This window comes from Oreochromis niloticus, linkage group LG20 (genome assembly GCF_001858045.2).
Source record: "Oreochromis niloticus isolate F11D_XX linkage group LG20, O_niloticus_UMD_NMBU, whole genome shotgun sequence".
Taxonomy (NCBI): Eukaryota; Metazoa; Chordata; class Actinopteri; order Cichliformes; family Cichlidae; genus Oreochromis; species Oreochromis niloticus.
Genome location: NC_031984.2, coordinates 35,127,460 through 35,271,638, shown reverse-complemented (window position 1 = coordinate 35,271,638; position 144,179 = coordinate 35,127,460). Strand labels below are relative to the sequence as shown.

Below are 144,179 nucleotides of genomic sequence, written 5' to 3'. Positions count from 1 at the left end.
CCATTTGAAAAATCCCTTGCCCTGTGCTGCCGGCTGAGGCTATTTACACCACACCAGGGCCTGTGCTGCCGGCTGATGCCATCTACGCTACACCAGGACCTGTCCTGTTGGCTGAAATTATCTGAAAACCCACACGGCCTGAGTTGTTGGGTGACGTCATCTACACCACACCAGGGGCGATGCTGCAAGTAAACAGAAATTTAGACACTCCAGGGCCTGTGCTGCTTGCTGAGGCCATCTACACCACACCAGGGCTGTGCAGCTAGTAAAAAACAACTTAGCCTCACCAGCGGCTGTGCTTCTGGCTGAGGCCATCTACACTACACAAGGGTCTGTGCTCCCCGCTGAGGATATATACACCACATCAGGTCCTGTGCTGCTAGCAAAATACAACTGAGTTTCACATAGGCGTGTGCTGCCGGCTGAGGCCATCTAAACTACACCAGGGCCTGTGCTGCTGGCTGAAGTCATCTACACCACACCAGGGCTGGTGCTGCCACTCAGGCCATCAAGACTCCACTAGGGCCTGTGCTGCTGGCTAAGACCATGTACACCAAACTACAGTCTGTGCTGCCATCTGAAGCCATCTACACTACACCAGCGCCTGTGCTACTTGCTGAGGCCAACTACACCACACTAGGGTCTGTGTTACTGGCTGAGGCCATCTACACCACACAAGGGTCTGTTCTATTGGCTGAGGCCATCTGCACCACACAAGTGCCTGTAATGCTAGTAAAAAACAACTGGGTCTGTGCTGTTGGCAGAGCCCGTCTACACCACACCAGGGCCTGTGCTGATAGCAAAAACCAACTGAGACTCACCAGGGCCTCTTCTGCCACCGAGACTATATTCTATACAGTAGTATATTCTATAATCTATATTACACCAAGGCCTGTGCTACTGGCTGAGGACTTCTACACCACACCAGGTCCTGTGCTACTGTCTGAGGCCATGTACACCAGATCAGGGCCAGTGCTGCTAGCTGAGGCCATCTACAGCACACCAGGGTGTATGCTGCTAGTAAAAACCAACTGAGCATCACAAAGGCGTGTGCTGCTGGCTCAGGCAATCTACACCACACCAAGACCTGAGATGTTGGCTGAGGCCATCTACATCACACCAGGGGCTGAGCTGCTAGTGTATATCAACTTGGACTCACCAGGGCCAGTGCTGCTTTATGAGGCCATGTACACTACACGAGGCTGGCTTAGGACATATACACCATACCAGGTCATCTACACCACAAGAGAGCCACTGCTTCCGGCGCCCCCGTGTGCGGCAGCCTGTTACAGCAGCTCTGCTCATTCTGAGTTTCTTTCCTTCTTATCTTTTTTCTTCTAGTAATTTTTATAACTAACGTATTAGTAATTAGACTCTGCAACCATGTTCTACCGTTTTGTGCTAATTCTGGTTGTTTTTCTTAGTTTTTTTCTATTTTTTTCACCCGTGTCTGCGGACCCAGAGCAGGGATCCTTTGTTTACAGTAGGGATCAGCTGTTAGCGCTGCGTCCCGCAGCGGTACTGCCGGCGGACAGACCCGACATTCCAGCGAGCTGAGGAGGAAAAGACGGGGGTGTCGTGCTGGGAAGGAGCGCCGTCGCCCGAGAAGGAGACGTTATCGACCATCTCTTCCTTCTGTAATTATTGGAAATGTACGATCTTTGCCCAATAAGATGGATGAGCTAACGTCGCTAACCTGGTCACAGAGGGAGTACCGGCAATGTAGCATCATGATGCTAACGGAGTCGTGGCTAACACCGCTAACTCCGGACACGAGCGTGACACTACCGGGATTCCAGATGCTGCGAGCGGACAGGACGAGAGAGAGCGGTAAGAGGAAAGGAGGGGGACTGGCAGTGTTTGTGAATGACAGATGGTGTAACCCCGGGCACATCACTGTGAAAGAACAACTCTGCAGCAGAGACATTGAGCTGTTAGCCGTTAGCATGCGTCCATACTACCTGCCCCGGGAATTCTCGCATGTTATCGCGATAACAGCGTATGTCCCCCCCTCGGCCAACGCGGATGCAGCCTGTGACTCTCTCCACTCTGTGGTCAGCAGACTGCAAACACAATCTCCGAGAGCCCTTCTCATAATATCAGGGGACTTCAATCATGCCTCACTGGACTCCACACTGCCCACCTTCACCCAGTATGTGACCTGCCCAACCAGAGACAATAAAACACTGGACTTACTGTATGCCAATGCAGAAGAGGCATACAGTTCATCACCTCTCCCTCCCCTAGGCAGATCTGATCACAACCTGGTGCACCTTGTCCCTGTGTATGAGCCCTTAGTGCGCAGGGAGCCACCAGCCACCCACACAGTGCAGAGATGGTCGGAGGAGAGCGAGGAGGCTCTTAAGGATTGTTTTGAGTCGACTGTGTGGGAGGTGATCTGTGACGACCACGGAGAGGACATCGACAGCCTTACTACATGCATTACTGACTATATTAATTTCTGTGTGGATAACACCGTACCTACCAGGACTGTACGGTGTTACAGTCCAGTGCCTTCAACACCATTCTTCCCTCGGTTCTGAAGGACAAGCTGGAGAACTCTGGAGTGGACCATCACCTCACTACCTGGATTCTGGACTACCTCACCGACCGACCACAGTATGTGAGGACTCAGGGCTGTGTGTCAGACAGGGTCGTCTGCAGTACGGGGGCCCCACAGGGAACGGTTCTGGCTCCGTTCCTCTTCACCATCTACACTGCAGACTTCTCCCACAACTCCACCCAGTGCTTCCTGCAGAAGTTCTCTGATGACTCTGCAATAGTCGGCCTCATCACTGATGGGGACGACAAGGAGTACAGAGGACTGACTCAAGACTTTGTGGACTGGTGCCAGCTGAACTACCTCCAGATCAACGCCAGTAAAACCAAGGAGCTGGTGGTAGACTTCCGCAGGCACAAGCATCCTCCACTGCAACCACTGAACATCCAAGGTATGGACATCGAGGCTGTGGACAGCTACAGGTACCTTGGTGTTCATCTGAACAACAAACTGGACTGGACTCATAACTCAGACGCCCTCTACAGGAAAGGGCAGAGCAGGCTGTACCTGCTTCGGAGACTCAGGTCGTTTGGAGTGGAGGGCCCACTCCTGAAGACCTTCTATGACTCTGTGGTGGCCTCAGCCATCTTTTATGGTGTGGTCTGCTGGGGCGGCAGCATCTCTGCTGGGGACAGGAAGAGACTGAACAGGCTGATCCGAAGGGCCAGCTCTGTTCTAGGATGCCCTCTGGACCCAGTGGAGGTGGTGAGTGACAGGAGAATGGTGGCTAAGCTGTCATCCCTGTTGGACAACATCTCCCACCCCATGCATGAGACTGTGACAGCACTGAGCAGCTCCTTCAGTGGGAGACTGCGGCACCCACGGTGTGGGACGGAGAGATTTCGCAGGTCTTTCCTCCCCACTGCTGTCAGACTCTACAATAAAGACTTTTGCAGCTGATCAAACACACAAACCCACACATGTGCAATAAGACTGCTATACGTGCAATTCTTCTTCTGACGAAGTTGTGTTTTTGTATTTTCCTACTCAGTTGTATATAGTATTTGTATTTCTATTTTATTCTATTGTATATATTATTCTATTCTATTTTATTCTATTGTATATAGTATTTTATTTTATTTTATTTTATTGTATTTTATTGCATTCCAGTGTTTTCTAATTTCTGCTACATAACTTTGCACTTTTGCTGTAACAAAACAAATTTCCCACCTGTGGGACTAATAAAGGCCATCTTATCTTATCTTATCTAGATTTCACCAAGGCCTGTAATATTTGCTGAAATTATCTGAAAAACCACAGGGCCTGTGCTGCTGGCTGACGCCATCTACACCATACCAGGGGCTGTGCTGCTAGTAAAAAACACCTCAGACTCATCAGTGTCTGTGCTGTTTGCTGAAGACATCTACATTACACCAGATCCTGTGCTTCCAGGTGAGGTCATCTACACAACACAAGGGCCTGTGTTGCTGCCTGAAGACATCCACGCTACACTAGGGACTTTGCTGCTGGCTTAGGCCATTTACACAACCGTGAGGCCTGCGCTGCCGGCTAAGGACATATAGAGCACACCAGGGCCTGTGTTGCTAGTAACATCCAACTTAGACTCACCAGGGTCTGTCCTGAGGCCATCTACACTATACTAGGGCTTGTGCTGCTGGCTAAGGACATATACTACACTGGGACATATCATACACTGGGTCCTGTGCTGCTAACAAAAAACAACTGAGACTCTCGAGGGTCTGTGCTGCTGGCTGAGGCCATCTACACCACACCATCGCCTTTGATGCCGGCTGAGGCCATCTAGACTGAACCAGGGCTTGTGCTGCTTACAAAAACCAACTGAGACTCATCACTGTCTATGCTGCTAGGTGGAGGCCATGTAGACTACACCAGGGCCTGTACAGCATGCAAACACCAACTCACAATTGCCTGTGATGCTGGCGGGAACCATACCAACAAACCTGGGGCCTGTGCTAATTGCTGAGGTCATCTACACCACAGCAGGACATTTACTGCTGGCTGAGGCCTTCCACACCACACCATCGCCTTTGATGCCGGCTGAGGCCATCTAGACTGAACCAGGGCTTGTGCTGCTTACAAAAACCAACTGAGACTCATCACTGTCTATGCTGCTAGGTGGAACCATCTGCACAACCCTACGGCCTGTGATGCCGGCTCAGGACATCTACACGACAGCACAGCCTGTGTTGCAGGCTGAGGCCATCTACATCACACCAGGGGCTACACTGTTGGCCGAGGACATCTAAACCACACCAGGACCTGTGCTGCCGGCTAAGGACATATAGACCACACCAGGGCCTGTGCCTGTATAGAAAAAAAACTGGGCCTGTGCTGTTGGCTGAAATTATCTGAAAAACGACAGGGCCTGTGCTGCTTGCTGGCGCCATCAACACCACACCAGCGGCTGTGCTGCAGGCTAAGGACATACAGACCACACCAGGGCCTGTGCTGCTAGTAAAAACCAACTTAGTCTCACACAGTGTATATGCTGCTTGTTGAGGCCCTCTACACAACATGAGGGCCTGTGCTGCTGACTGAAGACATATACACCACACTAGGGCGTGTGCTGCTTGCAAAAACCAACTGAGACTCACCAGGGCCTATGTTGGTGGCACAGGCCATCTACACCACGCCAGAGTCTGTGCTGCTCGCTGAGGACATATGCACCACACCAAGTCATCTACACCACACGAGGGCCTGTGCTGCAGGCTGAGGCCATCTACATCACACCAATGCCTGTGCTCCCGGCTGAGGCCATCTAGACTACACCAGGGCCTGTGCTCCTGGCTGAGGCCATCTACAGCAAACCAGGACCTATGCTGCTGCATGAGGCCATCTACATCACACCGGGGCCTGTGCTCCCGACTGAGGCCATCAACACTGCACCAGGGCCTGCGTTGCTACCAACAACCAACTGAGCCGCACCAGAGCAAGCGCTGCTGGCTGAGGTCATCTACACTACACTAGGGCCTGTGCTGCCGGCTGTGGAATTCTGCAGCTCCTCCAGAGTGACCACGGGCCTCTTGGAAGCTTCTCTGATCAGTGCTCTTCTTGCTCAGTCTGTCAGTTTAGGTGGACGCTCATGTCTTGGTGGGTTTGCAGTTGTAGCAAACCTTTTCCATTTTTGGATGATGGATGAACAGTGCTCCTTGAGATGTTCAAAGCTCAGGATATTTTTTTATAACCCATCCCTGCTTTAAACTCATCTACAACTTTATCCCTGACCTGTCTGGTGAGTTCCTTGGTCTTCATGAAGCTGTTTGTTCACTAATGTTCTGTAAAAAAACTACTGAGGCCTTCACAGAGCAGTTTTATAATGAGACTAAATTACACACAGGTGAACTTGATTATCTAATTAGGTGACTACTAAAGGCAATTGATATCGCTAGATGTTGTTTAGGGGTATGAGAGTACAGAGGGCTGGATACTAATCAATGCCACACTTTCTGAAGGCCATGTATCATTTTTATACCACTTTACAATTATGTGCTACTTTGTGTTGGTCTATCACAGAAGATCTAAAAGAAACAACCCATTAACGTTTGTTTTTGTAAAGTGACAAAATGTGTAAAAGTTTTTCAAGGTACTGTAGTTGGAAAAAAAACTTGTGTACCTCTGCGCATATTTATGTGTGTGTGTATGTTCCTTCATGATGTTGAATTCAACATTTGTTTGAATAACTTTTTTGAGAGAAGGTGACTCTGTACGTGTGCAAATGTGTGTGCACGCGTGGAGATCTGAGGTTGGTTGGGAGGGTGGACCTCTGCGCATGATCACATGTGTGTGGAAACATTTCCGTGTTTGGATTGCTTGGAATTTGATTCCGGTGGTTTCTTTGGTGGTTTTTATCTCTGTATGTGTGAAAATCTTTGTGCATTTATGTGTTCCTGATTTGAGATCTAAGGTTGGCTGAACTGGTTGATATACGTCGATAATCACATTTGTGCACGAACATTTCTGTGTTTGGATTTTTAGGAATTTTGGATTAGTAATCAGTTTACCAATCTAGATGTGTACAGATGTATGTGCATTCATGTGTGGAGATCAGAGGCTGGTTGGTAGGGTGGACCTCTGCACATAATCATATCTGTGTGCAAACACTTCTGTGTTTGGATTGCTTGAAAATTGTGTCCATTGGTTTCTTTATTGGCATTTATCTCTGGTTGTGTGCAAATGTATGTGCATTCATTTGTGCATGCGTGGAGATCTGAAGTTGGTTGGTAGAGCGCATAATCATATGTGTGCGCAAACATGTACTGTGCAATTGTATGTGAATTCATTTAATCCTGCAATGAGATCTAAGGCCTGGGGGAGGTCCACCCATATAAAGGGTGGCCAGGCAGCCCGGTCCGGGGCTTTTTCTGCTTTCTTTTACACGCCTGGGGGAGGTCCACCCCCATCAGGCGTGGGGGTATCACTGCATAAAAGCAAAAAAACAACTTTACTTCCATTCAGCCTCATTTTGGTTTAAGATGGTGACGTACGTGAATAGATAAGTTAAGCAATCATTTTACAGTAAATCTGTGATGAATTAATGTGATCTGCATTTCTTTACTGTGTCACATTTAACACTGCAGATTGACAGTGTTGGGGAGTAACAGAATACATGTACCGGCGTTGCGTATTTAAGATCTTGCGGCCAGTGTTGGTCAAGTTACTTGAAAAAAGTAATCAGTAACTAATTACTGATTACTTCCCCAAAAAAGTAATCCTGTTACTTTACTGAGTACTTATTTTCAAAAGTAATTAATTACTTAGTTACTTAGTTACTTTTTAAAAACATGATTTACAACCTGAATAGGTAATAAAGTGATACATCTTTCAGTCCAATTCTACTTTTTCTGCATAATCCATCATATAAAATGTAATCAAATGAAAAAGTCTCTTTTTAAAACTAGTTTTATTAGTTTTAATCTTTTAACTTCATGCATCATGCAAAAATTAAATTATATGCAACATTCTCTGACTGGAAGAAATTTGTTTAAAATTTAAACCTATTTTCTGCACATTCCAGCACATAAAATAAAATATTGTTTTGTGATTACACTCACTCTTTCAAATAGATGCAAGTAAAACACAGCAGAAAATAAATAAAATCAAAGACTCAGCGGTCCTGTTGCTCTATTTTCACCTGTATAGCAGGAGTGGGGCAGGCGGAGGTTTGCCCTGGTGCAGGTGTGTCGCAGCAGTCAGTGGAAGGTACTAGGAGTTTCTCTGTGAATTTCACATTTCCGTGGCAGCGAACTCGGTGCTTGCTCGGAAGTTTAGGGGTTTTTTTCGCTGTAAAAAGAAATTTTCTTCCCACGCAGTGAACGGCGGACGCTAATGTTTTTGTCACTTTTTACAGAATCAAACTCAAAGTAAGGTCAGTACTTCCACGCTTTAAATGCTGCACGGTCATACTCTCTTCCCCCACTCGTTATATTATCCGTTGTTGATCTGCACCCAGCTGTTGCCACGAACGTCGCACTCGCTTACGTCACTGTCATGAGACACTCTCACCAAAAAAAATCACGGTTTTAGTAACGCAGTAAGCATCGTGCTTACGGGAAAGTAACAGTAATCTAACTACGTTTTTTGCAATAGTAATCCCTTACTTTACTCGTTACTTGAAAAATGTAATCCGCGGCCCATGTCACCTCTCCTTGCAGCCTGCATAATGACGTGATGAAATATTTTTTTAAATTATTGTTCAAAAAATTATGTAATATAAAGACAATAGGAAGAGTGCTACAGGCATAGCCCTAAAGAACATAGCCTCATGGGCAGTGTAGTCCACTTGTAAGTAAGCTATTAAGACTGGACTGTACACTAGCTGTGTCCCAAAACGTCGGCTGCATCCTCCGGAGGCCGCATTTGAAGGCCGATTACGTCACAGCCAGGCGACGAAGGCTGTCCCAATTCGTCGACTCCTTCAAATGCCGCCGACAAATGCGTCCTTCATTTCCCCGAATTTGAAGGATGGGTCGGGTGTGTCCTTCGTGGCCCACCATATCCCAGAATTCATAGCGCGGCCCAGCCAAATTTCAGCTGCCAACAATGGCGGCCGCTACTAAGTTTTAAAGTTAGTCTTATTAATCTTTCTGGGTCACAAAATAAACTTTTAACATATTTTCAGGCAAGAAAGTAGCTGTGTAAATTTCAAATATCTGCTTGGTTTATCAAGACATCGCATATTTGCAAAAGTGCGCCGACGTTTTCGGAGACATCTGTTACCCACCCGCTCGATGGCGAGCCGGGGGGTTCATAGGTCACTCGAGCCGGCGAGAGCAGCGGACTCCCGGCTTCATCGTTTTCAGACCCCCGCTCTCTCGCTACTCAGGTTAAACATGATATATAAGTCACTCGGATAACTTAAAAATGTAATTGTTTGCCTTTTTTCGGTGTTTTATTTGTTCCGGAGTAAATTGGGTTGGCTGAGATCAAAGTTATTAGATTATTAGATTAAATAAAACTTTATTAATCCATCGGGTGGGTTCCTCCGGGATTTTCACACAGCTGAATAAACGTCAAACAGAAAACTGATTAAACAGAAGTGTGAGACGGTCGAGAATTTACGCCAGTGTCCTGTTATATTTTAGATAGCAAGGGGCAGACGGCCGAGTTTATTAAACTCCACCGACACAGCGGTGACGCAAATCTGAAGGCTATAGACCGTCCCATTCCACAGCCTCGCACTTCCGGCCTTCTCGGTCTTCGAAGGACCCGGCCCACATAGACCGCGAAGGCCGGGTCCTCCGAAGGATGCAGCCCACATTTTGGGACACAGCTACTGTGTTCGTGTTTTCCTCCGAAACAATAAGTTCCGTTGGAGTAGCTTTTCAACGCCTCTCTCTGTCTCTTGCTAGCAAAGTTGACCCAGACAACAAAGTAAAGCTAGTTTTCGGCTACGAGCCCGACATGGAACCCGACGTATTAGCCAGAGGTCCCTTTACTACAGTTCGGAGCCGCGGACCTGTTTTATATACGTGCGGAATAGTTTTCTATACGGGATCACTGCAAAAAGTGCAGCCTTACCTAATGTCCACCCTACTGTTACTCATTTTATATTAAGATTTAAAAATCTAGCTGGTATTGGTATGGCGAGTAACCTTCAGTAATAGTAATAAATCACACAGCCATAGTACATTCATGTAGTAGTAAAAAGCTTGACAATATATTAAGTAATCCAAAGTATTCAGAATACGTTACTTTCAATGAGTAGCATAATGGAATACGTTACAAAATACATTTTGGGGCATGTATTCTGTAATCTGTAGTGGAATACATTTTAAAAGTAAACTTCCCAACACTGCGGATTGATTAAATTCATTTTGGCACTCGTGGCAGCCTGGTTTCCCCTTTTGGTAATAACCTCTCTGGCTTTGGAGAAAACCCAATTACGTGGTACTGAAGAGGCAGAAGTGCACAAGTACCCCACAGCAAGGTTATATTAGGCTAAAATATATGCACCTCTACCCACGGATCCATTCCACTTTATGTATGTCCAGAAATCAAACCAACACTCACTTTCTGAACTAGCGAGGCTTTAGACGTCATCACCGACGTCACTCACCCATAAAGGTGCCACCCGACACACGCTTCGTGAAATACTTCCTGGGCTTCTCGACACACCCTCCGAAACCTTCACCTTTTGTTTTCAGCACATATAATTTTTATGCCAAGTACGCAGTTTTAACGCAGCATTTTTTATTATTAATATTATTGTTATCATTATCATTATTGTTGTTTTTTTACAGTTTCAGTTAAAATCGCTGTTAGGCTAAATGAATGTTTTATTCTGAAATTCGGCCCGGAAGTTCGTTCGCCCGTGGCAAAGCGAAAATCATCGGGGTCTTGGTAGAGAGGGCTGCCTTGCTAAGGTATGTGCTACTGTGTTTGACTTGCATGTGACTAGTATGTTAGGTGTGTGTTTAATGTGAACGGTGATCTTAGGCACTGTTAAAATCCGCTTCCGCGTTTTGCCGTCAGGTGGTTTGAGTTGGTTTCTTGTGCCTCTCGAACGTGAGCTGAGGTACGACACCCAGGTGTTGACGAGCTTTTTTGGCAACAAATGTGCTAATTAGCGGTCTAAGACTTGTCCTTGGTTGGTTACAAAGTCTTTCCTGCTTTTGTCTAACAAAATGGTGTCTGTGTAACAGCAACGCCGGGCTCGGTCTCTTTCACGGGCGAGTTTTATCCCGGTGTGCGGAACTGGGTGGTGCGTTTCAGCGAACGTCATGTTAGACTTTTCACACCGGGACCTTTTTTTAAATATGGCTGTTCAAGTGCTTTGCCAGGAAGTATACATCTGGTATCATCAGCAAGGGCCAGAGAGAAACTGTTGGTGTAAGAGGGTACGCTGGGAAAGGAAGTCCAATAACGCTTAGATTTTAGTAAGACGTTAGCCAAGCAAGTATTCGCATCATTTATATATGTAAGCCGTTTCACATAAATATTAATGCAAAAGTTTCACTTTTAAGCTTTAAAAGTTTAAAGTACCAAAGTTTTAAACATTTTAGTTTAAGAAAAAGTGTTAAAGTACTCAATGCAGAAGAATTTCCCATGTTAACGTTAGAGTGGGGGAATAATTATTTGCTCTTCTGCTCAATTTGTTTGTTCACTTACCAAAAAAAGAACAGTCTCAAATTTCTATTGTAGTTTCATTTTAACATAAAGAGAGAGAGACAGAATATCAATGAAACACACACATTACATAAAAGTTGGAATTTATTTGCAGGTCCTTAAGTCAGACGAGTATTTGAGCCCCTGTAACAAAGCCAGAATACAATCAAATCAATCAATTACAGATACTCCTGTTCTCAACTTGTTATGTGCATTAAGCACACATAACAAGATTCCACAGAATCCGTTTCTTTTATTCCTACATCTCCACCACCGTGGGAAACACCAAAGGACCTCGTGGATAAGATTGTAGCCTGGCACAAGGCTGGACTGGGCTACGAGACCATCAGCAAGAAGCTTGTCAATCACCTGAAGGAAGCTGGAGCCACAGTTAACAAAAACATACCTGGTAATCCACTATGCAATAGCGGTTTGAAACACCCACAAGGTCCCCGTAATCAAGAACATGTATAGGCCCATTTGAACTTTGACAGTGAACATCTTAATGATTTACAGGAGGCCTGAGGAAAACTGCTGAAGTTACATGAAACCAGAATCAAGCTCTTTGGGGAACACCATCCCCATACTCGAGCACAGAGATGGGCACACTGTACTTCTACTGTACTGCACCCATTGTGATTGGTACACGGTTGCATCTTAATTACATCAAGGGGACCCTGGGACACGTTGCTATGATAATGACCATCCACATCAGGTGGTACTAAATTGTAATGGACAAGCAGTCGATCCGAGTAGCTACTAGGGCAGGGCGATATGGCCAAAAATATTTATCACGATATATATTTGAAAATTTGCGATAACGATATAACTGACGATATAATTGACGCGAGACAAAATACTTTACAACTCCACAACTTTATTAGTGCAAAAAAACAACAACCCATCAATGTATTTTCACTTAAACAAGCAGATTTTTTTTTTTATGTGCATTAAAGTTATATAAAAATGTAACAGTGCAAATGCAAATTCCTTGCTGACCGTTTAACCAAAAGGCATTTCCAGTGGAAACTGGCCAACATATCCTGAGGATAACCATGTATAATATCCACAAAACTTAAAAAGAGATTATACACACAATACGGTAATATTATGTTGAAGCACAGTACGTATCACTCCGCCGGGCTGCTGACTACGATAGCCGTAATACTCTGACAATCCATCAAGCGGTGCGGCTTCGTAGCTTAGTAAAGTCATACTAAAACATTTTTTGACAGATTTTTGAGCGCCGTGTAGCACATAAAATCGGTTCGGTAATAACGACAGCTCACTTGCATGCTCTACCAAAAAATGTGCTTTGGTAGAGCATGTCAAACCAGTTCCACACCACTGATGTTGCACCATTTTTGCAAACCAATTCTGTTTCATCTGTTTCATTCAACGATCCGCTTTCGCCCTTCTCATTCTCCATCGCCGCCATGCTTTTTCCGCCATGTGCGTATGAAAACAAAGGCACTGCACATGCGTGTTTAACCCATATTCTATAGCGATATTTCATTTTCTTATCAGTGCCTAACATTATACCGGTATTACCTTGAACTGTATGATATGGCCCAGCCCTAGTAGCTACTGATGGAAAAGAGCTTTGGTTGAGGTTTGTGCTCTTGGAGTGCTTATTGTTTATTGCATGTGACTGCCTAGACACTGTGGATGATTCTTCTGATGTGACCCAAAACATACTGCTGAGGCAAAAAAGGGGTTGGCTAAAGAAGCATATTAAGGTCCCCGGCTGTCCTAGCCAGACTCCAGACCTCAATTCTATAAAAATATGTGAGGGAGTTGAAGTTTGAGAAAAAAACCTTTAGAGTTTCTGTAAAGAGTTTTCCAGAATCCCCTCTGAGATGTGTGCAACCCCGATGGCCAACTATAGGAAACATCTTTCAGCTTTGCTTACCAATAAGGGTTTCTCCACCAACAACAAAGTCTTGTTTTGCTATTTCCCCCATTGTGTACTGCTGGAAGCTGAGGTGGAACTTTTTCTTCAGTCTGTGGCTGTTTTCATCATCTGATTCTTCTATTATTTTATGTGTCACTTTATTAAACGATTGCTTTTTGATTAAATGATTTGTGTACACAGATCATGGATCTCCTCAGCAGTTTGGAAATCTACATCCCTGCAGAGGCTGAGGTGAAAAACATCCCTTTGTGGACCTTGCCAAAGTCTGTACTCAGAAGAATGGGCCTCCCTCTCCTGAATGCCTCCAGGAATCTTGCAGACTCTCCAGAAGGCATATGGATTTCTCCAGCAGTTATACGGAAGAAAGGCCAGAGATACACAGGAAGTGCAATAGATAACATGACCTCAGTGCTGGGCAAAGAGTTGCGTGCTTCAAGGGGTCCTTTTCGAATGTCTTTTGTTTCCTCGAACCATGCAGCTCATGAGGTGCTGAAGGGCACCGTTCCCAAGGCACCTCTATGTCAAACCTCTCAATTCCCTCCGGACTCTGCACCACGAACCGGTCGAGATGCTGTCGTCATCTACCGTGGGCAAGTTTACTTGTCCATCAGGGTGCCTAGTCGTAGCCATAGTCAGCGTGGGAAACAGACGACTTCCCAGCCTGTCACTCCTTCAACGTCCCTCTTGTCTTCAAAGAAAAGGAAAAAGGTAACACAACTTTATTTCTGCTAAAACGACCAGTTTAAAAAAAGCCTAGCAGGGGTCGTATTTACACAGAGCGGCCTCATGCTGTTCCAGAAGGGAGAATGATTCAATTCAACACAGTTGTATTATTAATATCATTGAAAAGAATCATAATGAATATATTTATATAATCCTATTAACCTAAAAAACATGTTCTCATTGGAAAAACACGCAAAACTTCATGCTCTCCATTCTTTTCTCTTTTCTCATGGTTCAGCCTGGTCACTCCGTGTAAACTCTTGGTTATTGGTCTCAGCCTTTATCTGAAACCAACCTGACATCATGTAACAGACACGCTGGTCCAGTGGATGCAGAAATTATATTGCTGCACGCAGCAGGAATATACCAGCAGAGGCACATGATATATTTAAATCCACAAACTCGGTAGTAAACAAAAAATGTAAGAAGTAGAAATGATTAAGTTAGCTTTGGAGAGACAAAGTGTGACGTGGACACGGTGAACCGGTATCTCTGTTACACGCCCTGCTGTGATATCGGGTTGCTGAAAGGGGTTGATTTCAGGCAGGAACCGACATCTGGTGAGAATTTCACGTGCAATACACAGAGACAGACAACCATTCACACCTATGGGAATTTAGATTTAACCTGACCCCCAACTGCATGTCTTTGGACTATGGAAGGAAGCCGGGGTACCTGGGGAGAACATGCAAACTCCATACAGGAAGTCCCTGGCCAGGTGTTGGAATCCAACTTGGCACCTTCTTGCTGTGAGGCAGCAGTGCTAATCTTACTTACTTAGCACTTAGTTCCTCCTATGCCGGGCGGCGCATAGGGCAGCTAACGATCTCCATCGACGTCGGTCAGCAGCGACTGCTACGTCTTCGTCCCAGGCGATGTCGACGGTTTTCAAATCATCCATAAACTTTCAACGCCATGTGATTAGCACTGCTCTGACAGTGCTAATCAACACCAACAATAATAATAATAATTATTATTATTATTAATTTACATAATCTTAAATTCACCCTTATATCTAGTATCAAGATGCAAATAGACATACATGCATTAGGAGGGCTCTACAGATGTAAAGCTACATGCGGCTGTCTGAAATCAACCTCGTTGACAAACAATCAAGCCTTAGGGTTCACCAAAAGTATATTTTGTAATATGCTTTTGGTTGTTTTTGTTTTTTGTTGTTGTTGTTTTTTTTAAAAACGATAAATGATAGAATAGCATCTCCCAGAAGCCTCTGGATTATGTTTATGTTCATTTGTATTTTAGTCCTAGAATGCTACTTTAAACTCTTAATTCTGTGACTTTTTTTGTACATCCTTTAGACGATGCTAAGCGACAATAAGCCCAAGAAAAAGCACAACATATGTGAAGTAATGCATACAGAAAACAAGAAGGATGACGCACACAGGACAAGAGATGTTCACTTTCTGCCAAAACCCATTGAGAGTGAGTGTGAAGTTGGCAGCAAGTGTCCTGCAGATTCTAGAGGAGAGCTGCTCTCAGAAGCCCCCCTGAAGACAGCTGGCTTTCAGCCTCACGGGGAGCCAGAGGAGGATCTGACTGCCGAAGAAGCAGACGGCCCCCATGAGAACAATGACAGAAGTGGTAGTCTACAGATGGACATCGGGGAAGTTGACCAAAGTAGCAGGGGCAGGATGGAGCCCCTGTGTGCAGCTGCCGCCTCCACATCACTGCAGATGGACTGTGACTTTAACGAGTTGGCACAAGAGGAGAAGATCGCTCAAATGAGAGCCAAACTTAGACAGAACGAAGCTGCTCTAAACCTGCTTTCTTAAAGTGACCTCACATTTGTTAGCCTTTTTGTACCAAATGTTTAGAATAGACTTTTATACATTTGTCTTCTGTGAACACATGCACATTAATAAAAATGGTATCGATGGGCTTATGTGTTTGGTGATCCTTTTGTTTTATTCGGGCGTCCAAAAACAAAGAGATGTTGTACTAGTGTGGTGTTGTCTTCTCATTAGGTGCAGTTTATAGCAACGTCTTCATTGTTTGGATGTTTTTGATGTGTTAGTTCTGGTCAAAAAATCATTTCCTTTTGATAAAACCTTAAACCATAACAGGGTATGGGTTGATTAGGTTAACCTGTAGTTTGATAAGGTCCCATTTACAAAGTCAACCACATGGTTCTTTGTTAAAATGCTTCTTTTTCCCAGAATATATGATGGGCTTTTTCCTGGTTCAGTAACTAAGACTTTTTTTTTTCTTTTTTTTTTGTTAAAATCAAGCATCCCAAATATACCGTTTTGTTTTTATGTTTAGTATGGTAGTTTTCCTGATCACCTTGAAACACCTCCACAGGTCATGAGTGGGTCTTATATCTGTTGGAAGTGCTCCAAACCACAAACGGCAAATATGACTAATCTTTGTGCATATGTGTTTCATAATGTGACTTTTAATACTAATTAGACCTGTGAAAAATCATTATTATTATCATTATTATTATTATTATTGTTTGGTGACCTAGTGCTGAAATGGTTGTGGCATGATTGTTGTCCTTTCTACTCTGCCTTCTCACTCCATAAATTATTTTTCATACGCAAGTCTTGCACTCTGGGCCTGACATTTCCCACTCTTCTGTCAGTGTGGAACAATAATGTCAGGACTTTGAATTGTGACATAGTGACTGTGCTCACACTCACCTGTCTGTTCTGGTCCCTGAACGATTCAAAATGTTTAGCATGAACTCATCTAGGGTTAAAGGTTTTCATTTCTCTGTGTTTGAAATGCATTTCTATAGATGTATTTCTGTTTGGAAAATATGTTTGCAATAAAAGCATTCTGTACGGGGCTTTGAATTTTATTTCCAAGAAGCATCTCACCACACCAAAGTGTCACAGTTTATACTGTAACCAGGGTTGGAATCAGAAGAGTTCAGAATATTGGAACTGAAGGAAAAAATGGTAAGTTTAAAAAAGTAAGATTTGTTGTATTAGTGTGAGTTGTTGGATTATCCCAGAAAGTTTATTCTGTTCATCTGAATGTTTTCAGTGGGAGAAACGTTTCCTCATCATCAGGTAACTTCCTCAGTCTCAGCTGACTGCAGGTTTCCAACCTTATGGACAGTACATTTTATAATTCATAGTTATGCAAATTCTCATGACCATTGATCAACAACCTCTGACCAAAACCCACTGATCAATGTCCATGAGTCCCATTCACAGAGAGTTGGGGAATGGCTGCAATCACAGCATTGTAAGATGGTGACAGATGTACCCTTAGGCCCCCTCCTCGATTCAGAGATGGTCTTTCCCTTTTCACGTAAATGGCCTCCTTGACTCCGCGCTCAAACCAGCGTTCCTCCCTGTCCAGGATGTGTACATCCTCATCATTGAAAGAGTGTCCACTGGCCTGTAGGTGTAAATAAACTGCAGAGTCCTGGCCGGACGAGGTAGCTCTTCTGTGTTGTGCCATCCTCTTCGCCAGAGGTTGTTTGGTTTCCCCGATGTATAAATCCTGGCAATCCTCCTGGCACTTAACAGTCTACACTATATTACTACATATTATATCATTTGGTATTGAGGTTGGGATTGTTTCAATACTGTATGCATACAATACCCATACTCCACCAATACACTGCTCATAACTAGATGAGCATGGACACATACACAGAAACTATGGTAAGTACAAACCTCAGTGCCGACCTCTGCAGATACAGTCATGTTGGAGGAGGATGTAAAGTTTTCAGTTATGTTTGGGAAGGAAATAGATGACTGAAGTTTTAGACAAATGTTTTTTCAGCATCAGTAATGTCAGCTGAGGCAGATGTGCCTGCGCATCAGAAGAAGCTCCCAAATACTTCAGTAATGGTTTATACATTAGATTTTTATTTGTAAATATAGGCTTGAAGAAATTACAGAGGTATATTGCACATATCAGGTCCATACATGAACCACACAAAAAATTTAATTTAACTTTTGCAAATGAGCTTGTTCTAATGAAAAATATATTAAGTAATAAATTAATTACTTTCAAGCCAATGCTTGCCAAGTGAAAATTTCTGTGCCCATCCATCCATCCATCCATCTGTTTATCTGGGGTCAGGTCGCAGGGGCACCAGCCTAAGCAGAGAAGCCCAGACCTCCCTCTCCCCAGCCACCTCCTCCAGCTTGTCCGGGGGAACACCAAGGTGTTCCCAGGCCAGCCGAGAGATATAATCCCTCCAGTGTGTCCTGGGTCTGCCCCAGGTCTCCTCCTGGTGGAACATGCCCTCTTTCTGTGCCTATATTCAATTTAATTTGTTCAAAATCAAAATGTTGTTGCAAAACAACAACAAACACAAAAAAAACTGGTAAGTAGCTAACAACCAGAACTACCCATACAATCAAAGGGGTTATTTGGTTAATAATTATGTTTACAATGCCTCTGGGGTTGGCTAACAAGCTGATAAAAAACAAGCATGTCCTCAGAAAAAATGATTTAGACTCATCAATGATGAGCCGTCATCTAAATCTATTGTGTGTAGCCAACAGGTCAAGGTAAGAACACTGATGCAAGAAATTCAACTGTCAAATGTATTCAGATAGTCAATAAATACACAGCATCATCCTGTCTTATTTTTTCTTTCAGTTTGCTTTATTTTTCTTTTTTGTCTTTGAACCCTTTTATGCAGTGTTAGGGTAATTAAAATTCCATGTTAACATGTAGAGTTATGATGTCACTGTTCTGATCTTGCCAAACCATCGCTGGTTCTTCCCAAACTGCAGAATCACTGCAAAGTCTCCAGATCATCATTGGTATGTGAAGTCTTTGGCTGAGAAACCATGTCACTGTAAAAACATGATTCCACTGGTGAATTTGTCATGGTGTCACATAGGGGTGGAAAGCCTCTGTCCCATCAGCTCTCCCTCAAAGACACCACAGATGATGTGCAGAGGTGGGTTTCTCAGTTTCTCAGGTAAGTTGCAGGATTAAAACCCAAGTTTAACTTATAAATAGATCAATTTATACACCTAAAAACCACAAACCAGGCGAGAAATTTGGGTGTAGTGATGGATGCAGACCTAAACTTAGAAAAACACATTAAGACAATAACAAAATCAGCTTACTATCACCTCAAGAATATTTCAAGGATAAAAGATCTGATGTCTCAACAGGACCTGGAAAAACTAGTCCATGCATTCATCTTTAGTAGGCTTGATTACTGTAACAGCATCTTTACAGGTCTACCTAAAAAATCAGTCAGACAACTACAGCTCATTCAGAACTCTGCTGCTAGAGTCCTCACTAAGACCAAAAAAGTGGACCACATCAGTCCAGCTCTGAGGTCTTTACACTGGCTGCCTGTCCGTCAGAGGATAGACTGTAAAGTTCTGATGCTGGTCTATAAAGCTCTGAATGGTTTAGGACCAAAATACATCAGTGACCTCCTGACCCAGTATGAACCTTCCAGATCCCTCAGGTCATCTGGATCCGGTCTGTTATCAGTCCCCAGAGTCAGAACCAGACACGGAGAAGCTGCATTCAGCTTTTATGCTCCATATCTCTGGAACAAACTCCCAGAAAGCCTCAGATCAGCTGAAACACTCAGTTTATTTAAATCCAGGTTGAAGACCCACCTATTCTCAGCTGCATTTGAATAAAGCACCAAATCCACACTTCTAAGCTTAAATTTCAAAACTTACATTTTAACTACTGATTTTATCTACTGTTTTGATTTTATCTACTGTTCTAATTTTTGATTTTATATACTGTTTTGTTTGTTTGTTTGTTTTAATCAATTTGAAATCATGCTTTTTATTTGTTTTTGTTTTTAATGTCTCTGTAAAGCACTTTGAATCACCTTGTTGTTGAATTGTTCTATATAAATAAACTTGCCTTGCCTTGCCACATACTTTGCATTTTTCAAACAGCACAAGCAGTATTTCCACATTTACTATTTGTATTATTACTAGTACTAAATAAGATGAGAGCCAAAGTTGGTACACTGCCAAATGTTTGGCTCATGTGAATAAACCAATGACTGAACCGTCTTCTCATTAAGACAAATGTTAAATGTTGAGCTGAGTGAAAACCAGACAGAATTCACAGCATGTCCACATGCTCGTGGCATTAATTATCCATAGAACCGTCAGTTTTTAGTTTTTTAGTTTTTAGTAGAGTACATTTTAAAGCACTAGTACTAGTTCAAAACAAGTGGAACGTGAGCCGCATTAAGTACTGACTAACATCACTAATGTCACTAATTTTGCTGACATGAAGCCAAATGGTTTAATGTTCTTAGTGATGGCTCAAAAATCAAGCACAAACAGGAACGCCCCATATCAGTGCGCGTGTCGCTATAAGACAAATCATGTGACCCACACAGCTGCTGTGTTGTACATAATGACGTGGATGCAGTCGTTGTTCGTCCAGCGATCAGGGCTCAAATTGTGTTTGTCGGGAGCTCCTTTGCATCGGTGCTGTTTGTGAGGTTATCATCCACCACACAATGATCTCCACCCTTCACACACACCAGCACTCCCACTGTCACGAGCGCTTATATTTCCCAAACACTTTCACTTTGATTTCACGTGTTTCGTTTATACTTCTTTGCAAAACCTATTTTTGAAGTCTGCATTTGACACACTGTATTAATCAGTCATATGAATTTGTTATAATCAAATTATTTGGAATATGCACCTCTTGTTCCTTGAGTTAGCACTTATATAAACAGGACCGCTCATCAGTCAGGATAAATGAGCGATGTTCAGGATGCCAGCAATAATTGTACATCCAGCAGATGTCGCTATTAAGCAGCACATCCACCCAGTCGACAGAAGGGAAACGTTAGTATTGTACCCGTCACACCTAAACGTTTACTCCTCGCTCCACGAGGGGTAATTCATTTTTTCAAAAAAACCCCAAAAAAACAACAACTCTCCACCACCACGGCTGTGCTCTGAATGCTAGGATAGGGTGGACCACGAAGGATACATCCGACCCGTCCTTCAAACCTGGGAAAAGGAGGCCACATTTGGAGGAGTCTTCAAACAGCCTTCGTCGCCTCGCTGTGACGTAATTGGCCTTCAAGGATGCAGCCCCTGAACTAGGACACTGTATATGCCTAGGGGCCGGCCCTGGTACAGAGGCCCAGGGGTCAAATCGAGAAAACCAACAGGATTAGGTTGTCTAGTCCTTGTTAGAATTGGCTCAACACATTTATTTTTATTTATAATATAAATGGAATGCTGTATGATATCACTGCCGAATGAATTCTTTGATCTCAATAAGGAAACATGCTGGGGAATCAAACGTAGAAAATACAAAATATGTATGCACATATTTTCCTTTACAAAAATAGCATGAACAGGAAGAGAGTTATGTTTACAGCTCAGTTTCCACTCCCTGGTGTGTTGCAGTTGATTTTACCCTGAGCATGTTTCATCATGTTTTTCATTCTAACAAACGTCCTCTCAGGACAACAGAACCAAGTCATCTGCTACATTTTCAAGCAGAAATGGTTCTGAGGATGGGAGGGAGGCAACCTCCCTGACTAGGTCCTCCCCTCCTGCTGCCTTTTATAAGACTGCAGGTCTCCCAAAGCTTGTCTACACAGAAAGGATGTGCTCCTTGTGCTGTCCCCGTGCCAGACCACAGACACTCCAGGTAGGGCTTTGCCTCACATCTTTTAGGTGGGATAGAAAAGAAACATACTGTATTTTAGATGGTGTTTTAAACATTGTTGCTTGTCATTATTTTATTTTTTTAATTTTTAATTTTTTTTATAAAGAAAAAAAGCTCATCTTTCTAAACTAAATGTTGAAGTCTGCAGAAGCACTACATTCCAGGAATCCGTTATTAGCTAATTATTAATTTCCTGAGTCTTAGTGAAAAAACGTGTGTATAGTGTAAGTAGTAAATGGTAAATGGCCTGTATTTATATAGCGCTTTCTAGTCCCTAAGGACCCCAAAGCGCTTTACATATCCAGTCATTCACCCATTCACACACACATTCACACACTGGTGATAGCAAGCTACGTTGTAGCCACAGCCACCCTGGGGCGCACTGACAGAGGCGAGGCTGCCGGACACTGGCGCCACCGGGCCCTCTGACCACCACCAGTAGGCAACGGGTGAAGTGCCTTGCCCAAGGACACAACGACCGAGACTGTCCGAGCCGGGGCTCGAACCGGTAACCTTCCGATTACAAGGCGAACTCCCAACTCTTGAGCCACGATTTTACTACTACTTAGTAGTAAAAGAAGTAAGAAGTAAAAGTAAATGGGGAGCTATCTTTCCAAGGCCACTGGTCATATTTCCTAACGCTCCCTCTGAGCCTTTAACAATAGAGACAATAGTATGACCTGTCATTTAATTCTGCAGTCTACTCTCAACAATATCAGAAGATATGTGTTGGTTACTGAAGGTTATCAATCTGTACTGTACAGAATGTCTACTCTGACGTGGTGATTATATCAGAGATCATAGTGTTCCCACTTTTTTGTTTTGTTGTCTTTGTTTAGTTAAATTAATCCAGTGGCTAGAGTCGAACTGACAGTTTGGGTAGTGTGCTTGGGGAAGGATGTTTGATGTTTCAGTTCAACTATGGCCTAAACAATCCAAATGTTTCACTATTAATGAAATATTCAAGGATATCACCTCATTGTACAACAAAAATACCATTAATACACTATTCTGTGGTAAAATCAGGATCATAAATAAATGTACAGCCATAAGTATTTGGACAATTGTACATTTTTTTTGCAATTTTGCCTCTGTACACTGCCACAGTGGATTTAAAATGAAATCATTAGGATGTGGCTGAAGTACTGCTGCTTTAATTCAACAGTTTTAACCTATTAATGCATTTTCATACATACTGCCCATTTTCAGAGCCCCAAAAGTAACAGGGCAAACTAACATCATTTAGACTATAATGGTAGTTCTTAATACTTGAATTAAAATCATTTGCAGTCAGTGACTGCTTCAGGTCTCGAACCCATGGACATCAGCAGATGCATTTTTCCTTTGAGACGAGCTGCTGGACCTTTACTGCAGCTGCCATCAGTTGCTGTTTTTGTGTGGGTCTGTTTGCCTCTTCATTAACTGAAAAGCCAGCAGCCATCCATGCCAGTGACACAAAGATGCATCCACTATGATTGTGTGCTGTCCCTCTTTGTTGCCAATATTTAATTTATCCAAAGATGTTTATGCTGTGCAGGCTGTATTTAAATTCATGAAGCCGTGTCTTGTTTACAGACTTGGGTCGTTGGTTTGTCTTGCTGTGTTCTTGACTTGAGTCAGTCAGCTTTAGATGTCTTCTGTGGTTTTTCGGGCATTTTGGTGTTGCTAAGCTGCACAGTGCGTTCCTGCTTGAAGAGGTTCAAAAGTCATTCATGCAATGTCAACAGAATTTCCCTGATATCCATCATTGTACTTTCAGTCTAATGATGTCTTCCTTTATTTGCATTGAGATTTCTTTGGACCTAATATTGAAACTTGCACTGGATGGTTATTCAAAGACACCAGTCAGAAACTATTAATGGAACAGGCCTCTCCTTCTTGTCAGTCAGTTTCATTTACTTTTTGAACATTTGGAGTGTCAAAAAAGGAGGAATATGTATAAAAATGGTGGCATTTCCTAAACACTTAATCTGTCTCATATTCTGGTTTTCTTCTTGTTTCCAGGTGCTGTGTGTGCAGATCTGCATGTTTTACTCCAGCATTTGTCTGGTAAGCTGGCCACTGTGTGCAGAGACAGCCAAAGTCCGATGTGGCTCTGACCTGCTCAGTGACCTCATGTTTGTCTGTGGGGACCGTGGAATCTATTTACGTGAGTCTGCCTTAAGTACAAGCTGTGGCTTTACTGTGAGTTTGATGCGTCAAGCAGCAGGATGGGCCCACATTACTCAGCTTTCTTTAGTCATTAGTCAAATTGAGGACTAGCAGCTGAACTTTTTTTAAAAACTAAAAGCTCCAGGTTTAAATCTGTAAAGATGCACTGACACAAGTGTGCTAATGTGCTTAGTTTCCTTTTCTGAAGTTTATTTCATGAGTTTTTTCACCTGTTTGTTCATTCGTGTTTTGAAAGGTGCTAAGGTGAGATACTATATTAAACAACAAATTACCAACATTTTGAATGGTGCAATCATAACTACAAATGAAGGTAATTTTACGGATGTATTAAATGTAATAAAGGTTTGATAATAGCTAAACACACTGTTATTCTCCCTATAATGAGGATTTAAACTTTAATTACTTCCACTGCACAGTACTCGTACCAATGCAGTTACCCACTGCACTTTTCACCTGGTTACCTTTGCTCTCTTCTAACCAAGGCAACCCTCTGCATCTGCTATCAGACTGGTGGCAGTGCATCAAAATAGCAGGATACTCCCCAGGACACTGTGCTTCTGTGTGATAGTCTTATTGTTAAAACAGTGTTATCTGAGAGCAGTACAAAGGTACAGAGAGGGAGCAGAAGCAGCCGCAGATATGCTCTTTCAGAAGCACTCTGTTCTTTGGCCTATATCGTGATTATGCTAAAACTTTTGCATGTTTCATGTTTCGTTTATGCCAGAAACAGCAATGCCAGTATTAAACATGACTACATCTGGAATGTAATGTTTACCATATTCACCAAGCTAGAGACATTCAAAGGTCTCGTCAAGAAAAGAAACATTAGAAATAAAGACTGAAAGAGGCTTTAAAGAAGATAAATTGTATTGATTTTTATTCCATCTTTTCAGGACAATGTGCTGCTTGTCATTAATCCATTCGCAAACACGCTAATGCTGACGAACACTTCAGTGCTCAGAGATGTTATGATTGAATTGTTCCTAATTGTGCACTGATAATATACAAAGGACAAAATATTCTACTTCTACACTGTAAACACATGTTTAAAATTAGAGAGAAGGCAAAGGTAATGATAATATATATAGGCTAAATCTGTGAAAAAGTGTTTATGAAACAATTTTTATCTTTAGTTTGTGAATATGTTTTGTTGTAAACTTATCATTTTTATGCATTTATTTTATGTTTTGTTTTCAGTGACATAACATTATAAACCATTTAAACAGAGTCGGTGTAATAGGTCAAGTCATTTGAGTTCTTTGCAGACAAACATGAAATCATCTGTAGATTTCATGTCTGTGCTCCAGAGGATAAATCCTGATGATTTTAAATGCACTTCATAATTGCCATCAGTTAAACACCAGGAAGGAATTAATCAGAGCATAAGTCATTTAAACTTCTAGGATGTTGATGTGGTCAGTTAGGTAGCAGAGGGGTTTTTTATTGGTTTCAGTTGCTTTGATGTTAATGAAATTAACAAAAGGTGCTCAAAGGTGCAGCAATAAGACAAGTCCCCAAGCACGAATGGTTTCAGGCCACTGATATTTTTCCTCCTCATCTTTTCTGACTGTTATGCATTTGGCTAGGTCATTGTTCCCACTGGTAGCATGAGGTGATACCTGGACCCAGCAGAGGTTATGCTGTTGGGTCCAGGTAATGTGGTCCCTTGCATCAAACCAGAAGGTTTGATGTGTCTCTCCCAGAACAGTGTAAAGCACACAGAAGAGATTCCAGGAGACGGGCATTTACTCTAGCAGAGCTGGACAGGGGTACAGAATGGTCTTTAAACCATTTGCAGGACTGGTATCAGCTCCTTCATGCAAGCAGAAATAGAAAGAGCAATGTCAGAGCTCTACAAAGAGCTCCAACAGGCCACTGGTAAGTGACAAAACAGAGACAAATTTAATGGGCCTGAGAGCCACCGTCCTCTAGTGTGCCCTGTGCTCACACCTGGGTACCCCTGGGGTTTGCCATAGAATACCAGAATTGAATACCAGAATCTGTCACATGTGCACAGGTTCAACCTGTGCACATGTGACAGATGTGAAAGGGTCTGGAGAAGCTGTGGAGAATGCTGCCCGCATCATCGTTCCACATGACTGGTCTGGTAGTGGGTCAGTGATGGTCTAGGAAAGCATGGGAGGGCCACATAGACCTCTACAGCTTAGATAACAACACTCTTGACTCTCACTGTCAGCTCTTATGCTGGTGCAGTGGGACCTAGCTTCCTCATGTGGTGAGAGTATACATGTAGTTGCTAGAGGATGAAGCACCTGACCCAAATCTGATAGTACCAATTTGAGTTGCTACAATAAAATTTCGGCTTAATGGACTAGCCCGCCACATATTTTTCACTTTGGTTTTTGGGATGTCTTTGAATTCAATGATGTGGCGTCCTTTTGTTCCCAACACGTTAATATCAGCATAGATGATTTTGTCATGTTGAGAATGTGACCTGATGTGTTTTCAGAGTAAGCAGTGTATTATGTTAAAATAAAATAATAAATTGACTTGCTCTTATGCAGAAAAGTGTTTTTCCATTTAACACACACACAGACATTTAAACCCAAATGAACACATCAGGAAAAAGTCGGGGTTCAGCATCTTGCCCGGGGGTACTTTGGCGTGGAGACTGCAGCAGCCAGGGATCAAACCACCAACCTAACGATTAGCAGACACGCTCTACCTCCTGAGCCGCAGCCACGATAGTTCAACAATGACTGAATTGTCCGAGCACATTTATTCTCTGCAGATGAAGAAGTTGTTATGGCCACATAAGGGGACACAGTAAATTTTAAGCACCACTGTACTCTATAAAGGAGATTTTGTTTGACTGTAAAGCTATTGATAGCTAAAGGAAAGAGAAGAACGTCGTGTGTGACACGTCTCTCTTCTGCAGGTAAAGGCTTGTGGTCTGGTTATGGCGCTCGGCCCAGAGGGAAGGGGATAGTGGATCTGTGTTGCCTGTCATCAGGTTGTGAACTTCATCACCTTGAGATGTACTGTGCTAAACCAAAGATCCAGCAGACCACATATTCTCCATCCACAACACTACATGCAACAACACAGCCAAATTTGGTAAGATCTCTGTTGTTTAAATAAGTTCATATACCTTGTATCCATCCATTGTCTTCACCTTGTCCAGTTCAGATGAACAGGGTGAAGGTGGGAGCTTATTTCATGACAATACACCCCAAAGGTCGCACACAGAGAGAGAAACAATCATTTGTGCTTCACAAGTACAGTCAGTTTAGAATGACCACTTAGCCTAACCCCTATATGTGTTCAGGCTGTGGGAGGAACCCAGAATCCACTCCACAGTGGATGTGATCCAGGATCTTCTTGCTGTGAAGTGATAGTGCTAACCACTGCACCACTGTGCTGTTTAAGTTCACATTTGGCCTTGACATTATCGGAGGATTGATTACACTGGTTCAAAGAGAAACTAACTGGGCTTCACCCAAACTGGCTCATTGTATGAAATACAGTCAAGCCTGTATCCTTAGTCCCTGCTGACCTTTACCAAAGGTCACATTAGATCCCAAAGAACATTTCTAAACCAACTGTGGACTTAGTCTTCTGTCAGTGATCTGTGGTAGTACTGCAAGCATGTGATCCACAACTATTTCCATTTTTGATTAAATATCTAAAGATGGTAAAAAAAAAAAAGTGTTTATTTCAGAGCTGTGAAAAACACTTTCCTTCTTTTTCATATAAGCGTGTATTGTATAAGAATGCAGGAATATGTGCATATACCTACTGAATGTTAGACAGACTCATTGTCATTTAATAAATATATCAACACTAAGCCAGAAAATCAGGATTGGGAGATGTATTTTTTATATTGTGTTGTTTTCCTCGAACACACCTGTCACTATTAAAGGCATGCCTACCAAGTAAATCCAGACATGGTTTCAACTGGCCACAGACAAAAAAGTTTCAATTTATTGAATCCAAAACCACAAAAGTCACAAAGAAAAAGGCAGCATTCACTTTAGCAGAAAGTTTCACTGTCATGAAAGAGGAAAACAACCAGTTGGCACTGCAGCCACTAAAGACTTTGACCTTATGAGATGAATATTTATATTCCTGGATTTGGAATTCTGTAATAGTATTGCCAAGCCGGGGAAATTCTCTGGTATTGTAGTGATCCAGCACAATGTGTGTGAAGCACCAGAATATCAACAACAGTGACCACATAACACACACTCACAGCTGCATTGGAGGCCTTTAGCTCCTCATTATTTAATGAACTCTTTATTCTGATCTGTGTCTTGCAGTTCCAAGAAGTATCTCAGAAAAAACTTTTACAGTACCTGGGGCCTCCCAGCAGTCTGAAGAGGGAAGCATACAGAAGGAAACGGCAGCCTTCGCTTCGGCACAAAGTCAAAGGAGGAGGAGTGACCATGAAACAACAAGTCAGCCGACTACAGCCAATAAGAGCGCACTTTAAAGAATGATGGGTTTACAGTCCAGAGTTTGAAGATAATATTTATATTCCTCGAATTCTCCAACAGTTTTGCCAACTCACAGAAGTCCTCTGGTATAAAAGCAATCATACAGTGTATGTGTTTGAGTGTGTGCAGCGACTCGAACCTCTTATATGTTCATAGATAAAAGGTCACCTCACAAACTTTAGAAATGTAATCAGATTAACAGCAAACTTTCAATAACAACACAATAAACAGCAATCCATGTATGGTTAATGACAGTGTTTGGTTAACATCCAGCCCCTTCATGGAGAATATTTGGTTGTTTGTTACACTGATACATAAAAACAACTATTTTTCTAGATTTTGATTAAAGCAAAAGTCAGTTCTAACCACAGACAGGCCACCAGTAATTTGGTGAATGAGTAATGTTCAGGAAAAAAGTTACTCCTTTATGTACTTAGCATTATAGGCCTTCATTTTGTGCTCTAGATATCTTCACGTTAATGTGATCCGTGCAGCTAATGGAAATAACGTTTGTGGGGAGAGAAACATGAAGCAAATAACAGAAGTGATCTACTCATAAATGCACAAAACTCTTAGAGATTTTTTTTATCTATTTTGAGATGTTACCTCATCCTAGACCACCATAAATGCTTTTTCCTCTTTACTTACAGTAGACCTAATTCCCCTACATCTGCTCTAACTCATGAAAATATCTTCAGCAGCCCGATTCTTCACTATTCTTCTGTCTGTGCTCATCTGTTGGTGTGGTGTCTGTTAAGAAACATGCCAGCCACTATACCGTAGTTAATAGTTCTCATAAGCTTTTTTATGCACTCATAATCGGAATCCAAACACTTTGTTATGTACCCCACCTTGTGTGGAGTCACTTGTAGTTCACACTTATTTTGATGGCACTTGACTGACTTGACTAGCTTTAATATTTGTTTGGGTAAAAGACAAATTTTATCCACTGTGTGTTTATTGTTTGTGAACATATTTTGTGTAAATGTCTTTAAATGCATTCATTATTTATTTCACAATGAGCACGTAACTATAATAAATACTAAGCCTTATTTCATCTTTGGTGCTCTGTTATGCTTTACATTGTTTGGCTGTAAAAGTGACTTCAGGTTTGACTACAGAGTATTTTCAAATCTCACAACATTTTATGTTCATATAAATCTAAACAGAACTTGACACAACCTCCAGTTTCAATGTAATCTTAAGCTGCTGGCTCATTTTACTTTGACATAACTACAGTCATCACCAAAAGCCCTGAAGGTCATCTCTGGCCTCTGTGGATAAATAAAGAGCTGCAAGTCTTACTGATAGATTTGTGATTAAACAAAGTGTGCTCTTTGAAGCCACGCTGAAGTTGTGACCAGGTGTTCTATCTGCACGGGAGTGTCAGGTGCTATAACTCTAAAGAGTGCCTCCTACAGATTCCAGGAACAACATTGGAGCTCTGTGTCCAGAAGAGTGCAGAACCCTCAACTACACATGCCATAATACTCCCACTACTATTTATGATAGTTGATGTTTGTGCTTCAGATTAGGAACCATTTCGTTTCCTTGTCAATACTCATCTCCCCAGTATTTTGGTATGAGTCATCCTTGGTTTCATCTCTCTCCAGAGGCTCTTTCCTCGTACTGAGTGTAATCAGCGGTTTGCACCTTGTTGTCAGCATTCATTAAGCCTGTCTTCATTGTACAGGGTGGGCCATTTATATGGATACACCGTAATAAAATGGGAATGGTTGGTGATATTAAAGTCCTGTTTGTGGCACATTAGTATATGTGAGGGGGCAAACTCCTCAAAATGGGTGGTGACCATGGTGGCCATTTAGAAGTCGGCCATCTTGGATACAACTTTTGTTTTTTCAATAGGAAGAGGGCCATGTGACACATCAAACTTATTGGTAATGTCACAAGAAAAACAATGGTGTGCTTGGTTTCAATGTAACTTTATTCTTTCATGAGTTATTTACAAGTTTCTCTTTGTTCACAGCCATTGACATGTCGAAGAGGTTAACACGTGAGGAGCGGATCGAAATTGTGTTGATATCTGGTGAACGCAGTAACCGGGTCATTGCAGCAGATTTCAATGCAAGACACCCTACGAGACCACCCATCTCCCATGCTACAGTTAGCAAACTGCTTGCTAAGTTTCGTGAAACTGGTTCAGTGTTGGATTTGCCAAAATGTGGACGCAAGAAAACTGTCACTAATGAAGAAACATCAGTGGCTGTCCTAGCTTCATTCAGCAAGAGCCCACAGTGTAGCACTCGCCGCATGTCACTGGAGAGCGGCATTAGTCGAACATCCCTTCGGCGGATATTAGCTACTCACAAATGGCACCCTTACAAACTCCAGCTACTGCAGCATCTCAACGAGGATGACCCAGATCGGCGCACAGAATTTGCAGAATGGGCAAAACAAAAATTGGAACAGGACCCTCAGTTCACGCAGAAGATTTTGTTCAGTGTTGAGGCAAACTTTTATGTGAATGGTGAAGTTAACAAACAAAACCACCGCTATTGGTCTGACACTAACCCACATTGGATGGATCCCTCCAAGACTGTTGGAACAACAAAAGTGATGGTTTGGTGTGGTATATGGGGTACAACGATAGTGGGTCCATTCTTCATCAATGGAAACCTCAAGGCCACTGGATATTTGAAGTTGCTACATGATGATGTGTTTCCCTCTTTATGCACTGAAGCTGGCACGTTCCCTGAGTTTTTCCAGCAAGATGGTGCACCACCACATTATGGGTGTCAGGTCCCAGCATTCCAAGATGAACAGTTTCCTGGAAAGTGGATTGGTCGTCATGGGCCAGTTGAATGGCCCCCAAGGTCTCCCGATCTGACCCCCTTAGACTTTTATCTTTGGGGTCATCTGAAGGCAATTGTCTATGGTGTGAAGATACGAGATGTGCAGCACCTGAAACTACGGATACTGGATGCCTGTGCTGGCATTTCTCCTGCGGTGTTGCTATCAGTGTGTGAAGAGTGGGAGAAGAGGGTTGCATTGACAATCCAACACAATGGGCAGCACATTGAACACATGTTATAAGTGGTCAGAAACTTGTAAATAACTCATGAAAGAATAAAGTTACGTTGAAACCAAGCACACCATTGTTTTTCTTGTGACATTACCAATAAGTTTGATGTGTCACATGGCCCTCTTCCTATTGAAAAAACAAAAGTTGTATCCAAGATGGCCGACTTCTAAATGGCCACCATGGTCACCACCCATCTTGAGGAGTTTGCCCCCTCACATATACTAATGTGCCACAAACAGGACTTTAATATCACCAACCATTCCCATGTTATTACGCTGTATCCATATAAATGGCCCACCCTGTAGACTGACAATGATGTGCCTGCCTCCATCAGACTGTCGACAGGTTATTTTTTTTCTCAAACAAGGAACAATTTTTGTAATACTGCACATTTCAGGGCTTCACTTTAATTCAGTTTGATTCAATTCAAATTCTTAATATCTCTAATGCACACCAACATGGAACTTTAGAGTAAAGACACTACAATACTGGGAAAACCAGGGAGGGGCAGCCATCTGCTGGGGATGAGAGCAGAAATAGGACAAATTAAACACTATGGGACCCCATCAGCCTAAGCCTGTTGTAGCTTAGCCAATAGATGGGTCACTTGATCCAGCCTCGACTGTAAGGTTTATCAAGAAGGAAAGCCTTAAGCTTAATCTTGTGTAATACTGGGATATTAATCATATAAGCTATTTTTATCTTTTTTTAAATTTAAGTTTAAATAATGCAATATATTATAATTTAGTTCAGTTAGCTACTGCTTTTACTGTCTTGGAGCAACTGTGACCACATCATTTCCTCAGGGATTAATAAAGTATTGTGATGATTCTGAAGCTAATAAGCCAGTCTCCACACTTTGTCGGATGCCAGAGATTCTTGAAAGAGTAGTTGTCAAACAGCTAACATCATCTGCAGAGGAATGGCTTATTTGAAGACCTCCAAAAGTTGAATCTGTTCATCTGGACGTAGGAGGATTGCCAGGATTTATACATCGGGGAAACCAAACAACCTCTAGCGAAGCGGATGGCACAACACAGAAGAGCTACCTCATCAGGCCAGGACTCTGCAGTTTATTTACACCTACAGGCCAGTGGACACTCTTTCAATGATGAGGATGTACACATCCTGGACAGGGAAGAACGCTGGTTTGAGCGCGGAGTCAAGGAGGCCATTTACGTGAAGAGGGAAAGACCATCTCTGAATCGAGGAGGGGGCCTAAGGGTACATCTGTCACCATCTTACAATGCTGTGATTGCAGCCATTCCCCAACTCTCTGTGAATGGTACTCATGGCCATTGATCAGTGTTCTTTGATCAGTGGGTTTTGGTCAGTGATTGTTGATCAATGGTCATGGGAATTTGCATAATTATGATTAAGGAACTGACCTCACAGCCCATTGTTCCTTCAGTGGGCTGGTTTCAGTCATTATGCAAATGTACTGTTTATAAGGTTTGGGGAAACCTGCAGTCAGCTGAGACTGAAGAAGTCACTTGGATGTGTGATGAAACGTTTCTCCCACAAAACGCTACGTCCAGATGAACAGATTCAACTTTTGGGGATTTACTTTCCTGGATGATTGAGAATGCATCAAGAGGCTTATTTGAAGAGTTTCAGTCAGGTTTCAGAGCTCATCACAGCACAGAAACAGCTTTAGTGAAGGTTACAAATGATCTTCTTATGGCCTCTGACAGTGGACTCATCTCTGTGCTTGTGTTACGGTTCGATCAAAATGGAAAACCTTCCATAACAGGAAGAGCAGTGGGCGGGTGGGAGGGTGGGGGTTGTGTTGTGCTGTGCCAAGGTAGGTATCCCCAACAGAATTGTTTCCCCTGCGTTGGGAGTTGACTCCGCCTCTATTACAGCCAAATATAGTGAAGTTTTAGTTTTGTGAAAAAGTGAAAAATGAATGTTGTTACAAAAATGATACATTTATTCTTCTCATGCGTTATTGGACGGGATTATTTCAACAAATCGACAACATTTTGCTCGTTAATTATTTGTATCCTCCTGTAACTTTACTGTATAAAGGGCTAAAACATCCAAAGTTTCAGGAGTCATTATAAGTCATTATAAGAAGTGTTTGTGAACTAAAAATCAAGAATGTCGGATACTGTTTGGAGAGCCCAGTGCGTGCTCCTGACACAGGGGAACCACATTCTGTTGGGGATACCTACCTTGGCACGACACCGGAAACAAGTCAAACAAACGTCACAATACAAGCATGCTATAAAACTGTAAGAATAAAACACTTAACATTATTTAAAGATTAAAAATAATAAAACACAACAACACATGCAAAACAAGCAAACTCCTAAAAACCATACCTTCACCGAATCACACTTGGCCTGCTAGACCTTAATGCAGCATTTAATACTGCTGACCACAGTATTTTATTATCACATCTGTGTAACATGCTTTAATTCGTTCATGCAAATACTCCCCATTTACATGATACAAACGTTAATTATGGAGTTCCACAGGGTTCAGTGCTAGCCTCCAGCAACACTGTGAATGCAGAAACCAAATTGAGGAAGTCTGTCCATCCCCCTTTATACACTTACGCCCTCTTATGTTGTCCCCCTTATAAGACACAACATAAGGAATCCCTTCCCCATATAAGGAGTTGTTTAAAGAGAGAAAGTAGTGGTGGTGAATGTGCGTATGACAGGTGTGTGTGTGTGCTGTGTTTAGCTGGTTAATCATATGTGGTATGGGACAACAAACTTACAGAATTCAACTGCTGCATAACACTTCTAGCATGTTTCCATCAGTCTCTAAAATTAGAAACATCCTGTCTGTGATGTGAGTGATGCTAAAAACTAGTTCATGCATTTATTACTTCCAGGCTGGACTACTGTAATTCATTATTATCAGGATGTCCTAAAAACTCCCTGAAAAGCCTTCAGTTAATCCAAAATGAAGCAGGGACTGTCAGTACTGACAGGGACTAGAGAGAGATATTTCTCTGATATTGGTTTCTGTTCATTGGCTTCCTGTTAAATTTAAAATCCTTTCTTCAAATGTAAGGTCTTGAATAATCAGGCTCCATCTTATCTTGAAGACATCATAGTAGCATATCACCCATTTCACTGTCAGACCACAGGCTTACTTGTTGTTCATAGGAGATTTAAATAGATTGGTTGGGAGAGCCTTTGGCTTTCAGGTCCCTCCTCCAGCTCCCAGTTTAAGAGACGGACATCCTCTGTACTTTCAAAATTAGGCTTCAAACTTTCCTTTTTGAGAAAGTGTATAGGTGACCCTGAATCGACCCTGAATTAATTATGATTAATCTCTGGGTCTCTTCTACAGTTTGTCTTTTATCCCGTCTTCCTCCCATCATCCCCAACAAGTCCCGACAGAAGGCTGCACTTCTAGAACCTCCTTTCTGGATTCCCACCCTTTGTTACTACTACCCGAGCGTTGAATTACCCATGTTAGTGAAACCAGCTCGTCACGTAGAAACTCTGATCCTGTTAGTGTTGGCCAAATGAAGCTTTCTGTAGCACTGAAAGGTTCATTACTTGAAGCTTTTTAACACTGTGCTCTTTGGTGATATCTGGTGACCAAAATATGAAGTGCAGTTTGACTCTGCAACTTGAAATGAACGGCTTCGTTATGGTTATTCACTCTGCAGAGCTGAACTGACAGCTTCTGTTTAATGTCATGTGACAGTTCTGTGTGATATCGGGCTACACTTGTGGTGCTTTGAACATGTTTTTCTTTTGTAAAAATGTTATATCTATTTGCTTTATACGTAATTTACATGAATAAACTTTCCTTGTTTAAACATGGTCTGGTCTCTCTTTATTTGTGACTTCTTGATTAAAAGTTGTAATATATTCATATTCCAGGTATTCCTCATAAAATATGTTTGTAACATGAGGCCATTTACATTTTTATTTATTTTTTCATTCATTTAAAAAAAATGCAGTTTTTGTATCACTACCCCACTCAAGTGGGGTCAAAAATGACCCCAAGCAGTTCCTGTGGAATCTTCTATGAAACTTTCATTCTTAGCAACTCTGACTGACCCACTTACACTTCTGATGGATCAGGAATTAATTTTTACGCAGTAACATACACGATTTATAGTCAGGGCTGCACATAAGTGGTCCGCAGGTGCGCATTCGCTGTCAAAATAAAAGTATGACCAGAAATTCAGAGAATACTCGCTTCTTTTGTGGTGGAGGAACACCAAAGTAATTGCTTATGGAGCTTGGTTCTATGACATCTATAAGAGTTCTGAACAAATGTCTGTCCTCCTCCAGAACATCTTTTGTACGCAAACGCACGTTCCAACTTCTTATCTGGTACGCGTCTTTTATTTTGACAGCAAATGCGCACCTGCTGACCATTTATGTGCAGCCCTGTTTATAGTTTCCTGTGCATTTCAAACATTGTCCTTTCTGATGTTTTTTTTAAATACCTAAAGTAACATGGCTGCTATGAGACCAGCCAGGATCCCTGTGGACCTTGCCCTACAAATGATCCAGGACGGATGGGATGACGAGCCCTTTGGAGGCATAGACTCAAAATCTGACATCTCAGACATAGAGGACCCAAACTTTTGTCCCCCCACTGAACAAGGCCAGTCAGTTACAGAGGAGTCCTCTGATGAGTCCTCTGAAGAGGAGATGGATATTGAGTCTAACAGAATGAGCCCCTCTTACTGCTTTAGCCACAATATTCTGAATTAGTCGGCCAGGGCTTACACCTGGGTTTAGTACTGTCTTCCCAATAGATGCATGGAAGATGTTCATGTCTGATAATATAATGGAAGAGGTGCTGACATGCACAAAGATGGAGGCATGAAGAGTAGCCACAGACAGGGGAAAAGCGTGGAAAAATGTAATCAAACATGAGCTCCTGGCCTTCATTTGATTGACCATTCTTGCAGGAAGTGAGAAGAACTGGGATGTACCAGTCGGTGTGTTTTTTGGGAGTCCTCTGCATAACCCATTGTACCAGGCCACTATGTTAATTCAAAGATTTGAAGATATTCGCCATTTCTTGCACTTTGATGACAAGAGGACCAGAGCCTACCGACTGAAAACAAACCACATGGCAGCTTTCCGCCACATATGGGGCCTGTTCCTGGTTAACTGCAGGCAGAAATTCATCCTCAGTGATTGTGTTACAGTGGATGAACAACTTGTGCGTTTCAGAGGGAAGACCCAGCTTCTGCAGTATATATATATACACACAAAATCAAAGTACAAATCCTGCAAACAGTTCAGTCCCTTAGAAACCATTGAATCAGGTATTGAAACAGTGATAAACCGAATGAAGCTTCAGACGTCACTGATCACGTGACTCTAGCCAGACAAACAAAGCCTCAACACAGCACTTCCAAAGCACCGCGTTAAAGCTTCAGCTTCAAATGGACCACCACTAGATCCTGTTTTTCTCAGTGCCTGCAACCTACTTGTTCTCTGCTCTTCCTAGAAGTTCTGGTGTTTTCCCTAAAAGAGAATTATCCCAGAGAGAATGTGTGGAGGAAATATCTGACCTGGTCCTGCACCAACTGGGCCATCACCAACTGAAGGTGCTTTAGTTTACGATGAATAAACTCATGTTTGAGTCAGCCTACACATTGTTGCCAGGGGTTGTTTGATTGTTAGAGCTTTCTCTCTCTTATTTTAGGGTCTTTACAATATAAAGGGCCTTGAGGTAACTGCTGTTATGATTTGGCACTATGTGAATACAACTGACTTGAGTATTTATTTCATTTATGTATTACAGCACATCTGGTTTGAGCACACAGCTATTCCTTTATGTTGGTAAATGGACGGGTTTATTTTCCTCATCTATCTGAGCACTCAAAGTGCTTTATACAACTAATTCACCCCTCTTCTACATAAGTGCTTACTACCACTAACACATAATGAGAGAGCAACTCCAGGATTAGTATCCTGCCCAAAGATATTTGGTAAGCCTGGAACAGCCAGGAATCGAACCAACAATCTTCTGACTTACTCCTGAGCTACAGCCACCCCATGTTGGATAGCTTTTGTCTTGGACTAAGATCACCATAGAAAAGTTTCATTTTGGAGGAAATTTGCTGATTGGACTATTTATTCAGGAAATTTGGCATAAATGTAGCTGTTGTGTTGCTCAGTGAACAAAGATGAATGCAGTTATTTGCTGATGGTGTGCTCTCAGCTCTAACCCTGTATTTGATACAAGTGATTCAGTTTGGCACTGCCTTCTTAGAAACATGTTTCAGTGCCTGTGTGAGAAAGTAGCAGTACAGTAGCAAATATTCTGCAGGAAACTTGAATAGATAATTAAATAGAATTTTTATTGTGTTCTATTAAAGAATAAATAAATAGTTAAAAAGATCTGAATAGGTGGGTTTAAACCTCTGAGTGGATTCACTGTAGTAGAAGTAACACTCAAGACGATGTTAAAGTTTGTTCAAATGAGTTACCATGGAGCAGGGACATGAACATGTTTTTCTTTTGTAAAAATGTTGACAGCATATTTATTGTCTCTAATAATAAATAAACCTTAGTTATGCAACATTTAGCTAGAAAATGTATCATGGTATGTGGTGGAGTGGCTATAGTTTTTAATTCAGTGCTCACAATCTATTAAATATTATTAAAATCAGAGAACTGTATTGTTATTACAGCAGGTGCTAGCAAGTAAGCTTCTTTTTAAGATAGGAGGGTGTTTTTGACCTTTTGACTTCATAACACAGTAACAGCTGTTCACAGTCGGCCTGATAAGACACGGAGGGAGCGCATTCTCCTTGTAACCTGCGTCACTGACAGATAACGATATTTGGTCCCATCTCTTCCCAGGCCGCCTGTTTGATTTGATTCTCATGGTCATGAGGGAGCTGTTTTTGTGAGTGGAAGACGATTTATGTTTGTGACATTTTACACAGTGGACACGTGTGTGGCCAACAGACATCTCACACATCTGAAGCAGTAAGAAGTGGTCACATAAACAGTTGCTGTGCTATACTTGAAGAGCACAAGAAAAGTTTTTTTTTCAGTGTTTCATTGAGCAAAATATTTTTTAAAGGGTTTCAGATTTTTCTCTCTCTCTACCTATATTTATTTAATCAAAATATTTATTGTTGTATTATGTTTTTGTCTAAACTTCTTAAAATCATACCATAATAAAGAATCACTGAAAAACCAAACTCAAATTAAATCTTTAGAAACAAACAGACATGGGGTCTGGTTTAGCTCACTGCGATGAGCCATGTGGCTGAGAGCGACTGACCCGCGACCTCTCTCTCTTTCCCTCTGCTCTCTTGCCAGCTCTTTGTTATTTTACTCTTTAAGTTATCTATTGTCTTCTGAAGTACTTTCATGTGCTGCAGCGCTAAAGTGATTAATGGCAATAAAATGTGTGTAATAAGGCTTATTTCAACTGAAATCACCACATCAATCAAAGGCCAAAAAAACTGAAATGAGAAAAATTAACATGGAAATTTCAAACCCAAGTCTGCTGTGTGAAATGTAGATAAACACCACTATATTACAGCATCATACACATTTTTGTAAATATTTTATCATATCTGTTCATGTGACATCACTGAGGCTATGACATTGTGTCCAATTTGCCATTTTCCCTCTCCAGTGTCATGTGACTCGTTATATTATATTTCCTTTTTTATTAGAAAAGGGATAATACATATTAATGAAGATTTTAACAAATGTAAATATGCCAGATTATAGCCTTAGCCCAGCGCATCGCCAGAGCACCACTTCCTGCCATAAAGGACATCTACAGGAAGCGGTGTCTGAAAAGGGCTGGGAAAATCATCAGAGACCCCAGTCACCCATCACATGGACTCTTCACCCTCCTGCCCTCTGGGAGGCGCTACAGGAGCCTCCGGACTAAGACCACCAGGTACCGGAACAGCTTCTTCCCCACAGCTGTCAGACTCCTGAACTCTGCCTCCTGACATCTGACCCACGTTAAACTCATGGACTGAACATACACACACCCACAACCACTAGCACTTTATCACTATCACAATTATCCACATATCTCACTTATCTTAACTGCACTACTGTATAGTTCTGTGTAAATATCATTCTGTACATACGATAATTTTTAATCCTACAACTGTTTATAACTTACATAGTTCACATTTCTGTATAACTGTATATCTCATATTTCTGTATAGTTTTTCATATTTATATCCTGTCATAGCCTGTACATAGCTTGTACTCACTACAGCCTGTACATACTTATAGTTATAGAATATTCATAACATACTTCACACTGTGTACATTATAACATACCATAATAGACCCATTTCTGTAATATACTTACACATCTATATTATTGCTAATATATATTGTAATATATCTATATCACGGCTAAAACACTTTCTGGATGGATGCAAACTGCATTTCGTTGCCCTGTACCTGTGACATGTGCAATGACAATAAAGTTGAATTCTATTCTATTCTTAGGCTAATTTCCACCTGTAGACCCTCTGGCAGGTTGATCTTACACACAAGTTAATAGCAACATACAGAGACACTATTTATAGACCATATATATGGAGACAAGGACAAAAACAGTGCTCACATCATATTAGAACAAACAATGACAACAAGAATGGACAACAGTGGACAATATAGAAAACAATAACGCGTTAGCATAACAAGATCTCAGGTGTTAATGGGGAGCAGGTGTGTTAAATTTGGTGTTAAATTCAGTGTTATTGCTCTCACACTCTCTCATACTAACATGGCACATCATGGTAAAGATTTCTCTGAGGATCTGAAAAAAACTGTCCAATTTGTTGTTGTTACATAAAGAAAGATAAAGAAGATTCCCAACACCCTGAAACTGAGCTGCAGCACGGTGGCCAACACCATAAAGCAGTTTAACAGGACAGATCCACTCAGGACAGGCCTCGACCAGAGAAGCTGAGTGCATGTGCTCAGCGTCATATCCAGAGGTTGTCTTTTGAAAATACATGTAGGAGTGCTGCCAGCATTGCTACAGAGGTTGAAGGGTAGGGTTTCAGCCTGTCAGTGCTCAGACCATATACCCCACACTGCATCACATGGCTGTCGTCCCAGAAGGAAGCCTCTTCTAAAGATGATGAACAATAAAGCAAATACCAGTTTGCTGAAGACAAGCAGACTAAAGACATGAAGACATGGATCACTGGAACTTTTTTGGTTCAATATTTACATTTTGATTTCCATATATGACTTTCAATTTAAATCAGATTTGTTACATCTGTTTTTGTTTTTGTTTTGTTTTTTATTATTGCTAAAAAATGTATTGTGCAATTTTATTTCATTTTTTTTCTGGGGTGTTACAGCTCTGGTCACATTTTAAATAAGTGTGTGAGTATGTCTCCACAGTGTTCTGTACCTTAAAGAGCAGGGGCGTAATTTCCAGGGGGTTAGGGGGTCATGACCCCCCCCCCAATAATCAGACCCAACCAATATAACTCCCCCAATAAAATTATGAATTATCTTCCATAAATAGGCTGTTGATTTTCTTTACTTATTTCAGTTATTACCAGCAAAATAGTTGCATGTTTAATCATCTGGGAATTTATTCAGATTTATTTATTTATTTAGACAGAGATCTTGACCCCCCCAATGTTCAGCAAAAAGTTACGCCGATGTTTAAGAGTCTCTACAGGTCCTCCTTCTGATTGGGGAGCTGTTTTGGGCTGTTTTTGTTGGTGTTGTAAGTAGTCTTGTCAACCCCTTCTGAAGAAAAAGGTACTAATTTTCTGTACATTTTCTCTTGCTAATTCAATTCGGTGGGTGTAGTTAGTGATGGTGTGATGAAGCCCCATGAATGTGTCAAATCTTTCCGGTTAAATACTTCATTAAAAGGCAGATCACACAAAGATCAGCTCTTTTGGAAGTACTGACATCTGCTGGTCATTCGATGTACAGCAGCCACATGTGGGCTACATACCAGTGGATATGTAAACGTAATGATGTCAGTAGCAGATTACCCACATGAGGTCCTGGATAATATAACTATACATACACACACCCCTAACTACCATTCTTCTGCAAGACTGATATAAGATTTGTGTTATTATTTGGCAATAGCATGTCCAAATGCTCCTTAACTCCTGATACTTTTTGGTGGCTCCATAATGTGATTACAGTCTGGTCGTTATAATCCTCAGAATCACCTCAGATCCACTTCACATAGTCCCCCCCAAAATGTCTGCATCTTTTCAACAGTACAACAAAAACATCACATAAAGAAGCAGCTACGTCATTTCAGAAAAACAGGGCCTCGTTGATCTTTGGTCACATGACATTCTGAAGAACGATGCGGGCCTGGACACGGGCTTCATTTGGACTCGACACAGACCTCAGGTGATCAGTGTCAGAGGTAACATCACCAGGCATAGTGCCTGTCTTTTGGTTTTTGTTTCACGCAGGGCTTAGGTAGCACTTCTTTGGAGTAGCTTTTTTTTTATTTATTTATTTTTTAACCTTTGTTCACCCTGCACTTTATGATTTCAGTTTTGGTGTTAATGGTAGTAATAAACCTCACCTTTAACAGTATTTTGGCTACTGGGACCTGGGGAGGGACACCCTTTCTAACCATTGTGTTGCCCTCCTGTGCCCTAGACCGGGACATATCATGGGGGAAAGAAATCATACTGACGCATTAGAAGTCTCACAAACTCTCAAAAAACTGTATGTATCAAATATGATACAGTCAGTGTTAAGGGTTAAGCATTTTACATTGAGTCAAGCTAGTGATTTCTCAGATGGTAATCTGAAAGCGCTGTCTGAGCCTGCACCTGGGTCTGGTCCTGTTTTCTTGAACCAGTCATGGTCCGAGCCTCTCTGTCATAGTTTTTATTACTAGAAATTTTTTCCGGACAAGTGAAAAATACCAACACTTTTGTCCTACAGGATTAATAATAATGTTTAGTAATGTTTTGCCAACCAGAGTAGTGAGTTAGTTATGACTGCAGCCACAAGATGGCAGTAATGTAAAGGATGGAAACAGACGAGGAGTTTTATGACAGCACTGACTGAGAAGAAAGGAGAGAGAGCACTTTACTTTAAATGTTTGAATTTATCTCTATTATTAGATTTGACAAGACAAGCACTGCTTTCACTGTTTGTCCTAACAGAAGGCTACTGGATAACGGTATGTTTCTATTAGTTTTCATAATGAACAGTCACTGACATTGACATTAAGCATCACCCTTCATTTCCGTCAGTGGATGTTGTATATAAACCACAGGAATCATTATGATGGGTAATCTAGTTAATTCAGATGTCAGATCAGATCCAAGAGAACATATCTGGGCTTCATGTTTCAATTACATTCCTAAATTCTTGTTTTACATTACATTTCTCTGACTCCTTTGTCCTGTAATGAAACCAGATGCATCAGGTTCAGTTCAGTTTTAACTAAGGGAAGATGCTGGTCACACACTGATGGGATACAGTCAGGTTATCCTAATACCAGGTCTCATTTGTTTATGATTACCATTGTCTTATTATAAAACTGAATGTGTGTTTCATACACTTGACTTGGATAACAGCCTCACATTTTGCACTCATTTTTTTCAGCTCAACACAGTACAGCAGGAGGATTTTCAATAAAGGATCATTTCCCTACAAACCAGTGTGATATGGACACTGTGAGGTATACATACACGATGTGAGTGAAGTGAAGTTGGCCCCCCCACCTTCTTCAAATCCAACAAAAGTGGTATCAAACGTTTGTGCTGGTTTGTGCTGCAAAATTTTTTGTTTGTGCCGCTATCATTTTAAAGATATTAACAAAAATTTCTAGAGGTCAACAGAGGTCAACCAGCCCCTCCACATTAATGGAATCTAACAAAATTGATGTCAAACGTTTGTGCTGGTTTGTGCTGCAAAAATTTTTGTTTGTGCTGGTTTGTGCTGCAAAAATTTTCGTTTGTGCTGCTATCATTTTAAAAATTTTAATAAAATAACGTCTTGATGCGTGCTTAATCATCCAGGTAAGTAAATCCCAAAAGGTTGATTCTGTTCATCTGGACATTTTCAGTTGGAGAAACGTTTCGTCACTCATCCAAGTGACTTCTTCAGTCTCAGCTGACTGCAGGTTTCCCCTAACCTTGCATAGTGAAGGAAACTAGCACCATTGAATGAACAATGTGCTGGGGGGTTAGTTCCATGATTGTTAGTATGCAAATTCTTATGACCACTGATCAATGCATCTAATCAAAGCCTACTGATCAATGGCCATGAGTACCATTCACAGAAAGTGGGGAATGGCTACAATCACAGCATTGTAGGATGGCGAAAGATGTACCCTTGGGCCCCCCTTCTCGATTCAGAGATGGTCAGCATCCTGACAGCCCGATGGACGAAGCTGTCTCTCAGTCTGCGTGTTCTGGCCCGGAGGCTCTTCAGTATCCTTCGTGAGCAAACTGAAGACGCTGCTGAAGGGATGAGTGGAGTCACCTGTAATGGAGAGGACCTTCCAGATGAGGCAGGTGCAGCTGCTCTCACTACCTGTTATCATTTTTTCCTGCAGAACCCAGTGCAGGAGTCATACCACACAGTGATGCAGCTGGTGAGGATACTCTCAACTGTGCCTCTGTAGAAGGTGCTCATAATGGGGGTTGAATCTCTTGTGCTTCTCAGTTTGCAGAGGAAGTAGAGTCGCTGTTGGTCTTCTCCACATTCAGGGACAGGTTGTTGTTGCTGTACCACTCTGCCAGATGGTTAACTTCACCCCTGTAGTAGATCTCATCGTGGGTCAGCAGAGTGAAGAGAAGGGGGCTCAACACACATCCTTGGGGAGCCCCCGTATTCAGTGTTCTTGGGCTGGAGGTGTTGCTGTCGAGCGTACTATCTGCTGTCTTCCTGTCAAGAAATCTGGCAGCCAGTTATACAGCAAGGTGCTGATCCCCAGCAGATCCAGTTTGTGAATGAGTTGCTGGGGAATGATGATGCTGAAGGCTGAACTGAAGTCTATGAACAGCACTCTGACATATGAGTCTCTAGTGTTCAGATGTGTGAGGGCTGAGTAAGGGGCAGTTGAAATTCCGTCATCGGTTGAGCGTTTTGACCGGTATGCAAACTCAAATGGATCCAGGTTGGGGGAAAGCGATAATTTGATTTGATGCATGACTAACCGTTCAAAGCACTTCATAATGATGGAGGTGAGTTTGACAGGACGGTAGTCCTTAAAGCAGGAGGTAGATGACTTCTTGGGCACAGTAATGATGGTGGAGGCTTTGAGGCATGTGGGAACGGCGGCCTGACCCTAGTGATGTGTTAAAGATGTCTGTGAAAACATTTGTGAGTTCCACAGCATAGTCCGTCTGTGCTCGTCCAAGGATGTTATCAGGACCTGGAGCTTTGCGTGTACTGATTTTGGCAAGGGATCTCCACACGCTGTCTGGGGATTTGTTCCCCACGGTCTGCAGAGTGGGCTTGTAGTCTGTGATGGTTTGTATTCCTTGCCACTGCCTCCAAGTATCTCTGCTGTCGCTGAAGCTTTGCTGTAGCTGATGCCACGTGACAGGTTTGCCCTTGCTGTTCTTTGGCTCACCTAATCCCCGGCTCTGAAGGCTTGCATTTTTCAACCTTAGGAGCATTTAAACCTGATGTGTGAGCCATGGTTTCTGATTGGCCCGGACAGTGATAGTCCTGGTGTCACGACCTGCAGGATTGGCAAGGTGCTGATCAGAATCTCTCCACTCCCAGCCCTCCTTCTCTTCTCTTTTTCCCTCTCTCTCCCCCTCTCTCCTTCTCTCCCCTGTTTTGCTGGAACTCATGGCGGATTCACGCCTTCCTGGATTGGGAACACCTGGGCCTCATCAGACCAGCTGGTATATTAGAAGGAGGAGATCAGCTGTTCAACGCTGGATTGTTGTGAAGGCTCTAGTCAGTACACGTCTAGCTCAAGTTTCCTGTGCCTCCGTCTCAGAGACTTAACGAGTGTTTCTTTGTTCCTAGATTCCCCGGACGCGTCCCCGTGTTTCCCCGTGTGGAGTGTGGAAGGAGTGACTGGTCGCTAGTGGAGAAGAGAGAGCTTTAACGGAGCGCATGTGTGATTTCCCCGTTTTCCCTGGAGCCCTGGACCCCTGCCCCTCACGTCTTGTATATAGCACTAACCCCGCACTGTCTGTACATACACTTGGTGAAGATCTGTAAATAAACCGTCTCTGTTTAAACGCTACTCAGGAGTCCTGCGAGTGGATCCTCCTAGCAACCCGTGACACCTGGTCTCTGTGACATCATCGATGCATTTTGGGATGTAGGCAATGACAGTTTCTGTATATTAGAATAGAATAGAATAGAATGCCTTTATTGTCACTATACAGTTGTACAATGAGATACAGAGCATCTCCTGCTCAGTGTAAACATATTCCTGAAAGTCTGTGGTGTTGTCGTGTGTGGCAGCCTGTGGTGGAAAAGCAGTCTTGCAGTGCCTCTGAGGACCCTTCTGGCCACACCTGTACCTGCTTACGAACTGGTTTGGTGACTTTGACCAGGGGCCTGTGGGAACCCATGTCACACCTAGGTTTCTGCCTGTAGTACTGACCCTTATGCAAAATAGGTGGAATTAAAAGACAGTTCCAAAAGCAAACACAACTGATCAGTGCTGAGAGCGGTCCTGTTGCTGAGGTTGGGGTGATCCTGTAATCTCTTATGAACTACCTCCAACGCTTCTATGACTGGGATGCAAGTGAAGACAGATGTAACATCTCTCTCACACTGTACATGTACTGTTTATAAAATTAGGGAAACATAACCTGCACAAACAAAATAATTTGCAGGACAAATGTTTGACATCAATTTTGTTCGATTTGAAGAAGGTAGGGGGGCCAACTTCACTCACATGTGTTTATAAGATCTGGGAAACCTGCAGTCAGCTGAGACTGAAGAAGTCACTTGGATGAGTGACGAAACGTTTCTCCAACTGAAAATGTCCAGATGAACAGAATCAACCTTTTGGGATTTACTTACCTGGATGATTAAGCACGCATCAAGACGTTATTTTATTAAAATTTTTAAAATGATAGCAGCACAAACAAATTTTTGCAGTACAAACCAGCACAAACGTTTAACATCAATTTTGTTTGATTCTATTAATGTGGGGGGGCTGGTTGACCTCTGTTGACCTCTAGAAATTTTTGTTAATATCTTTGAAATGATAGCGGCACAAACAAAATTTTAGCAGCACAAACCAGCACAAACGTAGCACAAACGTTTGATACCACTTTTGTTGGATTTGAAGAAGGTGGGGGGGCCAACTTCACTCACATCAAAAATGTTACATGGGCCCATCCTACAGCAGGCTCACCACCGACAGGAGGAACCGTAGGGGTCCAGTGCATTGTATGCCGGGCTGCGGCTGGCAGTGGAGGCCCTGGCAGACCGATCCTTGGCTACCAAGACTAGCAAATGGGACATGGAATGTCACCTCTCTGGTAGGGAAGGAGCCTGAGTTAGTGCATGAGAGGCGGTGGGCTGGGGTGGGTGTCCTTGTATCCCCTCTGCTTGCTGCCTGTATGTTGGGGTTTCTCCCAGTTGACGAGAGGGTTTGTTCCCTTCGCCTTCGGGTTGGTGAACGGGTCCTGACTGTCATCTGCGCTTATGTGCCAAGGGGTGGTTCAGAATACCCAGCCTTTCTGGAGTCCCTGAGCAGGGTGCTTGAGGGTGCTCCCCGTGGGGACTCTGTTTTCCTACTGGGAGACTTCAGTGCTCATGTGGGCATTCCAAGGGAGACTGGGGACATTGAGCCGAATGGACCATGCTCAGCACCTCCATTGCCGAAGCCGCTGCACTGAGCTGCGGCCACAAGGTGGTTGGTGCCAGTCGTGATGGTAACCCGCGAACAAAATGGTGGACACCAGAGGTGAAGGGAGCCACCAAGCTGAAGAGGGACGCATATCGGACTTAGGTAGCCTATGGGACTTCGGAGGCAGCTGATGGGTACCAACAGGCCAAGTGGAACACAGCTTGGGCATTGGCTGAAGCAAAAACACAGGTGTAGGAGGAGTTCAGAGAGACCATGGAAAAAAGACTTTCAAACTGCCTCGAAGAGATTCTGGCAAACCATCAGGCGACTCGGGAGGGGAAAGCGGTGCTGTACCTGCACTGTGTCTAGTGCGGGTGGAGCGCTGCTGACTTCAAATGATAGAATTGTCGGTCGGTGGAAGGAATACTCTGAGGACCTCCTTAATCCCACTGGCACATCTTCTGTGGAGGAAGCAGAGTCTGGGAATGAGGGGGATGACTCGCCAATCTCCGGGTGTGAGGTCACTGAGACAGTTTAACAACTCCTTGGTGGCAGAGCCCCTGGGGTGGATGAGGTCTGCCCCAAGTTCCGGAAGGCTCTGGATGTTGCAGGACTGTCCTGGTTGACACGACTTTACAACGTTACGTGGAGATGAGGGGCATACCTCTGAACTGGCAGACTGGGCTGGTGGTCCCCATCTTTAAGAAATGGGACCAACTATGGGGGATCACACTCCACAGCCTTCCTGGGAAAATCTATGCCGGAAAGGAGAGTCCGTCCGTTAGTTGAACCTCGGATACAGGAGGAACAATGTGGTTTTCGTCCTGGTCGCGGAACACTGAACCAGCTCTTTATCCTCTCGTGGATGCTTGAGGGTGCATAGGAGTTTGCCCAACCAAGTCCACATGTGTTTTGTGGACTTGGAGAAGGCATTCAACCGTGTCCCTCAGGGGGGCCTGTGGGAAGTGCTCCGGGAGTATGGGGTGTTTGCCCCATTGCTACCAGCCATTCGATCCTTATAGAACTGTTGCAAGAGCTTGGTCCACATAGTCCTGCTCCACGTGGAGGAGTTTAAGTATCTCAGGATCATGTTCACGAGTGGAAAAGGGAGCGGGAGATCGACAGACGGATTGGTGCTGCGGCTGCAGTGATGTCATGGTGAAGAGAGAGCTGAGTGTAAAAGCGAAGCTCTCAGTCTACATCCCTACCCTCCCCTATGGTCACGAGCTGTGGGTAGTGATTGAAACAACGAGATTGTGGATACAAGCGGCGGAAATGAGCTTCCTCAGAAGGGTGGCTGGCCTCTCCCTTAGAAATAGGATGAGAAGTTTGGCCAGCTGGGAGGGGTGCAGAGTAGAGCCGCTGCTCCTCCACATCAGGAAAGGATGCCTCCTGGCTGAGATGATCCTGGAGGAGGCCCCAGGGAAGACCCAAGACACGCTGGAGAGATTAATTTTCTTGGCTGGCCTGGGAACGCCTTGGTGTTCTTCTCCTGTTGTTGCTTAGTATGTATAAGTCAACCTCAGAATCCAGAATCAGCCAAGATGGTGCACCTGAGCAGCAGACAGGAGGACACAAATCCATGTCAACAAAGCCAGTTTTTCCTGCCATGGATTTCAACGCCTCGCCAAAGTTGGCTTTAACTTTCTCCTCCATTTTCAATCTCAAACTCCTCAGACAGTTCTCCATCAACTGTCAACTGTCAGTGAGCTGAGAATAGGTAAATTGCCCTAGTTCTTCTGGAATATTCTCCTTGTATCCTAGCAGCCTTACTGCAGCAGAATTTCAATTTCTCAAGCACCATCTGATTTTTTTTTTATTGGCTTCCATTTTGACTTTCCACATTGCTTCCACCATCAGCGCAGGTAGTGACTTTCTACTTACCACAGCTGAATCATCACTGGCAGAAGTGGCATTTATTCTGATCAGATCCATGTTTATAGGTTCAGCATAAACCTGTCCACTTACACTTACCATCCGACAGCCTCTGCACAGGATATTTTATTTTATTTTCAAATTCTTTCAATATTCTCTGCTTTGACATAGTTAGGCCATCGTCTGAAAGAAGCCAGATGTTCACCTCCAAAATTGCAACACTTCACTGGCTCTTTATAGTCTTACCCATCATGATCCTTGCCACATCTCCTGTACCCGAGTGTTCCTCCACATACAGCTGCTACATGTCCATACCTCTGACATCTTAATGGGTATTAGGAGTTGGTGGGGTTTCTCTGGTGTGGTGTCATGGGTTTGCTTCCTTTTTCAGCACAGGGAGGTGGGGCGGTGTGTCACGGGATGCTGCCACACCGGCGGTACATCAGACGTCATTTGATGGAGCATTATTTAGGAGCAGCGTGACAGACGTCTGGTGCCTGGAGTATTGTCGCCTCCCTGAGTGGTAACGTGTTTGTTAATCTCCGTGGTGTGCACTACAGCCAACCCATGTTTTGGATTTTGTCTGCTTACCTGTTGTCCTGTATCCTTAGCAAGATCCATCACCCTCTTGCCTGTCAGCTGCTGGTGAAGCCATATTTCCGGGATCACTACAGAGATTAGTCTCATCTTTACCTTCGCATCCCGGAGATTCTCGCCCGAGCCTGTACTGCCAGTGTGACAAGTGAGCTCTCCAACTCTCCCCATGTTTATTGCCGTTTTTTACCGATCGTTTGGTATCTTCCCATTAAAATTTTGTTTTCCTTTTTCTCGTAGATCCACCCTGCGTGCGCCGATTACCCCTTTCCCTCCAAGTGCGTGTCAGCCCCCTTCCCTGGTTTCCCTCCGTTTATTTATCACTGTACACAATCTCTCACCCTGTGTGAATAATCCAGACATTGTAAATAAAGAGAACTTTCTGCCTTCCCTGCATTTCTGTGTTCTGCCATAGAGTCTGTTCGTTCAGCCTAACAACTGGGACGCTCTCATACTCTTTCACAGTGCATCTTCTGTATCCCAGCATTATTTTCCTTTGTAGAAAACCATCTTTAAAGGTGAGGAGTACTGGGGTAGACCCTCTACCATTCTCTCTTTTACCCATACACTTAAATGCTATCACAGTCCTCTCTTTCATGCCAGCTAACACTTCTTGCTCAGATAAGTGAAGTGGCACATTATATGTTACTCCTTTAACCACTAACTGCAATTGTAGTTTTCACCCTTCGAAACTTGTGCCCCACAAATGGTTAATCTTTAATGCTTTAGCTTGCCTTGCAACTGACTTGCATATTATAGACATTGTCCCACTTCTTGTGCCACAGACATGCAACACATCACCCAGCTCCTTTTTCAGTTCCTTTGCCAGCTTCAAAGGATTGGCAGAAGAGAACTCGCCTCCTTCTCTTACTTTAACAAACACTTTAAATCCCTCCTCCTTGTTTTGAGGTAGAGTCTCACTATCTGGAGAAGTATCTCCACACTCTTTCCTTTTGCTTTTACTTTTGCCTCTGCTCCACCCTCCGACATTCCACTCACCAGCTGAAGGCACGGGGCTGGCTCTGATAGTACACTCTAACACGATGATGGCAGCGGTTGTTTCTTGTTTTCGGTTTCTTAATACTTCCCGGACGATACCCGAGGCCAAGAGGTAGGCCACGAGTTTATGGTTTACCAGGCCTGTACAGGCCTTTGGCTGGAACCATGCACATGTCCTCTTTTCCTCCTGCACAGTTTATCAAATCCATTATCCGTTATCCAAAATCATGTTCAATTTGTTATAGTTAATCAAACCGAAAAAACTTCACACCACACACTTCCAACACTTCCAGCATCTCTCCTCCCACCAGTTTCAATCAACAAAGATTTAAGGCAAACTGTGGGCTTAAATACAGATGGAAATCAGGGAGACGGGAAACACCAAGGTAACAAGACAGATCTGAAAGAGATCAAAGGCGATGAGACAGAGGAAGTTAAATGTCATGTACACATGACACATGAGAAAACCCAACAGAGACAGTCTTAACCATGGGAACAGCGGGGAGAAAAGAAAACAACTTAAACTTAAGGAATAATATTAATAATAATAATAATAAAACTACTGAAAACTAAGAAAACCAGAGAATGATATTGTCAAAAGAGACAAAAACTAAAACTGATGAGAGGAAAGATGTTCAATGTTCTACCACAGACAGGATCAAAAGGCCTGTGAGGATCTGAAATGGGAGTGCTGGGCTGCACTGTACAGAACACTACCTACATAAACAAGAAGATCATTGTTTAGCGTATCCAGGAGAGTGTTACATTACAAACATTCGGAACCATTTTGTCTCCGACTTCTGTTTTATCTACTGTTTAATCATCTGTGACACAATGTTTTTCCATGTCACACAGCAAACAAAACAGATACTGGTCACAGCAACACGTTTGTGTTTTGCTGGACTAAAACCAGAAGAAGGAGAGTAAATCTAAACCAGTTAATTTTACTGCTTTTCTGTGGCTGATTTTATTTTTTTCTCTTGTCAGTAGTGTATGCAGACAGCAGCTTCAGTAGCTGAAAAACATAGCCATTAGCAAAGTGCCAAAAATGGTACTTCAAACAGAGTCAGTGATTTCAGGTACATAAAAGGAAGACAAAGTGTGTGAAAGCAACAGCATGTCAGCATGAACTGTGGGATTTGTTTCAATGCAGTTTAAAAGACAGTAGGAAAAACAGTAGGTCCTCTGAGAAGCTATATTGTTAATCTGATATTGTGAATATACAGGTAGATTAATTAAACATAACAATCAAATTACACAAATCTGTGCAATCAAACACTGTGAACAATGGTCTGCTGCTTTTCCTTGGTCAGAGTGAAGTATGTGCACTGAGTCCAACTCCTGCGAACAAAAGCCTTCTGTATCCATCTTGGATTGATTAGCAAATAGTACTCCTTACCATCATCTGATCTGAATTGGAATAGAACAGAATGAGCTCATACATCACTACGGTGGTTGACCATCAGCCAAAACCTTGGCTGATGGTCAACATGTGATAGGTGAGTGCAATTTAGGGCAAACTCCAAAGCCAATCAAAGGTGAGAAAAGGAAACAAGGTGAATCTGGTGAAGTAAGGGAGTGTGAGGAAGAAAGGGTATGAAAAAACAAGAATCTTTGCAACAGGTGTCGCACCTGTTTCACACCTAGGCTCATGTGATCAATACTGGGTCAACGACCCTCTGGAGAAACACTCCCAATAGGACATAAAATCAGGGACTCTCCACCAGTTGTTCTTAGAACTGAAGAAGCTTCTTGGATGAAAAGTCTTCAAGAAATCTAAAGAAGTCCAGCTGCTTTTCTTTTCAAGCTCCTTAGACAGATGAATGAATCCAGCAGATTGTGAGGAAAAAGATTGTTGCATAGTCAGGGGAAAGTGCCAGATTGAGCCACCAGGGGTCTCCATCTTGTATTCACCTTCTGAAACTGACTTAGCTCTCTAAGATTATCAAAACTTTAACACTTTGCTTGGAGGATCAGTTGTATTTCTTGAATTAAAGGCTCTTTCTAGAGCATCATATCTTACAGCTTCATGTTGTAAGTGAACAAATTCCAAACTTCTTTACATTCAACACTTCCTGCTATAAAGAAGCATGAAAAGACAAGCTCACACAATGTGCAGCAGTAAGCACTGATCAATATCTGAATCAGAATCTGATGATAGTTTGTGAGTTGTTGGTACACTTTTAAATCATTTTCTTTGTAAAAAGCATAGACTTTTAGTGTGTGTGTGTGTGTGTTTTGTCTTATATATTTTATAGGGTTATGATTGGTGTGATGATTGGCAAAATCCTTTGTTCAGGCTACTAAATCATATTTTCGTTCAGCTTGGATAACTTTCTTTCATAATGTACACAGTGACCATGTTTATAACTTGTCTGGTACCCCAAATCCATAATGGACAAGGCAGCCTGAGACAAAGTCAAATGAATGTACTGAGCTATAGTTTCAAAATACTACTGTAAAAGAAACATGTTGCAGGCTAATATTTAGGTTTTTTTTAAAGGTACTCTTCCCATGACTCTGCGGTGGTGCAGGGGTTAGCACCAGTGATGGGAATAACGGCGTTACAAGTAACGGCGTTACAACTAACGGCATTACTAACGGCATTACGTTTTTCAGTAACGAGTAATCTAACTAATTACTATTCCTATCGTTACAACGCCGTTACCGTTACTATTAAGAAAATGCGGTGCGGTCGCGTTACTATTTTTCAACAGACGGTTGAAGCTCTCTTCAGCTTACCGCACATTATATCAGTTGTGAGGAAGTAGCTGTCTACGTAAGTAATCTGGGCGCTACAGCGTTTAACAGCTGCGTGCGCTCCCGCGGGCGACAATCACTTTCTGGCAAATGATCACTTTTTGGCACAACACCTGGAGCTAAGTGGGCAAAACGATCACATGAGTGCTGCTGTTTGACTGAGGAAGAATAAAGTAGTAGTGGTAAGCCAATCACATGACCACTTTAAGATGATAAAGCAACAAGGTCATATATACCAGTTTTTAAATTGTGCTAATAGGCCAGGTAAAACCAGAGTTATGATAAACAATATATACGCAGCGTGTCTGTGAAGGTTCTCAGTCATCCAGGTCATCGTAGTCAAAGGAGTTTGCAAAGAAAAGAAAATATATACGCAGCGTTTTTCCTGAATAGTTTGGTTACGTTTACTGTCTATGGACAGCGCTAGCAAGCACTCTCTGCTTATGACCAAAAAATAAAAAAACAAAACAAAAAACTGCCCGTTCGTGTTGGTGGAAAAATGCACCATGTTGAGCAATCAAAAAATGATATGGCAACATAACATTTGGTTGTTTAGGAAGAGGGGGAAGTTTTAGGAGTGACGGTGAGAGAAAGAGAGAGAGAGAAAGACAGGAGAAAAAGAGAGCGATGGAGTTTTGAGATGTGAGAGATTTGTGACGTTTAGCATGTTTGGAGTGTGTAGTTAATGTGTTGTCTTGTGTAGTTAGTGTGTAGTGTTGTGGATAGTTTTGTGTTGTGTGTCAGAACAATGAGGCGACTGATGTTGTGGCAGACCACTAGCGGGCTCCACTCACACCCAGTGTTGAGGGAGTGTGTTGATGTGTTTTGTGGCGCGATGTGTTCAGTTGATGTGAGAAGAGGAATAAAGCAGGAGTGAGAACTAATAGCTCCATGTCGTCTGTTTACCTCCACCTTGGTGACCCCAGACTCGAACATGCTGCAGGTCGAGGATGATGCCGGCTCCGCTCTGGATGCATCAGCGGCCGCCAGTCCTCCACCTCCTGCTGCAGCTGCATTTGCTGTGGCGCTGAAGCTACCGGACTTTTGGCTCCACGATCCCCCGTCGTGGTTCGTGCACGTGGAGGCTCAGTTAGCCCTTCGCAGCATCTCGGCTGATGCCACGAAGTATCACCATGTGGTGGCCTTGCTCGACCCGCTAGCCACCCGTCGCACGATGACCCTCCTCCGAGAACCACCCACCCAAGGGAAATACGCCGCCCTTAAGGGGCTGCTTCTTCGGCGCTATGCCCTCTCTGACGCGGAGCGAGCTGAAAAGCTTCTCTCCCTCTCAGGCCTGGGTGGTGGCACGGCTCTGGAGCTCATGGAAAACATGTTGTCCTTACTCGGACCGGATGACGGAGGATTCCTCTTCCTCTTCCTCCGACAGCTGCTGGCTGCCGTGAGAGCCGGCCTTGCCAACTCTCCGTTTCTGGCCACGAGGGATTACCGCTCCCTGGCAGAGGAAGCGGATCAGATTTTTCTCAGTACCCACACTTTTGACGTGCATGCCCTGGCTACGGACCCGGCGGCGGCATCTGCACCTGCCTCCCCCGGAGTGTCGGATCCTTCACTGACGGCGGGGATCGCTATGTGATGGCACTGCAGGAACAGCCTCTGCTTCTACCATCAGCGTTTTGGTGCCAGGGCGCGTCGCTGTCTGCCACCTTGCTCTTTCCCAGCCCAGGGAAATGGACCCACCAGCGCACCGTAGCGGCCGCGGACGCTGGTGACACAGAAAGGCTGCTCTTCATAAAGGACTCGCACTCCGGGAGGTGTTTTCTGGTGGACAGAAGAGCCTCCTTCCCCCCGCCACCGCCGACAGGCTGGCAGCAGGCTGCAGACCACAGCTGGTTGCAGCTAATGGTTCTCCCATCACATCATTCGGAGAAAGGTTGGTGACTGTTTGTTTCAATGGCCGGGATTTCCAGTGGAACTTTGTTGTTGCCGCTAGCTCAGTGCCTATCTTAGGCAATGATTTTCTGTGTTCCCATGGACTACTAGTCGATGTTACTAACAGACGTTTAATTGAGGCTCGCTTGTTTTCTTCGCTACCCTGTTTTACTCGGGCCACCAAGCCCCTGATTCGGGCTAATGTAGTGACCTCCAGGGATGCTTTTCAGTGTTTGCTTTTGGAGTTTCCATCACTGTCTGTCCCTGATTTCTCTAACACAGTAACGAAACACGGGGTTGAGCATTATATTCCCACAGTTGGGCCCCTGGTGTTGCCGGTCCTGGATTTCCTCGGGCACCCCATTTCCGCTGACGGTGTGGTCCCATTGCCAGACAGGGTCCAGGCCGTTTCGGCTTTTCCGCATCCCACATCGGTTAAAGCCTTGCAGGAGTTCTTGGGGATTATCAGTTTTTACAACCACTTTCTCCCCAGAGCAGCCCACCTGCTGCAGCCACTCTACACTGCCTTGAAAGGTCAAACAGCCAAAGATCCTGTTGACTGGCTCCCAGAGCGCATCCAGGCGTTTTCCACTGCCAAGTCTGCGCTGGCTAATGCCACCCTGCTGGCCCACCCATTTCCATCGGCGGATATCGCATTGACCACCTACGCATCCGACGTAGAAGTGGGTGCCGTGTTTGAACAGTGGGTTTCTGCTGTCTGGTAGTCGTACGCTCCGGGACGCCGAACGCAAGTACAGTGTTTTCGACAGGGAGTTGCTGGCCCTGCACCTCACGACACGCAACTTTCGTTTTTTCCTCGAGGGCCGCAACTTTACCGCGTACGTTGACTACAAACCTTTGACCTTTGCCATGTCCAAGGTCTCTGACCCATGGAGCGCATGCCAGCAGCGCCAGTTGGCAGCCATTTCGGAGTTTACGACAGACATTCAGCATGTGGCCGGTAAGTCCAATCACGTCGCTGACTGTCTGTACCGCGTTTTGGTTTCCCCCGTGTATGTTGGTGTAGACTACGCTGCCATGGCCGCTGAGCAACGTGCTGACCCTTCAGTCAGCAAAAACGGGCCTCGTGCTGGAGGACACGCCCATGTGGGCCGGCGGTCCGCGCCTGGTTTGCGACGTTTCCACCGGCCGCCCACGCCCGGTGGTCCCCCATTCATGGCGTCGTCGTGTTATCGACTTGGTACATGCCCTCTCTCATCCGGGCGTCCAGGCCTCAGTCAAGGTGGTCAGCGCCAGGTTCATTTGGCCGGGCCTTCGCAAATCGGTGAAAGACTGGGCAGCGGCTTGTATCCCATGCCAACAGTTGAAGATCCACAGGCACTGCTTTTTTATCACTGGCAATCAATATCTCATGTAGGCTAAGCATGAGATATTGACACAAGCCATCCTGGCTTGTGTCAAAGGGTTTAGTTTGTTTAATACGTGCGTTGAAGGACATGTCCTGATCAAAAATGAGGTTCCTCACAGTGTTACTGGAGGCCAAGGTAATGCCATCCAGAGTAAGAATCTGGTTAGATACCATATTTCTAAGATTTTCAGGGCCGAGTACAATAACCTCGGTTTGATCTGAATTAAGAAGCAGAAAGTTAGCAGCCATCCAGGTCTTTATGTCTTTAAGACATTCCTGCAGTTTAACTAATTGGTGTTTGTTATCTGGCTTCATGGACAGATAGAGCTGCGTGTCATCTGCATAGCAGCGAAAATGTATGCTATGTCTTCTAATGATGCTGCCTAAGGGAAGCATGTATAATGTAAACAGAATTGGTCCTAGCACTGAACCCTGTGGAACTCCATAATTAACCTCAGTGTGTGAAGAGGACTCTCCATTTACATGCACGTCATGTCACAAAGCTCATAACATTTCAAGCTGGTCTCTAGAACATAACAGTGAGCTCACTGTACTCAGATCTCCATCTCAATCATGGACCAGTAAATATCACACAGATGTCACATAAAGTGTGACCTTATATTTCTTACCACTGAGAAAAAGCTTACTAAACTCTAGACCATGAGAAGATAAAACACTTTAGATTGAAACCAATTGTTTTAAAAATCCTTCTACAAACAATGTGCTTGATATATTATCCACCATGTAAAACATTAGAACAGCTCTACTCTGTGTCAGCACTCATCATGTTTGGTACAGGCTGAGCAATGACATTGTTTGCTGTTAAGTGTAGCAGCACAAAGTCTTTCAGCTATTTAAACCATCACAGATGTGTAACATATAAACATACACAGCACATACCCAGGCACACCCACCCATCTCATAGTTGCAAAACTCCTCATTTACATAGCTTCCTGTATCGTACCAACAGATCTGCTCCAAAGAAAATGCAAATTATGCATCATAATACGTCTGCTACCCATCACCTTATTGGCACACTATCATCTATTGTGATTAGTTTAAAAGACAAAACGTCCAGTGTCAAAGTCAGAATGAAGACAGAAACAGTTCCATCTTTCACAGGGTGGAGAGCTTTTATAAAACCACAGTGCCAGTAATGCAACACAGAACACAAGACTTTAAACTGCCTGATGAACAGGATGTGGTGGCAGATGTGATAAGTGTGTGACAAATTTAGAGAGGAAAGGGTAAGCTTTGCATTATTTAATAGTATTAAATATTGCATCAGACACACACAGTTTGGAGAAAGTAGCACACTTAAAATAAACTAAATGTAGTTTTTAACTCCGTAAACAGATGTGTGTTTACTGAGTGACAGAAAAGAACATGCTCTAACATTAGTCAACAGAAACACTTGGCCAAAGAAACGAGAGGACGTAGGGTTTAAGGGACTATTATGTATTTACTATATTTATATTTTATGATCTGAACAATTACAATAGGTCAGTTCATGAACTTAATCTATGTGGCTACTCCCTTAAGTAACATCCCAAATAATGAGATAATGATAAAATGATAATACTAAAAACTAAATCTGCTGATTCACTGTTTTGTGCAGGATATATATCACCATATTTGCAGTAAGTGAAGAAATACTGATGTAATGAAGATGTTCTGAGTAACCATTAACTATGTGCTTGACTAAGTGTCTACATCCAGAATCCATACAGAATGAAGGCGACATGCCAAAACCATCTGTCCTCCAGCTGCCATTCAGGCTGGCTCCAAAGCAAGTCAGCTTTAATATATATATATATAACTCATTGCTCTGGATACTGGGGTTGATTAAAAAAAATGCCTTGCTGTGATAGGTTCATGTTTCAGTTGTAGTGAATCAAATTCTATGGTACTTATCTGTGTATGTAGGAACCAGCTAACCTTCACCTGTGTTTAATTTTCACCAGTTTTAATGTAATTTTGCAAGACAGGTTTGTGCTGGGAACATACCAAAAATATGAATCCAGCTAAAATAATTACATTAAAAACAAAACTAAATAAATACTTAATTTGCACCCTTCTCTTTCATAGTGGCATCTCAGCTGTGACAGGGTGAGAGGCAGACACAGACAATCATTTAAGCTCACATTAATGTTAGAACCACCACGTACCCTAACATGCATATTTTTGGACTCTGGAACTAAACTGGAGTAAACTGGAGAGCACCACAAGGAGACTATGAGAACATGTACCACCTAGCCAGGATGTGCTAACCACGAATACCGTATGAGGCACATCACAATAATAATTAATACTTGAAAGCATCACATCATCTGTAAAACGTTCCTCTCTGTTAATCGTCTTAATGATCTGACTGAAGTGTGTTTGCAACATCCACATTTTTCAGACTGCAAAACAATCCAATAAATGATTAGAAGGAAATATAAACCGACCATATTCTTTTTTATTTATCATGAATGTAAAAGAGAATTTCATGTATAAAAATTACATTCTTTTAATTTTAGCATTAGAAACTTTGATGAAATCAATAAACTGGCCTGTAACTCATTTTCTCTTGACTTCCACCCTCACATATCAGATTAAAGAAGGCTTATTCTGGGCAAGGCAGAGAAACATGATGCTGATACCAGACCTAAAAGCTGCTACTGCTGGGCATATGTAAGTCATTTCTGATGAGGAGAACCAACACTTTTTGAACTTCCAGTTTCATACAGTCAGCTTGTGACTGCGCAGAATAAAAGCATGCCTCTGAAACTCTAACGTTTAATGCTAATGACAGGTTTTTTTGTGGCTTTTGCCACTGAGTAATTTACCATTGTGTTACAGATTTTTACGAGGTCTCACTCAGTAGATAAAATACATTTTTGCAAAGCTTTTTCAATTATTAATGGCTTAACAGCAGCGCAAGTCACTTTGGTTTCATGCACAAAAAAGCCCTCAGCTTGCATGTTTAGGACAGACTCCTGATAGAAATCACTTTCAACTGCAGCCATTGCATCCTCTGCTTACGTCACCGCCACTGGATTCTCGAGCCGTGGGGTTGTGTTCTCTGGACTGACGAATCCAGTGTGGGTTTGGTGGCTGCCAGGAGAACAGACTGTCTGACTGCACTGTGCCAACTGTCAAGTTTGGTAGAGGGGGACTTGTGGTGTGACAATGTTTTTCCGTATTGGCAGTGAATTTGCAGTGAAAGGAAATCCTGCCACAATGGTTGCTTACCACCACAACCTTGTTTCACAGTCACTTGCATTTACACCTGCTGTTAAGGAAGGAAGCCACTGCAGCGTTCTCCAAACTTGGAACATCATAAAATGCTAACACGATCGTGTTGAAGACACGACCCGTTTCTTCAACCCGGCCGCGGCGCAATGTGCCAGGTTACAAAAATCTAGAACTGCACAACCAACCACAAAGACACATGATGTGATGTCAAAATCAGCGTCTGACACAGCGAGCAAAATGGTCGCTGCTTACCAGCATACCAAGAACAATGGTAAATGGACCTTATACAGCTCTTCTCTACCATACCTGAGCAAGTAAGGCACCTTTCACTACTAGCCATTCATCTTGCCCAAAGATATTTAGCATACAGACTGAAGGAGCCAGGGATCGAACCACCAAATGGCCAGTTTGGCCAACAATTTGGGGATGGCCTCTTCGTGCTCCTGCATAACTCAGTCCACAAAGCTGTCCATAACAACATCAATGAGCAAGTTTAGTGTGGAAGAACTGACGGAGCTGCACAGTCCTGACCTCAATCCCGTAGAACACGATGGGGACGAGACTGCGAGCCAGGTCTTCTGTATAATGGTCAGAAATTCTCCTGAACATTGTGGAAAGCCTTTCCAGAAGAGTTGGAGTTGTTATATCTGCAAAGCTTGGGATAAAATCACATTAAACCCTGCAGATTAAGGACAGGATATCGTTCAAATTCATACACATGTGAAGGCAGACGAGCAAATGCTTTTGTCACCATAGTGTCTATTTTGAGAAATTAATTTTAGAATATATTGCTAATATCAAATCTCAAATTGCAGTTGATCTTTACATCAATGGAAAACAAGGGAGAGAAAATGCACTTTTTGCAGGACTCTCCAAACCAGCCAGAGTCCTTACAGGTTCACAGAAATGTGACCATGTTACGTCAGCACTGATTTCTCTTCACTGGCCTCCAATGCCACAAAGAACTGCCTTTCAAATCTTTGTGTAAGTTCCCAAAGCTCTGTGGTTTGAAGCCTGTACATCTAGTCCCACCTAGTCCTAGAATTAGATCCAGGTTTGTTTGAAGCTGCCTTTAGCTACCGTGATTCTGCACAAAATGAAATGTGCTGTGCAAGTAAAATTCCTGTTGCACTTTTCTGCTCATTCAGAGAAGTCAAATCATTTTTTACAACAAACAACATTCACCAGGCCCGTAAAGCTCACCGACAGATTGTGCAGTATTGGATTACAACTCTGACAGGTCTGTACACGGACTTAAAATAAATGTTACCCAGTTCCAAGAAATACAATGCTTAACCAGTTATACAGTTGAAGAACAGGTTTGACTGCACGGCACACAACAGCATTGTGCTGTCTGCGTCACCGTACCGTGGTTTACACTGAAAGAGGAAATCCCAATCTGAGAGTGAAGTCCGTCAACCACACATTTCAACAGCTGCACTTCCTCATGCATGTGCACTTGCTGTTTCATTACTGTTTGACACATATGCTGTCAAGAAGAGCATTTTCTTGTTTAGCGGGGAAGAAATAAAATCAAACGTATGTCATAGACCCAATATTAGCAGTGGATAAATCAGGAAAAATGGACGAGATATCCCAGCAAACGCAGGTGGTGAGTTTGTTACTTTTATAACGTCTTTGTGTCTAAAGTTCAAGGACTGCAACACTTGTGTGGCTGTTTTCGATTAACCTGCCATTTTCAAGCTAATTTTGCACAAGGCGTAATGTAGTCTGGTTCCAGCTGGGGGAAAAGACGGGCGATACATAAGGTTTAACTAAATAAATCAAATCTTGACCTTGACAACTTTCGCTGCATGTAATCATGAATTACATCACAATTAAACACCAGTCGCCTGCAAGGTTTTTGACTGAGTGTCTGTGACTTTTGAAGCCACAAAATATTTATATTTAACTTCAGCTATCAGCTTTTACACTACAACTTTTTACCTGCTTTATACCGTGAAGCTGCTCGATACAGTATTAATGTTATTTGTTTGACTTTACACTGCTTACATTACGCTATCATTGAGTAAAAACCACCTTTGATGACTTTGTGAACTTAGTGCTTTGTATTGTAACAACCTGCAGTATCATGACAGGTGTAGCCTGGAGAACTTTTTAAACCTTATTTCTGCCACTTCCTGTATAATGTTTATGTATTAATTGGTGGTTATTGTCTTTAATTGAAAAAACATAGATGTCAAGGAGCTGATATATATTAAAGTACATGTACTCAGTGCATATATTTTACTACCTTGTTGTGGTAGAGATTTTCAACAGCTATACTTTACTAAAAAGGTTCAGGTCCCAGGGAAGAGGCAGGGCACACCTTGGACAGGTCACCAGCCTGTTGCAGGGCCAACACAGACTAACAATCATGACAGCTATTTAATATCATCGGTTAAGCTACTATTAACCCACTAAGTGCATGTCTTTGGACTGTGAGAGGAATCCAGAGTACCCAGAGAGAACCCAGACAGGCAAATAGTGGATTTGTGCCCAGAAACTTCCTGCTGTGAGGCAAACAGGGCCACCATGCTGCACCAACATAGTTATAATTCAAAGTTCTAATCTCTTATGAAATATTTCTATAAAATATTGTGGACATAAGCAGATCTTCACTAATGATTGACTAATACTTATCAGCCTAGCTGTATAAAATCTGTGCAAATATTTTGTTACTTTTGCATTTATTTTTTTTTAACTAAGCTCAATTTTTATCAGATTCTGCTGATCCAGATAAACAGACCTGACCAATCAAATCACTGCATTTGGCAACAAGTGCACTCTTAACTCAAATTACTGAAAAATACCCCAAACAATACCCCACACCAACATCCTGAAATATGTACAATAGTTGTGATACAGCTTCAGTTCCTGAGTCAAACCCTAAGATTCTCCCCACTGCTGCTTCTCGTGGGGACTGGATGGATCCAGAGTCTTACATGTTTACAAACCAGCTCATTACGGTTTGATGTCAACTTCATTTTTTTTCACAGTTTGTTTCTTGAGAACAAATTTTAACCCCTTCAGTGTATGTATATTGTAGCAGAGATCAGAGTCATTTGTCAATATTAAACATAATTTATGGTTGGATTTCTTTGCATATACTCAGAAAATTAGTGACGTGCTCAATACTTATTTTACCTGCTGTATTCATCAGTGCTGTGGAATCAATTATTGTAAATGTTATTGTTATTAAGAAATGATCAGACAAAGTTTTCAGGAACACTGTTCAGTTTTTGTCAGAATCCTGCTCCTCACATACACGGTCTTCACGAGTCAGACCCATGTTATCGTAATAATCTTATAGCACCGCATCACCCCATGAGAGCTCGAAGCTCTCAGACGGCGGGCCTGTTGTGGCTCCTAGTGTACGTAACAGGAGAAAGGGAAGCAGAGCCTTCAGCCCCTTGTTCTATGGGGCCAGCTTCCAGTTTGGACCGGGCAGACAGACACCCTCTCTGCCTTTACCACTAGGCTTAAAACTGTCCTTTTTGAAAAAGTATATAGTCGGGGCTGGATCAGTTATGTTCAAAGCTTCTATGTGTTATTTAAAGTCTTATGTTTAGTGGCATAATAAGGGTGTTAGCAGAGTTTGTTCTTACAGTGTTTTGTATACAAATACTGGGAGGCCAAACAGTCTCAATTTTACATGCATGATGTTAAGAGTCAGGACATGGTTATTAAGAAAGACTGTAAAAAATTCGTAAAGAACTGTAATATTCCATCAACTGATGCACCATAAAAATACAGTTAAATAATGAGAATTTTCCATCATGGAAAAATACACAAAGTTTCTGTATTTACAAAATAAAATGTACTTAGATGTGTTAAAACAATGACATGATCCAATGATGTGGTCGAACATTGTTCTGCTACAATTACTCAGGCCTAAAATCGCAGAAAGGTCTTCTTTAGTGGGGCTCTATTATGTCATTCATGTTGTTTATTTCATAATGATTGTAATAATATGATACAGCACCTATGAAACTAAAATCAAAATACTTTTATTAAACTAGTATCTACTGTTCACTACTGTTTATTGTACCAACTGTATAATGGTTTTTATGTATAGTGACATAAACATAACGGATTTACCATTTTTAAAATATCCATAAAATGTAATTGTAATTACAATATACTGTTAATTTTAGATGTTATCAAGTACATACTGATGGATTTGAATATAGAGCTTAAGAGTTAGAGTCATAATAGAACTTAATAAATGGTAAATGGCCTGTATTTATATAGCGCTTTACTTAGTCCCTAAGGACCCCAAAGCGCTTTACACATCCAGTCATCCACCCATCCATTCACACACTGGTGATGGCAGCTACATTGTAGCCACAGCTGCCCTGGGGCGCACTGACAGAGGCGAGGCTGCCGGACACTGGCACCTCTGACCCGGTGGTGCCAATAAAACACCAACTTAACTTATAGTACCACAGTACTACTGTAATACAGCATCAACACTGTTCACTTTGCTATATTTATCCTTAAAAACATTTAAAAGTAAAAAAAAAATAATCGAATGCTGTAATAAGAGGACTTTATCTATTTTCTCACATTAAACCGCACTGTGGTTGAATGACATCAACTAGAAAGCGTTTAGATTTGGTTTTACAGTGACAACCCTAACACAATTAGGACACTTGCTGTGCTGCTACTTTTAATTCTGTTAGCCAACTTATTGCTGTTGCTGCTGTACAGGTAGCTGAAAAACAGCCATTAGCTTTCCCACGAGCCCACTCTGCTCTTAATCTCATGAGAGGGATGAGTTGGTTCAACAGTTTAATAAAAGCTAGGTGACACCTTTGTTAAATTTATGTAATATGACGGGTCACAGCGATTTGGTGCCAAGCTGGAGTAAAGACATTGTGTTATGTTAGCATGCTATTCCTATTTAGCTTGAGTGTTTTACAGTTGCTTACAGATGTAACATGTACCTGCTGCACACTGTGAGCAGTCTTCGTCCTCCCTCAAAATAATTGTTGATGTTTTTGTAAGAACTTTATAATGTTCGAGTGTCTGCAGTGCTTATATCACTACTTAGTCTGGTCCATTTGTCAATCTTCACCTGGTACAAACTATAAATGTTCAGTTTTCCTCCCCTGAATTTGCTCTTGTTCCTGTTATTGAACAAAAGTCTTCAGCTTCTCTTTCAAAAGGTTGAAAATCCCACAGTGTATCCTTGTAGAATAACGTGCAATGTGTGTCTGTGTGCTGATTTCAAAGATAAGTGCTGATAAAAACAGTACCGAGTGGCCGCCCTGCACAAATGTGAACTCTGATTGGTTGCAGGAATCTTTGTAATTTAACCCTTTCACTTCTTACTAATATTTTTATAGTACAAAAACTAAGTAATTAAAGTAAATAAAGTAATATAAACCAATACTGATTATATTTTGAATGAAGCAAGCCTGTAATTTCACAGGCTTTTCTTGTTCACAGTCATCAAATTTGTGGATATCTTAAGAATAATATAAATTATACATTTCTATTTTTTTCTATCATTTTTAGCAATTTTGGTCAAATAAAATACACTATCTGTGAAATTCCTGCACAATACTTGCAGATGTTATATTTTTATAAAAAAGCATTCCTATCATCATTTTTAAAGCAGAGATTGTGTCTGTTTCGCAAATGCAAACTAGGAGCCGGATCCACAGAAGAGCTGAAAGCTGAAGGCTCTGCCTCTGAGAGCCACCAGCTCTCACGGGGTGATATGGTACTACAAGGTCATTAAGATAAGATGGGGCCTGATTGTTTAACACCTTGTATGTGAGGAGCAGGATTTTGAATTCTGGATTTAACAGGAAGCCAATGAAGGGAAGCCAAAACAGGAGAAATCTGCTCTCTCTTTCTAGTCCCTGTCAGGACTCTTGCTGCAGCATTTTGGATTAACTGAAGGCTTTTCAGGGAGTTTTTAGGACATCCTGATAATAATGAATTACAGTAGTCCAGCCTGGAAGTAATAAATGCATGAACTAGTTTTTCAGCGTCACTCTGAGACAGGATATTTCTAACTTTAGAGATGTTTGCTTGATGTGTGCATTGACACGTTGGGCTGATAGCTGAAAGCCTGCCATATTGGACACCCATGGACCCACATGTGCACCTTCACTCTGAGAGTAAAGTGTTCTATCAGGATAATATGGTACCATGAGAACTTAGACAAGATATGAAAGGACCTGATCATTCGAGACTGTAACGCTTTTAAATTGAACTTTAAACGTAAAAAGCAGCTGTGACAAACAGCTGTGAAACTAACACTGGAGAAAGAGAGATATAGACATTTATGCTGGAGGTTGTGTACATATCAAACAAAATAGATTGTAAAGATAAAGGTAATCTCTTGTTAGCGTTACAGATGTTAGCAGGACTTGTTCTGGACTTTGAACAGACCTTTACTGCCTCCTAAATAAAGTAATAAAACAAAGAGGAGACCGTGTTTGGATTAACTGCACATATTTATACTGAAGGGGATCAGTGAGTCAGTTAATGTGACAATTTATATTAGAAGCTGTTTTTAAAAATCAAAATTCCAACTTGTATTTCATTAGCTTTAGCTCTAGTTATTCATAATAAATACGCACTGATTGCCTTTCTGTATCACCCCCAGTCTGAACAGCCTTCCTGGACATTCTGCTGTAGAGCTTAATAAGGGATCATTTCGACTAATGGCAAAAGAAGAAAACACCTGTGTTTTACTGCTGCAACCTAATTTTTCAAATATTTTCCATCATGCTCCACTGATCCTACTGCGATGCATTCCTTTTCTACACATGTGGTTTATATTGCCGGGGAGTTTTCCCATAGGGCATCATCATGTCCTGTCATTTTGCTCTGTTATAAATAGTGGCTGTCTTTCCATGCAGGACCAATAATGTTCATGCAGTATGATGTTCCAGCTGAGTATGCACAGTTCAGTCGACCAACTAACTATAAAAGCTGTTGCAGAAAAACTAATCAACAACTGGGACTCAGTGGCAGTAGTGACACTTTACTGTTAACACACACACACACGTTATAACATAAAACAAGTGTTAAACATAAATACCAATTAAGGTGCTGTTTTTGGAAACTTGTTACAAAGAAAGACAAAACATGCCGATGCTGTACAAAGTGTATATTTTCACCTTAGTACCACAAGAATACCGAGTAATGTTCCAAATGGCAGCCAAAAATGGACAATCCATTCATCATCTTCTTCTCCAATCATTTTTTTAAACCTGGGTCTGGGTTACTGTGTACGGCAACCAGATAGCTATAATTCAGTCCGATTACTTTTATACAGCGCCAAATCACAACAAAGTTTGGCTCAAGGTGCTTTATACTGTAAGGTAAAGACTCTACAATAATACAGAGAAAACAGACCCCCTATGAGCAAGCACTTTGGCGACAGTGGGAAGGAAAAACTCCCTTTTAACAGGAAGAAACCTCCAGCAGAACCAGGCTCAGGGAGGGGCGGGGCCATCTGCTGTGATTGGTTGGGGTGAGAGAAGGAAGACAGGATAAAGACATGCTGTGGAAGAGAGGCAGAGATTAATAACAGATATGATTCAATGCAGAGAGGTCTATTAGCACAGTGTAAGTTAAAAAGGTGACACCCAGTGCATCATGGGAATCCCCAGCAGCCTACGTCTATTGCAGCATAACTAAGGGAGGATTCAGGGTCACCTGGTCCAGCCCTAACTATATGCTTTAGCAAAAAGGAAAGTTTGAAGCCTAATCTTGAAAGTAGAGATAGTGTCTGTCTCCTGAATCCAAACTGGAAGCTGGTTCCACAGAAGAGGGGCCTGAAAACTAAAGGCTCTGCCTCCCATTCTACTTTTAAATACTCTAGGAACAACAAGTAGGCCTGCAGTGTGAGAGCGAAGTGCTCTAATAGGGTGATATGGTACTACAAGGTCATTAAGATAAGATGGGGCCTGATTATTTAAGACCTTGTATGTGAGGAGCAGGATTTTGAATTCTGGATTTAACAGGAAGCCAATGAAGGGAAGCCAAAACAGGAGAAATCTGCTCTCTCTTTCTAGTCCCTGTCAGGACTCTTGCTGCAGCATTTTGGATTAACTGAAGCTTGTCTCTCAAAACAGCATCTGTTGTTTAAAACAGTCATCTGCACACAGAAACAAACCAAACACATACACTCAGAGTTTCTGTGCTTGCAAAATAAAAAGTAAAAAGCAATGCTGAATGGCTGATTGCAGGTTGCAGCTTTCTCTAGAGTGAGGTAATTTATTTATAAATCTATCTAAATATCTTTGTTTTCAATAATAATAGTGTTGAAATATAAGAGTTGGAAGTTTTTTTCATTTTTTACACCCCTTAAAAGTCTTGTTTGAGTGTTGAGATTTGCTTTAAGATTTCAGGTTAAAATAAAGTCTTGGTAAGGAATGAGTTTGGCACTGAGCTGTTAAACGTATACTTAACAATGGCAGCAAATATCTCACAAAGATTGCCAAACACAGATAGCTGTGTGCATGTGTGTCATCCTCTCCCTCTACAGTAGTCACTGTAACTAAAACATGAGAAATACATTCATTAGTTAGATGACCCTAAAGTAACAAGTCGTACACTTACGTATATACAGATGTCTGCAGAGGACTTACAGGAAGACAAAAGTTCATAGATAAGATATTCTGATTAGATACACGTTTGTGAAATGCCACAAACCTCATTCCTCAAGAGCGTACTGGAGATGTTTCAGCAACACACCACAAACGTATTACATGTTCACCTCTGTTGCTGCACTATTACAGGTCATCACTGACAGCTCCTGCATTAATGTGAATGTACTGAACATTTACAAAGATGTCGTTTCCTCTTAATTGTCATTTGATTCTTTTTTATAGAATTTGGAGCAGCAACTGTCTCCAAACACAAGGAGGAGCTTTGGTTTCTCGTCTCTCCGAATCAAAAGTAAGACAGTGATGATACAAATTCATAGATGTGTTCATGTAATCAAGAATGTTCTGTTCAGCTCAGTAATAACTTTTTCATTGAGTCAGTTTGAATTGTGCCTCCAGAAAGGATCAACAGTGAAGACGGTGGATTTACACGGCGAAGGGGCCTCAGGTCTTTTTCATCGACGCGAGAGTCATCAAGAAAAGGTCAACAGCCTGTTGTGTTAGCCTGACTGCCATCATGCAGCTCTATGCAAACACAGGCACAGATATTCTCATAAATAAAGCCTTATATTTACAGTGTCACCTCACTAAAAGAAAACAGTGTTTTCTAAGCGTTTTCAAGTTGACAATTAAAGCAATCCATGTGTGATAATGTGCCAATTAACTGTAATAAATCAGTAATATCACCAATCTGTTGCCATCTGTTGTGTACATCAGAGTTAGTGCTACTGAGAGGCCCCACCCTGAGGGGCCCACAGTGAACAAACAGTTCAAATGTTTCACACATCCAAAAATGTCTGTGAGCCAAGGTACTTACATCACTAAACTGGGCAAAGTGTACAATTTAGAATTGTATAAACAAACAAAGATGAAGATTGTTCATTTAAACAGTCATCAGCATTCTAGCAAGAGCAGTGTAACTCACAAACAAGCACAGGTTTACACAGCTTTACCTTCTGGCAGTAGCAGTACGGCAGTCACACGAAAGAATCTATCACACCTGCCCATCATACCTGTGTTAGTAAATCAGACTTAAATAAACCATGTGGCATACCACCTGCATATAGGAACAATCCCATTTCTCTAAAGAAGGAAACACCTTTACCTGGAGGTGAAGCAGTGACAATGTTGTAAAAGAGAAGCCTGCACTCTTAAGGCAAAACAAAGAAAGAAATGTGACAGGAAAAACTCCAATAAGAGTGTTTTAAAAGTGACATTTGGGCTGCAACATTCAAACATTCACTCATGAGGGGAAAAACAGAATCAAAGCTGATGTTAAAAAAGATTAGATGAAAAAGAAATAAAAGGAGGAAGATCTATCAGCCTGAGATGAGAAACCAAGTCCAAAACAAACTGCAGCATCCATAGGATAGTGCCAAGACATTACATTGTAAATAATGAAACTGAGTCAGGGTTGATGATTGATTTTATGTTTTGTAATAAATAATAATCTCCAAACTCGTTTCCAATCCTAGAATCGGTTCCAGAGGACGATGGGGACTCACAGCTCTCAGGTGGTGAGAAACACATGATGAAGACAGGTATGTGTTAAAGTAGCATGAACGCTAATGTGGACTGCTACTAATGTAACACCTTTGTACTCAAACATGCAAAACACTTTCTACTACAAGTTCTAGCTAGCGTTCACACTGTCATAGACACACTGGGGCAGCTCTGTGTTCAGTATCATTCCCATGGATAGCCAGGGCTCAAGACTCCAGCCTTATAGACAACAAGCTCTACCACCTGTCTCACCTGTGCTGGCTAATCATCATCAGCGGTTCATCACACATCACAATCTCCTCCTTCACTTGCTACCTGCAGATGCAGTGTGTGGCATTTTTTTTTTTTACACTTTGAACTGCTTCTACAATACAAAAGTTTATTCACACACAGTTAATAGGGAATTTTAGATGAAGCAAGGTAAACACGCAGGTGGGAACAAACACCAAAAATCTTTACCAAGAAAGCAAAAGGTGGGGAAAGAAGGAACATGGCAACGACCCAAATACTTCCAGGTCATCCGTGACGTGAAATATGGAGGAGGTCATGTAGTCATGTGACTAGATGAGATCATGTAGTCACATGATTCCCCTATGCTTAGTTGACTGAGCATGCATGACTGCTTCTGGAACTCGTCTTTGTTGTTGATGAAATTTAGCTAGGTATGACTGAGCCCAAACATACTGCTCACTGACAGAGGCGAGCAGTATGTTTGGCACAAACAGGGTGGTCTTTAAAGGAACTCCTAATATTTTAACTTTGGGCCATTCATATGCTACAAATGCCCTCTCTTACTAAAAGATGCTGTTAACACCAAAGGAAATGAGTTCAGTGATTTAAAATTCCTAAATAGACAATTTATTTGGGAATTTAGATCTAAGAGGTGCAGAGTCAGTAATGTAAACTCATGGCACTCCAACACTGTCTTTAAACAGCCTGGACTATACAAAGTATATAAAAATGGCCTCGCGTGTTACTTTTTGGTTGTAATTCTTGTGGATACAGACAATCCCCCCAAAGTACTGCAGCTGTGTTGTCAGCGTTTTCTCCAGATGTGTTCAGACACAGTTAGATAACTAACACAAATACTGCTGGTTCGAATCTAAGACTGAAACCAAAAAGCTTTCTGATACAGAATGAAAGTGAAAGTCATTTTCAAAAATGTGAAAACAATGTGAAAGGTCTTGTTTCATGAATCATCATAAAACAAGGTGGACCTATGTTCAACAACTCCACTCCCTCTCAGGAGGGCACTAGCAGGAAATGGCTGTGTGCCCAGGTGTAAATGAAAGAAATGTAGTTTTAATGCTGATTATTCACAAAGTTACAAAAAGTCCAAGACAAATGCAGGTCAACACTATGGAACCGCAGGGTGGGAAAACACACAACCTCGAGGACGGGCATGACAAAGAGGAGGAGACAACAAGGAGGAGAGGGGAAACCTGGCAGAAAAAAATGTTAAATTGAGAAAATGTACCAGAAAGACAACAAGGTCACTTGATGTCTCCAGAGGATGTTTGCCACTTCTTGTCATCGCCTCTCCTTTTAACAACAGCAAACAAAAGTGTGAAAACTAGTGCTGGACTTCTGGGAGGAAAAAATATTGTACCATTTTTGTTTGATATAGGTATCATATGCTGAACTGTCCTGTCTTGTCTTTGTTGTATCTTCGGTTTCATGACGTGCTAAATGTTCTGAGTAGGTAAACGATGTGGACTGCAGGAGGCTGGTTCAGTCCCCAGACTCTTTAATATAAAGCCGTGCTGCTGTGAGGTAAAGTGTGCAGTTTAGCATTGTCTTGCTGAAATTTGCCAGCCCTTCCTTCTAACAGACAAACTGAATGGGAGCATAGGTTGCTCTGAAACATGTATTTACCTTTCAGTGGACAATTCTACAGTCACTGATGCACTCATACCCACACCAGAGATGCAGGTTTTTAAGTGAGCGCTGATAACAAGCCAGATGGTCTCTATCCTCTTTAATACAAACAGCAAAAAAAAGTCTGAATTTCGTCTGTAGCCAGAAGAGTTTTCCACTTCAGCTCAGCCCAGAGGAGACGGCGCATTCACACCGGGCTTCTTCTTCTTTGCGTGACAGGGCATTTGTAGAGAAGTAAACCATTGTAAACCAGTTCAAACTAATACATGAAAGTTTACTGACTATCAATTTATTTTTACTTTTAACATCATGTCTTTTTGAATCTGACATGTAACTGAGTAAAACATGTCATAATGTTTCTCATTTGTTGATGTACATTATTTTCTGCTTGAACTCGTCCCAGGAGCCTGTAACATAATTTATCCGTATGCCTGCTGCAATATTAAAAATAACGAAGCATACTAAAGTTAATATTTACTGTTGCATCGTTCAAGTTATGCACTGTTACACACACTACACAATTCTTCAGACAAATACGATAGTTCATACACGACATGTTGACATGGAGATAAACGATTATAGTGAGAAGATAACATTCCCTGTGATTAAAACATTTATATTTTGTGTTTCACAGCATCTCAGTTTTTCCATTTAATTGTAGCTGACCTGATCACTAATTGCTGTAGGCGCCCTCACTAACAGACAGTATTTCTCAGGGTTGTCATCCAGTGTCATCATGTCTCTGACAGAAAACCAATTAAGGAGGCCCGACTGTGCTTTGTGAGTTTGAGTTGACACGCTCCTAAGAAGGAAAAAGGTCCGCTGTTTCAAGTCACCGCCTGCTTGTTGCATACAGCTGGAAGAGCTAACCGCTTCCGTCGAAAAACAACTAAATGAAGCAATCTTTGAGGGCTCGAGTGCTGCGTTCGTGAATATCGGGTTTGTTGCGACAACCTGACTCCAACATCCGCTCATCAACTTTCTTCTACTTATTTTATGGTATTTTTGTTGGCTTTTTATTCTTGGCTCAGTAGTTTCTAGAAGCAAACCAGGTCCTCAAGAGTGGCACGATAAAACCGCGAAGAACCGAACGAAACACGCAACGCTTCGTTTGTCCCACAAACGTGAACGCAGCACGTGGCTCTAAACCTACAGCGGTGTCAAACCTACTTCAGCGTACACAGTAGTTGAGCGCGAGGTTAAGATGCTATGTATGTAGCATGCAGCGGGATGGCGATGGTAAAATACTGCCGTGCTGTTACTGAGTGTGCTGATAGGAATTCCCGACAGTAGAGCGGCAGCAATGAGTGAGACTGTGGAGAAGAGACGGAAAGGAGCCCGACTGACGAACCCCAAAAACAGATGGAGTGAGTACTGGATATAAGTCTTACCCGAGTCCGCCCAAGTTAGACACACTTACTGTTATTATTATGATTGTTGTTACTGAGCGGTGTAGTTTCTCGACAAACACGGTACCTGCCGAAACTTGCTGAAGTAACTTATCTCGAACAGGTTGCGCCCATATGTGTATCGGTGTTTTTCCACTTCATTGTAGGAAAACCTCTGCTGTTCATTTACAGCTGATATAAAGTGCAGCGTGGAGGTCACGACTTAAATACTTGACCTCGGTGATGTATTGACAGTCTGTGACATGAAACTTGAGCTTGTAATGGTGTGTTCATGGTCTGAGCCTCAAATTCTGTTTTGAGCTGTGTCAGGTGCACATATGATCATTTAGCTTGTGGACACCTTGAACTGTGATGGTCTGTAAGCTTTCCCTCACATCTATTTTAGTTCATCTACTGTGTGCCTGCTTTAGATTGCCTTGTAGCCTCAGGAGGTGAAATGACAGTCAGTTTGAAAGACTGCTTTTAGCTGCATTTGCTGCTGGAAGAGCACCTTTTCACTGCAGGCTTAGGTGGAAAACACAGGGCGCTTATGAAGGAAAACAACCTATATAATGGATAAAACTTTCCATTAGGTAAACAGATAAATTGGCAGATTTGTAATATAAAGGCTGCAGGAATGAACAAGGAACATGGAAACAGGATATCAGGCAGCTTTAGTTAGTCTTGCTTTAATTACCTCCTTTGACTTGACAGCATCTTGTTATAACATGTTTAGGACTCTGTGGGCCTAAGGGAGGGCTGTTCTTTACACCCACATCACATCAGAGCTGAAAAGAAGTAGCTCAAAAACGCAGCAGCGTGTAGGGTCAAGAAAAACCTGCGTTGGGGTGAAAGAGTCAAACTAACACTTAAAACACAACCTGAGATGTGTTTTTGTCCCCGGGGCTCGTTCAGCACAGTTCTGCAAGTTACTGAGTAGGAAGGCACTGCCACTGGTGTTTACACAGGACAACAGATCGCAAACGCCAAAGTTGTGTACTGCAGACTCAGTAAACATTGTCAGAGACTTGGCCAAACTGAAGTGAAACCTGGACTGTGTCCTGCAGGCTGCTTATTTAATCTGCTCTGGCTGCAATTTGTCTGTGTGTGGAGTGTGGTCGCTCAACATGCACAAGCAGCAAAGACTGGAGTGACAACCACAAACGAGTTAGCTCAAAATGAAGAGCTGCGGTTCAAAGTGACCTTTGGTTGAATAGAGTCCAGCTCAGACGGATCGATTGAATCTAACCTAGAAACTGACTTTGGTTTGTTTTTGTTTGTTTCTGTTTTCCCACCAACCACACAGTCAGCGTATGCTTTAGCCTCCTGATATGAGCTGATATGTTTTCAAAATCATTTTTTAATTGCATTATACACATATTATATGTATATATATATATATATATGTATATGCAGAGCCTGGGAGCTTGCAGGTGCTGCACAGCTTCCTAGGACTGCACTCATCTGGACAGAGATTTGGGATGTTGTTCCTGGGATCTTCCCCGAGTGCTCCGATTACCATGGTGACCACTGTTACATCACCCTCCGCATCTTCTCGAGCTCCTCTCACATCCTTTCTATTTCAAACTTCTTGTGTCCTTCCTGATGTTGCTGTCACTTGGTATAGAGATAGTGCTTCATACTGTAGTGAATATTTGTAGCCAGTCTTGTTGATGATCTCACTGAGGGGGTCCAGGCCTACGCAGACAGCAGAGGGGACAGGCGTCTCCTTTATAGCTCCCATAATTCATGGTGACTTGTGCAATTGGCTTAAAGTTGGTGTGTAATAATAAAAATATGTGTGTGTGAAAGAAAGGGAATCATAATGGATTTGTTTTCATTTGAAGTTACTTTTTTTTTTGCTCAAGACAGAAACTAGTTACTTCCTGAAGTCTTGAGTTCAGCTGGCAACTTGAAGCACCTGCTCCCTGCTGAGAAACACCCCCGCCACTTTATGTGATTTAGCGGTTTTGACTCACAGAAATGGTTCAGGGCTTGAACATTCTGGTTGGCTGGGGGTTTTCAGTTGGTAGTTTACACAATCGCCTTGTGCATGTGAGCTTTTTCCAGATACTATTCCAATTGTTGGCTGTGGACGTGAGATAGATAAACTTGGATAACTTTAAGTTTATGGGACAAAACACAGTTTTACTGTATGGTCAAACAGTGGTTTGAAGTACTGTGAGTGGTCAGTGTGATTAGAAAAGAGCCAAATTCACTCTCTGTTTATCTGAGCTCAGGGACCCTTCAGTGAACACCATCTATTTAGAGGAAGTGATACTTTCATGGTTTCATAGGTGAGCCAGTAGAAAGTCTGTCTGCCTTTCTATTTTTTGACCGGCTGGCAGGTTCACATCTCGATCACTCGTTGTCGTATGGCTGCTGTGCTGGTCTCCCAAAGCAAGTGACCCTGCTGCAGTCTGGGCTTCTCTTTTTGGCCTTTGTCTTTAGTCTGCCAGTTGTGCATGAAAACAGGGATGTATCTAGCCTGCTATGTTTGGGTGAGCAGTTTAAAAACACTAGATGGCCAGCTTAGGAGTGACAGAGACTGGTGTTTAGAGCCGCTGACTACCAACCCAGGGGAGCTAATTTAAGTCTTTGTTCAGATGCCGATGTCTCTGGCTTACTTTAACTGTCTCCATGTAATGATTATTTGTGTTTTAGACACAAAGATTTACTTATTTTAAAGGTAACTGCTTACTTGGTGATGGATATATTTAATATAGAAAGAAAACCCCACAGAAATAACACTGGTATAGTTGACTTTCACTTTTATTTGGCTGTGGATGTGAGATAGACAACCTGCCAAAGTTTGTAGGACAAAATGTTGTTTAAATATATATTTAAATGTATTTTGTTGTCCGAAGCACTTCTTTCCCTGCCTTTGATTGCCTCTTTAATACTTTTTGATTTTGAAACGAATAAACTGATAAACCTGAGCTATGTCTTTGTTTGTCTTGGTGATAGAAACCAGCCTATCACAAAGTTCTTAAGTGATGTAAAGTTTAAATGGCATTTAACACATTGTTGTTAATGCTGTCTGTTTACCAAAAAAGCTTGTTCTCCATTGTTTTTGGTTCTGAGATGTGAAGCACAAGTTGGGGAAATTCCTTCCTCGGAGTGTAAAACAAACGGATGATTCAGCAGACTGTCAGTGCTGCAGTATAAACACGGGATTAATAAAGAAGACCTATGTAGCAAAAGCTTTGTTGCTAGGTAACAGAAACATGTTAGGGGCTGTTGTCTCAGTACATTGTAGCTGCTAATCATAAAGCTACGCTTGTTATTTACACAGGGCGACTTAAGGCGTGGGGCCTAAAGGGCTCATTTCCAGCTTATTATTTTCTAACATTTCACTGTTGTAGTATACTGTAGTGCACTACAGTATCCTACAGTATACTGTAGGATACTGTAGTGCACTGCATTCTTATACTTTTATTAATACAAACCAAAAACCTGTAGCTGTCATTTTTTGTGTACGTGCACAGAACACAGGCAGAAGCTGACTCAGGTTTGTTGAGAATGCGTCTTCATGTATTCTGTCGTGTTGTTTAGGTGAACAACCCAAGGGTAACATCATCACGGATGTTTCTGAGAAACATGGTAAGTACAAATCATCTTTCCTTTGGGTTCTCGAGTAATGGTTTCATAACTGAAAGTCAGTCTTAAAGAATGCTCAACTAAAACAACTGCCTTGCGAGTTTTATAGTCTACTCATAGGACATGTTAGTCACAGTTTCACATTTATTTCAGGCATAATGGTGTTAATGGACTTAAACCCGAACAGAAATCTGATAAGCTAGAGTGCTGGAAAAGAGGACAGGGATTTATGGGGCTTTAAACGAGCAGAGGAGGTATGGGGAAGTGAGCACCGATGTATGATTTCAGTACTGAGCAGCCGCTGGTTTCTCCAGGTGCCATTCCATCAGTTGAAGATGACGGACGACAAGGGGCCCTCAAGAGGTTTAGTGCCATGTGGTCCTCCCTCCGCAAAGGCAAAAGAGACAGTGAGTATTATCCTGTTGAAAACTGATTTTTGAAGGTGCTGCTGGACGTTTGGACACGTCGTGATTAGATGTCAACACAATTTCCAAATGTGTGACCGTAGTTGTGGTTGACCTCACGTGCACCGCTGAGCTGATGTGAGCAGTGTTCTGTTGCAGATGCTACAGTCTTTTTTAGCCAACATTACATCTTGTTTCCTCTCTTGCATTTGTTGTGACAACACAGGAAGTACTGGTTAAATAACCCAGTGCATCAAGGGCAGAGATTATTATTGTGCAGTACAGTCTCCAGCGGACCTCAGGGAAGTGAAATGTTTTTATATTTATTATAATATTTAAATATAATTGAATAATTAATAATAAAATTATTATAATTTCAAAGCCATTATTAATTGTACATACAAGGCTATTGTTTAAAAATGAGACATTTACAGGTTTTCAGCATCAGAGCAGCTGTTTTATGTTTGAGCCTGAACACTGTCATTACAGGCTGGTGGTTCAACCTCTGGCTCCCTCAGTCTGCAGCCAGAGTTTGGAAAGTTGTTTTCTGATGTGTGTACACCGTCGATAGTATCACTTAAGTGCTTGTATGAATGGGTGAGTGGAGCATGTTGTTTAAAGCGCTTAGACTGCTGAAGCAGAGTAGAAAAGTGCTACATAAGAACCAAAGAACCAGTTGTTTACCATTTCCCTTTTTTCCCAGTCCCTGGAGGCAAAGACATGAGTTGAAAAGGACAGGAACATGTTACCATGTTCTAACAGCATGGAGGACCACATCTATAGATAGATGGATCCAGATTAAGATTTCCTTATCTGGATGACTGAGCATGCATCAACACTACTGATTTAAGTTCATAAGCGAGTGCACACATTTTGGTCTCTTATCACTTAAATTTCTGCATCTAAAGAGTGAATGCATTTAAAGCACTGAACTTTTAATCTAGTAGCAGCTGACCTAATAAGTAGCTGTGTGTTTTAAGTCATATCAAGTGTATGAGCTAACTAAAACGATGACTGGGTTGTTATTAACATGGAAAAGTCATTAAGGTGACAATGTTAGTTAGCAGGACTTGACACTCCAAGCATTCAGTTCAGTTCCCCCATCAGGTCTTTCTGTGTGGAGTTTGCAAGTTCTCCCCGTTTTTGCGTGGGCTATCCCCGGGTACTCCGGCTTCCTCCCACAGTCCAAAGACATGCAGTTAGTGGGGATAGGTTAATTGGAAACTCTAAATTGCCCATAGGTGTGAATGCCATCCTATCCCCGTCTCGTCCCTCCACTGGGCTTGTCACATCCCAGCCCAGCACGCACTCTGCACCGGAGTCTGTCGCTGGATGCCACCGCTGCTCCCCTTGTGGCATCCCCCTGTAAATAAACAATAGGGGCCAGAACCATCGTCCCAGAAGCTGGCCTGACTAAGAGCCATGGTGACTGTTGGGTCTGTGTTCCCACAAGCCCCGCTAGTTCTAGAGACTTATTCATCATGAAAGAAAACAAGACAGTCAGCAATCGATCGATCGAGCGATCGAGCGCAAGGGAGGCATCATCTGTGTCCGCCACGAAAATGACCCAGACGATGTCCTCCTCTCGCTGCCTTTTATTGAGAGACAGTTCACACAGCAAAGCAACGCCCACATGGTTCTAAGACAAGGCTTTGTATGTATATGTGTGAACTTCTGTATGTAAGTAAGAGTGTGTGTGTGTGTGTGAGACCTCCTGCTGGGCAGGAAGCTTACATCAAAAAGACCTTCACAAGGATGTTGCCTGTAATAAAAACACTACAGCCCCCCATCCAGAACCTCGAGAACCTGGGGAAGGGACAGTGGAATTCCTTTCATCACAGAAAGGAATTCCACTGTCTGTGAATTCCATAATGACAACATTTAACAATCCACTCTAACAGTGACCTTCTCCCAACACGGCTGTACCCGGTGCACAACAGTGAAGACGCTACCCACAAATGCAGGCAGAGATGCCCTGCTGTCGCCGTTCCTGCTGTCGGGACTGGGTCGCCACGTTATGCTGACCGATCCGTCTCCAAATGAGCCGTCACACCCCCATGATCAGGCAGCAGGTCCTTCTTTTCCATGCTGGCCTTCTGGGGCCTCTCTCCTCCCAGTGCTCAGCTAGCTTCCTTTTAATAGGTCCTTTAAACAGCTGATAGGCCACCTCTGGACACACCCATGCTTCAGCAGGTGATCAATACCAGCTAATTTGTCCCATGCCCAGCCAGTCCACAGTGGAACATCATAAAATCATGCAAATAAAAACTACATTCACAAGTAAACACTAAAATCAGAATAAGTCCACTTATTCTGACAGTGGACTTCAGGAGACATCCCTCAACTCTGCCCCCCCTCACCATATCAGACAGCCCTGTGTCGACTGTGAAGATCTTCAAGTTGCTGGGTACCACCATCTCCCAGGACCTGAAGTGGGAGACCAACATCAACTCCATCCTCAAAAAGACCCAGCAGAGGATGTACTTCCTGAGACAACTGGGGAAGTACAGTCTTCCACAGGAGCTGCTGATCCAGTTCTACACTGCAGTCATTGAGTCTGTCCTGTGCTCCTCCATCACAGTCTGGTATGGTGCAGCCACTAAACAGGACAGGAGCAGACTGCAGCGGACTGTACGGGCAGCAGAAAGGATCATCGGCGCCCCCCTGCCCTCCATCCAGGATCTGTACCTCTCAAGAACCAGGAAACGGGCAGGAATCATCACAGACCCCTCACACCCTGGACACAGACTTTTTGATCTGCTGCCCTCTGGCAGACGGTACAGAAGCCTGCAGACCAGGACCACCCGACACAGGAACAGTTTGACCTGTCACACTGCTCCCACTGCCAGACTGCAACTGCACCTTATGTACATTCTGTAGTTTTCATTCCACCTCATTTCATTTCTGTATTTTATGTATATAAGTTTAGATTAGTTATTTATAGTTGGTTTACACAGCTTTGTGTATGCATGTGTAATGTATATATAGACACGTGTGTGTGTGTGTGATTTACATTGCTGTGCTTGAGAGCCTCCATCTACCGGAACCAAATTCCTTGTATGTGTCTGCACATATACTTGGCCAATAAACACGATTCTGATACAAATTTCCCCCCGCGACCCTGAAAAGGATAAGCTGAAGCGAATGGATGGATGGATGGACTAAAAGTAGTTGGAAAGTGAGGATGTGAATAAAATGTTATAGAAAGGAGCTTCTATTTTTCCCAATGTAAGTTTGATAAGATGGAAACAGTGACAGTGATTATATATGAATTAAATTAAATTTGATTGATATGGCGCCAGATCACAACAACAGTTGCCTCGAGGTGCTTAAGTCCCATTCAGCTACCAGCCAGTAGAATACAATACATTTACTGTCATTGTATGTGTCGCATACAACAGAATTACAATGTCTAAAAAATCTATACTGGTGGAGAGAGTTATTTTTGGTGGGCAGAGTTCAGTTTAGTGATGGCTGTTGGATAAAAATGGTTCCTTATGAACCTGGCAGTGCGTGAATTTTGGTAAGCTATACTGTTTCTCAGAGGGGAGCAGGGTGAACAGATTGTGACTGTGTGATGTCCTTCACAATGTCACAAGCCCTGTTGCTCCATCTGAATTGGTGGATTTCCTTCAAAGGAGGCAGGACGTGGCCAGTGATGCCCTGAGCAGCTTTTATCACCATCTGGAGAGCTGCTCTGCTTGCTGCTAAGCTATTCCTAAACCAGACAGTTATACAATACGTTAGGATGCCTTCGATTGACCGGTGGTAGAAAGACTCCAGGTGGACCTTCCTCAATGTTATGAGAAAATGTTTTGTGCCTCTTTTTTTTTTTATAATAGCAGGAAAGTTGACTATCCATTTAAAGTCTTCACTGATGGTAACTCCCAGAAATTTGAAGCAAGGCACTCTCTCCTCACTCCCTATTTTCAGTAGAGCGCTCCCTCTCTGCCACTTCAAATCAATGATGGGAGCACCCCTCAGACTGTGCACCTCATGTCTGTAGCCAACCTCATTCCTATTTGAGTTGAGTACCATCACAGTTGTGTCGTCAGCAAACTTGATGATCATATTTTCAGGTTGTAGATGCAGACGGTCTTGAGTATACAGGGCGCAGAGGAGCATCCTGAGCACACAACTTTGCACAGCCCCTGTGCTGAGGGTCAGGGTCGTGAAGGTGTGGGGTACAAGTCTTACCGTCTGTGGACCATCACTGAGAAAATCCAGTATCCACTGACATAATTGACTGCTGAAGACAAGGTCCAGCATTTTAGTTATCAACTACTTCTGGTAGATAGAACAGTCACTTGAGACTTTTAGACCAGACTGACCAACTGTGCACAACCTAGATTAACTACAAGAAGGCTTATGACTCTGTCACAAACATAAATCCTGGAATGACTAGAACTATGCATGATCTAAGAGCTTTCATCAGGCATCAGACTGGGATGGGGCGAACAACACTAGAGGCCAACTTCAATAGCACAACTCTGCATGAAGTGCAGGATTTACTGAGGAGGAGCTGCTCTGTCCTCTGTACAGGCCTGAATCCCTCAGCCAGGTCACTGCCAATGGATACTGACTACAGAAACTTAAAGAAGTCCAGACGATTTTCTTTCCAAGCTCTGTAGACTGTAGTTCTAGACATTCCAGGTTCCATGTGTGATGCATCGAGTCATAGGTTGAATAGGTTTGTCAGTCTCAAAGGACTGCTCTGTCTAACAGTAGCTGGTGTTTCGCATTTCTCTCTCTCATATCTCTCATTAGAGTGTGTGTGTGTGTGTGTGTGTGCGCGTGTGTGTATCATATATGGTATCTTTAATGTTGTAACTTCTCCAATTTCTAACTGTTGTGCTCTATTCATAGAAATAAGATCTATTGGGCAATGCATGATCAAGCACACTAAATGTGTTTGTGCTTTTTTTAAAATTTATTTTCACGTAGGAGTCAAAGAGCCTGAGCTTACAGAGCCATCTGGCATGGAGGCAGCAGAGAACACAACCAGGCAGCACCGCTATGCCAGTGGTCAGTACTTCTTTGAGTATCTGGTGGTGGTCAGCCTCAAGAAGGCCAAGGACAGCAATACCTACGAACCTCAGATTACCTACCAGTTTCCCAAGGTCAGTATGATCGTGAAGGCCAAATATGTTTGTGACGTGTGTGTGTGTGGTTGTGTGTGGGAGCTCTGGGTCCTGTGCAGTATCTTAGCTGTTCCCAGGACTGCGCTCTGCTGGACAGAGATCTCCGATGTTGTTCCTGGGATCTGCTGGAGCCACTTGCCTAGCTTGGGAGTCACCGCACCTAGTGCTCTGATTACCACTGGGACCACTGTTACCACATCTTCTCCAGCTCTTCTCTGAGCCCTTGGTACTTCTGAAGCTTCTCGATGTTCCTGATGTTGCTGTCATTTGGTATTGCTACATCGATCACTGCGGTCATCTTCTCCTGCTTGTCCACCACCACTATGTCCGGTTGGTTAGCCACCACCATTTTGTCCGTCTGTATCTGGAAGTCCCACAGGATCTTAGCTCGGTCATTCTCCACCACCCTTGAGGGCGTCTCCCATTTTGACCTCGGGACTTCCAGGTTATACTCGGCACAGATGTTCCTGTACACTATGCCGGCCACTTGGTTATGGTGTTCCATGTATGTCCTGCCTGCTAGCATCTTGCACCCTGCTGTTATGTGCTGGATTGTCTCTGGGGCATCTTTACACAGCCTGCACCTGGGGTCTTGCCTGGTGTGATAGACCCCAGCCTCTATGGATCTTGTGCTCAGAGCTTGTTCCTGTGCTGCCATGATTAGTGCCTCTGTGCTGTCTTTCAGTCCAGCTTTGTCCAGCCACTGGTAGGATTTCTGGTTATCAGCCACCTCCTCTATCTGCCGGTGGTACATACGGTGCAGGGGCCTGTCCTTCCATGATGGTTCCTCCTCTTCCTCCTCTTTCTTGGGTTTCTGCTGCCTGAGGTATTGACTGAGCACGCTGTCACTTGGGGCCATCTTCGTGATGTATTCGTGGATGTTTGTTCATCCTGGACCATGGTGCTGACACTCAGCAGTCCTGGCCTCCTTCCTTCAGCTTAGCGTACAGCTTCAGGGTGCTGGACTTAAGGTGACTTCTGTCTCCTCCTTTGGCCAGCTTATTACCCCAGCAGGGTACCTGATCATGGGCAGGGCGTAGGTGTGGATGGCCCGGATCTTGTTCTTACCGTTCAGCTGACTCCTCAGGACTTGCCTGACCCTCTGCAGGTACTTGTAACTGTCCTCTAGGTCTTCAATATTTCCTTCTGGTTGTTTGATCCCCTTAGTTTGAACTACCTTGCCTCTCTTCTTTATTATCCGACTACACTTCTCCAATCCAAATGACATTCTGATGTCATTGCTGTATATCCTGGTAGTGTGTATCAGTGAATCGATGTCTCGTTCACTCTTGGCGTACAGCTTGATGTCATCCATGTACAGGAGGTGGCTGACAACTGCTCCGTTCCGTAGTCGGTATCCGTAGCCAGTCTTGTTAATGATCTCACTGAGGGGGTTCAGGCCTATGCAGAACTGCAGTGGGGACAGAGCATCTCCTTGGATCCCACACTTGATGGTGACTTGTGCTATGGGCTTGAAGTTGGCCTCTAGTGTTGTACGCCACATCCCCATTGAGTTCCTGATGAAGGCTCTTAGGGTCCTGTTGATCTTGTGTAGTTCTCGGCATTCCAGGATCCAGGTGTGAGGCACAGAGTCATAGGCCTTCTTGTAATCAATCCAGGCAGTGCACAGGTCGGTCAGCCTAGTCTTGCGGTCTCGGCTGACTGCTCGGTCTACCAGCAGTCAGCCTCTGAACCTCACCAAGGCTGAAGACACTCATAAAGGGTTGGAGAGAAGGGATAGCACTGGCTCTAACATCACGTGAACCCACTGTCTAACTGAAAGCCCGGACAGTCCTGATCCCCACAAAGGGGTCCCGTCCTATCCAACTACTGGCTAATAATCTGCCTCAGCAGAACATGGAAGCTAACATCAGGCATCGTAGCAGATAAGATGAACAGGTATATGGCATGGCAATACATGAGCAGGACCCAGAAGGAATTGGCACTAACACCAGAGGGCCAAAACTATCCACTGGTAGATAGAGCAGTCATTCAAGACTGTCAGACCCGACTGACCAACCTGTGCACAATGTGCATTGACTACAAGAAAGCCTCTGTCGCCATCCATTAACACCAAAGCAGCTGAAACGACCTGCTCTTCTACTTAATTGACCAAATCAATATCAGAGAGGTTCAGTTAACTTAATGATATACTCTGATTAAAAAGTATTCCTTTAATTTTGTATTGTACAATTGTACAGTTATAATCAGTTGTACATATGATGTACGTATCTATTTGGAAACTGTTGTATTTACTTGCAGAGAGATGGAATGGCGAGATCTCAGAAGGAGGAGGAGGAGAAGACTTTAAAGGCAATCACACTGTTTTGTTTCCCAGAAGGCATCAACTGGGCTCCTTTGACAGAGTACCACAGGTAATACATGTCAATCAGGTGGTCTTTAACCTTTGAGCAGTATTCAGGGTTCAGTTCTGTGTAAACCAGCCTACAGCCCCTGTTTTCAGTTGTTGTTGTCCATTTTCAGTGAGACCTTCTCCTTTGTTCTGACTGAGATCGATGGCAGCAGAAGAAATGGATACTGCAGGAGATTATTGGTCAGTGTTCAGAAGCTGTCCTTTGCGAAGTGTCCTCATTTGGAAACTGCTGTTTGATGTTTGTTTCACTCTGCGATCCACAGCCAGGAGGGCGAGGAGCGCGACCACCTGAAGCTTACTGCATCATTAGTACACTGGCTTGTTTTGGGCTCTTCTCCAAGGTGAGTTCAGCACAACAGCTCTTGAAGGAAAATTGGATGAATTTTAGGAAACTTGTTGCAGAGGTTGTGCATAGTCAGATCACTTTGGTAGCAGTTAATAGTACTTGGTTTAGTTGGCACCAAGCCCCTATAAGCAAGTTCAACACACCCAGGGCATCTTCCTCTTATCTTGATTCACTTGCCCAAACATCGGCAGTCAGAATACACGGTCACAAGAAGCTTTTATCAACTCATTATGGATTTTCCCTGCATATTCACATGAAAAGGGTGGTGTTGGGGTTAGGATTAAGGGCCTTGAGGTGGCTGTTGTTGTGATTTGGTGCTATATATATAAATTAAATTGGTCAAATTCAGTTCAATTCAATCACAGTTATGTGTACTTTCAGTAAAGCAACTGCTTTTATGAAGCAAGATAAAACTATACTGTTGGAAATACATGAGGAACTTAAACACATAATACAGTCTGAAAGCAAGATGAATGAATCCACGAGAACTCTATGTGCTTTGGTTAAAAAGACCGATGCTGTTTTAGTAAATGTTAGCGTATTTGAAGCCAAGAAAGAGAGCTGACTAATCAGTATCACAACTCTGTCATTATCATATGTGAGAATGTTTACAGAACAATAAAACTGTTGTACAATAGTTTGTAACCAGCAGGAAAAAAATCAGTAAAGTTTCAGAATTTGTATTTTTTACAGATCGCCTGGGAAACAAGAAAATATTAGAGACTATTAAAAGACTTTAGACCCTCTTACTATCATACTATGTACTATATATTATTACTACAGTACTGTCTTATAGGATTGCTGATACTAATTTCCAGAGAAATTATTGGTCAATAGTCAGTGACTTCATACCTGTTGATCTCTAATCTGGAACATAATCTGCTCCGCAATAGGTTATGGTTGCAGCATGAGTTACCATGGCGATATACCCAGTAGTGAGGAAGAAGAGAAACGTGTTTGGTACAGAAAAACAGAGAATGAACCCTGAATTTGAAGATGAAATCCTGCTTCGTAATTATGACATTCCAGGGTGTCATAAAAGGGTGTCAATTGCATTCAGGGACCAGTTGATCAAATCCATAGTTCTTCTTCTTTAGGTTTTAGAGAACAAGAGCGAGAATGAGAGGCTCTCTCAGGGTTAGAGTCAGACGAGACCAGACAAGGACACAGAAGCAGCAAGCAGAGAAGATAAGGGAAAGGAGAGGGTGAAAGATGCGTCTGCTTCCTCCGAGAGGCAGAGCAGTATGTCATGTGTTCAAGTGTGAAGGTAGATAATAAATGATTAACTAATTGTGTTACTGACTGTGAGGATTTGAGACAGCTCGTCCATCAAACAGAATAAAATGAAATTATATATTTAAGCCAATAACAACATAAGTAAAGTAAAATAATCTTGCTTTGGCACAAGTCATACTTTGAGTTCGTGACTGTTCTCTCCCATGTGTGCAGATATTCGACGAGGTGGAGAAGCGCCGGCAGATCTCCATGGCCATGATCTATCCATTCATGCAGAAACTTAGAGAAGCTCCATTCCCAGCACCAGGGAACACAGTGGAGATTAAGAGCTTCATTCCTGAGTCGGGCACTGAGGTCAGAGCAAGCGCCTCTTTGATGTCTATTAAGAAAAGACTGTCATTTAGCTCGTCTTCTAACTCCATTAGTTTTCAAAGTTTAGACTCAGAATAGCTCTTTTTGTTCAAAGCACAGTACAGTGATCCTTTAAAATGTGTGTAGCTCAGGTTGTCATGTCTGTGAGTTTATTATCTGTGTTTTCTGGTTCATTTCAGTTCTCCGTCTGTATAAATCAGGGCTGAGAACCTTTTTCATGTGAAGGGCCATTTAAATTTTTATATAGTTCTCAGAGGGCCATACTGTTACAGACACATACTTAGGGATACAAAAAAGAAAGACCAAAAACGTCTGCAACTACTGAGGTTTCAGCTTCTTGGCTATTCACTCACCAGAAAACTCACACGTGTAATATTCTCCCGGTCACGCTGTGGTCGTGTGAAAGCTGCTCGTTACAAAGAGCGTTAACTTTGACTTGAAAGCGCATTTTTCTTTTATCCTGGAATATGCGGCATTCTGCATCCACCTTCCCTTTCCTGCCATGATTCATCCTTTGTTATCTGTGTCAGTCACGTAATGACGTACATCACGTGCTGTATTCACTGACCCTGAGTTTGACTTGGACATACGTAGCTGTGTGTTTGATCTCAGAAAACTAATGACTGACAATATTTTTTTTGCAGATTTCTTCTTTACCCATGCTATAAGTGCATACATTTATAAAAATGTATATAAATTTATTGCTTTGCAGTCCGCGGGGCGTGTACGGCCCGGAGGCCGGACGTTTCCCACCTCTGATATAAATGGTTTTGAAAAAAAGAAGTAAGCCTATGTGTTGACGTTGGACTGTTTGTTTTCATGCCCTGTTTGACCTGAAATCTCAGCTTTGAGGTATATTTAGTGCAATGCTGTTGGAACTGTTGGAACTGCCTACAAACATGTAAACTGTTCAGGACTGAATTCAGTAACTTCAACAGGTGCTACTTGTTAAACTTGTGACAAAGACAACAAATGTGACTAATGTAACATTAATTGTTACTAAAATTGGCAAAAGTTCAGACCTCACAAACATTTTCGTGATTTCAGAAATACATTTTTTTTCTTAAAATTAAGTGGCATTTTTTTTTTTTGCATTAAAATGACATGATAAGACAAATGCTAAACATATAATGTCAGCGCCTTAAAATAATTTGACACTGTTAATTACATACCTAGCATTTGTAGCATCATTGGTGCTGAGAAAAAACTTTCCTTTTTTCTTTTTGTAGCCAAAATGTGAATGTTGAGGTCAAGAAATGGCAGCAGTTCACAGCTGAGTTGATTGTAATGAGTGATCTGAATGATTTTAATGTAGCCACGTCATGTAAGCCCCCTGTGCACTGAAAATAACAAGTGTCAGTGTGGCAGTAAGCATTTAGAGACAAAGCAGCAGTAAACGATGTATGGAAGCAAACTGCAGACAGCCTAAAATGATGCATGCTGGTAGGAATGCCCTCTGCAGTGATCAAGGAGATTTTACAGTCGTCGAGTAGATGTCTCAATTTCAAGAGGGAAACGGCACACATGGAAGAGCTGAAAAGCCCACTAACCATACACCTCTATTCGTAAAATAATATATATGTTAAGAAGTTAAAGGTATTTCAACTACATTAGGCAGGTCACACGGAGCAGTAACCCAGGGACTATAAGAGATCCCTCAGGCTGGCATGTTTCTGAGGACTTGTCTGAACATGTTTTACATTGCCCAGCCTCTGTCTCAGAGCAGAAACCTGACACCCGTCATAGACCATGTTTCAACAGCTCACAGTCATCTCAGGTATTCACTGATGGTGGTCATTGTTTGTGACCAGGCCTCAGGGTGGGGGACACCATGGTTCTCTGGCTTTGTAAAGACATTTTTATGGGCAGTTTTCTAAACATGCTGATTTTCAAAGTGGAAGAAGAATAAATATAAAGAAATGGTGATATAGAAAGAGTTGGAAAGCAGAGCCCTGTCAGTTGAGTGATGACATGCTGGCACCACTGTTGACATATTTGTGACAGTGGTGACTTTCCACCAGATCATCAGTCTGACCCGGCCGCTGGATTCCTGGCTGGAACACGTCAACTTTGCCACGCTCTTTGACTGCCTGACGGACCAGCAAGTGCTGCTGGTGTTTGCAGCGGCTGTCTTGGAGAGACGGATCATTTTCATCGCAGATGAACTTGGGTATATCACATCGTCTATACACTCACACACGTACTTTAATCATACCAAGTATACTTTTATGTCATTTACTGCACAGCGTAGCTGTAGTTTGATTACACAACACGAAACACTGCCAACTGCTCAGTTTAGTGTCTCTGGTACATCTATGCAATGTATGCATTTTCAGCATTGCTGTAACATCTCCTCCATGACATCTCAGTTCTTGTCGCATCGGGTACATAATTTCAAATGATAATACATGTTTATTGTTTGAAAAGAAAACTCAAATAAATACATGAAGCAGCGTGTATTTGTGTCTACACCTTTCAGTCTGCTGCTTAACATAATAAGGGTGAAAAACATTGAGTGAGGCGCAGCTACATGTACTTAAACCATAGAAGAAGAAGAGAAAAATCTTTTTTTAATCACAAACATGTGCTGCCATCAGGATACCACATCTGATGTCGACTCTCTCTGTCTGCAGCACATTGTCTCAGGTCATTCATGCAGTAGCAGCCCTCCTCTACCCTTTCACCTGGCAGCATACCTTCATCTCCATTGTTCCAGAAATCCTCATCGATGTAGTGATGGCACCTACCCCCTATTTACTGGGAGTCCAGAAGCGCCTGCTGGATCAAGTCACTGACCAGACTGATGTGAGTTAACATGGAGACCATAAAAACAACCAAAAAGACGGTGTTAATATTGGCACTCTGTCCTTACTCTGGTGCTTTTTTTGTGTGTAACACAGCTGCTGGTGGTGGATTTGTCTGAGGATAAAAAGGACCCATTCATTGTTTCAGTAAGAGTTGTCAAATTATGAAAAACCGAAAATATTAACATCCTTAGGTCAAGATTTGTAGCTAACAAAAGCATTTCTGTCACAATTGCAGATTGGTGATGAAGGCTCTATCCTGCCTTCAAAGCTCCAGTCTGAAATATTAGAGGCTCTAAGTAAAAGACAAAATGCATCAGGTGGGTGAACAGCAGCACATGAACACATGTAGCACAGTGTTTCTTCACAATGATTCTTAAATGCTTTCTGTCCTCTCCTTCAGTGGGGGAGGAGCTAAACCGAGTGGTTTCTGAAGCCTTCCTGCAATTCTTCGTGAAAACAGTCGGCCATTATGCCTCATATGTAAAGTACGGACGCGCTGGAGAGCGTGGGGTGTTTGATAAGAGAAGCTTCTACAAGGCAATCGAGCCCAAGGTCACTCGACACTTTGTCAAGAAGTTCATTCAGACGCAGATGTTTGACTTGTTTATCCAGGAGGTGGAGCAGCAGCAGCCTGGACCACAGCAAGGTTAGCACTCAACTACAGCTCATAAACAAAGGAAGTAATCCCAATCCCAGGGACTCACACTCTGTGTGAGTCCCTGGGATTGGGCATGTCTTTCATCCTGTTTTCCTTCTTCACCCCAACCAATCACAGCAGATGGCCCCGCCCCTCCCTGAGCCTGGTTCTGCCGGAGGTTTCTTCCTGTTAAAAGGGAGTTTTTCCTTCCCACTGTCGCCAAAGTGCTTGCTCATAGGGGGTCATATGATATGATTGTTGGGGTTTTCTCTGTCTTTATTATTGTGCGATCTATTGTACAATATAAAGCGCCTTGAGGCGACTTTTGTTGTGATTTGGCGCTATATAAATAAAATTGAATTGAATTGAACTGAATTGTACTTTTCACTGTGCATGTTTTGTAAAATATATGAGCTGTGATTATAAAGTTTCAGTCTATAGTCTTTAATGCCCACTCATTCGTGTAGTTCTTTCAGTGTGCGATACATGAACGATGTGCTCTCAGTATTTCTTTTGGAATACCATCCTGGGAGCACCATGTGAACATCAATATCTATCATTTGGTCAAAGGCTGTGCATAGGGTGTCATCACGAGACTTCTCTAGTGGAACATCTAATCCCTTAGGCTCCACTACACACTCCTCTCTCACCAGTCTCCTGCATCACTATAAAAGGGTAGAGAGTCATTAGTCCCATCATAATCACCTGTCCCTCTGTCATCCTGGCACCACCCCTCCACTGCAGCAGGCCAGAGACCACACCCCTGCCACAGCTACCTTTGACCCCACTGACTACATGGGCCTGGCTAGCCACAGGATTTTCCAGGGTGCTAAGCCGGGTCAAGTCACTAATCCTGGCCTCCAGAGCTGCAAATAGGCTACAACTTTTTGTTATTAGTAAAGGAGGCTGAGGAGTAGTTAAACATCTGACACAATGAGCATAAAAGTGAGGGAGGGACACGTCTGCAAACACGCAGTGTGTGTTTGCAGATGTTTGTTGAGCTTTTTGTGAAACTTTGCTTTGAAAAACCCTGACTCTTTTCATGCTTGTTTCTCTTGAGTAGCACTAGCTTGATGCTGAACTACCACAAACGTAACTTATGGACACCTGAACTGTTCTGCCCAGTTTAACCCTGGAGTATAAATCATACAATGATAACAAGGAAGTGATACAATACCCAAGTGGGAGCACCACCACCAGAATCTGGTCAACAATTCAAGAGCAAATGACAGGAACAGAGGGAAAGGCCTGTGACAATGTGATTGTGCTGCACTGAACCAATCATTTGGTTGGAATAGAGTAAGAGCCACATGAGGTTGGGTGCAACACCTACAACCATGTACACTAGTATGTTAGGAGTCTGAGCAAGATAAAGGAGGAAATGATGACATGATAGAGCGTCTCATTGGTAGATCCCACACTTGATGGTGACTTGCGCTATGGGCTTGAAGTTAGCCTCTAGTGTTGTACGCCACATCTCTATTGGGTCCCTGACATGTAGAGATATAATCTGTGCGTGTGTACAGTATAGCTCTCTGATCATTAGGCTTCGTTACTCTCTTTCTGGTTAAGCATATAATACATTTAAACTTCATTGCTCTTCAACTTTCCACCATTTCAAATAAAGTCTAAGTCTGATGCCCAAATATTGTGCTATGAATATAAAGTCAAGTCATTATTTAAGATTAGTCAAGCAAGTCCTCACATTTGTGACTTATGTTAAGTCATGCACTTGACTTCTTTGGTAATATTGCTGCAGCAAAAGTCCAACCTGATTTGCATTTCCTTTGTCCTGTAGGAGTGTTTCACAAAAAGATCCTTGAATATCAAGAGAAGAAGAAAAAGGAGAAGACAAAGAAACACTAGCTGTCTGCATGGAAACATGGCTGTATAAAGGGGTATATAGATGTGAATATTGCACTGTGTTTTCTGTGTTATGTAGTTTGGAGTATATTAATTATGTTCTCATGTGTGAATTACTGTATGGCTGTGTGACTGCTCCTCACAATGTGAAACACTGGCAGAATGCGGGACTTGAATTCTCTGTGGTGGTTTTTAGCCTCTCTGATAATCAGGAACTTATTGCAAATAAAAACTAGCTTTTTAACCCTGGAGAACCCATGGGGTCAAATTTGACCCCATGGGTTCCCTAGAAAACCAATGGGGTTGGATCTGACCCTATTGGTTCTCCAGGGTTAAGTTCATGAACCTGCAGTTTGTTTTTTAAGGCTACTGATAGAAGATGTATATTTGGGATTGGAGCAGCAGTTTGTATCCAACACTGTGGCTGTCTCTGCATAATGTTCAGAGTAGACATGTACTCCCAACACACGTACAGAAAAAAAGAGTACATATGTCTTTATGCATGGTGTATATACATCTGTTTTTAGGGATGTGCTGTTGGTGGGGACTGCTCTACCTGTTTGTAGTCAGATCCATTTGACCCGATCTTTCATTTCATTTTTACAGAGACACTCAGAAACCATCAGCCAGTGTTGTACAGAATAAATTATCAAATGATTAATAATTAGCTGCTTTGTGATTTTACATCTGTTTAGTAACGGCCTCTTCACAAAACACACAATGTCACTGTGAAGTGGATCTTTGATTTTTGTCAGTTTGGAGAAATTCCTTCCAATTCTTGTTGAGGTATTACATTTATTAAATTAAAGTTTTCAGATTCACACAGACTCTCACTTTATTGTGCAGACTCACACGGGGCAGTGGGTACTCTGTATCCAAAAGTGGGGAAATCGATTTCCGAGCAGTAGCAGGTATTTTATTCCAGCTGTGTTTGGAGTGCAGTGGTCCCGTTAATGGCTACTGTTCGTATCCATGGATGCTTCTATGTAGACTGTTTGCTGACATTTTTAACTGTGCAGTGAAGCATCCATACATTTTGTGATTTTTACATTTTTTGTTCAACATTTATTTTTCCACCTCAGTCTGTCCTCTCTCTCCATCGTCCTTGTTTCATCTTTGCACTGCCACAAACACACACAGCACTTATAGTGCTAAACCTAGCTTAGCATTATAACTGCGATGTTCACTTAGACTACATGCCAGCTCTCACCTCGTACCGCTCTCCTTCCTGCTCGCTCTCTGTCTTTGTAAAAGGTGGAACATCATTGACAGTAGAGTTTAGAACAGATTATAACTGAATATGGGCTGCTGGACATTAACACTCAACATTTACTTGACTCTTCTCACCTGGATTTGGAGTTGTACTTCATTGTACACAAACATTGAACCACAAATGAACCAGACTATGAAACTTGAGTTTACAATAAGGTACATCAGCTCCTTGGCTGGTGCTGGAACTCGGGCTGTACCGGACTAGCAGTTCTGAAAGCTAAAATTAGCTAATGATAGCTAGTAATCGAGCCGATTTTAGGAATCGTTTTAACTCTATTTAGTGGGCAAACGTACGTGAGCAGACAGTTTGTAAGTCATGTTAACTGTGGTATCAGTATTGTGGTCGCTAACGTTTTACGTAACATGTGTTTTCAGTCAGCTCCACTGATTTGCATCATGCTTCCCAACATAAATAAAAGAAATAAGACTAAATCAAGACTCCTGTGCAATATCACAATTAGAATAAGATACACGTACACATATGCATGTTTATATATTTTATATATACATATACTCTCCCACAGTGCTCTCAGTAGCTCAGCGAGTTCCACCGTGGTACCATGATAGGATGCCACCTGTGCAACAAGTCCAGTTATCCTTGCTGCTAAATATTCCAAAGTCAGCTGTTTGTAGTGTTTTAACAAAGTGGAAGTGACTGAGAATGACAGCAGGGTCAGCGGATGCTGAGGGGTATGCAGAGGTCACAAACTGTCTGCAGAGTTGATCCCTACAGCCCTCCAAACTTCATGAGCCCTCCAAACTTCATGTGACCTCCAGATTGGCTCAAGAACAATGTGTAGAAAGTTTAATGGAATGGGTTTCCATCAACAAGCAGCTGCATGCAAGCCTAACATCATCAAATGCAAAGTGTCAGATGCAGCACACCAAGACATTTGGGACAATGACATCCTCCCAACTTTATGGTTTAGGGATGACCCCATCCTGTTTACACATGTGCACTAATGCAACAAAGCAAGGTCAACGGAGACGTGGACGAGTGGGTTTGGTGTGTGGCCTGAGTCCTGGCCTCAACCTGCCAGGACACCTTTGGGATGAATTAGAGCTTAAACTCCGAACGAGGCCTTCTCATCCAAAATTAGTGTCTGACCTCACAAATACGCTTCTGGGAGATGCTCAAAGATTACCCTAAACACTCTGCAACCTTGTGGAAAGCCTTCCCAAAAGGCTTGAAGCTATTATACATGAAAAAGGGTGAGCCAGCAACTTATTAAACCTTATTGAGCAGGGGTAGGCAGCTCCAGGCCTCGAGGGCCGGTGTCCTGCAGGTTTTAGATGTGTCCTTGATCCAACACAGCTGATTGAAATGGCTAAATGACCTCTTCAACATGTCTTGAAGTTCTACAGAGGCCTGGTAATGGACTAATCGTGTGATTCAGATGTACTGACACAGGGTGAGATCTAAAACCTGCAGGACACCGGCCCTCGAGGCCTGGAGTTGACTACCCTGCTATAGATTAAAAAAGAAATGCCTTTCAAGCTCATTCGTCCCTAACCAGGTCCTGAGGATTTGCGGGTGTGTACAGGAAAAGCAGTTCTAGTATATATTTTGGAACCAAGACATGAAGAACTTTAAAGGTTCTAAAATGTTAAAATCAGTTCCTCAAAGTTTTCTTTGTTTGCTCGAAAAGAAAAAAAAAACTATTTGGAACAGATTTACAGCAAATATCATGACATCAAAATAAACAATTAAAAATCAAATATGGATCATTTACATTTCAATTAATGCTGCACACAATACATGAGAAGGGTGTACAGCGACCTCTGCTGGTCTAAGAAATGTATGCTGCAGAGCAATGTGAAGAAACATTAGAAGAATATACTTGTGTGTATTGTGATGCATGTCCCTATCAGAGGTTTTCACTGGTGGCCATAAGAGATAAAGAAAAGGAAGAAGACAAGCACCAGTCCCAGGTTTGAGCAGTCCTGTATTAGAGGAGAGGAAATTGCCGGACACTAGAGCTTGGAGCATGGTTGACCTGTGTCAGTTGTCACATTGCTTGTTATTGCCACATAGAGAGTACTGTGTAATTCTGTGATATCACATATTTGACCTGACAGTCTGTCTGGTAGAAACAAGAGTAGGGGAAGAAAATTGAATCTTAAACTCAAGAGATAACAAAGGCTACCAAAATAAAACAGGAAATAACCAAAACACGAGAACAGCTCAAACAGAGACGCAGGAGACACAAGGCGGGCAAGATAAACTGAAAGGAGGACTACGATACTCAAACTAAAACCAGGAATGGACACCAGAGACCTGTGCTACACAGAAGGATTCTGGATTATCCAAGTAACTGGAGGGTTTTCAGCTGTGAACGTGATTCAGCTCTTATTGGGTTAAATTGTCAGGGTAATCGTTGTAGGGCAGGTTAGGTTCCAGATTAGAGATCAGTAGGTATGAAACCACCTACTGACCAATCAGTTTTCCATAAATCACTATTCCCGGGAGATTCCTCGGACCTCTGCGGGAAGAGTAAGATGGTTTTCAGTAGCATCTAAAGTCTTTGTGTTTTCCTGTTGAGCAATAAAAGTTAAATGCAACCTTTTCCTTGATTTTTTTTCTGTTGGCAGCAAGCACTTTTGCAACAATGGTGTTGTTGCGATCCTAAAACAGGACACCAGGGCAGCTCTAGGATCAAACCTTTAGGTGGGCTCAGCCCCCATTGAAAATCTCATGCATACTGTGCCTTGTAATTAATATTAACGGTAGTAGTAATAATGTAGCCTTTTTACATTCCAAATTTAAATTCGGGGGTCTAACCATTTAATTTTAAATGGTAAATGGACTGATTCTTATATAGTGCTTTTCTATTCTCCCGGAGTAAAAAAAGCACCAGTTATACAGCACCAGTTTGTGTCACACACAACACCTCTGTGTGAGTATGACAGTATGATACCAACAACACTGGACCGCTAAACCTGTTTTCATTCTATCCTGTAGGTGAACACAAAGCCAGAAATTAATACTATACATTACTCTTACTACTGATAGTTATTTTTAGGTGTGCTGTGATGACATTTGGGGGCACTTCAGCACCCAAAGAAGGGTCTAAACTGGCCTATGCAGGACACCGACACTGTGGGGTAGAGTTGGGTTGGATGCCACATTGCTACATTGTTGCTGCCACATTAGAGGACACTGTTGACCTGACAGTCTGTCTGTGTTTTGGAGTGGTCAGTTTGTGGAAAATACAAAAGTTTGAGGAGAGGAAGTACTTTGTACTTTTTATGGACCAGGGTCATTTTTCATGTTGTTGTTTTTATATTAAAAGATAATACAATATTAGTAGATTTTTTTTTAAAGGAGAGTTATTAAAAGCTAAAGCCATGTGTTAGCTAGGTTCAAATGTTTATCAAGAGGGCATGGAAAGGCAGTGGGTTTTTGTTTCTTTATGTCTTGGCACAATAGTTTGTGTTGAAGCATAAACTGATCTCACAGAGATTGTACTCCTCTGACTTGTGTGACTTTGAGTGAGTTATAGAGTTACTGGATCAAGACTAGCAACCTTTAAATAGAGACCATAAGACGTTCCTTTCCTGGATGATTGAGCATCACGATTTAATATGGAGAGCAGTTCAGTTTAATATTAATGTTGTTCATCTTTATTCTCAATCTTGCAAAAAAGACGTAGGCAAATTCCATGGCTGTCCTTTGTAATGATATCAATGACACATCAGTTAGAAATACAAAAATTACAGCCATGGAATTTGGAATCTGTCCACAGTTGGGTTGTTTTGGCTTTAACAATAGCTACAGGATTATAGTACTGTAAATTCATTCCTTTCACTGCTCGTATGTAAAATATTTCATAGTATTTATCACTGCTTCAAATTCATGGGGGCATTAGGTGGTGTTCATTTTTAAACTTACTGACATCTCTATCTGAAAAAACATACATAAATAATTTTTTTAATGGTCAAAAGCTATACAAGACCCCAATTTTTCCAGATTTTTTTGGAAAATTATGAAGTTTGATGTCTCATTGCACTCTGAAATGAAAGAATAGTAAAAATAAGCAATTGGAGTTGTCCTGTGAGCCACCGATCACACAAGCTGTTAACTCTCAGAAACTTGTCCTCTGATTGTGTCTTTGGGTCTGCAGACCTCTTCTTGTCACAGTTTGTTTCTGAGCCTTTGGATGGTGAAGGAAACTGTAGTCTCTGACACCTTACAGTACAACACTGTTCAACTGATGCTGACGAGGGTTTGGTACCACAGTGTGTTCCAACACTGCTTTTATGCAGACAGAGGAGGTTGGACGTAATCCAGAAATGTTGGAACAGCAGTAGGAATTAGTAGCAGCAGCTTTCAAGGCTTGATCAATCTCCATTGTTGCAGAACAGATTAAATTGTTAACCCATGTTGTATCATTCTGAAATGTACGTTATTTTTCAGTTTTAGGTAACCTTGCCTTTTTTTAACCTCTGGCAGTTCACCACTTTTGTACCATATAAAGCTGTTCATTGGACTTGAACGACTTGAACTGCAATAAATAAGTGGAAAAACTGGGGTGTTCTAAAATTTTTGACCCTTACTATGTGTTTACGTGTGTATCCTTTCAAAAAATTATATTTTACTAAAACCCCATTATTATCTATGTAGGGGAAACATACCCATACAATGTATCAGACTGTTGTTGATGGTAATGGCTTTTAGTTCCAAGTAAATGCAAAAATGAAAACATTTCCCATTTGGAGGCAGCACCTTAAGCTCTGATTTAATAGAGAAATGTTTATTGAAAGGCGTATCAATTATCAGCAATTCATGCGTAGAAAGTGTAACAAGCCGTCTACCCTACCCTATGAATCTTTAATGATCCATTTACACTTGTGTGAAACTTTTCCCAGCATTACCAGCAATACATTATCCCAGGGCAGGACTGGGACAAAAAATCGGCCCGGGCATTTTGACTAGAGACCGGCCCACCAGGTATTATAGGAAAAGCCATAAAGCCTTTGAATGAAAACAAACGCTGTTGTGACAGTGATGTACCCTGTCTTTTGGTATATTTATGATTTCTATACATTTTACATCAGATGAAAACTTTGGTTTTAAGATTCAGATAATTATTTTTTTAAAAGCGAGACATTTTAAATGAGAGTAAGAAAGAAAAGTATTTCTTTGTGCCCCCCTTTCCCTGTTAATGCCCTACCTGGCCCCCTGGCAAAACTTTGCTAGACCCGCCCCTGCACAGTTACCAGCTGTCAGCTACATAGAAAAGCATCCTGGTGTTATTTGTCTCTCAGAAACAGTTCATAACTTCCCTTCAACTCATCCATGTCACCTAAAAGGTAAACCTGTTTCTCCATCACCTGTTCAGCTCTGATGATTCAGTAAGGACATCTCCTGGTTTCATCTGCATGTTTCCCTCTCACCACATATCCAAACCGACATCATGACCAGCAGCTTTACAGCTGTGGCTCCAGCAAACATCAGCTGACACTAGAAATTAATATTAAATAAATTCTAACAACAGCTGATCAAGCTTAAAGGTGCTGCTGTTGTTTAACGCGACATCCGCTGGTTTCCTCTTTCTGGCGCAAAGTGGGCGATAAACAAACAAGACAGAAAAGCCGATCAGCTGATCATTGATCAGTTTCATGATTGAAGTAGAAACAGGAGAGGGAGGGGGAGAGAATGAGAGAAGAAGAGGCAGCTGTGCAGCGTAAAGACAGAATAACTCCAGCTTTGTGTCTTTTCCATTCTAGCTGAAGTCCGGGACAAACTGTGTTCCTTTTCACCTCAATACGAAACGCGTAATATTTTCTCTGAATACCAGACGATTCTGTTTTTTACTGGACGGTTGGCAACTTTACTAACTAACCTCATGAATAAAATAAAGTTCACTATCAGTAACATCACAGCACCCACCCAGCTGTTTAGAAACTCCATCATGCTAGCTAGCACGCAGTACAAGTTATTGTAACTGACTGTAAAAAGTCAGTACAATGAAAATAAACTCCACCTAAACTTGGTTTATATCTGACCCGGATAGACTGCAGGTCATAACTTCTTACCTGAAGTTTAGTTCACCTGACACTCGGACCGGTGGCCGCCTCGGGTCTCTCCTCCTCCTGCCTACCCTTTCCCTCATCCACCTGCTGGCCTTTATGGTAGCTCCGCCATAGCCACCACCAAACAACTCAGTTATTTTTACACCAGCATTTGGCCAATCCACCACCTTTCATTGTTTATACCGTTACAAAAACAAAACAAAACAAAACAAAAAACCCATCGGCCCATAAAAACGAAAAATCACTATTGGCCCACTGGGCAAATGCCCGGTATGCCCGATGGCCAGTCCAGCTATGCATTATCCTAAAATTGGATCCTAAAGAGAAAACAGGGTGTGTTTAACTACCGGACAGAGCAAAAATAAATATTATTGCGAAACTTGAGGCAACTCATTTCTCTTTATGCAGAGAATAGCCTATATTTTATAGCTGTAACTTTATTGTTTGCTGAGTTTAAAGCTTTCTTGATTTCCTTTGAATGTGTATTATTATTTTAATATTCCTTTAAAACTATTATATTCTAAAAAGAGCTTTGTTACTGCTGTCAAATAATGTTGCTTTCTTACAGTACAGTGCATATTTGTTGTTAGCAGTAACGCCGTTGAGCTGTTTCTCGGTCGTCTTATGAAAATCAAATTATTAACATGTTGCCACATGTTTGAGTGAACGCTCAGTGTCATGTATGTGACGCGCAGTGGAGAAATCAACCGTCTTTCCTGTGCTGGCTCACGGAGGAGGGCATGATGCGCCGCTAGGTGTCCGCTGAGTTCAAACTGCTGGTGACGCAACGCTCATCGCAAAGCAGAGCAAGAGGCGACAGACACCGCACCTTCGACCAAGGTAAGCGAACAAAGAGTAACTCTAAAACGTGGAATTAAACGACGACAAGTCGCTGTGGTAGCTGCTTTCTTCTTTTCGCTGCCTTGTGAAACAAGTAACGCGTATGTGTTTTTGTTCCTTATTGTACTTGTAACAAACGACTAGGGCGCTTTGAGCAGATAAGTAGCTAACGTTAACTAGCTAACTTTCACTTAGCTGTTTGCTTTGGAGAACTTCAAGTCAAGTTGTAAAGCAGTGGGTACGAAGGCCGGTGTTTTCTGGTCAAGGCTTTAAAAAATAAAGACGCGTACGTTCAAAGCTGAGGCGAAACATTTCCTCGAAAAAAGGCCGTTTTATTTTGAAGGAAGTATTGGGTATCGCTTATGTTTTCCCTCGCTGGCTTTACGCTGGCAGGAACTTTAATAGCAAACTAGCTAGCTAACTAATGATAGCAAGTTAGTGTAGTAGAGTGAGATTAATGAAACTTTGTAAATTTAAAGTTCTAAACTTCAAGAGAACTGAGGAAGGATTGTGAGTGTTGGCTTAAGTTATCCTCTATCCGTAATTCTTGACTCTTTCGGCACTGCGTGCATCCGGAACTACGTGTTGTTGGCTCCTGTCGGGTTTCAATGCTATTTCTTGACCGTCGCGTTTTATTTATTTCCTCTTTTAATGTACTTATTTATCTGAGATCATAAAACTTTGAGCAGATGCAACTTGCGGAAAAAGGCAGAGGGTGTGGGCTTCAGTGAAACGTCCTAAACGTCTGACAAAACATGAAATGGGCTTTTCCTCTGTTTTTACCTCTTTTTTTTTCTCTCTAATTGTGTCACGTGTTGAATATTTAAACCATAGAATTTGTTTACTACACATAAAAACTAATTTACTCTCCCACACACCAAATATAACTAAAGTTACTAATGTTAGCTGTACAGGCTGCAGGGAAGCATGCTATTATGAGTCTACCATTATAAACTTAGTGAGATAATTCTTGGGGTTCTTTGGGATTAGTGGTGGTTTGGAGGTTGGAGATATCTGTGTGCTGATTTCCCACAGTGGAAGCCTGTGTGCTTTCCTAAACAAATTGTTAAACAGTCCGATGTGTAAGTTCCTTCTTTATACATGTTTGAATCCTTTGTCAAAAAGTATGTAACAATATAGTGTACAATTCATCGAGTAATTCGATTATAAAAGGTTTTGCTGCGCCACTCTGTAGCATGAGTGCTTCACCCACATGTGCGACTAAAAACAGACCAGCAACAGAAACGTACTTAGGGGCAGCGTGTGAATAAAAAGTATAACAACATTAAGCCCACACAGCCCCCAGTTATAAACAAAAAGACTGATAACACAGCAGCTGAAGTGAATAGGATGTTGTCACATGGAGCGTGCACACCATTAAGAGCAAAGAGGCTGAGCTGTTACTGAGACGCTGAGTGAGAAACATGTTTCCAGCAGCACTGGTCCTGTAATCACCAGGGATGGGGAAGAATTGAGCAGTTTCTTCTCCATTATAGATATCACTTATCAATTCTCATTGGCTCCACTTTGAGTCACCACCATGTCTAAGCAGCATATCAAAGACATCGTATTCATGCAAATTAATTACGTTTGTGCATGTTGGAGGTGTTCCCCTCTTTGTTGTGATCAGTGTTCCAGTCATTACTGAAATAAGTAATTAATGCACATATTACACAGAATACTTTCCTTGAAGGTAATGCAGTACGTTACTTAATTACACCTAGGATTCGTTACGTTACTTTCATGTTGAATGATGTGAAACACTGTCTGATAATTACCAATTAATAATATAAACCTGAGGCTACACCCCCACACACCAACACAAATCCCTGTCCTAATGAGGACACACCTGAGCTTTCTCTGAGCATTTAGGTATGAAAACAGAGCTGATGACACAAATCAAATATAAGACACTTTAAAGTGATCACCACAGAGATTCTACTGTAGGAACGTGAACAGGTAGAACAGAAGCTGCAGCCTGGCTGTTCATCAGTTTGTTACCTGTTGATGTTCAGCTGTGGCTCACTTTATCATGGTGCTGGTCTGGGGTCAGCATTTACTCAGCTTTAACATCACTCTGGGCTCTTGGCTAGCTTAGCGTTAGCATGCTTGCTGTGCAGGTGCTTTCAAAGAGCCAAAGTTGTGTTAACAGTATGAGGCAGTTGTTTCTGTCCTCCACTTTACCATTGCGCTCTCATCCTTTTGTGCAATAAAGCTAATGTCCATATCCAAACTGAAATCAGCTGATCGTAGTGAGAGTGCAAGAATTGACAGGCAGGCAGAATAATGATTCGATATATTATTGTGTCCTGAATGTTAGGCAGCTATCTGCCACCAGATGGCACATTGTTGTTGAGAAACACCATGAATCTGTAAATCTAGGCGTAATCTTTTTGTTAACAATATTAGAATTAAATTGCGGATACAAATTGGCTTTGTCCGAAAGGTGGTTGAGCTCTCCCTTAGATAAAGAATTCAGTCATTTGGGAGCTGCTACTCCTCCACATTGAAAGGACACAGCTAAAGCTGTCGCCTCCTCGGTAAAGTATTTAGACCAAGCATGTCCTACTTGGAGGAGGCCGCAGCGTAGACCTGGGACACACTGGGAAGCTTATATCGATTGGCTGGCCTGGGAACGCCTCGATGTTTCTCCCGATAAGTTGAAGGAGGTAGCAGAGGGAGATTTGGGCTTCCCTGCTGCAGGCCCTGCAACCCGACGTCAGATAGGCGGATGATTTATTATTTTAGATTTCAGCTTTTAATTCAGTGGCTGTCATGAACATTCAAACAGTGTGCACAGCACTAAGCACCACACGTCACAGTTTATTCGTTTTTCAGACGTCATATTTTAGTAATGCGTGAACGCGTTCATGTTTTCATGTCATGTTAAACGTCGATTTGTTTTGATTGTTTTTCTTCTGCGTTGTCTGTCTGCAGTAAATGTGCAGTGTTTGTAAGGCGTGATGTGAGGTGCTGTGCATTTAAGCAGCATGATTCATTATTGAAGGATGTGATTGATGGTGTCAGGTGTCTTTGTTAGTTTGACACTTTCCATTACACGCGTCTCAAATTCAACCTAACACCTGCGTGTTTCTTGGTTTTTAGACTAGTCGGTTAGTCTAATTTTTTTTTTCCTCGTGTAGTCGACTAAGAAATTTGAGGAAACGTTGAACGTCCCTAATTAATAAATAAATAAATATGCAGTATATGCAATAATTTAACATGATTAGAATCTTCTTGCATGCAGAAGAACAAAGTGTGAACCGGAGTCGGGTTCCTTGTTCGTGTGCACAAACTTGGCTAAATAACGACCATCCTGATTCTAATTATACGTGCAGAAAGAAACAATAAAAAGGCGATGTTCTAAGGAAATATTGGAGGCAAGCTGATGGTCCTCACAAACCCAACAAATAAATGATGTGATATTTGGTTGCTGAGGAAAGTTGTGACAGTGGCAAGATTTGTGACATTTAACGTGTTTGGAGTGTGTAGTTGTTTCTTTTGTTTTGTGGGTTAAAACAATGATTGGGCTACTGACTGTCACAGGTGCTAGACAAAAAAAACACTAAATGCAGATTTTTGATGTAAACACTTTTTCAGGTAAATGCAGTGACACCCTGGAAGTGTCAGGCTTGTGGTGGACACAGTGTGTTTTTTGGAGTGACACCTGCTTGTGTTTTTAATAGTTTCCCAAAAACTCACGAGGCATTGTCAGCATTTGAATGTAAATAGTTGTATATAAGTGTATTTGCTGCATGACATTTGAATATGACAGTTTTATATTTGAATTTTGGGTCATAACAGTGATTCATGAAACATGTTTGCTGCATTTTTTTAGGTTCAGTGTGTCACAATGAGGAAAAAAAACTGACCTATGAATCATTCAATCATAAACAAAAGGGATGAACCAGTGTTGGATCTACACATACCAAACAACTTTGACGCAATTTTAAATTGTATGTTTGTTTGTTTTTTGTTTTTTTTTTACTAGCAGCCTATGTCACAAATGTATGATTTATTTCCTTCTTTAGCTGTACGTCTGCCAGTTTGACAGGAATGAAATAGTATTTTTGCACCAGAGTTTCTCAAAAACCAACAAACTCAGCAAGGTGTGCAGATTGTCCTTAAAAATTTGAGGAAACTTGATAAGACAAAAACAAACAAACAGTATGACAAAACTGTCTATAGATGAACATTATCTGAAAGACCTACCAAAGCCCTAACATAGCACCTGCAAGATGTGCAGGCCATTCATCTACATCAGAAATGGTCTGAATGAAAGAGTGGGCTGTCAAGTAGCCGTTCTCAAGGAAAGGAAACATGGAGAAAAGGCTGAGGTGTGCCAAATTACAGAAAAACTAGACTAAAAATCAGTGGCAACAAGTCTGATTGTACAATGAATTTAAAGAAATATTTGTTCAAAGACTGTCTACAGCCGACTGTAAACATGGTGGAGTGTCTGTCATAGTTTGGGGCTCCATTTCAGCCAGCGGTGTTCGGGATTTTTTGGAATACTTTACCCAGGAGGCGACGGCCTCTACTGTCTCCTGTCTCCTTAGAGTAGCAGCTCTACTCTGAGCCCCTCCAGATGACTGAACTCTTTAACCTGTGCTAAGGCAGAGCCCGTCCACGATCATCTAGTCCACCAGTTGCGCACATCACTAGCAAACATCATCCAAAGAAAGCTTTTGGAATATCCTTCAGGAAGCCTGATAAACCTGAAGATGACTGAGAGAAATTAGTTGGAAGCTTGCTTAAGAGAGTTCAGGCTGTGTTCAAAGATAATTTAGATACCTGGTTGTAGGGCTGGGCGATATATCGAGTTTTTTTTTAAAAATATCGATATATTTTCATACGAGATATAAGATGTGACAATATCGTCAATATCGATATAGTCTGTTACGTTATAATTATACCAAATCAGCCCAAATGACTACAGGCCTGTTGCACTTACGCCTGTAGTGATGAAGTGCTTTGAGAGACTGGTCTGTCAGCACATCAGGGCCGGTCTGCCTCCCACTCTGGACCCCCACCAATTTGCCTACAGGACAAATCGATCCACCGAGGACGCTATCACCATAGCGCTCCACACTGCGCTGAGTCACCTGGAGCACCGAGGAAGCTATGTGAGAATGCTCTTCCTGGACTTCAGCTCAGCATTCATTCATATCATCCCAGAGATCCTGGTCCAGAAACTGTCTCACCTGGGACTCTCCACCCCCATCTGCCTCTGGATCAAGGACTTCCTGACAAATAGACCACAGTCTGTCAGACTCGGCCCCCACCTGCCCAGCACCGGGTCTCCACAAGGATGTGTTCTGAGTCCCCTCCTGTTTACGCTCTACACTTCCGACTGCTCCCCTACCCATCTCTCAAACACCATCATAAAGTTTGCGGATGACACCACAGTGGTTGGACTCATCTCAAGGGGGGATGAGTCGGACTACAGAGATGAGGTCAACAGACTGACTGAGTGGTGTTCAGTTAACAACCTCCAACTGAACACCACGAAAACTAAAGAACTCATCTTGGACTTCAGGAAGGGCAGAGCAGACCCGGCCCCACTTTACATTCACGGGAGCTGTGTGGAGAGGGTACACTCCATGAGGTTTCTGGGCGTGCAGATCTCTGATGATCTCTCCTGGACTGCAAATACCACGGCGGTGGTAAAAAAGGCCCAGCAGCGTCTTCACTTTCTGAGAGTGCTCAGGAGGAACAACCTGGAGGAGAGGCTGCTGGTGACATTCTACAGAGCCACCATAGAGAGCATCCTAACGTACGGCATAACAACATGGTATGCAGGGTGCTCAGCTGCAGACAGGAAAGCACTGCAGAGGGTCATCAACACAGCCCAGAAGATCACTGGCTGCTCTCTGCCCAGCCTGGAGGTCATTGCAAACTCTCGGTACCTCAGCAGAGCTGGCAATATCATCAAGGACCATTCTCACCACAGCAATCATCTGTTTGAACTATTACCGTCAGGCCGACGATACAGGTCACATAAAACCAGGACAAACAGATTCAGGGATAGCTTCTTTCCCAGAGCTATCACCGTAGTAAATAAGCACAAAAACAATTGAACCTGCTTTGCTATACCATACTGTCACTGTCATTATATTATATTATGCTGCTATTCATACTGTCATTATGTTAATGCTGCTATCCTGTATATATATCGTACTTACTATTGTTTGAGTACTTACGATTGTTTTATTGTACCTTTTATATTTTACATTTATATTTATTATTGCATTTTGCACCAAGGAAGTGGCACTCCAATTTTGTTGTACCCTGTACAATGACAATAAAGGCTATTCTATTCTATTCTATTCTACTTGTGGAGCCGCAGGTTTGCCTCTTTCGTCCACTTTTGTCTCTACGCAACGTTACTCGGCCTCGCCTCTCCTTCACTGAACACAACTCCTCCTCCCCCATCGCTTCACCTGCAGGCAATAACAAGATGAACGCGGCAAATCTCTGTTAGCGAGTTACCGCGGATCGCCCCGTGCGTGGGGCTGAACGGCGTCAACGTGTTAGCGAGCTAACCGCGCTAATGAGCTAACCGCGCTAACGACATGCAGCCCACAGGGGCTGCACGGCCTAAAATCCTTTCATTTTCTCAAAAATCGACAGTGCGCCTTATGTATGAATTCTGGTTGTGCTTGATGACCGCGAACCGATTTTATGTGATACACGGCGCTCAGCAATCTGTCAATAAATGTTTTAGTTCGACTTTGCTAAGCTACGGAGCTGCACCGCTTGATGGATTGTCGGAGCATTACGGCTACCGAGGAGCCTCGCGGAGTGATACGTACTGTGCTTCAACGTAATATTACCGTACTGTGTGTGTATAAGGACCATAAATGGCACCTGTTCAGAGACATGGTTACGAAGCGGATTTCAAACTCCAGGCTGTCAGTCACGCAGTAGAAGTTGGGAACAGAGCAGCTGTGAAATCTGTCTTTGTTATTATGCTCAGCGTCTGTTAGTTTACATTTTGACTGCACAATTGTGAGCTCTTTGTTGTGCACAAAACAACATAGTTTTATTTTATTTATGGAGCATCATTATTTAATAAATGCTCATAATTTATTTTTGAGTAATTTCTTCATGTACATCTACGCTGTATACTTTACCCAGGAGGCGACGGCCTCTACTGTCTCCTGTCTCCTTAGAGTAGCAGCTCTACTCTGAGCCCCTCCAGATGACTGAACTCTTTAACCTCTGCCTTAGCAGAGCCCGTCCACGATCATCTAGTCCACCAGTTGCGCACATCACTAGCAGACATCATCCAAAGAAAGCTTCCTGAAGAATCCTTCAGGAAGCCTGATAAACCTGAAGATGACTGAGAGAAATTAGTTGGAAGCTTGCTTAAGAGAGTTCAGGCTGTGTTCAAAGATAATTTAGATACCTGGTTGTATCAGTATGGCTGTTCAAGCCTGTTCGAATAGTACAAACTCCTAGGAAAACATAAAGTGACATGTGGCAAAAGGCTTTTGCACAGTTGTGTTAAAACACAATAATTAACAGTTGCCCAATTTCCTGACTTAAATGCAACTCTAACCCTGGCCTTCCACACAATGTTTAAAATATCCTCCTCTGGTCTGGTGTCAGTTTTTCACACGTTAGATTTCCTCATTGTTTCTTCATAGCAGCATTGTCACAGGCAGCAGAGCCTGCTACTTTCCTTCCTCTTTCTGTGGACCAACGGTCTTCTTATTTCATAGTTTAGTATTTTTAGATGTGGGAAATCTGAGATTACCATAACACGAGACATTTTTTAATAGCAGATGTCTTCTCTGCATCCTTCAGTGCACAACTCTTTGCTCTTTTTATTGTCTCAGGTAAAGCATGGCAATGACCGGCCAGACCTCGTACCCTTCCATGAGTAACCACACCAAAGAGAGGGTCACCATGGCCAAAGTGACCCTGGAGAACTTCTATAGTAACCTCATCGCTCAGCACGAGGAGAGAGAGATGAGGTAACGCTCGCAAGCTTTAGTGCTTCTTACATGAACAAAGGCTAACGTTGCTATTTTAGCTTTTGTTATGAACTACAAAAAAATGTGGGCTGGATAAATTTGTCCCTCCCAAATAAAACAATTAACCACTGAATTCACAGCACAACTGAAGCTGATGGCTAATGCATGGACAACCCACTTTGTTTGTTTTGGTTCATCAGGATGTGGTTTCTGTCAGTATTACACCGAGGAGGGGCCACTTCCTGTTGTGGCATTCACAGTACAGTATAGTCATAACCTCGTCCTGACTGGTTTATTGCATTTTTAGTACAGAAGGTTTTGCTATATGAAAATGATAGGAATGTAAAAGTGCACTAAAGCTTTGGTTCTCTGTTTGTCATGTGTTTAATAAAGAAACATAATAACTCTTTATGCCTGTAACCCAGTAATAAGCTGTGCTGTGGTTTCAGGCAGCAGAAGCTGGAGAAAGTTATGGATCAGGAGGGCTTGGCTGATGAAGAGGTGAGTAAGGTGTTTACTGACCCCAACGTGTTCTGGAGACTTATGTCACAGTGTGTGTAATCTCCATGTTGGTGTGGGTCAGGTGGTAGAGCAGGTCAGCTACTGATTGGAAGGTTGGTGGTTCGATCCCTGGCCCTGCATTGCCAAATATCTTTGGGCAAGATACTAACCCCCAGTTGCTTTCCGATGCATCCATCAGAGTATGAATGTTAGCTAAACAGCACTAAAGTATAGAAGGAAGTGCTTGTATGAATGGGACTTATTGGCATGAGGCATGTTGTATAGAGCGCTTTGAGTACGCTGGGAGAGTAGAAAAGCGAGTACAATAAAGTCTCACAGTGGACATGAAACGCTTCTTGTATAAAGGCTAATTTACAGCATGGATCCCTGCTCTCAAACTGCCTCTGTAGCTGCATTTAAAAAATAAATCAGTACTTAAAGTTTTAAAAGTGGCTTTGGTTGCTTTCGGTCAGTAGACTTCCATTCGTTTATGTTAACGAACTAGTAACAGAACCAATAACACGGGGGGATTTCAACTATAAACCAGTCTAAGGGATCACCTTTGTGCTACCTCAGTCTGCAGCAATGAGCTTTATATGCTGTCCACTTTCACTGTCAGTCCCTTAAATAGTAAACAGTTCTTCATTCTTTTAGCTAGAAGCACTGAAAATCCACCAGACAGTAATTTAAGCTGGGCTGTTGGAGGTCATTTTTCTTTCTTACATCTTAATTTGCTTAACAGTAAATTTTAATTATTGCTTTAAAATCAGACACCTCTGAAGTCTGAATTGAACAGTGTAGTGTATTTAAAGTGCTGTGTCCTCTGCAGAAACGTATCCGGCGCTCTGAGCATGCAAGGAAAGAGACCGAATTTCTGCGTTTGAAACGTACTCGACTGGGTCTGGAGGACTTTGAATCCCTGAAGGTGATTGGCCGAGGAGCTTTCGGAGAGGTAAAAGCCTTTGATGCTGTTGTTTTGAAACTGGTCAGCGAGGACGTTAGAATTCTAACTAATAAAAACTAAATTGTAACTAAACATGGAAAAAAACGGAAACAATTCTAACTCTGCTCATCACTGTGTAGAAATGCACCAATTACAATTTCGACGTGGACGCTGAAGTTTGTGAATGCAATAACTCGAAAATGAGATGAAGTTTCAAATTGATAGCATAGGTGTGTCTGCTGAAAATGTCAGATGAGTTTAAATCTCGGTGACCTCAACCTTAGGGTCAAGGTCAGAGGTCAAGTCTTGTGAAAATCTTGTGAATGCAGTAGCTTGGCAACAAGCCCACATAGGATTTTGAAACTGATACTGTAGCTGGTCTATACTAGGAGGCTGGGGGAAGCTCATTCTGATTTAAAATGTTGCTTTAAAGGTTCAATGACCATAGAACTTTACTCTAATGGAATATGAGATAAGAAATACTTTATTTTTGTCCACATTTGAGACATTTTTTGTTACAGCATTTAAAAAAACAAATGTAACAAGTAACCATGTCTTGACTATTATACATGTTGCTGATTCCTCATGTTACTAGCTCCAGTGCTGGTATAGTGCGCTGGCTTCACCTGGTTGATTAGAAAAAAATCTCCATCATTTAAAGAATCTCTGCTTCATTAGGAGATCCGTTCTCTATGGAAGCCCATTTCCGCCACTAAAAAAAAAAAAAAAAGTATCCATAACTCGAAATTTCAAATTATTTTCTTGAAATTTTGACTTATTAACTCGAAATTTTCAGAAAAGTAACTCGAAATTTCGAGTTAGCTCTGCCAGTCAGTAATCTACATGAATGATGTCATTTCCTTGTTACCCGGAAGCTGAAGCCCTGTGCTACAAATGCTACAGCTAAACTACCAGAATTACAGCCAGTCATGAATGCACATGAATGAATTACGGAGTATGTTTTTTAGCGTGGCTTCACAAATGATAAAATCCTTGTGTTATTAGCTGAATCACATTGTGTTACGATCAGCAAACGTACTCTCGAAAGCTCCCAATTTGTTGCGGTCCAGTTTTGAGTGCGCATTCCTCCATATCCTTCCAGGTAACAAGAAAATGACTTCATTCACGCAGATTACTGATTGGCAGAGCTAACTTGAAATTTTGAGTTCATAAGTGAAAATTTTGAGAAAATAACTCAAAATCCATCCATCCTGCAGTCAGTCAGTGGAAGAAGAAGAAGAGAGGCTAACTTCTGGACAGAAGAAGTTCCCAACCACACTCATCATCAGCTTTGTTGATTTCTACTTGCAGGTACGCTTGGTGCAGAAGAAAGACACCGGTCATGTTTATGCTATGAAGATCCTCCGCAAAGCTGATATGCTTGAGAAAGAACAGGTGAGCTACAGGATACACACCCTGAAGTGCTGCCCTTTGACATCTGTGTGTAACCCCTTCTTCCTGTCCATCTACAGGTTGGTCACATCCGTGCTGAACGAGACATTCTGGTCGAGGCCGACAGTCTGTGGGTGGTCAAAATGTTCTACAGCTTCCAGGATAAGCTGAACCTTTACCTCATCATGGAGTTTCTACCTGGAGGTACGAACGGGGCGCTGCTCAGCATGAAAAACTGCTGTGACCAAAGAATGCTGCTGTCATCTTCAATAGTACTGTAGCTGCGCCCCTCTCTAACTCTGGCAGTCAGTTATGATTTCATCACTCACACAATTTCAAACTCAAAAACAGTTGAGAGGAAAAAAAAACAGTCATCCTGTTGCTTCACATTAACAACACTCTAATGTCTCTGTGTGTTTTGATGCATTGCACAGACGTCGATACTAATTAGTAAAACGAACCCACTTAAATGTGCTGGAAACCGTATTCTTTGACTAGAAGTCATCCGTCCTGTAGAATGACTGTTCTCTGCTGCTGTGGTGCAGGCGACATGATGACCCTGCTGATGAAGAAGGACACTCTGTCAGAAGAAGCTACTCAGTTCTACATAGCAGAGACGGTGCTGGCCATTGACTCCATCCACCAGTTGGGCTTCATCCACAGAGACATCAAACCAGACAACCTGCTGCTGGACTCCAGGGTGCGTCCGAGCTGTCGTTTTTACCAGCTTTTAAATGATTGGAACATGTGACCATAGTTAGGCACTCTCCGTATCATGAAAGAAATATGAAAAACTTGTACTGTTGTGTGAAACTTGCACACTGTGAGTTTCTGTTTGGTCTGTTTATCTATGAGGAACTTTGACCTTTGGTCTGGTTTTGTGACCCTGGTGTGACATCATAGTTTGCTGCTATGTGTAATGTTGTGCTCTTTGTTTCAGGGTCACGTGAAGCTGTCTGACTTTGGGCTGTGCACAGGCTTAAAGAGGGCTCATCGGACTGAGTTCTACAAGAACCTGAACCACAGCCTGCCCAATGACCTCAGTAAGCAAAGTCAGCAAAGTCCATTTAATTCAAATATAGCTTGCACGCAGCACCCGTCACTTGCTTGCATTTAACTTGTTTTCTTGAAAACAGTGTTCGCAACTCAGAAGTTTGACCACGGTCAGTGTGAGCTGACTTTCTCCTCTGCTCAGTTTTCCATAAATCGGATGACAGGAAATGTGCAGGATTGCTAGGAATACTGATATAAGTTGGATGTTGATGCATTTCTGGCTGATTTCTACACAGTGTCTAAGTGTTTGCAGTCACATTAGACATAGTGACTATAATATTGGGGCCTACAGTACTGTACAAAAGAGTTTTACTAAAGTGTGCACACAACAGAATTTGTACAGTTCTAGTAAGGATGAAAGTAAGGCTGCAGCGATTGATTATTATTATTTTTTATTTATTTATTTTTTGCCTGTCCCGTTTGGCTCTTTTGCCATCAGAATTATTGTCTAAAGGCGAAGAAAGATGCCCAACGGATTTACTTTACCTAATGGACCATCCCAGCCTTGCTGTAATGGTTTATTTGATTCACCTTTTATTGTTTATTTTATTTTCACTTGCTGAATACGGGACAGACTTGATTGGGGGAAAGAAAGGGAAAGAAAAACAGCGGGGAAGAGGGACGGGGATAAAGGGCAAAAAACAAAAACCAACAGAATAAGCAGACAAAAAATACATATATCGATCACCTGGATCACCTGTTGAGAAAGAAAGAAGAAAACAAGCAGAAGAAAAAAGAAGAGCAACATAATAAACATAATCACGATGATCTATGTGAATATAACAGTAAATACTAAATATTAAACATTATTGTGCAGCATGTTGGATCGACAGCGCACAGTGTGCTTTGAGGTAAGAGCCAAAAAGAGTGTAGTTTGTGTGTGTGAGCACCCGTGTGTACACCGCACTTGTATTTAAAAGGTTCCTTCATGTAATGATCTGCTAGAGGGTGTGGGGGGCCACTGCCCCGTCCTCCAGGGCATGAAGCAGGTATGGAGGAGATCCAGGCTCCAGACATCCAGAGGCCCCCAGAACACAAGAGACCAAGGAAGACCAACAGAGGGGCAGCCGCGCCACTATCCCAGAAAGAGCTGAGGAGAGTCCCAGATGAGGGGTCACTCAGCAGCCGCGGAGCAGAAGCCAGGGGGGTCGCAGTGACGTGCCCGTGAGCTCCGCCGGCAGCCAGCTGTGCCTGAGTGACCGAGCCCCAGGCCGAGAGCCCGAGGGCACCCCACCCCCGAAGTGGCCCGAGCGAGCGCCAGGACTTCATGGAAGCAGTTTTGTAGGAATGGGGTCTAAAAGACACATTGATGGTTTGGAGGAAGTAATTATTGAAGTTAACTCAGAAAGATCAATTGGAGAAAAAGAGTCTAACTTAACATCGATGGTACTAAAAGTAGCTGTAGATAATATTACATCTGTGGGATGATTATTGGTAATTTTTTCTCTAATGATAAAAATTTTATTTGTGAAGAAGTTCATGAAGTCATTACTAGTTAACGTTAAAGGGATTGTTGGCTCAGTAGAGCTCTGACTTTTTGTCAGCCTGGCTACAGTGCTGAAGAGAAACCTGGGGTTGTTCTTATTTTCTTCAATCAGTGACGAATAGTAAGATGTTCTGGCTTTGCGGAGGGCTTTCTTATAAAGCAGCAAACTATTTCTCCAGGCTAAATGATGATCCTCTAAATTTGTGACACGCCATTTCCTCTCCAGCTTACGAGTTATCTGCTTTAGGCTACGTGTTTGAGAATTATACCACGGAGTCAGGTACTTCTGATTTGAGGCCTTAGTTTTCACAGGAGCTACAGTATCCAGAGTCGTACGTAGTGAGGAGGTAAAATTATTAACAAGATAATCGACCTCTGTTGGAGTAGCGTTCAGATAGCTGCTCTGCTCTATGTTGGTACAGGGCATTGAAGATGATAACAGTGGGTGGATTATATTCTTAAACTTAGTTACAGCACTTTCAGAAAGACATCTACTTTGATAAAGTCTACTCTCCACTGCTGTGTAATCAATTATTGTAAATGTAAATGTTATCAGGAAATGATCAGACAGCAGAGGGTTTTCAGGAAACACTGTTACATGTTCAGTTTCTATGCCATATGTTAAAACAAGATCTAGAGTGTGATTAAAGTGGTGGGTGGGTTCTTTTACATTTTGAGAGAAGCCAATTGAGTCTAATAACAGATTAAATGCCATGTTGAGGCTGTCATTTTTAGCATCTACATGGATGTTAAAATCACCCACAATAATTATTTTATCTGAGCTGAGCACTAAATCAGATAAAAAGTCTGAGAAATCAGAGAGAAACTCTGTGTAAGGCCCAGGTGGACGATAGATGATAACAAGTAAGACTGGTTTCTGAGTTTTACAGCTGGGGTGGACGAGGTTAAGCATCAGGCTTTCAAATGAATTAAAAGTCTGTCTTGGTCTTTGGTTGATTAATAGGCTGGTGTGAAAAATTGCTGCCACACCGCCCCTCGGCCTGTGCTTCGAGATTTCTGGTAGTTAGAATGACTCGGGGGTGTTGATTCATTTAAACTAACATACTCATCCTGCTGCAGCCAGGTTTCTGTAAGGCAGAGTAAATCGATTTGTTGATCAATTATTAAGTCATGTACTAACAGAGACTTGGAGGAGAGAGACCTAATATTTAATAATCCACATTTCACTGTTTTACTCTTTGGTTCAGATGTGGATACTGTATTGTTCTTTCTTTGTGATTTTTTATGTTTAAGTTGTTTATTGCTGGTTTTTAGTTTGTTTTTTGTCTTTTTGGGAGCTGACACAGTCTCAATGGAGATGGGTTTTTGGGGGGGTAGCAGGAGGAGAGAAGCTGCAGAGAGGCGTGTAAGACTGCAACCCTGCTTCCTGGTCCCAACTCTGGATAGTCATATTTTGGGGGGTTTAATAAATTGGTCCATATTTCTAGAAATGAGAGCTGCTCCATCCAAAGTGGGATGGATGCCGTCTCTCCTAACAAGACCAGGTTTCCTCCAGAAGGTTTGCCAATTATCTATGAAGCCCACATCGTTTCTGGGACACCACTCAGACAGCCAGCAATTTAAGGAGAACATGCGGCTAAACATGTCACTCCTGGTCTGATTGGGGAGGGGACCAGAGAAAACTACAGAGTCTGACATTGTTTTGGCAAAGTTACACACCGATTCAATATTGATTTTAGTGACCTCCGATTGGCGTAACCGGGTGTCATTACTGCCGACGTGAATTATGATCTTACTGTATTTACGTTTACCCTTAGCCAGCAGTTTTAAATTTCCTTCAATGTCGCCTGCTCTGGCCCCTGGAAGACAATTGACTATGGTTGCCGGTGTCTCTAGCTTCACATGTCTGAGAACAGAATCACCAATTACCAGAGTTTGACCCCCGGCGGGTGTGTCGCCGAGTGGGGAAAAACGGTTAGACACATGAACAGGTTGGTGGCGTACCTGGGGCTTCAGTTTAAGACTATGCTTCCTCCTCACCGTCACCCAGCCGCCCTCTTTCCCCAGCTGCTTGGGGTCTGCCGGGGAACTGCTAGCAGGGCCAGCTAGCAGATAGACCTCCAAACCTTGGAGGGCCTGAGATGATTGATTATTTTAATGATCGAGTAATCTATCGATTATTCCATTGATTAATCAGATAAGAACTGGTTTTGTCTTATTTATGAGCAATAATAAATATACAAAGAGAATAAACACGGGTTTTTTAAAATGAACTGCTCATTGGTTTCCATTTTAGAAAATGTAACTTTAACTCAACCCTTTGGCTGTTTTTATATTAAAAGTTTAAAAGAAAACACTTCCTTAAATGCAAAAAATCTGTAAATGCTCTAAAGTTCTCTGTGACAGTGTTTCATCTTGTCGATGAGGTAGCTGTGGTGTGCATGTGTTCAGTGTTTGTGTGCGGGTTAGTGTGCAGTGAATGACTGTAAGCCTTACACGGAGCGTGTGCTGGCTGCAGTGAAGGAAGGCGAGCGTATCTGCAGTTTGCTGTGCTGCTGAAACGGATGTTATGATGGTGCAGATGTTCATTCATTTTGATAACAACCTAAAATTGCTTGGCTCAGTGTCTTAGTTTTACTGGCTTGTGAAAAAAAAATTATATTTATTTTTAAATATTAATGTTTAATTCATTTCAATTAACACTTTTAATCTGCAAAATGTTACAAAGCCTTAATATGGTCCAGTACACCCCATGCCCCCCTTTAGACTCCCCCCTGTTTGCTGCAGCCATCAACGGCTGCCGTCAGCCTTCATTAAGCTGTATAATACAAACAGGCTAAGTTCACAGTTCATCTGCAGGTTGATCTCTGGAGGCTTACTGCAGAGTTCTCTGTGTGAAACAAACATCTTAGCAGCTGCTGAGTTTGCTTTTCTTCATCTTGGAGTTTGTTGATCAGCTGCTTTGATGAAGGACTCGCACTCGCTTTTCCCCAGTAAAGGTTTTAATGGTGACCACAGGAGCAGCGCTGCTGTTTTGGACGACAGAAACACTTTCTTTCACTCACTGTCTGTAACGACTCCACCTCTGTGTGTGTGTGTGTGTGTGTGTGTGTGTGTGTGTGTGTGTGTGAGAGATCAAACTATGACAGCATCATATTCATCAGTATTTTTGTTTAAAACTAGCGGCTGTGTGGGCTCGTTCTACGTTTTATTCACACGCTGCTTCTAAATACGTTTCTATTGCTGGTCTGTTTTTAGCTCCAAATGTGGGTGAATCACTCGTGTGAGAGCGGCGAGCTGCAGAGCTGAGCATTAAATGAAGCCTTGAAACAAAACCTTTGTGTTGAGGATTTTTTATGGTTGAATTATTCCAATTACTCGATGAATCTCTGCAGCCTTACTTGAAAGTCGGACACTTTTATTCCTCAGCACAGGCTGATCCCCCCCCCCCCCCCCTCTTTAATTATTTCTGTAAGGAGTCTTCAGGAATACTTCTCTTGAATACTCTAAAGATCTTATTTGGATGATGGCTGCCCATTGTGTCATCCTTTCAGCGTGAACCCACTCTGCCTCAGTAATATTGAGGTCTGGGATCTAGGCAGGCCAGTCTGGTTGGATTCCATTGTGTGTTTGTCTATCCAAGAATGGTTTCACTGCATTGGCAGTGTGGGTGAAATCATTGTCATCCTGGACAAATTAAGCCACTGGCAATCAGATACTTTCCAGATGGTGAATCCGAGTCCGATGGTACTTTTCTGTGTATTGAAGCATTGGCTGAAGTGCAGCCTCAAAACATGACGAGCTGTTGTGACTGATTTCAGTCTGGCTCTCGTGTAGTTTGGCACACCTCACCCTTTTCACAGTTGTGTTCACACAGTAATCATAGACATCATTCTGAATCAGGCAGGCCTGACTGTGAAGAAGACTTGCACTCACCTTCAGTGCCACAAATGTTATCTATTCAATGACTGATGAGAGCCTTGCTGTGATGGAGTCGTAGCTTTTAATACTGAGTTGTCTTGCCTACACAGCATCCCAGAACATGAACTCTAAGAGGAAAGCAGAGACCTGGAAGAGGAACAGGAGGCAGCTGGTAGGTTTGAACACACACATGATTACACTTGAAGTAAGGAGAACATGTTGGCTGTCAGTATAGAAAATGTCTGCTATTTGATATTGTGCTCGATTGTTTTTTGTGGTGTTGCCAAATCCACTATTAATGGAAATATTGTTATCATTGGGATGGTTGTTAGAAATCACACGGCACCACAGTCAGGGGCTCACGATAAACCCCAGAGCCAAATGTTACTAGTTGTGAATGAACACAAACACAAAGGAGTATTTGATTGTACAATTTGAAATGTAAAAAAAGAAATGCTCAGTGCGTGGAGCGGGCGACCACATGCCATAGGGCTGAGAGCGGCCGGCCGGGTTCAAGTCCGACCCGCAGCCCCGCATGTCTTCCCCTCACTTCTCTGCCCCCGCTATGACAAAATGCTCATTATTTAAACTATTAATTCATTGAATTTACAGAAAAAGTGTAATAATGTGCTCTTCTTGAAACTTATGACGACAGCAGCAGTTGAAGGATGAAAGCACAGTGTTACACTTTTCACAGTCAATAAAGTCCTGCATGTTATCGACATATAAAGCTAATAATTATTTATCATAATAATGTAAATGTATGGCACAAAGGAAACATGACATCGTGTGGCTAGAATTACAATCTCACTTCCTTTTGTTTTGATTAGATCAGCCCTGAGTTAAATCTTGATGTTACCCAGTGCAGACAAAGCAGTGTCTTTGTGAAGCCTGTCTGTGGAAAGTGTAACATTTAAACACAGGTGGTAGCTTTTCCCGTCCTTTCATCGTATGTATTGTCCCCCTTCCTTTATCCATCAGGCATTCTCCACAGTGGGAACACCAGACTACATTGCTCCAGAGGTCTTCATGCAAAATGGATACAACAAACTGTGTGACTGGTGGAGCCTGGGTGTGATCATGTATGAGATGCTGATAGGTAATGTTTCAGAAAATGAATCTTATTCACCTTTTGAGGTTAAATATAACACGGGCTCTTATAATAGCGGAGTCCTGTTTTTTGTTCTGTGCAGGTTATCCTCCATTTTGCTCAGAGACGCCACAAGAGACGTACAGAAAAGTGATGAACTGGAGAGAGACACTCGTCTTTCCTCCAGAGGTGCCTATATCAGAGAAGGCCAAAGACCTCATTCTCAGGCAAGCACACGCCTCTGCTTTGCTTCATCTCCCATCCTGTCATAGGAGTTGATGCTGTTGTTACTCTTGTTTTGTATGCTGACCATAGACATTTCAGAAATGTCAACTTTCTAATGGCTTCTAACACCTGAGGTGTTTGTATTGCATTGTACTAACTGATCGTGAGTTTACAGGTTCTGCTGTGAGGAGGAGCACAGGATTGGGGCTTCGGGCGTGGAGGAGATCAAGTCCAATCCTTTCTTTGAGGGTGTAGACTATGACCATATCAGGTGGGCATACTTACCACGCATATTAAAGATGGTTGTGCTGACATGTTGGATTCTCAAATGTCTTCATTTTAAATTGTAATAGATCAACTTAACATAAAGAGAAGGACCCAGAATCTCTGAGAGTTGTGAATGTGCCTACAGTTCAACAGGAAGGCATTTAAAAATGAGTTTCATTAGATGATCTTTGTCTGGTTGGAGTCCTGTGCACCCTCAGATGTCCTTGACGATAAAGACCTGGTCCAGTGTTCTGCAACCAGGACAAAAACCACATTATTCAGACTGTATCTAAGGTTTGACCATAACAGGCAAACCTTGGCGTACACCTTGGCGTACAGGCTGACCCTCCAGTCCCCTGGAGGGTCAGAGGTATGTCAGCCAAGGATCAGGGTCACCCTCCCCTCACCCCGAGACACTGTTTCCTCTATAGAAAGCGTGTCAGCGGGATAACAGACGTCCTTTGGGATTCTGCAAGACGTACCCAGTGCTCCCTCACTATACGCTTGGGTATACCTGGTCAGTCTCTCTCTTTACTTGAAGGTTTAGAACATACGGCCACAGATCCGATGACAGAATAGACCCTGTGCACAAGAAAATGCTAACTTCCTGGTTTGAGACCGGATGTAGGGTTGTACATTTCCGGTAGCTTTACTTTGCGGTCAATCGCTACTGCCAAGATATTCTCCAAAATCATGTCCAAAACTCGAAAACAGAAAGATCGCGTTAAGTTACAAAGAGGAGAAGGTGGGAACACTCACCACTGTTGTGTCATAAAAAATCTAATGATCAACTTTGACGTTTAAAGAGTTTAGATCGATCAGTTGTTTACATCACTCAACACAAGCAGAACTGCATTACAGAATCAGAAGACACATCGTCCACATTCAGAAGCACATCTCTGTATAGTGACAGGTCTTATGATTTAAACAGGCAAATGTTCAGCATTCAAACTACAGGTGAACAATAGTCAAACCAGATGTTTCCCTGTTATGTCGATATCAGCTAGTCAAGTACACACCTACACAGCATGTTAACAAACCGTGAAAAAAAGCCACACAAAAAATGAATGATTGCTGGTAAGGGTTTCTCTACATTAGTATTTACGAAGGGTGTGTTGTGACTTACCTTCAAAATTACAGTGGTCCCTCGCTATAACGCAGTTCACCTTTCACCTCGCTGTTTCGCAGATTTTTAGTGCAAGTTTGCATGCTTTTTTGTTTTTACATCACATTGTGTCCTGCCTCCTGATCGCTGCAGACAATCTCCTCCGTGACGTCTCTCCTGTACAGTACAGAATTGCTGCATCGATCGCTAGCAGTGTGACTTTGAAGTGCAGTACTGTATGTCCACGATGTCCACGCATCAAAAAATAAAACTGGCTACTTGATTTCACCCATCGCTGGTTATTTTTAGAACATAACACCCGCGATAAACGAGGGACAGCTGAGAAATATAACATTTGAATCCCTTTTCTCTTTTGCTCTGAGGTGCGGGGGAAAAATATCGACAAGTCGATGAACATCATTTACAGGTATATTGGGTAAATGCCCAAGACATCTATAGAAATGTAAATCGCCGCTTGATTCATTCATTTGCTTAACTTGTTTTGGACCGTAAACAAGGCGCGAATAGGACACCGGAAACAAAGCTCCCCACAGGAGTTTCCGCACCGGAAGTAGCATATGCTAACGTGCACAGTCTGTTCCAAAATCAATCATCGACCTGTGCCCTAGGGTGTTGTGGTGCCATGTGCACTTATGGACATCCTTATGTTTGACTGCAGATTGGAATAGAGTCCAGGCCCTCTCTACAAGTTTGATTCCAGAGCCCAAGCCGTGCATTGAGGTTGCCGCAACTGAGCCGATATCTCTCAACCTCACACGCTAGCTCAGGCTCCTTCCCTGCGGGAAGGTTGACGTTCCTCTTCCCGATAGCCAGTCTCTGTATCTAGGGATCGGACCTCGGGCCTCTGCCACCGACACACACTTCATTTGATGCCTACAGCGCCACCTATGTGGGTGCTGGGCCTACAAGAGGGTAGCCCATGGTCCAGCCACCAGACACTCTCTCTCCAGTTTCCTCCCCAGGCCTGGCTCCACAGGGCGGGGCAACGGTAATCTTTTATCAGTAGGGGTCAACTGAATCGCTCTTCATCGTTTGCCTTGGGAGATCCTACCAGAGGTCAGCATGGCCCTTGGGATCACTGAGACACACAAAACCCTCCACCAAAGTAAAGTGGCGATTTGTGGAGAGGAACGTTAGCCATTCAGGCAATTTGCTGATTCTGTTTTCAAATGCAAACTTTGACTTTAGTTTTGTAACTTTACTGATGTTTCCAGGGAGAGGCCTGCTGCCATTCCCATAAATATCAGAAGCATTGACGACACCTCAAACTTTGACGAATTCCCTGATTCAGATATCCTCACACCTACAGGTACCTATAGTGTAGCTCCAAATATTTCACGCTTTGTTGTGAAATCTCAGATTATTAAAATGCCTTACTACTTGTTGTGTTACTCCAGCCACTCAGGTGTCCAATCAGGCTGAGGCTGATCTGAAGAACAAGGACTGGGTCTTCATAAACTACACCTACAAACGTTTTGAAGGCCTGACGGCTCGAGGTGCTATCCCGTCCTACATGAAGTCGGGGAAAAGATGAACACCACCACACGGGCGTTTGTCCAACTCCTCCATGAATCCTGAAGGAGCTGTCTCGAGTCCTGAAAGAACTGTCTGTGTGGTGTCACACAGCTCTTTGCAAATAAAAAGGGGACTACTTTTCCTCTGTTGCTTTCTACAGGAATGTTTCATTTCACGAGTAGGAACTGCTGCAATCATTCTGCAGCTGTTCACTCTGTCTAATGCTTCCAAGGGTACTTCTCTACTTCCTGCTCACAATGACACTGAACTGGGAATAATATATCCACTTGTATTTTGCACCAGTGGCTGCAGATGGTTTTCTTCACTCCTGCTAGCATCATTGATGTTCCCTGTGTGTAAAATGAGCACTGTGTTGTTGGACTTACCAAGTGCTCTTGTCTTTCCAAACCAGCACATCCCCCTCCTTGAAATTATTTTTTTAAACATGTCAACTTGAAGATGGCATCAAATCGTCACGTGACATGAAATAGATGCTTTTCAGGGATTCCCTCCTTATGTTTCTTTTTTCTGGGCTTGTCTAAAGTGCTGCTGGCTTCTTAAGATCAAACCAAAGACTGAACTGAATGTTTGATCTCTCCATCACATCACTTCCACTAACTCTGTTGTCCTTGTTTAGGTTAAAGCGTGCATATTTGAGAATTATGAATTTTATGGAACACAAACACAGATCATGTGACATTTGACCCCATCATGTCTGCCTTCTGCACCTTAAATGATGTGGATGTCGCTGTAGTATAATCAAGCCTCCAGCTCCTTATATTGCGTGTTTAAAATAGTTTGGGTTTGACAGGGCAGGGAAAGGAAACGCCCACTAATGGCTGCGCTCATTATTTAATGTGCAACTAATCATTTTGAATTGGTGACTTGTTTTCAGAGTTATAGAGACAAATGTTACAAATTTTCAGGAGATCCAACCAGCAAGCATCTTTAGTTCAAGGGGAATTCAATGGGTAAAATATATTTTAATTAAAATGGATTATAAGATTAAATTGAAGAATGAATAATTGTTTGAGTGATTGATTAAGTCTTGTGATGGATGTGCATGACTGACTAGTTGATACCAGACACTAGTTGGTTAACAATTTTAAAAACTTTTGTATTATGCATAAAAATTAGGGTTTTAAGACATGATTGTTGGTCCATTAATATGTAGCTTTAAATGGTGTTAACACTTTGACCCCAGGACTGTGCTCCAGCTCTGTTACTGGTTCTTTGCCACCTCTTCACTTATCACTGCTTTCAAAGCACTTTGGACTGGTTTGGTTTTTCCTTCAAACTCGTTTGCTGCAGCTTGAAATCTATTTGATGTGATAAAGAGGTGGTGAAATGGCTTGAACATGAGTTTGTCTCCACTAAAGAGCAGACAGGCCAGTGGGGAGTCGGTCCATCCACATCGAGGGCTAAATGATTCTTCAGTGAACACAATATCCAGAATGCTGTCATTTAAAGTGAATGTAAATGAACTTTTTTGGAATTGTGGGAAAGTGCTTTTTGCCACAGTAGTTTCAAAATGCTGTTTGTTTGAATGAGGTGTAGACGCCCCCTCATGCTTTTCCTTCAGCGAATCCAAACTCTTAGCAATGTTGTTAAATTGTATTTTGATCAGATTAATGCTGTTTTTTTTAAATGATCAGATGTAATATTTCCAAGATGAAACTCTGCTCGTATAGTTGAAGCTGTATCCAAAGATATCACAGATGTTAGACTGGTTTGTGAAAACTAAATGTTTGGTTTGTTTCTCATGTGTTTGCTGGAATGGTCTTCTGCGAGTCTTAAATCTGAAGATTTGACGTTTTCTATGTAATATAGTATATACAGGTAGTGGGTAGATAAATCTCAGTACATTTTAGGATACAGTGCATCTTTTATTTTAATGGCTGGGTTCCATTTTTTTAAACAGTCTGTTGTGATGCTCCAGCTATGCATGCTTTAACCAAACCGTAGACGTGGTGGCTTAAAGAAACGGATGTAGAATGACTTGTTTTATTGATGATGGTGTGTGTGTGTGTGTGTGTGTGTGTCTGTGTGTGCGCGCGTGTGGGGGGTTATTTTTTAAACCAGCAATGTTTGCAGATGCTGTGCTCGTCATTATGCTCTGCATGTCGTCTGAGTCACAGATAAGGGCTTTGGAGAAGGTGGATGTACATTATTTATATACCACTGTTTGCTGTTTGCAGTTGTATGTTTTCTAATATTTGACAATTAATTATTCTGCACTTACTGTATTGCTTCTTCACTCTGTAGCATTATCTTTTTATTTATTTATCTTCTTTTAACCAGGAAGTGAACCTCTTGGTAATTAAAAAAAAAAAAAAGTATTTTGCAAGAGTATTATGGGCCCAGGTTTGCAGTATTAATACTGCATATTCTTGGAGAAATCTTGCACAACTGGAATCGAAGCCAAGACCACAGACACGAAGTTTTATCCTACACTGCTCAGTTTCTTCAGCCATAGAATATTTACAGCCCTTCACTGGTTCCACATCTCGTCATATTTACAGCCTTATTCCAAAATACGAGCAGGACGCGGGTCATCTGACACCTGTCACTGGATCAGCTGCTGCGTTTTCTCAGAGGAGCGTGCTACTACAGAAATGCAAAAACTAACAGAAACAGAGGCTGCAACACAAATCATGTACATGTTTGTTAAGCATTAAAATATGAATACAATGTTTATTGGTAACATATTTTCAATTTTCTTTCAATAATGCAAAAAAACCCAAGTTGTGTTTTCTGCAGTTGAGGTGATTACAGTGGAGGCTCTGTGGTTCTAGCTGTAGTTCCTCAGGTACACCAGTCTGTGAGGCTGGAACTTGTCCCGACACAGGGGGCACTCTGCCTGTAAAACACACGAGGTCAGGTGAAGACTGCTCTACCATCAATTCATGCTTCAACATTAAATATCATCAGTCTATCTTTGATTATGGCCATGTACTGCAGTTACTGGTAATTAAACAATAAATTTAAGTGTCAGTTGACCAGCTGTCTTAGCGAGTTATGGACCGATCTCAGGCCTTCAGTTTTTCCTTCAAAGAGACTCCTGTGCTGTGAAACAACCGACTGATAATCTGCAGCCAAAAGGTTAGAAACCTGGTGTCTAACCACACTCTGGATGGCTTTAATGACCAGAAGTGTCCCTCGACGTGCATATTAAATATGTAAGACTGCAAAATATCAGAGTGATGCTGAAAAACACTAGTTCATGTATTGATCACTTCAGGGCTGGACTTCTGATAACAATGAACTAAATTATTTATTATCAGGTTGTCTCAAAATGCGGGTAAAAAATGCTGCAGTGAGTAGAGACAGCTTGTTTCTCCTGTACCGGCTTCTCTTCATTGGCTCCCACACAAAGTCTTGCATAATCACACCCCACCGGTACCAGATCACTCCAGCAGAGCATGTCACTTTCACAGTGCCACCTTTTATATACACCCACAAACCACAAGTAAGCCTCCATTAGTAGCTGAAAGTGTGAAGCCGACGGTGCCACAGGAAGGCAGCCCGGTGGAGCAGTTGGTCTTTGCCTACTTTCAGTTTACAGGAGTATCCATTGGACGACATGCCCAAAAAAAAGGAATTAAAAATGAAATGATGTAAAACGTGGTCACTGTTGCTGTTTATTTCAGTTTAACCCTTGAGCATCCCTTTATTATGGCTTTTTTTAAAGCATTTTGGTTCTGTTACTTTATTTTGAAAAGACGGCAACAGAAAATGCTGTTTTGTTTAAATGGAGAAGTTCAGAGCAGTGAGTCCAGACATGTCAGTACCTTTAAAACAGCTGACCTGAAAACATGTTACTCTACACGACTTAATGACAGCGATCACACTGGCACTGCTGTTTGTCCAATAACACTGGTGCACACTGACCTTGGTGTTGCACCACTCTGTGATGCACTCCCAGCAAAACAGGTGTCCACAGGGGGTGGAGGTGGAGTGCCTCCTCTCCTCTAGGCAGAGGATGCAGAGGGCAGCTCTGGGGCCGGAGCTCTGTCTGTGCTGTGGACTACACAGATGTACTTCAATTTTCAGGGTTTTTTTTTTTTTTTTTATAAAGACATGAATTTCATCAGGTTTTATTCCTAGAATGTGTTTTTTGTACATTAAATCTTGCTGGAAGAAACACACAAAACAGCTGTCACACCGGTGTGTACCTGAGCTTCCTGTGGAGACTCCACTCCTGCCTGGCTCTCTGTCTCTGTCTGAAGTTGTTGAGCTGCAGACACACAGTGATGAGCAGCTGTAGGAGGGACATGACCCCCAGTAACCTGTAGCTGCTCCCGATGGTGCTGTCGTTACTGTTCAGCCCTACCACACGCATCTAAAACACACACACACAGATTCATGAAGATACGAGCTGTAGGATGAAATGTCACTTTCAATGGACTCCAAGTAAAATCAGGGTCACAATTCTGCAAAGAAGAGTGGCACAGAATTCATCCACAGTGAAACCAAAGATGATCTGAAGCGTGTCAGGATGACAAATATGCAAAAAACAACAAAAAGAAATAACTCGGGGACAAATATTTCCCACAGCACTGGATTTTTTTAATTACCTACATAACTAATATCAGCCAGTCTCTTGGACAGGTGGTGGAACGAGCCAGTGACGTAAAACAGAGCCGAGTGGAGGCGATAGAGGAGGGTCAGGCTCTGCTGGAGGACAAACACAGCGTTCAGACACGCCCTCCTCTGGGGCTCTGAACACAGCGCCGCCGCTTTCTGGACCCATCTCCTCAGCCAAGCCTCGAGGCTCCATGGCACGGACCCCACCTGCTGCCGACCGCGGCTCTCTTGCCCGCCTTCAAGCTCGTTCTCCAGACACACCAGCAGCTTGTCCAACAGATAAGGAACGAAGGCGTGGCAGAGGACAAACACACCTCGTCTGGCTGGAGAGGGGATCTGACGTTTAGTGGGATCCACTTGGACAATGTTAACATATTCCTCACCCAGAGTCTGATAGCCTGGAGAGGAGAACCATCAATCAAAACAGGAAATCAGCTAAATGCATTAACTGAACATGGTTTGTGGTGACTACCCAAGAATGTTGTTAGGCCAAAATATGCAAGATCTGACAACAGCTCGATCTCCTTCCTCCACTCCAGCCATCGTCTGGATCCTACAGAGATGAAGAAAACATACAGAGGTTACAATTACCTCACTTTGGCAATATAATGTAATATAATGCCTAACATGAAATATGTTTGATTAATATGCTTCATCCCACAGACAAATATCTTTACAGTGCATATACACATGGATTATACACAGAGACAAACTTGTATTTGTCTGACAGCTTCAGCTTCTACTTACATGGGTAAAAAGAAAACTCACAAGCTGCATGTTTCTGATCAAATAAAGAGTAGATTATAGATTAAATATTCCTTTATTGGGGGAGAAAATCTCCCTATATCATAACTGTTTTAGGTCAGATGGGCTGATTTTTGCTAAACGGTCCAACAGAGCAGAGATGATACAAACACCAAATGCTTACGTCAAAACACACACATGTGCAGCAGTCAGTAACATGTAACAAACATATGTAGCAGCGACATTACTTCAAAATACACCATGATTCATACAAGTGAAAAAAAATTACTGCAGTAATTTAGCTTGACATTTATTTTCAGGTACATGTTGGTGTTTATTACGAACAAGTGCTATTATTTTAAAATCTAAAAATCTTGAAATTGACCGAACACCACTGTAAGGGTATACAGCAGTAACAATGTTAGTGTGTTTATCTGGGACAGATAAACAGCAACACAAGTCATGTTTATTCATGGTTTCCTTTTGAAACCGGCCATATTTCACACATACACAGCAAATCCATGAAAACCACCTGACAACAGTGTGCTCAGTGGACATTTCTGAGAGCTGCATGTGGAGGAAGCTGTGTTGGAGCGAATACTATTCATTGTAGCTATCATGCTGTCCATTGCTGTTTTGAGATCCCCGCTTAGTTTTGCAAACTGTCTAATGCACACATCAGTGTAAGCTTATCATGTGAGGTGCAACAGCCAATCAGAGTGGCTCTTCTTCCTTTTAATGGGATTCTGAATTCAAAAAAAGTGGCTAATATATAAGCAAATTCAAAGGGCTGTTATTTTGAAATAGTCAATCAGACTGGGGTCTCGCTTGCTTGCGGCTCCTAGAGTACTGAAAAGCAGAACGGGAGGCAGAGCCCTCAGGCTCCTCTGTGGAACCAGCTTCCAGTTTGGACTGGGGAGACAGACGCCCTCTCTGCCTTTAGGATCGAGCTCTAAACCTTCCTCTTTGATAAAGCATACAGTTGGATCAGGTGACCCTGAATCCTCCCTTAGTTATGATGCTATTTTCTTCCTGTTAAAAGGGAAGTTTTTCCTTTTCACTGTCGCCAAAGAGCTTCCTCACAGGGGTCATCTGATTCTGGGGTTTTTCTCTGTTTTCTTTGTATTATTGTAGAATCTTTACCTTACAATATAAAGCGTCTGAGGCAACTGTTGTTATGACTTGGTGCTATATAAATAAAACTGTTTTTGACAAAGTGACGTTTATATATTATTCTATTATTCTATTATATTATATTATTATTATATATTCTTTATTTCTCCAGTTAAAAAATCTCATTCACATCAAAAAAATATTTCTGGCCAACAACTATAACCATAGTTTTATGAAGATATTTTACGAGGCCAAAAAAGACTGGATTGGTTACAATGTAGTTACAATATCACAGAGTCATAAGGATCCAGTTTAGATCTACAGTTTATATATAACCCCTTTGTAAATAATCCTGCTCACTAAAGGCTGTTTCCCCATAAAAGTAAAGACATCAGAAACACCTGAAGTCACAGACCGTGATTACACCGGGAGACAAACACCTGTCGCATCGCAGGACGAGCTCGAAAGTGAACTACGTTAAAACAAGACATTCAGTCCTTATACCCAGAATCACAGAGTGCCGGTTTAGCTGTGCTTCTCTTACCGGCCAGAGTCTGGAAGGCGTCGTTAGCGCTGTTCCTCAGAGAGCTTCGATAATAGTCGTCCTTCTGACTGCACCGAATCAGCTGAGCCCGAGTCGCAGGAGCCAGGGGCATCGTCCGGTACAGCCGGTCACACGCTGTGACACCGAGATATCACCGTCCAGGGTACTGCTCTTCATTCACACGCAGGCTGAAGTCAAGTCGTCCGGTCACTACACCAGATAAAACAAACCTAACTGCTCTTATTCTGATCCGAGCTGCATTTTGCACACTCTCAACGTCCACTAACATCCACTGAGAGTGTTTAGAGTAGCTGCGGAGTTTTGAGCCGCTCCAGGAAACATTACCGGAACTGTCTGCTGTACAAACAGACAGACAGCCAACCCTATAACTCACAGCGCCTCTCAGGGGCAGGGAGGAGCACTACAAGCGCACAAGGTTTGGATTTCATCCGATTGTGTTTAACAAGGTATCAAGCTGTCATCTTATATTATGTGTTCAGCTTTTAAAACATACACTCCTAACAAAACAAAACCACCTTTGTTTTTTACTCACTCTTTGTCAAAGACCACCTGACCCTTCAAGAAGAGTCAGTGTACATTGTAGTGCTCATGTACTTGGTGGAAACAACTGGAGGAAAACAATCAAAATTCTTAAAAACTGATAATGTAAAGATCTGTGTGTGTACGTCAAACAGATGAGTTAGACACAGTGAAAGCACTTACAGGTCTGACTGAAAGAAAACGTGACCGACTGACGGACTCAGGCACAGTGTTCACTCACAGTTAGACATTTCCTCTGGAAACCATGGATGCTGTCCTATATAAGCTAAAAATGTGGGTGACCATCCATCTAGTTATCATAGCATAGTTCGAAAGCCGAAGTGTTGAAGTGAGCACCATGGTGAGATCTAAAGAGCTGTCTGATGCCCTCAGAAAGAAGATTGTGGCCGCTTGTGAGTCTGGTAAGGGATTCAAAAAGGTCTCAAAAGAATGTGACATTAGCCATTCCACCATTTGGAAAATTGTTTACAAGTGGAGGACACTAAAACAACTGCCACCATGCCCCGGTCTGGCCGTCCAAGCATATTCACCCCCAGAGCAGACCACAAGATGCTCAAAGAAGTCATCAAAAAACCTAAAATGTCATCACAGGAACTACAGCAGGCTCTCTACTGTCGATGTGAACGTGCATGACTCTACTATCAGAAAGAAACTACACAAGTTTGACTTTCATGGAAGGTGTGCAAGGAGGAAACCTTTGCTCTCTAGGAGAAACATTAAGGCCAGACTGAAGTTTGCCAGAGAGAACGTAGACAAAGACCACGACTTCTGGAATAATGTTCTTTGGACAGATGAGTCTAAAACTGCATTATTTGGACACCAGAGCAGTAAACATGTTTGACGTAAACCAAATACAGCCTTCCAAGAAAAGAACCTCATACTAACTGTGAAGCATGGAGGTGGCAGTATCATAGTTTGGGGATGCTTTGCTTCAGCAGGATCTGGCCAGCTCATAGAATTCTACTGTGTATCAGAGGGCGAAGAACATGTGAAAACCATCTGTTAAAAAAATTAAGCTGAAGCAGAACTGGACACTGCAACATGACAATGACCCAAATCATACCAGCAAATCCACCAAGGACTGGCTAAAACTAAGCAGAGAGTCCTGGATTGGCCAAGTGAAAGCTCTGATCTTAATCCCATTGAGATGCTGTGGGGTGACCTGAAACAGGCTGTACATGCAAGAAACCCTCAAACATCTCACAGCTGAAAGAATTCTGCATTGAGGAGTGGACCAAACTTGCTTCTGATCAACGTCAGAGACTGGTAGAAGGCTACAAAAGGAGCCTCACTGAAGTTATATCAGCCAAAGGGGGCAACACTAGTTATTAGGGGGTAGGGTGTCCTAACTTTTTCCTCCATTAAAATACACATTTTTGTTCATATCTTTACGATGTGTAACAATCGTTTAATTTTTGTTGTTTAATTGCAATTAAGTCACTTTCTTTTCCAGTAATACGCGAAAACATGACTTTGGACATTGATACGTGAACATTTATTAATAAAGAGCTGATTATTTTATGGGGTGTCCTAATTTTCTCACATGACTGTATAATTGTAGCATGAGCTACTGCCACGTTTGTGAAAGCACCATTAATGCTGAATTATATGAGTCTGGATGCCAAACTGGCCTAATCTAATCTTTAAAGGGAAACATTTTCATTTTTAAACTACAGCAACTTTTTCCAGATTGTTTTTCTTCTCTGCTACAATATGGAAGAATTTTAAAACATAATCAGTCATAAGCAACAATCATTATATTCTGCTTTTATTTACACTTTACATGGAATCCAAGTGTTTTTGGAAACAGGTTTTTAACTCTGTGCAGTAGCTGAGCTGGTGTTTTTAGTTCAGTCTGTACTGTAAGTAGGGTAAATACATGCATCCATGCTGTGCTGCGATCTGCCTGGAAATGCAGAACCATTTTTTTTACTGCTGTCCCCTGGGCTGCTGGAGTTGTCTCATTATGAGTCCACTTTTATTCTCTCACTGTGACTTTTCTTAGCGCTTGCCTCCATCCTTGAACAGCTGACCCAACCATCCAGCACACCAAGAAGTTGAGCTTCACTCTGTGTGAGTGGAGGAGTCTGGATCTTTTCTTTCCCTCTCTTCAATTCGGCACCTACTTTAATACCATTACTATGTTGCGAATAGAAAGAGGAAGGTGTGGGAAGGACTTGGACTAAATCACTAGCAGTACACAAGGAGAGGCTGGGATTCCACAGCTACAACAGAAACTTGTCATGTTTCATGAACCTCGTATTGTCTACAAACAGGTTTCTGAGACAGCGCACAGTGTATGATGGCTCGGTCGACGAGCTGAAGGTTCGCGAATGCACAGAGAAATATTAATCTGTTCCCTGACAGTCAGATTATATAATACAGCTTACAGGCGACTCAGTGAAGGTGAAGGTTTTAATGGCATCATGGATCAAAGGAAGGTGTTTGCATTCACTGTACAATACCTGAGCAAGCACACATGACTGTTAGACACGTTATCTGTGACTCACATTGGTGATAGTAAAGAACATCCTGCATTACTTTAAAAGTAAAGAGTAAAGTAAATGGTAATACTTTACAGTTACTGAGTAAAGACTTTGACACTGGTCAGTTCACATGAGGGCAACAAAAACAGACTGAGGTCATTTTGCATGTCAAAGAGTTTGACAGAGTTCAGTAGCCCAGTATATGCAGGATATACTCTGAACACTGGATTCAGAAATGAGTTCCCTTCATATTCACTTGCAGGCTGATCTTTAAATTAAATGCCAAGAATTCAAAATGTAAACCAGCAAACTTACCAGTGGGCCAAAAAAAATGCTGAATACAAACCCACACCACAAACAAAGAAGGGAATTCAGGACAATCATTTCAATCGATTCTCTTTCACCTTGGTTTTTCTGTAATATTACACACTGGCATGTCTGCCCAGTGGCCAAAAAGTTGTGATACAATATGTCATAAACTTACACTGTACTGCCAAAAGTATTCACTCACCCACTCAGACATTAACCTGATAGAAGACCTCTGGGATAAATTTGAGTTCTTCTTGTCCAACATCAGCGTCTGACCACATAAATCACTCCTAAAACCAACCTTCTTTACACCTTTGCATAAATATGGAGCCTGTATTTATATCCAGTAAACCCACATGGATGCACACTACAGTATGTGTGAAGTCCTGCAATAAGCTGGTTTTTAGTTTTTTTTTTTCATATTCTGTGCCTTCTGCCTTAAAAACAAACACTTTGAGCACTTAAAGCACTTTCTGTCATGTGCCGTCACACATCTATGTTTGTAACCCCATGAAATTATACACTGCACACACAAATATAATGATTCACATCATTCTTGTTTATGCATAATGCATTATCATTCCTTTGGTGTCCAGATGTCAGAGTGAATGAACCGAGTTTAGTCTCCACAGCGATTTTTTCCGGGTCGCCTGCAATATTTCTTTAATTCTAGCAGATGGCACAATTGAGCGACACATCAACATCGTGCCAATACGATGTGGATGCAGTAAGAGGAACGTGCCACAGTCCACGAGGCGTCATTAGAGATGTTTGACACTGAGACTCTGAAGCTTGTTTCATCTCAGCCGAAGCGTGTCATCTCACTGTGGCGTGGCTTATGTCAGATCTTTGTAATCACATGACCGATGACGCTGAGGCTTCACTATGAAACACCAGAGGTGACGTGACTGATTCAAATATTTGGTGCTGTTTCATTTGTCAGGAGATATGAAATGATCAGTGTTCCCTTCCTGCTTCACTTGCAACAACCTTAGCCATGCCTCTGTAACACTGATGTTGCTGTCATCTCACATAACAGAACAAACCTGTCATATCAATCTAAGTCATGACGGAATAATAAGTAGTAACAGGACAACACATTTGAGAGTAGGCCAGACTCACACTGTCCTGCGACAATTGGCAGAGATGCTATTACCTGAAAAAGTTGTTAATTTTCATCCGATTTAGCAAAACAAGAATTTAAGCTGAATTTTTAGGCCTTCTGAAGTAAAATTACACATTAAAACAAACACAATAAACAAAGGCTACAACAAATAACACAAAAACTAACACATGTAAATTGTTTCACAACAGAAGAAGACCTTTATGAGAAGTTAAAAGTTTTTTTGAATAATGGGTTTTATTTGGTGAAATAAAGAAGAAATAAAAAGAGAGCGCTCACTGTGAAACAGACTGAACAGCAAATGGCCAACATTTTCAAAGTGACGTCACAGGTGGGCACAGAACATAACAAACATAGTTTTTCATCATCAACATCATCACAATGTTTCTAACATGCAGCTGTGAACACGAGTTTGCTGGGAAAGGACGTTTGTAAAAGCTTGTTTTTTTAACCTTGGTGCTTGTTTTCAGCTCAGTTCATACGAGACTGACAGTAACAGCACTGAAACCAGCCGCCTTATGTGGGATAACAGTGAAACTGAGGGAGCCAGGAAGACTTGATTAAAGTGCCTGAGGGGAAAATGTTTGTTTATTAAAAAACAAACAATGAGATGATGAAACTGGAGGAACAGAGTAATGCACCACACTATGTGAGGGACACTTTCATGAAACATTTTGAACTTTGGTGTATTCAGTGGATGCCATCGCATCTGCATGTGCTGTGTGGTTGGCAGGGGATTGGGAAAGAAAGAGCCATGGTGTTTCTTTGCTTTGATTGTGGGTTTATAACCGTTATATGAAGTGTCTATCACATTCATCAAATGAATTTCAGTCCTGAACTGAACAATCATTGCTGTGTGTCTGTTTATGTGTGCACATCTTTCTTTCTCAAACAGCTGAAAGTTAAACAAGTCAGTCACACCAAAATTCTACAGTCCGAACCACAAGCAGAGGTCTCCATGCTGATCCACCCACCAGCAAAACCATGAATGGATTATCAGAGCTGTCAGTGTGGCCGTGCTGGTTTTAGTTATCAGAGCTGTCTCTGATAACAGCAGTTATTGTTATTGTATTCATTCACTGAATAAAAACTCCCTCCCAAGGTCTTTAGTCAGAGATGGTGTTGTAAAACAGAGAGTAGTATATTGCTATTCTTAAGGTTGTCTATGAGGAAAAGTGTCATACACTCTTGTGTACAAAGACACAAACATGGAGGTTTTCAAGACCAAGAGGAAAATGTACAGAAACTGTTTTGCATAAAACAGTTGCTACAATTTTCAGGTTCTACCATGTTTCCGGGTACAGCCGTGTTATATGAAAAATGGTTTTGTATTGAATAACTGTTTTACGCCAAGGTCATAACACTAACATTTGCCATAACAGTACAAAGGTTTACAATGAACATATATTTAAAGTACAGTAAAAATCATTCATTATGCTAAAAATAGACATATTCAGAATGTTCAGCTTTTCAATTTGGCCGCCCTAAACACTGGACGTTGGATAGACTTGCAGGCCATGTCTGTACTGGGTCCTTCGGTCCACGTACAAACTAGATCCACAATTTGGATGTTCAACCATGACCCAACATGGACGTCAACATAAGGTTCAACATTTGAACTTTGGACTGGGTAGTTTTTTAGGACGTCATGTGGGCGTCTATGACAGGTGCTCCTTTATTGTGTGAGATATGAATTAAGAGACCTGGTCAGTCAGTATCTTTTTAGGGATGCCGACTTGGAAAACTCTTTGCAGAAAGTGTGTGCAATGGCACTGCCTCCGGATATTGTGTTGCATAATCCAGCAGAACTAATACAAAGTGATATCCCCATGCATGCCTGTGAAATGGCCCGATAAGGTCCCTGCCAATGCGCTCAAAGGGACCTCCATTAACAGTAATAGTGCAAAAGAGTTTGGAATGGTCGGCTGGTTTGCTATCTGAGACTGCTGGAAGGACACGCACCATTGACGCCAATTTCAGCCTTGACTCTACGTGTGTTGCCCTTACATTTTTTTTCTAGCAGCACTGCGGGATATTTTTGTATATCCCTGTTACACCCCGGTCTAGGGGAAACACAAAAAAAGAAGGAAAGATAAAGTGCCCGCTCCCTGCTCCCAAGGAATAAACCAATGCCGCCACAGGATTGCAATTTCACAACAACCAGATATTTTATTAATTGCAAAAGGTAAACTTGTTCACACAGCACACCTCAAAGACACAGGGCTAAATGCACAGCTTGTTTGGAAGCAGGAAGTAGGCGGGGCTGCCGGTCCGGATGGGTCCCAATTTATAGCTGGCCTCATTTAGTCTTCCACCAATGGTCAGCCTCCACCTGGAACTTACTTAAACACAAACAGAGAGAATGAACAACACCACCCTCAGGTGTGAGGAGCAAGGACAACACACAAAATCATCACCAATTAGTTAAACTGCAGGAATGTCTTAAAGACATAAAGACCTGGATGGCCGCTAACTTTCTGCTTCTTAATTCAGATAAAACTGAGGTTATTGTACTCGGCCCTGAAAATCTTAGAAATATGGTATCTAAGCAGATTCTTACTCTGGATGGCATTACCTTGGCCTCCAGTAACACTGTGAGAAACCTTGGAGTCATTTTTGACCAGGACATGTCCTTCAATGCACATATTAAACAAATATGTAAGACTGCTTTCTTCCATTTGCGCAATATCTCTAAAATTAGAAATATCCTGTCTCAGAGTGATGCTGAAAAACTAGTTCATGCATTTATTACTTCCAGGCTGGACTACTGTAATTCACTATTATCAGGAAGTCCTAAAAACTCGCTGAGAAGCCTTCAGCTAATCCAAAATGCTGCAGCAAGAGTACTGACAGGGACTAGAAAGAGAGAGCATATTTCTCCTGTTTTGGCTTCCCTTCATTGGCTTCCTGTTAAATCCAGAATTGATTTCAAAATCCTGCTCCTCACATACAAGGTCTTAAATAATCAGGCCCCATCTTATCTTAATGACCTTGTAGTACCATATCACCCTATTAGAGCACTTCGCTCTTGCACTGCAGGCCTACTTGTTGTTCCTAGAGTATTTAAAAGTAGAATGGGAGGCAGAGCCTTCAGTTTTCAGGCCCCTCTTCTGTGGAACCAACTTCCAGTTTGGATTCGGGAGACAGACACTATCTCTACTTTCAAGATTAGGCTTCAAACTTTCCTTTTTGCTAAAGCATATAGTTAGGGCTGGACCAGGTGACCCTGAATCCTCCCTTAGTTATGCTGCAATAGACGTAGGCTGCCGGGGATTCCCATGATGCATTGAGTTTTTCCCTTCCAGTCACCTTTCTCACTCACTATGTGCTAATAGACCTCTCTGCATCGAATCATATCTGTTATTAATCTCTGTCTCTCTTCCACAGCATGTCTTTCATCCTGTTTTCCTTCTTTCACCCCAACCGGTCGCAGCAGATGGCCGCCCCTCCCTGAGCCTGGTTCTGCCGGAGGTTTCTTCCTGTTAAAAGGGAGTTTTTCCTTCCCACTGTCGCCAAAGTGCTTGCTCATAGGGGGTCATATGATTGTTGGGTTTTTCTCTGTATTTATTATTGTGCTATCTACTGTACAATATAAAGCGCCTTGAGGCGACTTTTGTTGTGATTTGGCGCTATATAAATAAAATTGAATTGAATTGAATTGAATTGAATGACCTGTGTCATAAGAATCCTCATGCACAGACCTAATCTTCACCCACTCTGCCTCCAACATTGTCCCTAGCTGAATTCAATTCAATTCCATTCAATGTTATTTATATAGCGCCAAATCACAACAAAAGTCGCCTCAAGGCGCTTCATAGATACAGAGAAAAACCCAACAATCATATGACCCCCTATGAGCAAGCACTTTGGCGACAGTGGGAAGGAAAAACTCCCTTTTAACAGGAAGAAACCTCCGGCAGAACCAGGCTCAGGGAGGGGCGGGGCCATCTGCTGCGACCGGTTGGGGTGAGAGAAGGAAAACAGGATAAAGACATGCTGTGGAAGAGAGACAGAGATTAATAACAGATATGATTCAGTGCAGAGAGGTCTATTAACACATAGTGAGTGAGAAAGGTGACTGGAAAGGAAAAACTCAATGCATCATGGGAATCCCCGGCAGCCTACGTCTATTGCAGCATAACTAAGGGAGGATTCAGGGTCACCTGGTCCAGCCCTAACTATATGCTTTAGCAAAAAGGAAAGTTTGAAGCCTAATCTTGAAAGTAGAGATAGTGTCTGTCTCCTGAATCCAAACTGGAAGCTGGTTCCACAGAAGAGGGGCCTGAAAACTGAAGGCTCTGCCTCCCATTCTACTTTTAAATACTCTAGGAACAACAAGTAAGCCTGCAGAGCGAGAGCAAAGTGCTCTAATAGGGTGATATGGTACTACAAGGTCATTAAGATAAGATGGGGCCTGATTATTTAAGACCTTGTATGTGAGGAGCAGGATTTTGAATTCTGGATTTAACAGGAAGCCAATGAAGGGAAGCCAAAACAGGAGAAATCTGCTCTCTCTTTCTAGTCCCTGTCAGGACCCTTGCTGCAGCATTTTGGATCAGCTGAAGGCTTTTCAGTGAGTTTTTAGGACATCCTGATAATAAAGAATTACAGTAGTCCAGCCTGGAAGTAATAAATGCATGAACTAGTTTTTCAGCCTCACTCTGAGACAGGATATTTCTAATTTTAGAGATGTTGCGCAAATGGAAGAAAGCAGTCTTACATATTTGTTTAATATGTGCGTTGAAGGACATGTCCTGGTCAAAAATGACTCCAAGGTTCCTCACAGCATTACTGGAGGCCAAGGTAATGCCATCCAGAGTAAGAATCTGGTTAGATACCATATTTCTAAGATTTTCAGGGCCGAGTACAATAACCTCAGTTTGATCTGAATTAAGAAGCAGAAAGTTAGCGGCCATCCAGGTCTTTATGTCTTTAAGACATTCCTGCAGTTTAAATAATTGGTGTGTGTTACCTGGCTTCATGGACAGATAGAGCTGTGTGTCATCTGCATAGCAGTGAAAATTTATGCTATGTCTTCTAATGATGCTGCCTAAGGGAAGCATGTATAATGTAAACAGAATTGGTCCTAGCACTGAACCCTGTGGAACACCATAATTGACCTTAGTGTGTGAAGAGGACTCTCCATTTACATGTACAAATTGGAGTCTATTAGATAGATATGATACAAACCACTGCAGTGCAGTACCTGTAATACCTACAGCATGTTCTAATCACTCTAATAGGATATTATGGTCGACAGTATCGAACGCAGCACTGAGGTCTAGCAGGACAAGCACAGAGATGAGTCCACTGTCAGAGGCCATAAGAAGATCATTTGTAACCTTCACTAAAGCTGTTTCTGTGCTGTGATGAGCTCTGAAACCTGACTGAAACTCTTCAAATAAGCCATTCCTCTGCAGATGATCTGTTAGCTGTTTGACAACTACTCTTTCAAGGATTTTTGATATGAAAGGAAGGTTGGAGATTGGCCTATAATTAGCTAAGACAGCTGGGTCTAGAGATGCTTTTTGAGTAAAGGTTTGGTGGACCAGGGTCTCAGTCCACCAAAGCCTAGTGTGTATTCACAACTTCACAGTATGCAGTATGTCTTTCCCGGGCCAAGGGACGGTGTCAGAGGGCTGGGCCCTGAGGAGAAACAGCATGGCTTGGCTAAAACGGGGTTTGTGGCTGATAGCGGCTGAGCCACGGTGGTGAGGAGCTCCGGAGCTTTCTCCTCCTTGGAGCTGGGATTATTCTGCATCCCAAAGATCCAAAGATGGCGGCGCGCACAGACGCAGCGGCCCGGAGCTCCTACATTTTTGCACTTTTGGTGGCACTGTGTATCATTTCACACAGTCTGGGTTTACTTCAGTACAACAGAGATGATCTACTACAACTATTACAACTAAGCCGTGGAGAGCTTCAACTAACATCCGAGTATCTCATCCCCCCGGAGATCGTCAAGCAACCCCGGGGCTACCCGCAACAGCGAGCCGCAGGAGGAGACGCTGCGAGCGGAGGCAGAAGAGAGGCAGGCGGGGAGGCCTGTGGGCACGGCTAAAGGCTAGTCCGTTCAAACCACCACTCCCGACCATATTCCTCTCCAATGCTCGTTCAATCCGTTACAAACTGGATGAAATACGACTGCAGATCGCCACTCGACGGACTTTCAACAACTGTTCGTGTATGATTTTCACTGAAACCTGGCTGGACAGCGCCATTCCCGACGCGGCTATTGAGCTAGCAGGCCGCACCGCCTACCGAGCCGACAGGTCTGCGGACTCTGGTAAGAAGACCGGCGGGGGGCTTTGCATCTATATCAACAACTTTTGGTGCACGAACGTCACGGTAACGGACAGACTGTGCAGTACAGAGGCAGAACTGTTGGTGTTAAAGTGCCGTCCATTCTATCTCCCTCGGGAATTTTCTGCCGTTTACATCTGCGCTGTTTACATTCCACCAGATGCTAATGCTAAGCTAGCGTTAGCACAACTGAGCAGCAGCATCAATAACAGCCTGGTAGCACACCCGGACAGTGTCTTTATTGCGGCTGGGGATTTTAACCACGCGGACCTGAAATCTGTACTTCACAATTTCCACCGAAATGTGAGGTGTGCTACCAGAGGAGATAGAACTTTGGACCAGGTGTACACCAACATGGCGAACGCATACAGAGCCCAGGCCTATCCCCACCTGGGTCTGTCAGACCATCTCTCTCTTCTGCTACACCCAATATACACACCAAAGATCAAGAGCACTGGGATTACAACCAAAACCGTGAGAACATGGCCGCAGGATGCTATTCCGATGCTCCAGGACTGTTTCCACCGCACAGACTGGGAGGTATTCAAGGAGCAGGACACTGACAATCGTGTCGCATTGGACGGTTACACCTCCACTGTCTTGGACTACATCTGTTTCTGTGTGGACAATGTAACAACCTGGAAACGACTCCGTGTGTTCCCTAATAATCCACCCTGGATGACACACGGAGTTCAACAACTTATCCGAACGAGGAACAACGCTTTCCATTCCGGGGACCTGGAGGCATACAGTGCTGCCAGGGCTAACCTGAGAAGAGGCATCAAGACTGCCAAGCAGCAGCACAGGAGGCGCATCGAGGCCAGGTTTGAGAACATCACAAACCCAAGACAGGTCTGGGAGGGCATCAGGGCTATCACGGACTACCAGAGGAGAACACCACCACCCTCAGCCGACAGTCCTACTCTGGCTGAGGACCTAAACCTCTTTTATGCCCGTTTTGATAGGGATAACACCGACCCTGTCCTGTCCCCACTCCCCTCAACTGACCCTGCTCCAGTCCTGAGCACTCATGAGCTGAGGCGTGTGTTCCGCAGCATTAACACCAGGAAGGCGGCCGGACCAGATGGAGTGCTGGGCCGGGTGCTAAAAGACTGTGCTGCGGACCTGGCGGACGTCTTCACCTCCATATATAACACCTCGCTGTTCTGTTCACTGGTACCATCCTGTTTCAAAGCAGCAACCATCGTTCCCATCCCCAAACAGTCAAATGTCACATGTCTGAACGATTTCAGACCTGTGGCACTCACCCCCATTCCCGCCAAATGCCTGGAGAGACTGGTCATTAAACACATCAGAGCTGCCCTTCCACCATCTCTGGACCCGCACCAGTTTGCATACAGGGAGAACCGGTCAACTGAGGACGCGATCGCCACAGTGCTGCACACACCACTGGAGCACCTGGAGCACAAGAACACCTATGCACGGCTCCTCTTTGTAGACTACAGCTCGGCTTTTAATACCATCCGGCCATACAAACTCCGTCCCAAACTCCATCAACTGGGACTCAACTCCTCCCTGTGCAACTGGATTGTGGACTTCCTCACTAACCGTAGACAGAGCGTCAGAGTGGGTAAGAACACCTCTTCCACCCTTGTGGTCAACACCGGTGCCCCTCAGGGGTGTGTTCTGAGCCCTCTGCTATACACTCTCTTCACTCATGACTGTATTTCCTCCTGCGCGTCCAATCTCATTGTTAAGTTTGCCGACGACACCACAGTGCTCGGACTCATATCCAACAACGATGAGACAAACTACAGGACAGAGGTGCAACAACTAGAGTCATGGTGCCGCGACAATAACTTGGTCTTAAACACCAAAAAGACCAAGGAGATTATTGTAGATTTCCGGAGGAAAGGTCACAACAACCACCTGCCTCTCTTCATTGGCAGTGAGGCGGTGGAGAGGGTGAGCAGTTTTAAATTCTTGGGGGTAACTGTGACCGAGGACTTGTCCTGGGGCAACCACATCACCTCAGCTGTACGGAAGGCCCAACAGCGCCTCTACTACCTGAGGAGACTGCGGAGCGCACACATTCCCAGACCTCTGATGTTGAACTTCTACAACTGTGCTATCAGCAGCGTTCTGACGTACGGATTTCTAGTGTGGTTCCCCAGCTGCACCAAGGCCGACCAGCAAGCACTCCAGCGGGTGGTGAAAGAAGCTGGCAGAATTATTGGAACGATTCTGCCAGAGATTAGCAACATCTTCCCCACTCGCTGTCTGAGGAGGGTGCACAGTATCCTGCGGGACCAACATCACTCTGCGCACCACCTTTTCCACCTGCTGCCCTCAGGGAGAAGGTACAGGTCCATACAGGCCAGAACGTCCAGATTGGCCAACAGCCTGTATCCACAGGCTGTGAGGCTCCTGAACTCTGCCCCCCCCTCTGCCCCCCCCTCTCACGGACAATAACCATATCCAACTTATTAATAGCAGTGAACTGGTCTGAAAAATAGACAATTATCATATCTCACAGTACAATAATTGAACGGGTTGCACTGTTGCACTTTGTCATATTTCTCAGGTCTTTGTCTGAATGTCCCATGAACATTACCTGTCATATTCTCATGTTTTTGCTAAGGATCGTCTCATTGCACTGAAGTCACACTGGGTTAAATAGTCACACTTGGGTCTAAGGGGAATTTAGTATTTATTATTATTTGTTGTAGAAAGCTCCAAACATAATTTCATTGTTCTTGACAATGACAATAAATACTTGAATTGAATTGAAATTGAAATTGAATTGAATTGAATTGAATCCCGTCACTGGTCATGGTTGCCCTGCCGACTCCCTCAGCCATACTGACAGCTGTTCTTCAGCCAATGGCGGCATCCAGGCTGGCTAGCTGGTGGGAGCTGACCCACTCCACTGTACCTACAGGGAGCCCCTTCACAAACAGTTTCAGTCCAACCAACTCTGCCATGTGAGCCTCCCCCCTTGGGGGGAGTTAGACCCAGACCAAGGAACCAGGTCTCGCCTGGTCCTCTAACTGTTGAGCTGTTTCTGTTGCACTGCCACCTGCTCCATATACATGGTGGCCAGCTCTGCCACCATCTTGGCAGGCACCTCTACCTGCTGTGCTGGTCACTGCTCTGTCATCCCTCACTGGACTGGGTTTCACACCAATGTGGAAGTACGACTCATGCTCGAAGCATTAGATGATGTGCTGTACTTGACTTACAGTGCTTTATACAGAGCTGGTGTAGTTTTTCATCTACCAGTGTCTGTGCTGTCTGCTTCCTCTTGTTCCTCCAGTTCTTTTCCTCTCTAGGTCTCGGTATCCTCCTGAAATATGGGAGACATGATTGGCTGACGATGACAGCTCCCAACCAGTCACCCATGACACCACACTGCTCCACCCCTCCCTGCAGACTCCTTTATACAAGTCACCACCTCCCTGTCTCTACCTCACCCAAGCTTGCAGCTTATCTTCATCAACACCATCAGCATCTAGACTCTGGGGGTGTAGGCTCCTGTCACCACTGGGATTGACAGGAGACTGGATCAGAATGTAATCACCAGACAGCATAACTGAATTCTGTATATCAATAAATCATGTGCAGTTCCTTCCAATGATCTTTCCTTATTGAAATTCTGTTCCTTTAAGGCTTTCTAGAAATTAAAGGAGAGAACTAATGAGTGAAATATTTGTAATCAGTGGCTCATCGCCGTAGTCAATCCTCTCAAGAGTCATCTTGTGTTACTACAGCACAGCATCCACTGAGAGTAGGTAGCTGTGTTTTCTTGTTGTTATGACAGAAGGTCTAATAAATGTATTACAAACTGTTTAAAGGTGGTCTAATAAATTAGTTAAACATTGCACATAACAACTGGAATGTTGTATTAACTCTTCTTCTGTCTGCCGCTTGTAATATGGGAGTAGGCAGACTTTACACACAGCTAGTGAGCATAGCAACCAAGGCTGGAGAGAGATGAGAAAAAGAAGAAGAGTACAGAGAGATGTAGGGCGGTGATGGGGAGTAAGGAGAGCTGTGAAGAAGCCTCAATGCAGTCAGGGACGCAAAATGAAAAAGAGAGAAAAATGAGCTTTGTGCTATCATGGCAGAAGTCATTGACCACAACAGACACACAAAGGGAGAGCGAGCGAGCGAGTGAGTGAGGGAGCTACGTAGAGCTCTCTGTCTGTTTTGGTGTCAGTTGTCTCAGTGCCACGGCAGCAGGCAGCATGGAGCTGGAGCCTCAGAGATTCAGTAAGTAAGCCTTTGCTCCTCTTTTCTGCTCCTGGTTCTGTTTGCTGCTCCTTTTATGCAAGCAGTCAGATGATTGATTTGAAGCATTTGGCTACTATTTAATTGGTTGGACTGGTTTGCTGGGGTTGTGTGGCAAAATAAAAAGTTGAATTATCAGTGTGCTTAAATGTTAACATGATGGATGGGATGTCTAATTATTATGTTTGATTGTTAACATTAGAAAACTGGCTGATGCTGTGGAAGATTTTGGTTGGCTGCAGTTCTTTTTCATGTGTTACCATTCATGTTCATTTATCAGTGTCAGCACTTCAGATGTGTACAGTCTATTCATGCCTCCAATCTAGTAATGACCTAAAACTGAGAGGGGCAGCGAGAAAATGTGCAGATAAATGGAGATTTATACATTTCTGATGAATCCATCGCTTGCTCATTATATCTTCAGCCTGCTGAGCTTCAGCATGAGGTTAGGTGGAAGCTTGCCTTTTGGTTCTCTCTTTGGTTGTGTAAAGGTCTTTTTTCAGTTATATTCATCCTCTGAATTATGAATTATCTGAATATAAAGACATACACACTTTAACGTTTGAGGCTCGAGTTTTTTTTAAATCAGTTTGAAAGAAAAATCAAATAATTTCACAAAAATTTGGGACCCAAAAATGAAATGTTTGCTTGCAGCTGGAGAGCAGAAGGCTTAGCAAATACACATATAATATAACCATATGCTGACTGTCAGCCCAGAGTGAATACACAGTGTGAGCCCATCATGACACAAAGAAACAGTCCAAACATTACTCTAGCCTCACGCTAATCAGCACTGATCACTGACACCAAGTAACACTGTGG

General features: G+C 42.6%; 6 protein-coding genes across 14 annotated transcripts in view; 5 read left to right on the top strand and 1 right to left on the bottom strand.

Annotated features, from left to right (window-relative positions):
• Positions 1 to 10,070: 10,070 nt before the first annotated feature.
• LOC102079744 (uncharacterized) lies at positions 10,071 to 16,595 on the top strand. 4 transcript variants are annotated; one of them, XM_025901866.1, is made up of 5 exons: positions 10,071 to 10,206; positions 10,282 to 10,404; positions 11,366 to 11,555; positions 13,242 to 13,769; positions 15,104 to 16,595. In XM_025901866.1, the coding sequence occupies exons 4-5, from the start codon at positions 13,245 to 13,247 to the stop codon at positions 15,575 to 15,577; spliced, it is 999 nt and encodes a 332-aa protein (XP_025757651.1). In that variant the 5' UTR covers positions 10,071 to 10,206; positions 10,282 to 10,404; positions 11,366 to 11,555; positions 13,242 to 13,244; the 3' UTR covers positions 15,578 to 16,595. The 4 variants fall into 4 exon arrangements, with proteins under 4 accessions (XP_025757651.1, XP_013132379.1, XP_019205689.1 ...); XM_013276925.3 differs by lacking the exon at positions 11,366 to 11,555 and having other exon boundaries at positions 10,072 to 10,206; XM_019350144.2 differs by having other exon boundaries at positions 10,122 to 10,404.
• A 4,741-nt stretch (positions 16,596 to 21,336) lies between these two features.
• LOC100534428 (insulin-like growth factor 3) lies at positions 21,337 to 29,093 on the top strand (the record flags this gene model as incomplete). Its single annotated transcript, NM_001279636.1, is given in 4 exon segments — positions 21,337 to 21,392; positions 23,415 to 23,559; positions 26,482 to 26,660; positions 27,863 to 29,093. Coding segments are annotated over 4 exon segments (549 nt in total). The 3' UTR covers positions 28,043 to 29,093.
• A 31,867-nt stretch (positions 29,094 to 60,960) lies between these two features.
• dennd2da (DENN/MADD domain containing 2Da) lies at positions 60,961 to 92,547 on the top strand. 3 transcript variants are annotated; one of them, XM_005458781.4, is made up of 17 exons: positions 60,961 to 61,150; positions 68,403 to 68,469; positions 68,577 to 68,660; positions 69,653 to 69,718; positions 76,502 to 76,549; positions 76,861 to 76,953; positions 81,895 to 82,070; positions 84,354 to 84,466; positions 84,576 to 84,645; positions 84,729 to 84,806; positions 86,261 to 86,401; positions 88,441 to 88,589; positions 89,053 to 89,224; positions 89,320 to 89,370; positions 89,462 to 89,543; positions 89,627 to 89,872; positions 91,662 to 92,547. In XM_005458781.4, the coding sequence occupies exons 1-17, from the start codon at positions 61,124 to 61,126 to the stop codon at positions 91,727 to 91,729; spliced, it is 1,731 nt and encodes a 576-aa protein (XP_005458838.1). In that variant the 5' UTR covers positions 60,961 to 61,123; the 3' UTR covers positions 91,730 to 92,547. The 3 variants fall into 3 exon arrangements, with proteins under 3 accessions (XP_005458838.1, XP_005458837.1, XP_003454312.2); XM_005458780.4 differs by having other exon boundaries at positions 60,962 to 61,153; XM_003454264.5 differs by lacking the exons at positions 60,961 to 61,150; positions 68,403 to 68,469; positions 68,577 to 68,660; positions 69,653 to 69,718 and adding an exon at positions 72,129 to 72,925.
• A 7,179-nt stretch (positions 92,548 to 99,726) lies between these two features.
• stk38a (serine/threonine kinase 38a) lies at positions 99,727 to 123,670 on the top strand. 3 transcript variants are annotated; one of them, XM_003454263.5, is made up of 14 exons: positions 99,727 to 99,874; positions 107,719 to 107,856; positions 108,306 to 108,357; positions 109,187 to 109,309; positions 110,612 to 110,695; positions 110,773 to 110,896; positions 111,238 to 111,392; positions 111,633 to 111,735; positions 117,224 to 117,285; positions 118,095 to 118,212; positions 118,307 to 118,430; positions 118,604 to 118,699; positions 121,036 to 121,130; positions 121,219 to 123,670. In XM_003454263.5, exons 2-14 carry the CDS (start codon positions 107,726 to 107,728, stop codon positions 121,353 to 121,355), a joined length of 1,404 nt encoding a protein of 467 aa, XP_003454311.1. In that variant the 5' UTR covers positions 99,727 to 99,874; positions 107,719 to 107,725; the 3' UTR covers positions 121,356 to 123,670. The 3 variants fall into 3 exon arrangements, with proteins under 3 accessions (XP_003454311.1, XP_013132373.1, XP_019205511.1); XM_013276919.3 differs by having other exon boundaries at positions 111,633 to 111,744; XM_019349966.2 differs by lacking the exon at positions 99,727 to 99,874 and adding an exon at positions 99,907 to 99,975 and having other exon boundaries at positions 111,633 to 111,744.
• A 127-nt stretch (positions 123,671 to 123,797) lies between these two features.
• pex10 (peroxisomal biogenesis factor 10) lies at positions 123,798 to 128,700 on the bottom strand. Of its 2 annotated transcripts, none has more exons than XM_005458779.3 (6): positions 128,325 to 128,700; positions 126,396 to 126,476; positions 125,918 to 126,321; positions 125,512 to 125,678; positions 125,228 to 125,363; positions 123,798 to 124,192 (listed from the first exon to the last, which is right to left on the bottom strand). In XM_005458779.3, exons 1-6 carry the CDS (start codon positions 128,434 to 128,436, stop codon positions 124,142 to 124,144), a joined length of 951 nt encoding a protein of 316 aa, XP_005458836.1. In that variant the 5' UTR covers positions 128,437 to 128,700; the 3' UTR covers positions 123,798 to 124,141. The 2 variants fall into 2 exon arrangements, with proteins under 2 accessions (XP_005458836.1, XP_003454310.1); XM_003454262.4 differs by having other exon boundaries at positions 123,798 to 124,196; positions 128,325 to 128,699.
• A 14,374-nt stretch (positions 128,701 to 143,074) lies between these two features.
• plch2a (phospholipase C, eta 2a) overlaps positions 143,075 to 144,179 on the top strand; it is a 166,258-nt gene continuing 165,153 nt past the window's right edge. The window contains exon 1 of the mRNA XM_025901547.1: positions 143,075 to 143,339. Within this exon, the coding sequence (XP_025757332.1) occupies positions 143,315 to 143,339 (25 nt within the window). The 5' untranslated portion in view covers positions 143,075 to 143,314. The remainder of the gene's footprint in view (positions 143,340 to 144,179) is intronic.

Bases quoted from the DNA above. Each gene is read 5' to 3' on its own strand.
- LOC102079744 (XM_025901866.1), top strand. From the start codon at position 13,245: ATGGATCTCCTCAGCAGTTTGGAAATCTACATCCCTGCAGAGGCTGAG. The intron at 13,770-15,103 runs GTAACACAACTT...TACATCCTTTAG, and splicing joins CTTCAAAGAAAAGGAAAAAG to ACGATGCTAAGCGACAATAA.
- dennd2da (XM_005458780.4), top strand. From the start codon at position 61,124: ATGGACGAGATATCCCAGCAAACGCAGGTG. The intron at 61,154-68,402 runs GTGAGTTTGTTA...TCTTTTTTATAG, and splicing joins TATCCCAGCAAACGCAGGTG to AATTTGGAGCAGCAACTGTC. The intron at 76,550-76,860 runs GTAAGTACAAAT...TGGTTTCTCCAG, and splicing joins GGATGTTTCTGAGAAACATG to GTGCCATTCCATCAGTTGAA.
- stk38a (XM_013276919.3), top strand. From the start codon at position 107,726: ATGGCAATGACCGGCCAGACCTCGTACCCTTCCATGAGTAACCACACC. The intron at 118,213-118,306 runs GTAATGTTTCAG...TGTTCTGTGCAG, and splicing joins CATGTATGAGATGCTGATAG to GTTATCCTCCATTTTGCTCA. The intron at 118,700-121,035 runs GTGGGCATACTT...TGATGTTTCCAG, and splicing joins GTAGACTATGACCATATCAG to GGAGAGGCCTGCTGCCATTC.
- pex10 (XM_003454262.4), bottom strand. From the start codon at position 128,436: ATGCCCCTGGCTCCTGCGACTCGGGCTCAGCTGATTCGGTGCAGTCAG. The intron at 126,322-126,395 runs GTAGTCACCACA...TCTCCTCTCCAG, and splicing joins TGGCCTAACAACATTCTTGG to GCTATCAGACTCTGGGTGAG. The intron at 125,364-125,511 runs GTACACACCGGT...ACATCTGTGTAG, and splicing joins AGTCTCCACAGGAAGCTCAG to TCCACAGCACAGACAGAGCT.